The sequence below is a fragment of the Ostrinia furnacalis genome, unplaced genomic scaffold (genome assembly GCF_004193835.3).
Source record: "Ostrinia furnacalis isolate ACB-3 unplaced genomic scaffold, ASM419383v2 OfSCF1409, whole genome shotgun sequence".
Taxonomy (NCBI): Eukaryota; Metazoa; Arthropoda; class Insecta; order Lepidoptera; family Crambidae; genus Ostrinia; species Ostrinia furnacalis.
The window spans coordinates 44550-175650 of NW_021131648.1; the positions used below are offsets into that span (position 1 = coordinate 44550).

General features: G+C 37.5%; 10 protein-coding genes across 17 annotated transcripts; 5 read left to right on the top strand and 5 right to left on the bottom strand.

Moving 5' to 3' along the window:
- Nucleotides 1-4351: 4351 nt before the first annotated feature.
- On the bottom strand, nt 4352-8945 carry LOC114352588 (TBC1 domain family member whacked-like). The gene is made up of 4 exons (XM_028304242.1): nt 8917-8945; nt 6290-6473; nt 5448-5642; nt 4352-4588 (listed from the first exon to the last, which is right to left on the bottom strand). Exons 1-4 carry the CDS (start codon nt 8943-8945, stop codon nt 4352-4354), a joined length of 645 nt encoding a protein of 214 aa, XP_028160043.1.
- Nucleotides 8946-11289: 2344 nt separating this feature from the next.
- Zip89B (Zinc/iron regulated transporter-related protein 89B) lies at nt 11290-49702 on the top strand. The gene is made up of 5 exons (XM_028304230.1): nt 11290-11722; nt 46599-46852; nt 47901-48076; nt 48246-48580; nt 48829-49702. The coding sequence occupies exons 1-5, from the start codon at nt 11428-11430 to the stop codon at nt 48879-48881; spliced, it is 1113 nt and encodes a 370-aa protein (XP_028160031.1). The 5' UTR covers nt 11290-11427; the 3' UTR covers nt 48882-49702.
- A 2685-nt stretch (nt 49703-52387) lies between these two features.
- On the top strand, nt 52388-55000 carry LOC114352611 (uncharacterized protein C14orf119). Of its 2 annotated transcripts, none has more exons than XM_028304271.1 (3): nt 52388-52506; nt 53055-53275; nt 53674-55000. In XM_028304271.1, exons 2-3 carry the CDS (start codon nt 53081-53083, stop codon nt 53968-53970), a joined length of 492 nt encoding a protein of 163 aa, XP_028160072.1. In that variant the 5' UTR covers nt 52388-52506; nt 53055-53080; the 3' UTR covers nt 53971-55000. The 2 variants fall into 2 exon arrangements, with proteins under 2 accessions (XP_028160072.1, XP_028160071.1); XM_028304270.1 differs by lacking the exon at nt 52388-52506 and adding an exon at nt 52646-52968.
- Nucleotides 55001-55279: 279 nt separating this feature from the next.
- LOC114352615 (uncharacterized) lies at nt 55280-74190 on the bottom strand. Its single transcript, XM_028304278.1, has 16 exons — nt 73657-74190; nt 70417-70586; nt 69185-69503; nt 68650-68840; nt 67970-68072; nt 67555-67732; nt 66838-67074; nt 65337-65619; nt 64302-64477; nt 62673-62743; nt 59147-59289; nt 58484-58682; nt 58147-58252; nt 57586-57773; nt 55988-56089; nt 55280-55661 (listed from the first exon to the last, which is right to left on the bottom strand). The coding sequence occupies exons 1-16, from the start codon at nt 73715-73717 to the stop codon at nt 55351-55353; spliced, it is 2838 nt and encodes a 945-aa protein (XP_028160079.1). The 5' UTR covers nt 73718-74190; the 3' UTR covers nt 55280-55350.
- On the bottom strand, nt 64189-65704 carry LOC114352613 (uncharacterized). The gene is made up of 2 exons (XM_028304272.1): nt 65337-65704; nt 64189-64477 (listed from the first exon to the last, which is right to left on the bottom strand). Exons 1-2 carry the CDS (start codon nt 65628-65630, stop codon nt 64289-64291), a joined length of 483 nt encoding a protein of 160 aa, XP_028160073.1. The 5' UTR covers nt 65631-65704; the 3' UTR covers nt 64189-64288.
- A 3158-nt stretch (nt 74191-77348) lies between the features above and the next one.
- Nucleotides 77349-85376, top strand: LOC114352617 (transmembrane protease serine 9). Its single transcript, XM_028304279.1, has 13 exons — nt 77349-77460; nt 78289-78447; nt 80032-80140; nt 81114-81295; nt 81724-81863; nt 82045-82176; nt 82552-82691; nt 83420-83484; nt 83559-83873; nt 84252-84342; nt 84515-84699; nt 84799-84903; nt 85016-85376. The coding sequence occupies exons 1-13, from the start codon at nt 77406-77408 to the stop codon at nt 85360-85362; spliced, it is 2025 nt and encodes a 674-aa protein (XP_028160080.1). The 5' UTR covers nt 77349-77405; the 3' UTR covers nt 85363-85376.
- LOC114352610 (protein FAM161A) lies at nt 85362-90782 on the bottom strand. 2 transcript variants are annotated; one of them, XM_028304268.1, is made up of 6 exons: nt 89431-90782; nt 89168-89332; nt 88468-88689; nt 87622-87898; nt 86048-86334; nt 85362-85764 (listed from the first exon to the last, which is right to left on the bottom strand). In XM_028304268.1, the coding sequence occupies exons 1-6, from the start codon at nt 90273-90275 to the stop codon at nt 85386-85388; spliced, it is 2175 nt and encodes a 724-aa protein (XP_028160069.1). In that variant the 5' UTR covers nt 90276-90782; the 3' UTR covers nt 85362-85385. The 2 variants fall into 2 exon arrangements, with proteins under 2 accessions (XP_028160069.1, XP_028160070.1); XM_028304269.1 differs by lacking the exon at nt 89168-89332 and having other exon boundaries at nt 89431-90781.
- A 195-nt stretch (nt 90783-90977) lies between these two features.
- On the top strand, nt 90978-107257 carry Coq6 (ubiquinone biosynthesis protein COQ6, mitochondrial). 2 transcript variants are annotated; one of them, XM_028304240.1, is made up of 10 exons: nt 90978-91297; nt 91517-91707; nt 91947-92204; nt 101370-101477; nt 101574-101744; nt 102135-102208; nt 102482-102610; nt 104462-104577; nt 105778-105944; nt 107014-107257. In XM_028304240.1, the coding sequence occupies exons 1-10, from the start codon at nt 91126-91128 to the stop codon at nt 107041-107043; spliced, it is 1416 nt and encodes a 471-aa protein (XP_028160041.1). In that variant the 5' UTR covers nt 90978-91125; the 3' UTR covers nt 107044-107257. The 2 variants fall into 2 exon arrangements, with proteins under 2 accessions (XP_028160041.1, XP_028160040.1); XM_028304239.1 differs by lacking the exon at nt 102482-102610 and having other exon boundaries at nt 90979-91297; nt 102135-102337.
- pyx (transient receptor potential channel pyrexia) lies at nt 92234-106560 on the bottom strand. 5 transcript variants are annotated; one of them, XM_028304236.1, is made up of 15 exons: nt 106092-106560; nt 100283-100515; nt 98220-98391; nt 97817-98039; nt 97569-97725; nt 97361-97495; nt 96779-97007; nt 95468-95713; nt 95102-95331; nt 94888-95026; nt 94614-94807; nt 93950-94109; nt 93575-93870; nt 93080-93277; nt 92386-92787 (listed from the first exon to the last, which is right to left on the bottom strand). In XM_028304236.1, the coding sequence occupies exons 2-15, from the start codon at nt 100340-100342 to the stop codon at nt 92386-92388; spliced, it is 2841 nt and encodes a 946-aa protein (XP_028160037.1). In that variant the 5' UTR covers nt 100343-100515; nt 106092-106560. The 5 variants fall into 5 exon arrangements, with proteins under 5 accessions (XP_028160035.1, XP_028160039.1, XP_028160037.1 ...); XM_028304235.1 differs by lacking the exon at nt 106092-106560 and adding an exon at nt 100877-100901; XM_028304234.1 differs by lacking the exon at nt 106092-106560 and having other exon boundaries at nt 92234-92787; nt 100283-100928.
- A 5669-nt stretch (nt 107258-112926) lies between the features above and the next one.
- LOC114352574 (uncharacterized) lies at nt 112927-113515 on the top strand. Its single transcript, XM_028304210.1, has one exon. The coding sequence runs from the start codon at nt 113085-113087 to the stop codon at nt 113451-113453; it is 369 nt and encodes a 122-aa protein (XP_028160011.1). The 5' UTR covers nt 112927-113084; the 3' UTR covers nt 113454-113515.
- The last annotated feature ends 17586 nt before the right edge of the window (nt 113516-131101 follow it).

Here is a 131101-nt window from a genome sequence, read left to right on the forward strand (position 1 = left end):
TGCAGTAAAGTGGTCGGCCAATTACGAGAAATCCTTCGAAAAACCGGTCCTCGAAGACACTGGACATTTTCTTTTACAAAACTTAATTTCGGCAAGCAATCTTCTTAACTCAATGTTATTTTTGGGAGATGGGCATTATGTAATTAAAAAAATAAATGGAATTTGTTACTTACCTACCTGAGTGTCAGTTTTGAGAAATTTATGCGTTAGTTAGTGACATCGCTGTGCAGGAGCATTTTGGGAGACAACAACCTGAAGGATAAAGGATTTAGTTTTACTTGAACCAAGTCACCAGGGGCCTGGATAATTCGGTGGAAATGGCTTCATCATCATCATCATTCATCGCAATAGGTATTTATTCCTACACTATGTCCGATCCGATCAGACGGTGGCCAGTATTTTTTCTCCTAGTAATTACCATAGCCGGCAGTACACTCTCGTCTAGTCTCGTCTGATAGCTCATAGCACTCGCCCAGACTCGTGCGAATGTCTCGCGTGACAGCCATTAACAAATAGAGCCTTAAACTTATTTTAATATTAAGTTAAAATCACTTATATTAATACAGTTTTCAATTTAAGGATATTTCTTATCATTAAATCTTGTCAATATACTTTATCAGGCTTTTCGACTACTTTAGATAACGCATAACGCACGTAGCGGACTAGCGGTTACATAAACGAAAATTAGCATAGCAATAAAATCGTTATTTTTACTCATTGGACTTTACGTTTTTCCTCTAAAAAACTGAAAAAAAAAACTTGACTTTTCGTTCACTTAATCCAAAGTCCAAACAAGTTTAAAATGTTTCATTTTGTTTGGTAAATGAAATACAACTTAGATTCTAATGACACACATTAGTAAACCGATATTCGAGATTATATTGAACCTAGCTAGAAAAAGGTCATTCACTGATTTTCAGCTGACCAAAGACTTTTAATTTATGCTTGACTTTGTTTGAATTGCGTTTTGGACTCAGGCTGTATAAACTCAAACGCCTTTTTAAAATTTAAATATCTCATTAGTGCTGGTCTTTCTTTCAGAAAGACGGTCAACATGACGTCATCTTTTAAGTCTCGTTAACGAGCGTCGACAATAACGGCGAGACAAGTAGGTATAACGACGCGCTATAATTATAGTCTGCGCCAATGGACTTCAGTAACCTTGCCAACAAATAAGGCTGATTGACAATGAGTAGTCGATAGTTGACATCGAATTCTTTATATCATCTTCATTGCAGTCATAGGACGTCCACTGTTGAACATAGGCCTCTTCCAATGATTTTCAAATTGTCCGGTTGGAAGCAGCCTGCAGCATAACTTACTCGTATATGGGGCACTTATAAGCTAAAATTAATTTGAGCTAATTATGACGTTTCAGCCTGTTTGGCTACTAGACGTTAATTTTTTTAAATGGCGACGCTATCCCAAATAATTAACTACCTACTTATTTTCAGTCTCTAAAGCAGATTCAAGATGGCGAAAATAAGATTATGGGCCGCCACGTGGCCGCACTTCAAATAAGTAAATGTGGCAACTTCGTCTCATTTTTCCTCGGCAATCTGCCACATTTCCGTCCGACCTTATGCGCCGCCTTGACTGATGCCTTTGCCTAATTTTTTGGCAACATAAAAAGGAAAAATAAGAGTTTAAATTCACGGGAAGTGTTGAGATGAGGATAGGCTTTTGTTTCTTAACTTTTTAATGAGTTTTCACAGCGTTTACTGTGCTTATCTTAAATGCTACCGTTGCGAAAATGCAATGGGTTTGAAGTTTGTATGTAAACTGAATGATATTAAAATTGAAAGGCACAAAGTCCAAGCATTGTTTAATTCAAACAATTATAGGCGGGATTTGAATCTCTGCTCGTTTCACTTCGACATAACGACATGTAGGTTTTCTGAAAATAATCCTCTGTACCTCTAGTAGGAAAAACTTTCGAGTTCGTTTACCTCTAGTAGGAAAAACTTTCGAGTTCGTTTCGTTGCGTATTCAAAGTGTCATCGAAAAATTTTGTATGAAAAATTAAACAGCGCCCCCTATATTATAGCCGCCCTAGGGGGCGCTGTTTAATTTTTCATACAAAATTTTTCGATGACACTTTGAATACGCAACGAAACGAACTCGAAAGTTTTTCCTACTAGAGGTAATGTCAAAATCCGACGTATCTTGGTTTAGTTTAGGAAAACCCAAAATAGGTACTTGAAAATGGCAAGAATTATCGCGACTCGCCAGTTGGAATTTTAAGAAAGATGCGTACGTATTTTTACTGAGTATTATACCTAATATGGGCACCTAGTACCCAAGTACTCTTACTAATAAGTTTTGAGTATTCTGTCTCTTGAACTCAACTTGTTCTTCCTACTTAAAACTTTTGAAATAAAACAGGAACTATGCAGAACTCGCTTAAACCGGACGTAGGCAGAGTTACATAAAGGTGTAATTAGAATGCAAGATCAGAATAAAGTACCACCGTAGGGCTGCACCTACGCCACCTACGTTGTTTCTATTGTTACTTTAATACCATTTAAAAATATTTCGTGTTAATATTTTCAAATTATGCTAAAGGCTACCAACGTAATCCACTGCCACTGCGAAAATTATTGTATTCTAATAGTTCATAAATATATTTTGTACTAGCGGCCGCCCGCGACTTCGTACGCGTGGATCCCGTTTTACCCCCTTCATCTATCTTACGCGGTTTAGATTTTTTCATACAAATGTTTTTTCCCGCTAACTCCCGTTCCCGTGGGAATTTTGCAATATCCTGTTGTAACTAAGCTTTAAGTTTACTAAGGTACCTGCATGCCAAATTTCAAGCGTCTAACTTAAGCAGTTTAGATTTTTCATACAAAAGGATTTTCCCGCTAATTCCCGTGCCCGTGGGAATTCTTAAGTATCCTATAACCTGCCCAGGAGTACGAAGAATAATTGTACCAAGTTTCGTTAAAATCCGTCAAGTAGTTTTTGTTTCTATAAGGAACATACAGACAGACAGACAGACAGACAAAAATTTTACTGATTGCATTTTTGGCATCAGTATCGATCACTAATCACCCCCTGATAGTTATTTTGAAAATATATTTCATGTACAGAATTGACCTCTCTACAGATTTATTATAAGTATAGATTTCCTCTTATCATGTGTGCTTTGTGATCAATAATTTTTTTTAAACTAGACGGGATCCCGAAAATTCCGGGATCCCGCGGGATTGATATTTCTAATCTCGCGGGATCTCGAATTTGCAATCTCGAGTCGGGATTGCATTCCCTATACATGAGGTATTCCTCAGCCAAGACTCCTAGAGGCTCTAGAGCGGAATACAGCTCGAGCCTGTGCGTGAGAGCGTGGTTTAGAGCTGGTGCTCGAACTCGAAAGAGGGATAGAATTGGGGCTGGTGCATCCTCTCCAGTGAGGTTTAGACGCTGCATGTCGCCTCAGAAGATACAAATAGACCAAAAGAACTCACCTCCTGCTAGGCAGAGTGTAAGTGCTCGAACTATGACCTGGATGAGGTGGAGGCACTCCTCAGGACCTGTTAATAGTGAACTAGAGCAGACCTAAGGCTTACCTTCTACTAGGAAAGGTTTCTACTGTCGCTGGTGCTCATTCTCCAGTGAGGTCAGACCCTGCATGATGCAGTCCTCCGAATATGCTAATACACTCAACATCAAATAAACCGCACCTTCCGCGACGCGAACTTTAAAGATTTTCTCCTGACACAATCTTGGTGCCCCAACAATATTGGTGTAATTTGAAAACTTAATAAATATCCTTAAAGAAAAACACATTTAATTTCTTAATAAATGGTTAACATATACTATAAATGTGACTTGAAAAAAGACCTCACTTTGGGCTCACCTCTGGGATCAATTAGACCAAATTGTATGGATATGTCAACGTGAAATTGTGAACTCTGTCAGTTTATAATATACCGCGTTAGATTGTAAACTAACAGTGGGTTAGGTTAGGTTAGATTGTAATTTAACTACGTCAGATTATAATCTGTCGGAATTCACAATTTTACGGTAACAGATATAAAACCAAATAATGATCGCACGTGTCCTCTTTAACAGATGGATAGCGATTAATCCCATCTTAACAGTTTTATAGCCATAAAATGTGGCTCAAGCGTAACTACATATTTTTTGAAGTAGTGACTCTGGATCCTTCTAAAGACACATTTTTGGGGTAAAAACCTTTCCTTTAATGAAATGAAGTTTAGAACTAGGCTTTTAAATAGTGCCAATATTGGTGGGAAGTGGGGATGCATACGTTTGAAAATGCATGTCGCGGGAGGTGCGATTTATTTGATGTCGAGTGTAGTAGAAATAAATAGAGCAGACCCAGGGCTTACCTTCTACTGGGTAGTGCTCTGCGGCGCGCGGTCTGGCGCTGGTGCTCAAACTCGAAGTCTTCCTCAGTGAGGTTGAGGCGCTGCATGTGGTACATCAGGTATTCTTCAGCCAGGACTGCCTCGGGCGGGTGGCGAAGCACCTCGAGGCTCTCGCAGAGGCCGTGGGCCCGCTTGCGGACTTTGGCCGGGCCTAACGCACCAGCCAGGATCACTAGTGCGGCTTTGAACAGCACCTGGGAAAGAAATGACATCTAATACTATGTTTTTGGGGAGCTAATACGAGTAGTGTCTGAGATAATATTGAAGAAGGAATACAATTCTTATTAAGTAGACGTCTGTCGATATACAATTGATGGCCGTCAAAACTCTGTGCATCACTGGGTATATTCCCCGAGTGTTATTCATTAACAACTGCCTTGGGATTTGAACCGCTTTCAATAACGGTAGATCCATTATTCTATTTGGTTCGTCCCTCAGGTCCTACTAAGTAGATACGCTACGTAATAACATTGCATTCCGCATTTCCGCACTAACGGTACTCACACTAGTAGAACTATAAATATAGAATGTTGGAGAAATATCAAGTGGTCGTCGTTGCCTTGCTGTAAGGGCACCAGGGCAGCCTTCTGGTCAGCGCAGAACTATTTGTCCAGTAGGTCGCTACCTTGATTCCTTGAGGATATTACTCGTAGAACCGTTATATCCACCAGGTCTTTATTTGACCCCCTCGCTCATGACCCAAACACGCAGCGGATTGTCCAGAAAAACTTCCTGAGGAGCTGTCCACTTGGTCGCTACCTTGACTCCTTTAGGATATTAGATCATCAACCCCAGACCCGCAACGGGCTATCCCAGCAGGACTATTCCGAAATGCTGTTTAAGTAGTTTCGGAGTAGTTGCACCGTCGCTCATGCTGGCATCTCGATTTGCGTGAAAGGGATGGCAACATTCGAAACTTCAGATACCGTTTTCCGGAGTAAACCCGCTGGGCGGCTTCCTGGTAAGTCCAGAACTATATGTCCAGTAAGTCGCTACTTGGCTCCTTGGGAGTAACACACACATAAGAACAGTTGTTTTGTATCCAGTTCTTACCTTGACCCCTTCACACAGGAAGCAATCCCAGACCCTCAGCAGGCTGTCCCAGGGCAGCGTCCTGGTGAGCGCGCACAGGAACCACTCGGTCGCGTACAGCACTGGCTCCACTTTGTGCTTGGTCAGGTGGCGGTGGACTGCGGGCGCTGTGCGTCGGAGCAACGCGTGGAGGATGTCACCGTCGCGTTGGAGCACCTGGGGATAAGAAAAATACTAGATGACACGGCATATTTGCTGACCTGGCAGATTTCTTGGAGCACCTGGGGATAGCACAACTTCTAGATAAAGCTTCAACTACACCAGCGCGTGTAGATCGCCATCGCCGGCGCGATCAAAGACCGATTTTTTAGGAATTTGGTCGAATTTGATCGCGTCGGCGATGGCGATCTGCATGTGTTGGTGTGGTTGAAACTTAACACGCTGACTTACTGACGGGTAACTAGCTGACCTAACAAATATGGTTCTGTCAGCGCATCAGGCATAGTGTGCAATCTACCTCAAGCAATTGGATACGAGAAAAAATAATGAGGTTTGTCAGAAAATTCTCTTCATAGATATTTTTTATTAAATGCCGAATTGCTGTAATCGATCTCGATTTGACAATATTTTTTTATAAAGTGCTGCATCATGACTTCTTCTGACGTCTCAATCAGGACAGTACTGACGCTTGGCCAGAAATAGATCCATTCTAAACTCTATCGTTTAACTAACACAAAATTAAATAAAACAAATAAATCACACACCTCGAGCTTTACTTATAGCTAATGCTGACGAGGCACCAGAAATTGATAGATAAATAAATTTGTACAAAGATAATAAAATTAGATAAATAGTTCACATACCTCGAGCCCTGGGTTATAGTACCCGCTCAGGTACTTATCGCTGATGCTGACGAGGCACCAGAAGGCCTGGACAGCCGGCATGTGCATCAGCAGGAAGGCCGCCACCGGCGCCTGCGCCTGGAAGTATCCCACCTTCGGGTTCAGCACCGAATACGCTTTCAGCACTGAGAACAGCTCTTGCTGACTGGAAAACAGAAAAAGTATCTGATTATTTTACTTGTAAGGTGACTGATTAAGGTTTAGACTAATGCTCGTTTTCACCATCAATCCCTAATTTTTAAGTGACCCCTATGACAACAAAATGCCTGTTATGTGTCATCATAGGGGTCACTTAAAAATTAGGGATTGATGGTGAAAACGGGCATAAATTACACACAGACAGACACACTGAACCTTTTTCAATTATAATATGGTCGGAATTTTTATCTAGGCCCGCCATAGACGGACAACTTCAAGCTACGACTGCATATCAAACTACAGTATTATACATGGAAACGCTTGAGCAGTTGTGACAGCTTCGAGCGGTTGGCAGCAAGGTGAAATTTCGTCGTGACTGTACGACTGCTCAAGGGGTTCCGTGTATGACGGGCCTTAGGTGCGATATTACAAAAAAAGTGATGCTGAATTGAGGCAACTGCATCAACTAAGTTGAAAACATGTGCTAAAATAACTGGATAATAACTAAGATGCAATGATGCAAACATGTTTAGTGTGGCGCTTCTTTTTCCTTGCTTTTATCATAGCAATAAGGAATATTACATACATAATAATGTCGACATACTTGCTTAGTTTTATTTTTATTTAAGGAACAAGATAATTTGATGTATAAGCTAATCCTTGTAGTTTCAGCAAAATAAGTCACTAGTTTTGCGTGTTTCGAATACTATTCATATTATAAAATAAAAGATTTTAATTTTACCATTTGGNATCGATCACTAATCACCCCCTGATAGTTATTTTGAAAATATATTTCATGTACAGAATTGACCTCTCTACAGATTTATTATAAGTATAGATTTCCTCTTATCATGTGTGCTTTGTGATCAATAAAGTCTATTCTGTTCTATTCTTCTTATTTTAGATTGTAAAGTTTAATGGGTAAGTAAGTTACTATCAAAACAGACAGTCAGAACCTATCCACTTACCAGAAAATAAAAGGATAACCGTAAATTCAGAAGACTTATTAAAAAACAAAAAATTAAAAACCCAGTACCCTTACCTACTTAGTTGTATCAAAACATCAAACATGGCCTACCTCAATGATATAAATATCTACTGAGCTTAGAACAAGGAAAATGTTACGCCTTAGGTAATCAGTTAGAATTCTTGGAAACATTATTTGGATGATGAAGTTGGAAAAAAGTTTTTAGTTCCGTTAAATTCAAGAAACCACCTACGTAAATACAATTTTACAATAATTTATTGCTAATTAAAGGCGATAGGTTTAGCATAATTGTAGGTTAACGCATTAGTTTGGTAATTTTAGCAAGGAAATTAATGTAGTCGGCCTTACAAGTAGAAAGTGGTAAGAAAATATGATATGGTAACTAAAAAGGATAACGAAAAGACCATAGGTAACGAAAAAGGTTTCCTAACAATCACAGATAAAAAAAATTTGGTCTTCTTGGCGGGAAAGTGAAACGTCATGTTACCTACTTTTTTTTAAATAAGTCTTCGTGCGGTTTGCATATAGCCAGTGTCAAGTATAAAACGTCATTATTTCAATTTTTTTATTTTTATTTTTATTAGGTGAATATTCATAACGCCCATGATGTAGACAAATAAAACAAAACTCACTTCAGATTCTTTCAGCATAGATGATGTCCCATAAAGTGCTTCGTCGTTACTGAAACAAGGCGATATAATGAAAGAAAATAAAACCTTTTTCTGTCGATATCAACAAACGGCACGCAACCGTCCATGACTATCTTTCGCAACATTCTGCAAGGAAACTCCGCAGATCCATGTCCAATGCGGGAATCCCAGTAATTTCTTGTTTGTAAAGTGCATACTGCAGTCTATAAACGTTCGGACCGGTTAGGAATACCGGTCCCGTGTTTTGCCTAGCTAGATAACCATCATGAGTGACGAAAACTGGAGGTATTGTCATAGCACTTTCTTTAAACATAAAAGTTCATAACGTAGCATTTAACTGTGATGCAACTTAAATGTTTTATTGTTTTTGCGTACCTGATCTAAAATATTTTACAGTCACATTCATTATTGTTAAAAAACTACAAAAAAAGTTTATTTTCCTTATTTTTTCAATTACTCGTAGCTATAATTTAAGCTAGAAGATTATGAATCTATCTCATCATAATATCATCTTGTTAGCAATGATCTGCATACGTGAGTTGTATAGAAGTCGAACCTGTGTTTATACGAGAGAAGATACCTAATATGTAAAATCCTATAAGTACAAGTAATGTCTTACTTGTAAGTACTTCTGTTGTATCTGGTTTTACATGATAAAAGCAAAAAGTGAAGAATGGAATTCAATAGAATTCAATGACGTCATCAGTAAGTAGGTACTTACCTAAACTTACAGAAGTAACATGCATTGAAATCATCATGGTGTTTCCATGCAGTCAGACTTCTTTTTTTTGCATTTGAAAACATGATCCTACCTATTCATTGGATCTTTGGTGTCAATCATACTGAAAAGTATTGTGGATTGGACGTTTTAAAACTCCAAGGCAGTTTTCAATGTTGTGGAAAGGCCCTGGGTGAAAAACTTTTCGCTGCGACGTTCTATGGGAAAATACTCTTTCCAGCAGCGGACAGCGGAGATAATTTATTGCATTTGAAATGAATTTTCCGCTAGGTAGGTAGGTACCTACTAGGTAATTGAGTGAAAGTTCAAGCTCCATAAAAATGTTTTAGGTTATAATAATCTAGACCGACCCTTATACCACAGACTGGAAAACGGCTTTTTATTTTCACTGTAAAACGTGGTTTTTATACAATTATTTAAAAAGGTATTTTCAGTGTGACAAATCTCTGACTCTATTCAGCTCACATTACTGAATGAAGCAAAAGGCTTGACATTCATTGTGTAAATTGCATGTTGCCAACGTATTTATATCTTAAGACAGAACTTATAGTTATTCATAAAGGTGTGAAGTGAGTAAGTGGCATTTTAACACTTGCTTGTTGAATATAATTTTCCTTTACAATTCAGTTTGTTTGATTTCAAAGCTGTTGAGGGATAATGCTAAACTATTGAAATAGGTTAAAGACACCGCCATTATTACTTTTAAATAAAATTCTTATTTTGTGCTGATGTTTTTGCAATCTAATACATTGCTTGAATTGGTACTTATAGACTTCGTTAGCATGCATGTTTCGTTATAAAATATATTACTGTAATTTTCAGCAACATTTGTTCATGTTTTTACTCAGTAAAGATCGATTCTCTACTCTCTCTGAAAAGGAAAACTCTCATTACTTACACATTTCGAGTACAACTTTTTAGGTTCATGGTTTACATGCTTAAATTATTTTTGTTAATAGTTTTGTAATTAAATCGCTCTAATTACCTTCTTAATTAGAGCTATTAAATAATATTAATCTTTATGTGTCCTTAGCACGTATCTACCTTTCCGGAAGACATTTTCACCTTTATCTTTTTTACTACTCCCATGCATGTTTACTTTTGAAAAATAGTTCATTTCATTTAATAAAATTTATTAAATTCTGTGTCCATGTCAACGGATATTTCCGCACGAGATCAAGGTGACCTTTTTGTAGGGTTTGAGTGTCTGTTGGTGACACGAACTTTTACGGTTTCACTAACTATGTAATGGCCATACGCTATGGAATGTTGCGACGAAATTATTACAATATATTTTAAGATATTTTTTTATACTATACAAGTAACCGTGTAAATGAGATGATGAAATATAAGAAAACTTATTTTATTATAATAATCTATAATGTACTTAGATAAGTACCTATTAATTTTTTTGTAACACGCTCATTAAAATTACGTATTATGAGATTACTCAATGCGAGCAGTTGCTGGTAAGGGAATGGTCGTGAATTCGTTCTACTAGAAGTAATTTCAGGTACAAAATTATGTTCCAATAATACCTATTTATATCATGAGTGATAACTTAAAATCTCATTTCACATTTATCAATAATATTACTATACCAAACGTTTTATGTAAACAGAAATAACGAGAATATCATTTATTTATTTATTTATTTATTCATGAATAGAACGGTAGTACCAATTACACTATTCAAACAAGACGTAACAAAGCTCAGAATAACATTTAAGTAATTAAAAACAATTTAACTTAACTTAATTTAGGAAAAGTACATAAATCAGATGCGATTATTTTCACAGTAACCCAAACATTCTGCTAGTAACGTACTCCACCCCTCTGTAAATACGTCACATTTTGGGTTTTGGTCCAGGAAACGATTGAGAGCACTTAATGTACGTGGTATAAGTGATTTCGATCTTGAAACCGTACGACACGGAGGAACAGCAAACAATGCATGCCTTCGACCACGATAATAGTTGTATTACTCATGAAAAGTATTACTGCGAATACTGCGATGCGACATTTCAATAAATCGTTACCGCGCGACCGCGGTAACATACATTTTTCCTGACCTAGAAACTTAGATTAAGATTCTTTCAAGAGCAGTTTGCATAAAACAGGTGGCAATTACGTAAGAAAAAGTAGCTAGAAGTTCTACATTTTTAAAGTTAGTAAAATAGGTAACTAGCTACATTTCAAAATTATTGAAACATTTTGTGACACAAAAAAAATATTTTTAATTTATTATGTTGAAACATTGTTAAATAAATAAACTATATAGGTACTAATATTTTTTATAACTTAAGTAACCGTGAATCAATTTTTACATCTTCAAATCCAATACAAATCACCGAACAAAAATAAATCGCACATTTAATTAGCGCGCGGAGTGTAAGGCTTTGTGCATGCTACGAGTAGGCTGCGCGGGAGTGGAGCTACTGCCGGCCGGCGCGCGCGCATAGTCCAAGCGCGTCGCTCTCGCACGGTGCACGCGGCGATCTGATACGCGCACGTATAAAAGGGCACGCACCCTCGGGCCAGTTCACTATTTTTTTCCACCGTTTACGGACCACATCACACCAAAATGTCTCTCGAAATCGACCATCTGAGACACAGCGAGGACGAAAATGACACCGAAGGAGTCGTCCTGGCCAAAGGAGTTTCCATGGCGGTGCTGTTCTGTGCCTCCATGATCTGTGGTATTGCACCGCTGCTGATCTCCAAGCGGTTCAACCTGGTGTCTGCGGAGGAAGCCAGCAATCTGAAATCCACCAACAGGATCGTGATGACGCTTCTCTCCTTCGGAGGAGGCGTGCTGCTGTCCACAACGTTCATGCACTTGATGCCTGAAATCCAGGAGAACGTCGAATATTTACAAAGTGAGTACCTTAATTGCTTACTTAAGTGAAATTAATTAAAATTTTCAGTTTTTCTCAAATAAACACAGTAAAATCAAGCCTCTTGTGGTCAGATTTAAATCTAAACTAAACAAAGTGGTCAAGTGGTCATCTAAAAGTAGTTCAGTTTCAGAAAACTTAATTTCACGGCATTTTAAAATGTAGAGTTAGTTTTATTTTTATAATAACGAATGTTGTAGTAAATCAGTAGCGTTATTTCAATATGATCACTGGAATCATGTACCAAATCTAATGACTGAAATAGAATTTTAAATGGCAGCGTTACTGTGTAATTATGATGTTAATCTCTTTTTTGCGTTCGTAATGGTTTGACAACAATGCAAATAGAGGCAAAGCATCTTAATACATCGCTATCAAGTCATGAACAATGAAATCTAGTGGAGTACATTCCTCGGACCCCGTTCACCTTGACTCTACTAAGTATTTCGTTTCCGCAGATTGAATATCTGCACGTTATATCTTGCTCTACGTTTATTTTTAACAGATTGACAAATTACTTTGCATGTTTTATTATTAAGTAAATATAAATTGCAGTACGTGTAGCAATTTAATAAATAAATTCTACCGAATACTTGGTTTTTTACGCGTCTGTTTACAAAATTAAATTAACTATTCAAAGTTAACTCTACATTGCAGAGATTGATTTTTAAAGCAATAAAAGGAAGTTCTAAGATATCTTTGACTATCTCCGAGGTTAAAAAGTATTTAGATAACGTCAAATTCAAGGAAAACGCGTCCAATATTTTCAAATGCTGTATAATTAGATTAATTATAAGCTTATCATTGTGTTTTCGTTATTTAATTCAATTCAGTCAAAACATGTAATTAAAGATAATTGAAGCAACGGATATAGTAGTACAATTAGAGTCGTGTTGAATGGAACTTTTTCGTGTAATTGTTTTGTTAATGGTACAGTCGACAGTACATTAGAGTGTACAATTTTGTGATTAACGTGATTTGTTGTCGGGCCAATAGAAACTATCAAATCAAATCATTTATTTATGCAAATATGCTCCCAAAGAGCACTTTTACACGTCCCAACTCTAACACTGCTTCAGGACAGCAATAAGCCACTGAAAATTTTGGAAAATACTATGGCAAAAATCTGCCCAGTTAGAAAGTCTGCCTCAGTAATACTTATTTCACTTTCCCCTGGTTTCTGAATTGAGATTTTAGTTTCAGCTTGCTTATTTTCTACTTAATTATGAACTTATAATTAAAAATAAGTTTCCTCAAATCACATAGGAACTCAGTTTCATTATTTTTTATTGACATTTAAAACCCCCCAATCAAGGGTTATTTCTGCCAGTGTCGAGTATTTATTTGAAACAATTATGTTATTCGGCTCTATTTGTTAGAAAAACTGACAGTTTGAATTGGCGCAGACTGTAGTGGCCATTATCTAAGAGTTGCGCAAGCGGCGAAGTGTGCCAGTGTCCGCGCTTCATCTCGGCCATCGTAATTGCCGGATCATCTTTCTCGTCTAGACACGCAATATTTGTTTCGTGGTTTACTTTTAATTGATATTCAGCAAACATTACAATTCAGAATAATACAAAAAATATTTATTTTATTAAAATGCGTAAAAGGAAAAAAGATGAAAAACGGAAAAAAAGGAATTTCTACGGAAACTTCGTACCTAATAATATATTCAAAAAATCAAAAGGTTAGCTCAGATATTCTAAATCAGAAAAATCTTTGAAGTTTTCCTAAAAAACATATGGGCTACAAGACGATGTTATAAAGGTGTCTGTTGACATACTTTATAGTTTACCTACTTTATTCGTTCACACCAAAGCGTGACCACTCGATAAAAACTGATCCATAGCGATTGTGATAGGTCAGCCATGAGATTGTCGTGTTATTTAATAGTAAAAGACAATATATTTTAGTAAAGTTAGATGTCAATGGCCGTGTAGTTCCGGCAAAGAATAAGATTCGCGTCTAAACGCCTAGATCATGAATCCATCTCTCACGCACAAAATCTGAACCCATATAGTCTAATAGAAATCATTAAAAAACACGAAACCAGCAACAGCTTCCACACATTCATCCACTATATAGTAAGCCATCTCAAAGAATTCAATAAATAATAATTAACACTAAATAGCCCGGAAAGATAAACACTGCCTTGCTCTCGGAGTAACCCATTAAGCTCCGATAGGAAGTGCAAACCGACAGCACTTCAACAAAAAAAAAAAAAGAATAAGACCACCCCACACTTCTCGGGGATGTCGTAAGAGGCGACTACTTAAGGGACAAACTTGCGAACATCAAGCCTCCTCAACTCCTGACTAGCTGGTGATTCTAGGCAGTGCCGTAACTAGGGCGGTGCCAGCGGTGCCCAGGCACAGAGCGCAGACCCTGGAGGGGCGCAGAAATGACCAGACCAAGCATTATTCAAGGGCGCAGTTTTGAAAGCTCGCACCGGGCGCATAAAAGGCTAGTTACAGCACTGATTCTAGGCAATGAATCCTCCATTTGTTGGTAAATTAGAGAGTAGTGCTCCTGTAGTGGAGACTTAATGATGACCTGATGATGATGATGAGATTTCAATATCCGGGTATTTCTCATCGCCACGGTTCTCATCGTCACCTTCGTGGCGAATTTTATTTCTAACTTATTTGAACTTTTTGTAAACAAAAATTGTAGCGCTTGATGTGAAGATTGTATTCTCAGTAAATCAGTCAAATAGTGAGTCTCGTTTGGAAGCTTTAACGTTTTGAATTTTTCGATGCCACGAAAGTGATTCTGTATTTCACAGCAATATTTTTTTCAAACTTTACTACTGTAAATGACTCTTAAGTGTTTATATAACACATATTTTGTCTTATTTTCATAGATAAATAGCAATAACATAATATAAATAGGTACCTACTTAAATACAAGATACAATTTTACCGATTAACTCATCTATTAAGTTACAAGATTCTACGTAATTGGTTTTAAGGGTGACACTCTTGGCATTCTTAAATGCTAAAGAAGCAAAAAACGGATTATCAGTACCTCAATAAAAAGATCTCTTACTGATTATCAGTCCCTCAACAAAAATATATTTTTTATTTTGGCCAGAAGACCTCGTATTTTATTATTATTGCAAGCTTTTATTTACTTTCACATGTCTGGGTATTACCAGGCCTCCGTCACTCGCCTATGCCGGCCGAGATAATTACCTATACAGCGCGCGACAACTTCAAGTTGCAAATCAGTCAGGGCCGCCACGCGCCTGTGAGCACACGCGTATTTCTATACACGCTCGGTCGATCATCGTGTCGTCGCAATCAAGGTTTCTTGTTCCAACAGCACTGTTATTCTTCTTTAATGGAAAATCGTAATATTTAGGAATAATAATTAACTGTAGTGATTTAAATAATTTAAAAAAACTACACTTATTAAATAATTTTGAAATACTTATGACAAAAAACTGTTGCAAAAAATTATTTTAGCTAATAAAAACATTAACTTTACTTCACCGTGTCTATTTTCCGACACTACACCTTTTAAAACTGTTTGTCCAATTTNCATGTCGTGATGAGTGAGCAAAGGCCTATCGATTGGCAATTTTTAAAATTCGATTTTCCGAAAAAAATCCCTATGTCCACTTTAATGCCATTTCGATCCACCGTGCGATTCTTCATACAAATTAAAATCGGGCACAACTATCGGCCAACTAATAACTTAAAAAAAAAAATAATACCGACTTCAAATGCGTGAACACAAAAAAAACTAAAAATTTAAAAATATTGCGTTTAAAAAAGTTCATCCCCAATTTTCCACCCGACAAATGGTGAAATATTTTCTTCAAATTCGCATGAAACCACCCTTTTGATAATACCTATTCAACAAAAAAATAATCGTTCAAATTGATTTATCGGCGGAGATATTGCGTATAAAAAAGTTCATCCCCAATTTTCCACCCTTGGGGGTTGTTTTTTCTATTATTAAATTTAAATGGGACCACCCTTGAGGTATTACCTATAAAGATTTGTTCAAATCGGTTCATAATTGGCGGAGTAATCGCGTAACAAACATAGAAAAAAAAACATACGGGTCGAATTGAGAACCTCCTCCTTTCTTGAAGTCGGTTGAAAATCAACGGTGTGCGCCTACTCTAAATCTTGTCGCTACCAGTATTTGACATTGATAGAAAGTGAGAAAACATATTTTAACTAAAATAGGTTGATTAAACGATTGTTGCTTTTTATGAATATGGCGGTTATGATTAATTTTTAATAGGCATTTATAACTAGTTTTGTCGTGTTGTATAACTGTTTGGACTGATTTATTATTAAGGTAACAAACCAATTGAACTGAACAGAAAAAGTTTAATATTTTTGTTAACCTATTTACATTTTTATTAAAATTACGTACAAATTAGGTAATTTGTTTTAATAAATAATGACCATTCACGTGGGTACCGAAATTCCCGAATTTCCCGGTTTTCCCGGTACTGGCTTAGACCTGGTACCGGGAATTCAGTAACACTCCTTAGTACCGGGACTTGCAACCCCTACAGCTTAGACAGACTATTTTTAATTATACAGCTTAGGCAAAAAGTTATAATTGATGGCTCTTAATCATGGAGTCGTCTTATGTGAGGTGAACCGTGCAACGTCTGCCTACCACGTAATTATGTTTGGTACAATCCAATAACTCGATTTAATTATAATGTATATAACTGATGGCACTGGATTTTGATTTGAACCATGGAGTCGTCTCATGTGTGAACCGTGTAACGTTGGTCTACCATGTAATTATGTTTGGTAGCAACCTAAAACTTGCTTGAATTAACTGTTGAAGAAACTGGTTTTCGTGACGCTTTTTGAGCCGCAGGTCAAAGACTTATTTTGGGACTTGCTATCTATCTATGCAAATTCAGATGGACGGCTCAATGATGTATTTGAAAGAATTCTATCGAAAATTCTGATCTCATCTATGGTCAATATTAAAGTTATTAAAATGCTACTTGAATACGTTATGCACGGTAATGAAAGAAAGACGGCTTTGGTCAGAGTCAAGTTGAATTTAGTTTAGCTCGATAAAAAAGCTGTTTGTGTGCAAACATATAGTAACTTACTTTATATTAGATGATGATCCTACATACTCAAAGAAGGTTCTGTTTGATTCAATTCAGCCTTGCAGCCCTCACTCCTCAGTATCACCAGTATCTCAATATCTGGAATTTGGATTTTACAGAACAGGCAATGCATGTCTTCTTAGTTCGTACAGCAAAGAAACGTACAGTCTACCATTCAAAATTCAAGCTATGGAAAATGGCACCTATTACAAAGTAAACAAGACACAGTGTTGTTCCGTTGTGTGTGTGTACCTCCAAAAAGATGCAATGAATGCGTATAGGAAAGGCATGGTAGCCGGCGGCGATGCACGGTGAAAGTTATTGTTGATGTTGTCGACTTTCAATTTTGTTATCGGGTGACGTAACATAATAGCAACGCGCATAATGCTCAGTTGCGTAAACAATTATGTGGGGAAATTTCACCATGCCCACTGGAGCTGTGTGTAGAGAAATGTGGAAAAATGGCTACAATATTACATAGCATAGCACGCAATTGAAACTGATTTTATCATTGTGATTTGATTATCTGTCTGCTGGCTGTCTTAAATCGATCAAGTAATTAACTTTTACTGGATTATCAAACGTATCGGTACAGATTAGGTTGTTAAGTACAATACAAAAAATACATTCCACTGTAATTCAGTATCTTCCTTTCGTTCGTTCGTTTCAGCCAAATGACGTCCACTGCTGGACAAATCTTCCTTTACATTTGTATAAATCCACAGCTGTTCTTAGGTCTTAATCTTTACCTGAAAATTGTACTTACTTATTTTGGCGCTAGCTACCGCTGTGAATTTTTTTTATATCACGTTATTTGTCACACTGTATCTGGCAACACTGAATGTCTGCTTAATGTTGCCCTATTATGACGTCATCATAGTATTGTTAACGTCAATTATATCTGTATTGATAAGTGAATCTTGGCTCCAACCAAGGACACTAGCATTGATGTTACGATCAAGTGTCAATCGAGTGTCATATAAGTGCTGATGATGTAATTAATTACATAACATTTGCTGCTTAGAATACTTAATTACGCCTGTATACAAATCTAATGACGGTGGCATCTATAGTAGTTGTTATAAGTGATTTTGCAACAAAAACAATTATTTTCTGAACACCATAAGAATAATACAATACAGTCCTTAGGATTTTTTCTATGTTTGTAATTCTAAATCTGCCGAAAAAGAAGTTGTACATTATTGAATGATCNTCAGTTCAGTTTGGCAAAAGAATTTTATTTGACGAAGTAAATACTACGTTTACTCACGGAAATATTTACGGCGTTATTGGAGCCAATGGCGCTGGAAAATCTACATTCCTAAAAATTATTTCGGGCGATATGGACCCAACTTCCGGGCACATTCATTTAGAACCAGGAAAACGTATGTCGGTTTTAAACCAAAATCACAACATGTTCGATGAGCATACTGTTTTGGAAACCGTTTTAATGGGAAATAAAGTTTTGTATGCTGTTAAAAAAGAAATGGATGAACTTTATTTAGACTACAACGATAAAAATGCTGATAGAATAGGGGAACTTCAAGTTCAGTTTGAAGAAATGAACGGATGGAACGCAGATTCTGATGCAGCATCAATGTTGTCTAACTTAGGAATTAACGAAGAGCATCATTATACTTTAATGAGTGATATGGAAGGAAAAATGAAAGTTCGTGTGCTTTTGGCACAGGCACTTTTTGGAAATCCTGATGTATTGATTATGGATGAGCCTACCAACGACTTGGATTTTGAAACAATCGCTTGGTTAGAAAATTTCTTAGCAAACTACGAAAATACTGTAATCGTTGTATCTCACGACCGTCACTTTTTAGATGCCGTTTGTACACATATTTCTGATATTGATTTCGGGAAAATCAATCACTATTCAGGAAACTATACTTTCTGGTACGAGTCTAGCCAATTAGCGGCAAAACAACGTGCACAGCAAAACAAAAAAGCAGAAGAGAAGAAACAAGAACTTGAAGAATTTATTCGTCGTTTTAGTGCAAACGTTGCGAAATCGGGTATTTCTCATCGCCACGGTTCTCATCGTCACCTTCGTGGCGAATTTTATTTCTAACTTATTTGAACTTTTTGTAAACAAAAATTGTAGCGCTTGATGTGAAGATTGTATTCTCAGTAAATCAGTCAAATAGTGAGTCTCGTTTGGAAGCTTTAACGTTTTGAATTTTTCGATGCCACGAAAGTGATTCTGTATTTCACAGCAATATTTTTTTCAAACTTTACTACTGTAAATGACTCTTAAGTGTTTATATAACACATATTTTGTCTTATTTTCATAGATAAATAGCAATAACATAATATAAATAGGTACCTACTTAAATACAAGATACAATTTTACCGATTAACTCATCTATTAAGTTACAAGATTCTACGTAATTGGTTTTAAGGGTGACACTCTTGGCATTCTTAAATGCTAAAGAAGCAAAAAACGGATTATCAGTACCTCAATAAAAAGATCTCTTACTGATTATCAGTCCCTCAACAAAAATATATTTTTTATTTTGGCCAGAAGACCTCGTATTTTATTATTATTGCAAGCTTTTATTTACTTTCACATGTCTGGGTATTACCAGGCCTCCGTCACTCGCCTATGCCGGCCGAGATAATTACCTATACAGCGCGCGACAACTTCAAGTTGCAAATCAGTCAGGGCCGCCACGCGCCTGTGAGCACACGCGTATTTCTATACACGCTCGGTCGATCATCGTGTCGTCGCAATCAAGGTTTCTTGTTCCAACAGCACTGTTATTCTTCTTTAATGGAAAATCGTAATATTTAGGAATAATAATTAACTGTAGTGATTTAAATAATTTAAAAAAACTACACTTATTAAATAATTTTGAAATACTTATGACAAAAAACTGTTGCAAAAAATTATTTTAGCTAATAAAAACATTAACTTTACTTCACCGTGTCTATTTTCCGACACTACACCTTTTAAAACTGTTTGTCCAATTTCAAATTGTCGCAACACTGAAGTTTATTAATAGGTACTTTAGAGATGGTACGATTATACAAACACCACTAGATTAAAGTTTACCAGTCGTAAATACAATAATTGCTTCTTAAAATTAAGTTTTTATTTATTTTACTTTGCTTAGGTATACAACCCTGACGTTTGAGCTGTGAGGTAAATCAATTCTGAACACAAAAAAATTGCGCTCTTTTGAGCGTAGTAGTAAGGTGCGATTTCGAATGCACCATGTGCGTTGGATATTTTGCATTATTATTATTACCGTTAAAATGTCGGCATCTGATCCTACACAAAGGAGTGCAATTTCTGTTGCTACTATTATGTATTCTGTGGTATTACCGTGTGTCTGGTGTAGGCAAATCTTGCAACTTAATATTGACCAACTTCCCGGTTTCCCATTGAGCTGAAATTTTTCATGCATGTGTAAGTCGGATGACAATGCAATATTATGATGACATTGAACTGGAAGGTAGCCATAGGAGCTCTGCAATAAAATGACATAACCCCATAGAGTTTGGGCTCATTTGATTTGTATTGATTGTATTGAACTTCCATCCTATATGGTAACCGGGGTCTGATGATGAAGCCGGAAGGTGGCCATAGGAAATCCGCACTGAAACGACACAACCTCGTCGAGTTTGGGCTCATTTGGTTCGTATTGACGAGAACTTCAATCCTATAATGATAACAAGGGTCTAATGATGGAGCTGGAAGGTAGCCATAATAACTACGTAATAAAACGACACAACTTCGTCAAGTTTGGTAATTCGTATTGATGAGCACTTCAATCACATATGATAACTAGGGTCTGATGATGGAGCTGAAAGGTGGGCATACGAATTCTCCGCACTAAAGCGACACTACCTCATCGAGTATGACTTCAATCCTACTTATCGCGACTGACGTTAACCGAATAGAATGCTGTGATTGGTTGCTGGTGTTCGGTTTAACGGCAATTTTGTATTATTACTCAAAATTTTAGGTACCTAAAATCGTGTGACCAACGTATTTCGCTTTCTCAATTCAAAATAATTATAAGAAGATATTTTTTTGACTGTTGTGTGGAAAGTATATTTAATTACGATAATTTTAGTATATGATACACACAAATTGAATGAAAATTGTGAATGCAGTAACCAAATGTTTCATTGCAACCGAAGGTGTGACACGATGAGAACGCGAAAAATGACCCCGTTTTTTATCGTTTCATGTGATTTTTTCGTATTATTTTTGCTTCTATTACGATAAAATTTATTTTGTATGTAGCTAAATAGATATTTTATCATCTGATTTGAAAGTTATTGTTCTAACTTATACCGTTTATGAACTATTACTGTGTGACCATCAAATTTGAGTGTAAATGAGAAGTACCCATCCATGAGTAATTTCTACCAGTAAAACGTTAAAGTTACGAATTTATCTAACGTTAAGGTAAACTACTCTGTACTTAAAATCCTATGATGAGACTCGTAGGTATTACCTGTTTAAGTAAGTATGAGTAATTAATAGGTATTGTTATTAAATAACACTTACATCTCAATGGGGAAGACCTATGAGGTCTTGCGGCATGATCACGTCAGTACCTTACAAGGATAACGTTTATCCGTAGGTAATCATAGACAGGGCCGGATTAACCATCTCGGGGCCCCTAGGCACAGCTCCTTTTGGGCCCCCCTTTTTTTTGTCGCGGAGGATATGATTTGCGCACCGTCACCACTGCCGGGGGACAGGGTGGTGTGTGGGACTCCCGGCGCCCTAAAAAGGGTAAAGGACGGGTTTTACCTACTAAAACCTCCGCGGCGTTCTGTCGTAGCCCGAGTGGGGGTGTCGCGAGTATCCGGCCGTAGCCTTAGACTTCCGCGACACCACGCTACAGCGACAGCTCGCCTACACGGCGGACCCTACACGCCCCCCTTGTGGGGGTCCGACGGGAATGCCCGAAACGCCAAGCCGTTCCCGTCAGACGGAGGTGACAAAAGTACCCCCGCACCCCCGGCCTGCTGGCCGCCACATGGGGGCAGAGTAGCACGGTCGTACAACCGCCTTCTGATGGAGCGAGAGACGTAGCGATGGGGCGAGAGGATCGTTCTCCCGCTCGCGCTCTGCTGCCTCCTTCTGAAGGATGACCTCTTCGCAAAAGGAGGCGACCACCTTCCAGCATCCTTCACTTCCCAGCATGGCGATGACCAGGCTCGGAAGCGAAAGATCCCGGCCCACGACCGCAGTGAGGACACGGCGCTGCTCCTCGGAGCCTGTGCAGACCGCGAGGGTGTGCTGCACCGTGTCATCCTGTCGCCCGATTCTATGCAGGTACGAACCGAAGCAGCCATGCCCGGTCAGCACCTGCGCCAGACGGAACGTGAGGAACCCGTGCGGTCGTACCGTGCAGAACAGAACCAATGGTGGCCAAACTGCGCGCGAGTCATGTCTTCGTGACGGCGCCGCACCGGTCCGGGGCCGTGCGCTATCTACGCGCCTTCTGGTCTGCCATCCTGTGATAGATGACAGACAAGACCCCAGCTTCTAGCTCCCAAGGAGGAGTACCAGTGAGGACGCACGCCGCAGCGTGCCCTACCGTGAGGTAGGTCCTTGCGACCCTCTGCGCTATGGCCCGCTGGGGTCTGCGCAGAAGGGCAGCATTCTCCCTCTTGTTGAGTGTGTCCGCCCAGACTGGGGCGCTATACAGCGCCATGCTCCTCAGAACGCCGGCATAAAGTCGACGACAGCTCGTTTGTGGCCCTCCCAAATTCGGGAGGAGCCAACTCAGTGCGCTGGCTGCTTTGAGAAGGCGTGGCGCTAGCCCGTTGAAGTGCGGGCTAAAATGCCACCTCCCGTCAAGCGTGAGGCCCAGATATTTCATTTGGCCTTTGACGTCAATCCTAACGTCCTCAACGCGTCGGGAGGGTCGCGCTGGCCCCGGAAAAAAGAGGGCCTCAGTCTACTCCAGCGCAACTTTCAGGCCGAGGCGTCATATTCTGCAAGCGACTAATGTGCCGCCCGCCAAAGCCAGCCGTGCCGCGGCCCCAAATGTCTTCTTCGGGCAGTGATCAGAGTGTCAACCGCATAGCATGTGACACTCATGCCCGCGAGAAGGACGCCCCGGAGGAGCCAGTTGAAGCCTAGGTTCCACAAGAGTGGACCGAGCACCGAACCCTGCAGAACCCCGCTGGCTACGCCGCGCCGTTTGAGCTGGCCGTCTCTGTTAACATACAGGACTTCGCGGTCCCGTAAGTAATCGCCCAGCAGCGCTCAAACGTACTGAGGCACTCTGTGATGTTGAAGAGTATGGTGGGATGAGGGATGGTATTGAAAGCGTTGGCTATATCGAATGATACAGCCAACACACCCTCAGCCCTCTCCCTAGCCTCCACAGTGAGGCTTTTTAGCCTCTGAAGGGCGTCAACCTGTCATGTAAACCAAAGCAGTAAGTAATGCCAACGTCACGAAAATTAATTAGGTTCTACAATATCGAAATATGACGATTGAATGTGTAAACCAAAATAAGGCGAAGTTTTGAGGTGGTTTGAGTTTTGTTGCATAAAAATAATCTTTAACATTTTTTTTTTCATTTTTTTATCGGGAGTGCTGGGCCCATGGTCATAGTGGGCCCCTGGCCATAGTGGGCCCCTAGGCACTGGCCTAAAGTGCCTTATGGATAATACGGCACTGATCATAGAGGTAATGCAAGTTTTAAAGTTCTATAAAAAATATTGCAAACATTAGAATTACCTCTACCTATAGTGTAGGTATTTACTATAGATAATATACATAGTTACTTTAAGTAATATCCTGTTCTTTTAAGTGTGCTTATAGCATAGTAAACTATTTGCATGACCATCTATTAAACGTTTAGCACGTCTATTGCAAAGATTTATTTGTCAGATTTGTTCGTTTGTGTTTCTTTTAGCCAACTGATTGATTTTAAAAATATTTTGTTTTAATTAGAAAGTTATTAGGTACCTACTATTCCATATTGCTATACTGTAGAACATCCAGGGAATACAGGGTGACAGGTAAAGCGATACATTCCTTGAAAGGGGTTAAAGTAGAGCTTATTTGCAGTCATTTAAGTCATATGACACCATGTCCGAAACTTGTTCATTTCCAAGTTATTCAAGATTAAAGTATTTTTTAAAAAATCTCTAGTTTTTATGTTAAAATGTACCCTTGTAATGAAGAATACGGAATAATGTTAACTTTTTTGTTGTATTCGTATAGCTAAATAATAAGATTGACATTTTAAATTAAAATTTGCAAGAAAGAATCGTCATTACTCAAGTAAAAGCTAAAAAACCATGTATTATTTTGCAAAAAAAATATGTTTTAGGTAATTAAACGAAGAATTTCCAAGAAAAAATGTATGGAATGTTGTGTACAAATTACAGAATTTAGTTCCTTGATTCATTAGCTATTCAAAAAGGTACAGGTGTTTAACAAACACTACATAATTATTTTTTTATTTGAATTTAAACGTCTAGTAAGATACTTTCATAAAAAAATAAATAAATAAAAAAGTCACACTAACAACTGTTCTTGGGTCTCAATAAATGAAAAACTTAGTATTTTAATAATAATTGTATCACCTAATTTTATCTAGGTACATTATTTTAAGTCCTGCTCAAACTGTGAGCCCCGTCTTCTAATACAAGCTCGTAGTCTGTTTCTCACTTCTGTTTTTGTGACTCTTGTTGTCAAACTTTGCTGAATATCTTGAGCTGCCCTCTGAATGCGCTCACGAAGCTTTCACACACACAGCACACTTTCGGCTCAGTGTACGCCAATGGATGGATCAACAATATCCACTTCGTTGGATTGGGCGCGGTGGACCCATTCCTTGGCCAGCCAGAAGTCCGGATCTGACCCCTTGCGATTTTTATTTATGGGGTCACATGAAGTATCTCTTGTATGTAACCCCCGTAAACAACGAGCAAGAGCTTCGTGAGCGCATTCAGAGGGCAGCTCAAGATATTCAGCAGTTTGACAACAAGAGTCACAAAAACAAAAGTGAGAAACAGACTACGAGCTTGTATTAGAAGACGGGGCTCACAGTTTGAGCAGGACTTAAAATAATGTACCTAGATAAAATTAGGTGATACAATTATTATTAAAATACTAAGTTTTTCATTTATTGAGACCCAAGAACAGTTGTTAGTGTGACTTTTTTATTTATTTATTTTTTTATGAAAGTATCTTACTAGACGTTTAAATTCAAATAAAAAAATAATTATGTAGTGTTTGTTAAACACCTGTACCTTTTTGAATAGCTAATGAATCAAGGAACTAAATTCTGTAATTTGTACACAACATTCCATACATTTTTTCTTGGAAATTCTTCGTTTAATTACCTAAAACATATTTTTTTTGCAAAATAATACATGGTTTTTTAGCTTTTACTTGAGTAATGACGATTCTTTCTTGCAAATTTTAATTTAAAATGTCAATCTTATTATTTAGCTATACGAATACAACAAAAAAGTTAACATTATTCCGTATTCTTCATTACAAGGGTACATTTTAACATAAAAACTGGAGATTTTTTAAAAAATACTTAAATCTTGAATAACTTGGAAATGAACAAGTTTCGGACATGGTGTCATATGACTTAAATGACTGCACATAAGCTCTACTTTAACCCCTTTCAAGGAATGTATCGCTTTACCTGTCACCCTGTATAAGGGGCTGCCTTATTAAGAACCAAACATTCGGGCTACTCATTCAACTTAAATAAATTGCACATGACAAATTTATATCCTTTAAAATCAAGTTTTGAACGTCATCGCGCCACCGGACGAGCAAACAATTAACATTACCAATTCAATGAAGGGAAACACGACCGGCCGGCGCACGCGCAGCGCATCGCAATCTGCTTTATTCCCTTGCCTATTCAATCAAACCAATTAATTGTTATTTCACACAGTACATGCACTTTTCTTTTTAAGAAACAAAACAATGGCACGAAATGATGTAGAATTTGACTACGCATTTTCTGGAAATTTATTTTAATTTATAAATGTGAAGAGTAACAGCTAGTAGGGTTGTCTTTTTCATTTTGGGACGTGTAAAAGTGCTTTTTAAAAGCCTACTTGCAAAAATAAAATAAGTTTTATGAGGTTTTATTTCCCACCTTAGATCATTTATAGCACTTCCTATGTATGAGGTTGTGTTTTTAAATTAAAATCTTCATTATAAAGTTCAAAGTTTTGGAACCCTGAATAAAGCTCTCCCGCACTCTAGAGAGAGAGAGTTTAGTGTCTAGTGATGATTGAATAATTATTTATATTTATTATTATTTACCTTTTAGTGACAAAATAATTAAAACCATCCGTGAATAATTAGGCTACGTACTTAATCAAATTATTCTTAATTGCCAAGCGGTAGGGACTAGGGACTTTCTTCCATCGTGATTAATAAAATAAACCTTATTATCTTGTATAATTACCGCATCAAATTCTTTTAACGTGATGTACATATCTTTGAATATATAGAGAAGAGTAATTGTACAGAGGAAGGCTCAGAGGGGCGTGGGAATAACCTCACGACTGAAGGCACGGCATATGACTGTGTTATAAGTTACGTGATTCGTGTCAGACATTAATGGGATTTGTCATCTAAATTGCTATGGTTTTTTTATTTTCCCATCAAACACACTAGCCCCAAAAACTAAGCGGAGCTAGTACCTCTGTACCATAGTAACTAAATAACGGATGTAATAACCGTCCATGACTTCTCTGTACTACGGAAAATAATTTATGTTTTAACATCAAACATAGTTCATCACTTTAAAGGCTATCTAACTATTGAAATCAGTCCTAATTTAGTGGCAAAGATAGTGAAACATTTCCCATGTTTTCCCCAACATAAAACATTATTTAAGTATAGAGCGATCAATACTTACCGCAAAGTGAGCCTGAAAGTATCATTTTATAGATCTCCACATAAAAAAGGCTGAGAACCGCAGCTAGCTTAATAGCATTTAGATAAGTCACGAACTTATTGAATGTAATTAACCTTCGTAGGTCGACTCTACCTATCAAGGACGAGGGTCCATATTTTACGCAAGGCATTTACGTTGTAAAACCTTTTTAAATTGCTTTAATTCTCTTTGCCTTTTCTCACACGATTTGCTCCGGTGGCTAGCTAAACAAATGACTGTCGGCAATCTAAAGAGAAATCGCCTAAGGACAATGCCTCCAATTACCACAACTTTATAACCAATGGTGGTCATAAGACTATAACATCGTTAGAAAGTGTTTACACTTTACAGTACATGAATGTCGTTGTGGGACAATGTATTTCCTACGTTATCTATCGTTATAAGATTTCCTTATAGATAAAGTGCTTCAATAGGTGTTGGAATTGTGTGGTGAGGAGCATTGACTCATAATAGGCGCTAAACTAATTTTTATTATACCTAAAGACAAAGTAGAATGACCGCTAATGGACTAGTAGATACTGGAAAATGTGAACTCTACGAAGAGCGCGTTTATTCTATCAATATGCAAATTAAAACGCTGTGAAATATTGCCCATTTTATGTACTGTATTTGAAACCCTATTGGAAATTATATTTACCAGTCGAGATGTATTTATTGGTATCTCTGCTAGTAAATATTTATGAAGCTGTAGACAATGCTCTATATGTATACCAGTATGATCTATATACCAGTACAGAACCAGTCAGTCATGTGTTAACAAAGGTCATGGAAACCAGGACCACTTATATCTGTCTATTATTACATAACACTACTCGTTATATGCTAGTGCATACTTAAATGCTGCTAATAATTTGTGTACACATGCTTAGCATACATAGATACTTAAAAGCCTTTAAAACATATTTACTACTGACATGTTTGTAATTTGAATTGCACAATAATAAAAAATAAAAGGTAAATATTAAACACATTCCATTTATTGTTATGTGTATTAAACGAAATAATGTGTAAAATTCGTTACTGTATTGTAGGTAGTTAACGCTCGTTATGAACGATAACGGCGATAACGAGTGGGTTTTTTGCTGACGTTATACTTAATATCGTTATTTTATGAATAATATGAATATGAATAATCATATCTCAATTGTGCCGTATATTACTGTAGGGACGGGGCTTCGCAAGGAAAATCAGTTTCTTCCAACAATATGTTTATTCTTCTTTTATAAAATACAGAGCCACACTTACTCATAACCGTCTTGCCGCCATGACCCCTTTCCTTCCTTCTCACTCACCCTCCATACATTCGTCTCGCTCACACTCGTTCGTACATCCAAAGAGTTTAAGACAATGGAGTATTTACGCCATAGATATTACAATCCTACACTCTCGGCAATCCTGTCTTTGTCTGTCCTCAGACAACCTTAGGCTACAAACACTAACTTTCATTAAACATCATTAAACTTAGTAAATACTCAACTCTTTAAACTGTTACATCTCCTAACAACAACATCTTAAACTTTATACATAGCTAACTTTGCAAATAAAAACTTATTCAAGCATCCAATAGCTCCAACTTTAAACTCTATGTTACATTTAACTTCTTACACAAAGCAAACTTTGAAAATAACTACTCAAATAAACATCTAACGGTAAACTACTATCTTTATACATTTTACATGAAATCCTTAACATTTTAGATTTTTGACTCCTTACATAGTACACATCTCATTTTACATTTTTACACATTTTACAGTTATCATCTTAATATATCAATCTTTCAACTTAGTCTTAAACGCTTTACATCTTAATAAGTGTATATCATCTTATTTATTAATCTTATAGAAGTAATTTGAAATCTTTAATTTCAGGTTACTCAATATCAAGTCTTAAGATATTCAAGTTCTAAACGCACCAATGTTTATAAAACTGTAATATCGTTCATCTTTATAATTAATCAAATCAGTTAGTGAAACATGAACTACAATAAACTTTACATTTTAGTGAAATAAAATATACAATAATGAATGACCGTAACAACTGTAATAAAAATGGTTTTTAATTTACAAATCCTTTCATTCATCACCTCTTATTTAAAATAGCAAGATACTTTACCTAATTTGGCCACGGCTTCATTTGATCAGCTGAGCTGGACGTCTTATTAGGCCCTTCAGCAGCAGTATCCACCTTCTCTACGTCGTAACGATCTTTCCGCTTAACCTTCGTCACCCGGTACGGTCCTAGATACTTAGGTTTCAGCTTCAAACCCGGTCCATACTGAGTCCTCTTTATGGCCACCAAATCTCCTTCTTTGTATTGAAAACTTGGTTTCCTCTTCTCATTGAAAGTCTTCCTATTTTCCTCCTGTACCTGAAGTATTTGCTGCTTAGCTTTCATTCTAATGTCTTCTCTTTGTTCATCATATTGATCAATCTCTTCTTGTCTTAGTAAATCCAATATTTCCAGGTCTTCTTTACATCTCATGTTTGTACCAACCATCAGGTGAAATGGAGTCGTGTCTATGCTACGCTGGTAGGTACTATTTATAGCCCTCTGCACTCGGCTGATGTGCTTGTACCATAATGATGGATGTTCTATACACAACTTGGTCAACACAGCCAAAATAGTCCTATGTAGTCTTTCTACCTGTCCATTTCCTCTTGGTACACCCGTCGTGATGGTAACATGTTGAATATTCTCTTCTTTGCAATAATCTTGAAAATCACCCCCGGTGAATGCCGTTCCTCTGTCACTTATTATTCTTACAGGATTTCCAAAATGCTGTTGGTGCATCTTCAGCTTCTCAATTGTCTCTTTACTTGTTGTACTCTTAGTTGGAAATATCCATGTGAACTTGGTGAATCCATCTACTATTGTCAAAATGTGGTTGTACTGTTTCTTCGTGTCTGTTAATGGTCCTAAATGATCTATATGAAGTGTGTGTAAGGGAATACCTACTTTATCTATTGGGTTCAAATAGCCTTCTTGTTTCCCAGCCTTCTTAGTTGCCATAAGACAAGGTATGCAGGTAACCACAAATTCTTGCAACTTCTTNGGACTCTCCCTTATATGAGGCCAGTTGATTGATACCTACTAACGAATTAGTTATGTACAACTGAAGGTTTTTACCAATAGTTATGTAATCGATAACATAGAGTTCTTAAAGCAATATTATATGAAATGCGGGGCTCAATCTTTCATAGTTTTCATATTTATAGTTTATCTGTTGGCCTGATAGCCTAGCCTATTAGAATAAATCTGTATTATTTTAGCTTCTATTTGTGACTGTTGCTCTGAACTAAAGTTCTTAGTTACTTATTTTATTTTAGGCAACTTTAACCATTTTTTACAAGATGAATATTTGTTGAAATATTACTTCAAAGCTAATTGGCCTCTTAAAAGTCATCATTTTACAAACAATGGCCCGATCAGACCTTTACTCTGCAATTTCTAGTAATTATTTAATGCCAGGGACAGATTCGAGCTAGAATACTCCATTTTAAAAGCATCTTTATTTACCAACATCTTAATTAATCAAAGAGATAATAAATACAATTTACTTTAACTCCTTACAAAACTGTTAGTTAAGTAAGTAGGTACTAACAGTTTTTGATTATAAACTAATATTAAATTGAATCACCGCCATGACTTAGTATGAATTGTATTATTGTCACTAGAAATTATGTCAGATACGAGTATAATATTAAATCAGACGTGACCTTGTCTAAATTCAAGTTGCCAAAAGCGGTAACCAAAACAAATGCCAGTCGCCACCTACTGACAAAACGTGCGCATGATTCACGCATTGCGATGTACACCGCGTAACTAGAAGCGCACGCGACGTTCGTATAAAAAGGGTTACCACATAGTACCCTTATCTAAAAATAAAATAGATTCTCTATAATATAATAAAATAAAATGGCGGACTCTGATAAAAAATGATCTGATTTAAAAAAGATATTTTTTGTCTCAGAGGATTTAATCCAAAGACAATGTTCTGATAGAGATATTTAACTGTACTCGTATAACGAACTAGTTATTTTTTACTTCCCAAACCTATTTACCTTTATCACAATAAGTAAAACCATTTCAAGTTACAAGAAAATTAGTTAAATTTTTGGACACCAAAAAACTAAATTCCTGATTTATCCGCAAAATTCAGCATGTATGGCAACCCTACACACGTGTCATACTATTGGGACGTTAACGGAACTGCACTTTCTTGGCCATAAAACATATCGTAAACTTGCAAGCAACGTTTTGTTATAATTAGGTTACTTTTATTTTTTATGTAAACATATTCGTATATGGCGCCAGAAAGTTTTTTAATAAAGGAGCAAATAACCGTGCTTGCAATTAAACCGGTTTGTTAATTCATTTCTGTCTCGAATCTTTTGATTTTTGGCTGGTTTATAACACTTAATTAAGCAATGAGCAATCTAACCTAACGACGCATCCGTTATTTTACAAAATATTGGCGGTAAAATAGTTCACAGTTCATTGCTCTCTTCATAGACTACACCAACAATAACACAAATATAAATTAGTGCAACAACTCAATCAAATACTTTGTATTTCAATGTTAATTAATTATCTACTAACTACTTAATTGTTTAACACACGAATCCTCATACCCATGGGCTTGAGAACAAAAGATAAATTAATAGTTTAATCATGACATTGAGATTCGACTATACAGATTCAATCGATTACATATGCTTGCGTCTGCGCACATCACGCATCATTGACGCATAGAACAAAGGATCTAGGTAAGAACTTTTTGTAATCGAGGTGCTATTCAATTGTTTTAGGGAGAATTTTTAGCTATGGTCAAATGTACGCTATGGTTGATTGCCTTGCAAAATTAGTTATATGTACAGTCACGGAATGAAAAGGTTCGTCAGTTTTCAAATTGATTCCTTCAACGAATCGCGAGCACATAATACCTTTTGAAACTATGTTACAGAATAATCTCGAGTTAGAGAAAATAATCTTTAACTGTTCGTCAGTAAAGTTTTGAACATTGCACTGATGTGATAGAAAAATAAACATGCAAAACCTTATTCGTTAGCAAACGTCATATTTATTTAAATGTTAGCAGCAATGTTTCTTGCACGGTTATGTTGGCAGGTTTGACTCTTACAGTACCTAGTGCAAGCGAAAACCGACACTAAGGTGACGAACCTTTTCATTCCGCGACTGTACATACAGATGTTGGTTGTCATCTTCAAGTAGGTATTTCCCGTAGTGATTGTTTTTTATCATAGATTGATAGATCATAGAATTGCAGGTAATTCACTGAACAATATGGCGCTCCTTTATAGGTACTCGCAACTATTTATTACCCAACAAAATATGATTCATTCTCCATTTATTGCTACACAGATACAAGGTAAAAAGGGTAGAGCAACTTAATCACAGATTAGAGAGTATTTAACTTAATTCCACAGAGCATTAAATCCTAACAAGCATATTAAACCCTCATGAAGGCATAATCCTCTAGATTTGAGGTTTACTTATTATTTTAACTGGAAGATTCAGCGGACAACAAAATGTTTTTTTTAGTCATTTGAAGTAAAACCTTCGGTTTTAGTAGACTGTTTTAAACACAGTCAACCGCAGACCGCAAAGTCGGCTGGGTCAAGTTGAAATGCGGTCACTCTATACTAAAATCTGAAAATACAATTCCTATAACATGCCTAAAGAAGAACGATTTGGTTAAAGTGCGCAGCGGCAAGCGCAATGCAATAAACTAATTTGATTTGATTTGAAAGATGTTGAGGTAAATCGTTGTGGGAAAACCCTTGGTTCAACGCCCAGTTTAACGAGGTCGTGGAAACTTTATTATGTAGAGTGATTTTATGGATAAAAAAAAGAAAAACGTTTACGATAAATGAACTCGTTCTGTGACTCTCCTTTTTACTGCAAAAAAGAACAGTTTCACTCACTATAATTGTAGTTACGGTTAACATGATTTAAAGTAGTTTCCTTCCTTTCCTTTCAACTACGTGTAGGACAGAGAAGGTTCAAGATTAAGGACTCGTGAAAAAGAAAACATTTGTGCTTAAAATTGGGTTTTCCTTATTTAGCAGCTCAATCACAACTACCATATGAATGTAATTCGGTCTGTCTCACTTTCTTTTATGAAGGATAACTACTCGTATTTCTCAAATCTGCTGCGCATACTACTAACACCAAAAGAAACTAAAGGCAGTGAAACTGCGCCTGATCCAAGGTGACGTGACGCCATATTTAATTATGCCAGACAGAAATAGAAATTGAGACAAAAAGCGCACTTTCGTGTCCGATGTCACGCTGCATTTGATTGCAATGTCAATGACTCAATGAATAAAAAATATTAACAAACTACGCCTATTTCCACTTCCGTGACTTTGTTTTGTTTAAATTGTCGTTTGTTTCATTATTGTGTTTAATTTATAATAGGAACCTTTTTAATATTGATACCTGCTTCATTACCGTGACCGCAAATCATTCTGTTGATTTCATGTCTATGCTACTGTTAACTAAAATAATGAGTAAATAGCTATTTGTTATTTTAACTAGAATGTATTTTCTCTCTAAATTAACAATAAATAAATCTCTTTGGACAATTTCACACCCATCTAGCCCCAAAGTAAGTGCAATGCTTGTGTTATGGGTGCTAGGTTAACGGATATTTACTACTTATACATATACTGTTAAATATGTAATGTAGGTACATACATACATATTAACACCCAAACCCGTTACAGAAATGAAAATTCATCATTTCAATTTCTGCCCGGCCGGAAACGAATTCGGCATAGTAGTCCGTTTCGAACTACATTACTTACACCAAACGGCCAAAAACTACCTAGAGTCTGAAGTTATGAATGAATATAAACAATATCGACTTAGTAAGTATCTAGTATAGGAAGGAACTATACATAATATGTAGATGCAGAATAAACACAAAGATATTGGCATAAATACGTGCGAACATTTTCCGTACATGAACAGATTTTTTCCATATTAGGCGATCAAATGATTAACAATTAAACAAAATCAATTCAATATTTTTTATAATGCTGTTTTATGTCAATATGTACTTACCAGAATGTAGACAAACAATGTTTATTGTTATGACTGATAAAATGATTTGTTAACTTTTTCAGCATTGTAGAAAGTTTTTACAATATACGTGGCCAATCACGAGATAAGTGTCCTTGTCTCTTTTTAATAAGCGTTACTAATCTTTAAATCACACTAAGCCGGTTGCCCAACAACATATGTATTGGAATGTTTATTGGAAATAACGCATTACACTGCTACTCCATTTTAAACTGTCCTATTAAATTTGGATTAACGGTTATCATTTAATTGACAGCGTTTTTCTGCCAATGATTGTAGATTTCTCAAATAGAGATAAATATTTGTGTATTATTAATTATTACAATTACTGTAAAATATATTTTTAGTAATGCTTTTTTTTTGTTGAGCATTTTATTCAATAAACAATATAATTACCACTTGCACCCACTTCTATACGTCTCTCATCAGCCATTGGTCCCTAACTCCTCCTCCAACCTTTATAAAGGAGTCGTCCACTTCCAGTGATTTGTGGATCCAGGGTTTTTCATGGATTTGGACTTTCAGATTCATAGTCAGATTTCAGTTTCAGATTCATAGACTACAGAAGTCATATTTTCAAGTATCGTTTCAAGAAGTCTCATTTAAGTCTACATTCGCAGGATTAATCCTCAGTGCTAAGGAGATGTTGAGATTTGAGAGCTCTAATATTTGATTTTACTTTTGATTGACCATACGTTACTATTCGTAGTTACCAGTACCAGTCTTCTGCTCCAATTATCACTGAGAAGAAGATCTCAGTAACGAACGGGTCTTATGACTGATTGCATAACTAATATGAAATCAATATTCGACAGTCGTAATACGCGGAATTTATACATATGTAACGTAAATGTAACGCGGAATGAAACCGCAAATCAAGTATTGGCGCTGCCTTTGTGACGTCCTGCCAAATACCGCATCGACTATGCATGAGCAGCGAGAAGTGATCGATCGAAACAATAGTTTTGGAGGGTATCTTTAGAATTATGAGTAGGTGTAGACCTAAATAGTCTGTAAAGTATCGACGTAACATTTAGTGTGACATTTTCCTCAATTTATGAACAGTTTCCTAGAAACATTTTTTGATCATTATTTACGTTCGATAGCAGCTTCGTGCTTATAAAACCACATTAATATTATTTGTCGTTATTTTCAATAAAGTTTCTTTATGACATGAATTTCAAAATAAAACTGTAACTCCTAATGTAGTTGCTAGTCTAGGAACTTCAATTTAAACCAATTTTATTACTCGGTTGAATCTCTATCCTCTAGCTTCCTCTAGTTTGACTCGAGCTTTGAGCATTTCACAATACGAGCTTTAAAGCTTCGCTTAGAAACTAAAAGCACAGATGACGTCACATCAACCCAAACACTGGGGAAGCTAATAATCGTTCCTGTCCAGTCCTATTTTTCAATAAAAATATAGTCTGATGCGCCAGCACATCTCTACAAATAAGAATGCAACGCACCTATTGCATGGGACTGTTGGATTATAATAAATAGGAGCATTCGTCATCGCTTTCATCTGAAAGCTGAGTCATGGCATTTGCACTGCGCAGGAGTGCGCTAGCCAATGCCAACCCGGATGGGATAGCTCTCTCGACTTTGAATACGTGCGTCAGCCTTAAGAATATTAAAACCTGTTATATTGTTTACAAAATCCACCGTAACAGAAACGATTTATTTAATTGGCAACTTTAGACTAGTGGGTAGCGCTATTATCCACATTTAAATAGTATAAACAATCTGGGTAACTGTTAGAAAATATTTGATAGCATTTTAGACAAAACGATGGCCGCGTATAGGTAGATTACATCGTCTAACTAAAGTTGTGGTTTGATTCCCAGTGGGAGCAGTGTGAGTATGATGGATGAGCACGAAGTTATATTATCTGCTACCTTTTATTTATTTAAATTCTTTATTGCACACAAAAATTATAACGAATCGAATGTTGTGTGTAAAGAATGAAAAACATTTGTTCAGTTTCAAACATGCTTATTCAGCTGTAACTAAATATTACCGTCATAAAGTCCAAAACCATTTAAAAATAAGTGGTTCGTAATTTTTTTCTAAACATTATTTTTATCTTCTGAATAGTTATTATTATTTATATTATGTAACTATTCAGAAGATTAAAATAATCTTTAGAAAAAAATTACGAATTAACTTATTTTACGATTTCGATTTCGAATTTACGATTATTCGTAAAATTTTGGAGCAACACGTCCTTCTTACCTAATCCTAGTGTATAATATAATACTCGTATTACACAGATTTATTGCACTTCGGAAAGATTTGGTAATAAATATCCGATTACCAATATTTCATCTATCAGATAATTCAAAAGACAGTGGTCTTAATACCTATAGAATTATTTTTATGCAATATCCATTAGAGTTGTGGTAATCCATTTCAATAGATAATTCGAATGATATTGTGCCGTCATGATTCCAGTCACGCGTGATGATTTAACTTAACTATAATCCACTCAGCATTGAAAGTACGAGTAGGTTACGAAAACAATCGAGATAAAAAAACGTTTATTTTTGTAAAACACTTGTCTACGCGTAGGCTGAAGTCGGACGTTATTACCAGTGTTACAAGATAGTTGAAACATAACTTTAGTGTTTATAGCTCTATGTATGCTGCCTGAAAACATACAAACTACTCCTTTTTTGAAGTCGGTTAAAAAAGGGAGGGAGCTCAAAAATTTAATATTTTGCCACCACTTGGTTCGCTACTTGGGGAAGACCATGGTTACAGTCCCGCATGAAAATTTAATGTTACAAGTCAGTGATCTCTATTAAAAATAAAACTGAAATAACATAGTACTGTTATGTCATTAGCATGAAAATCAGGAAGGCGTTATTTTATAGGTAAAAACTACATATTTGACAGCTGACTTTAACGTTTATCGATCGATTCGATTAATTGTTGCAGGAACTTCCGATTAGGAAACCGTAAATGACTCTACTTCCGGAAATAGTGACGTAGACAGACTGATCAATTATATTTTAATTAATAAAAATAACTATTTGCGTTTATTTATTCTTCACGGTTGTCTTGCTTACTGTGTCAGGCTTAGGGCTGCGAAAATGCTAATTTTATTCACGGCGTTGCATGTTTTCATGTTAGAATATTAAGCAAACTAACTTAGACATGAATACATAGTCTACATTTTAGTATAACTCTTTGTTTGCTTGCATTAATTAATTGGTAGTAGTTACATAAAACAATTATATTTGATACAAAGCAAAATAATTTACTTATTGTGTTTTACGAACGTCGCTGTAGTAAAGATTTGTAGCTATAAAGTTCATTTTAATAGACATGTTTATTAATATTTATTAATTTACACCAAATAAAGATTTAATCGTGTTTGATAGCCCTAACACACGCGAGAAGACATGACGTAAGTGGTGGATGCTTTGCTTAGTTAAACACTGGGTTATGTGTTTGAACCTATGTAGAGCTCATTGCATCTATGCATCTGGGTTGGACGTGGATGGTAGAGCTAGCATATAAATGGATTCGTAACGTCTTACGCCCGTATTGACAAACGATGCTTGCCTAGCCTAGGCGCAGACCATCGATTTTTCGTCGCCTGATAGTTTAGTCGGGCGGTTGATCAGTATGGGCATGTATGGAAGTGCGCACATTAATACACTGATTTGATTTGGCCGATTCTTCATACAAATTAAAATCGTGCCCAACTATAGGCCAACTAAAAATCGGTGGTCTTAGAAGCAGCAAATCGAACGCACGGCGTTGAATAGAGCTCTGTGATTTGTTCGTGTGTCACCCCGTGCGTCCACGTGCACTGTGAGACCTCATAGTAATAATAATGTTTGGAATACGGGCGTTATTGTCTATTAGCACTAACTTAACGTTAGGCATATACCCAGACTATTATGTAACTCGATCGTGGCTGGTCGAGCGATAATATCTGTCGAACTTGAAAAGTTCTCTAGCAATAAGGGCGAATTTGGAGAGTTAGGGAAACGATCAGCGAGCGATAGGTTGCGTTTGCGTTTACGTAATAAAGGTGGGGTTATTTTCGAGATAGGCGTTAGTTCCACTTTTATTAGAGTCGCGATGCCGGTTCTACGGGCTGTTTGTCTAATTACATAAATATAGAGTTCCTTGTAATTTTAAGAGGAAAAGGTCTGAAATTAGATTTGAATATTTATTTATTACTTACTTAGATAAAAGATAATTTGTATAGTTAGGTATGCTTTTTCTACACTAATCTCGGATCTAAACTCTATGGAAAATCAGTTGCAGATTTTTCTACTCTCTTAAGAGGAGAAAAATCCAACTTAAGAGTTGCTTTAACTACAACTTCATAGAACTCCTCAAATTCTTAACATCACGAAATAAAGCTAATTAATTTATACATATCTCAAATAAATATAGCTTAAATTACCAACTGATGATGATTATAATGCTTTGGTGCATTAACTTCGCCTTATGTTCAATTGGCATTAAAGTTTAAATAAATAAATTATTGCGTGAATTGCGCTTCTACTGCGCACTTGACCACCCAATCGTGGTAATGGGCTGATAGTCAAAGCGCTCGAAGTGTCAAGGTCAGGCGTGGGCGGCGTTGCGTAAGTTCCTCTTTCGAAGCTTTGTACCAGACGTTATGATATAATAATGTTACCAATTGTATGTGCACTCTGTTTGAAAAGGCTTAGACTGCTGTGCGAATGAGACAGCTTGTAAGGGACATTGTCAAAAACAGTGTAGAGTCGAAATTAACTAGCTTCTGTCTGCAGCTTTACCCGCGTGGATTTTCCATTCAGTGTTCAGATCTTACGATTTTCCGGGTATTTTCTTTCAACGATTACATGTGGAAAAAATATGCGAATCAATCCAGTCGTTGCGCTTAGTAAAGCAACGTAACCTATTACAGATTTTTCTTAAGTATGAGATTGAGTACTTATATGAAACAATCTTCTTAAGAATACATAGGTAAGAGAATGTAAGTTACAAACAAGTATGTAAAAATTGGGTACCGGTTTCAATCAAATATCATTCGGCATTAACTCGAGGGCAAATTGAGTATCAAGTTACTGAATTTTTGAAAGGCATATGACGAGCTCAGTCCAGTACAAATTACCAAATAATGTACATAAGTTATGCAATGAATCGATACTGAGTAAAAGTATGTCGCACACGGTCACAATCTGGGGTGTAACACTCACATCGGAAATTATTATTTTTTACGTTTAATCGAGTCTAAAAAGTTAACCATAACAAATACGTTATGTAACATTGTGTAAATGATGTAGAGTTACGTTAGATTATTTTAAAATAACAGAGAAATTAACTAGTGCATTCAAGTAACTTACAAAATTTAAAAGCTCTGGTAGGTATATTGTTATAAAATACTTTGTGATTATTACACAAAATAATTTATTTTATCATTCTAATAATTTATTACTTTGAACAGTTTCATTGGCACACAAGAGCTAAGCATTTTATCTTATTTTATCCACCAGCAAATCTATTTATGTAATTAATTGAATGTGGCATTATAACGAATTAATATTAAACTAAAGACTATTACGTATTTAATTTTAATCATTTTGTTACATAGACAAATATTTCAACTTAGATCTATGTGCATAACATTTGATTTTTCATTAGTTTTCCCAAGAATAATAACTTATTACATTAAAGTTTTTGTCATTTTATTAATCCAATTTATAAAACCACTTTGCAGTGAAATATACACATAAGTACTCTTAACAAAATAACAATCGTTATAATTAATGAACTCGGGTTCAGTTTCAATTAAAATTCAAAAATTATTTCATTATATAATAGGAAAAGATATATTTTGTTGCAAAAACCCCCTTATTCCAGCTTCATAAGACACATAATATGTACCCGTATGTACTCGTACATAATTATGTAGGTATAGCTTTATAATAATATGTCATCATCTTTACCAACTCGTTAAAATAATTTCCGTAATTGAAATTTATTTCAACAGCTGCTTTAAATTTGAGGAGTTACCACCGTATTGTCTATAGCTGTCAATAGACCAGAACAAAGAGCATGTGGAAAACATCCACATTAATTATGTTAATTATTTGCCTCCGTGGAAATTGATTACCTTCCTGTTAATTTATAGACTACTGCTGTCACCTTTCATATTGTTCGCATTTTATTACGTATTATGAAAATGACGTCATTGATGTTAAGTGTTTAACAGTAGTTGATGTGCCTTAATTTTCAGATTTCTACATGAGTACCATAAGGTCATAATAGATAAAACTGGGCCTTTACTGGTTGGGTTTTTATTAGTGGTCAAGCTAGTAGATCCTGGCTACACAGGAGTTATGTTATTTGCTCACTTCTTGGTCACATATTGTTTTATAAAACAAATTTAATATAAGTAACGGGCCAAGCGTGATCAAGCGTCGCATTAATTTTGTCACATTCTTGTTTTTAGAACTATATTTTTGTGTTAGAAGTTGGATGGCATTGGATTTTTCGGAAGCTTCAGCCTCTAAGGCTGGGTGGCACCATTTTACTTTGACCTTAACAAAAATCTGTCAAACTCCATACAAAATACACCAGTTATCTTTATGGTTACGGTTAAAGTTTGATGGGTCAACTCAGTCTAGTTTAATAAACTTAGATGCAAACAATTTCTAAAACGACCAGCCCGGGATTCGAACTCTGAATATCGCGTCAAGGGCGTTGGCCGCTACGTCAGCAGACTGACAAAAATAATCATGAACAAATAGTTTTATCCGTGAACTCTCAAGTGAGAACACGTCTATAGTTCTTGCTTAATTTTGCGCCTTAATTAATTAATTATCCAGTCAGATTGTGTTCCAATGGTAATGGAAACAAACATCATGCATCGAGAATCTTAATCATTTTATCGCCGAACATGATGAAGTTCCATTCATTCTGTCACGTACTACATCAGACATGCGACGTTTTCTATATTTTATGTCCATTTGCATTTATTGAGTCTACGTTATATCTCAAATGTATTATAATCGTGGAATTGCGTGACTTATTTCGTTTAAAAAAGATGATAAACTATCAATTATTACATCTTGGTAAACTTTCAATTCATTAGACGCTACATGGGTCTGTATGTTGGACAGCATTTAGATTGAATTCAACATGTTTTTAACTATCTAATTACAATAGGTTGTTTTTCCACTGAAATGAAAGACGTTGGTTTCAAGTTGGTTCCAAAGTGAAGCGTTCACTGTATAGTATGATAAACTACTATTCTCTATGCCCCTTTACTATTTTTATACTCAAGCGTACATACGTCAAAAATCTCATTACGAATAGTAAACATTGCCAGTAACATAATGTTAATTACTTATCCAATCATGTTTCGGTGTGCTAAACTATTGTCCATTGACCCATATCTTTGGATTACTTAACTCATTAAAAGAAACATTTCACGCTTCAATCATAAACAATCGGTCGACGACCTTCGCTAAGTCACGTGTCAAGTCAACAGACTGAGAATCTAATGAGAGATTGAGCTAAGCCTCTATCAGCGCTTATCAGTAAACCAAAATCGATTTTACGATGCAATATCAATTACGATATCTATGAATCTTGATGGATCCCTAATGATGATATACAAAATTCTTTACAGTTATGTAGCCAGGGTAGTTTATTAATCTCCATAAACTCCACAGTTAGTAGTTACACAGTAGATAAATCATATATATTCTGTGGTAGGTGGTGGCTAGGTATCTAAGATAAAACCGTCATGATAGCACTAAATTACGTGTTAATCAGATCTATGAGAAACTTCTTGAGTAATGACTAGCTAGGGTCTAGGCGAAGGGTGCAATTTCTTTAAAGGTTACTGTTCCTAGTTCCAGCGAAGGCTCGAGTCGGTCCATCGATTGTGTGCAACGCAAATGCGCGAAACACGTCCCGAGCCGAGGTCGCCTTCTATTCGAGGTCACACTTTAGGGTTCATTTCGAACGAACGAAGTCCTTGAAAGAAAAGCTCGGTTAGGGCTACTTTTACCAACTAAACATTAACTAAAATATTAATTTTAGTTAATAGTTCTTGGTATATTTCTTCGCAATCTCTTGAGAAATACGATGTGTAATATAGCAACTAGGTAGGTACTTATCTTTTTAATCGTGGTCGGTCATGGCTTATGAGTGTGTCAAGGTTCACGAAAACATTAATGTGACGATACATTTTATTATGGTTGAAACATTAACAAATAATTAACTGTTAAATCTTCAATACTTAACCTTTCAGCTTCAGTCATAGGTAAATATTTAATACTTCTTCAGCCTGTCATACTTAATTGATATTTTCTTTTGTTTTCTAGAAGAAACTCGATCGTAATCTGAGTTTTTGTGGGTGATGTTCAAAATACAAGTGTGTATCAAAAAATCGTAACTACTAACTTTAAAAGTACATATAAGAAAACTTTAAGTTATGTCTACGGAACACTTGCCTTGTCGTATTTCAATTTATTTTATAGCTCTACATAAACTACACCCGCACTGTCTCACTTGTGCAATGCACTTGCAATAATCCTTGAGGTTTCTTTCCTTTTATTTTGATTTTGTCTTTCGCTAGAAGGAAAATCCGGGATTATAGAGTTCAGTAGAAAATCCGATAAAAAGAGAGCTGCGGTTAAATGCACTGGTGACTGGTTAAATTGCAGTGCATAATGAAACTTATATCCTCAATCTAATGCACATCTGTGGTTTTCTTATCTCTTTACTAATTTACCTAAGTAACTGAGATTTTGTAGAAGAGTATTCTCAGACAGTTGGTTTTTAATGGTTACTGGTTTATGTAGTGGTACCCTGGATTGTCCCCGGCATTACACACTTCAGTTGCAAATCTGTACGAATCAAACGAACGATTGCATTGCGCTATCAGTTTTGCAACGGAGATAAAAAGGCGTCTGATAATGGCACGCATGTGAGCCGTCGTAATTGTTGTGGTTTCGTCAGTCTGTCTGTCATCTTGACATTAGCGCAGTGCAGCTAACGGGTTTCGATACCGAAACCGATTTTTTTATTAGTTTCTGGAATTCGTAACTGGTTTCAGCGGTAGTTTTGGATACAAGTTACACACGTGATTTGAGCTTGTTACAAAATCTGATTCTAGGCCGCTCTAATCAGTCGTTAGATAATAATGACATTCCGTATCGCTGAGAAATGAAGATTTATTTTTACCACACGATGTAACATATCAATTAAAATTAGTGTTCAAAGTTTTCACCAAAAACGTAACAGACAGGCTTTTGCATTATTTCTGTGTGGATTAAATTATTGCCAAGCTGTGGACAACTTTCTGTGTAAATCTCGCGTGATTGGCATGTCGCCTGCACGTGTGTGGACTAAGTTGTCATAACTGGTTTACTTAAGTGCCGGGAGAAGGGTTAACTTACGACTTCATTTATTACCTTTGGCGAGGTACCATTGTTTATTTTGACGTTTATTCGTTGTATTCTTCCATACATAAGTATTCACTCTTTGTCTCCTCCTTAATCGATCTTTTGTTGAGCATTGCAGACACTGTAACAGCACTTAATCAAATTCATCTCGTCTTATTGCGTCCATAGATTACTTTACAAGATTGCTTAGCTACGTCTCTAGCTCAAGTCTTAACAATAACCCCCGGTTTCTGAATTGAAAATGAGCATGATGCTCTAAGCTAAAGATCTCAATTTAGAAACAGGACATATGAATGCGATTTTCTTTAGTACCTAACAGACGTTACAGCTTCTTTTTCTTAAGCCCAACACTAGCCATTTAAATAATCGCATACGTTATTTGCCGCTTATTTCGACAAGCCCATGCGCGCGTGGACCATGAAATGAAGGTGCCGCCGGTTGGCTGACACATACGAGTAATGTTCCCTTGAATCTAATTGACGCTGGCTGTTGCTGACCCATTTTCACATACTATAATAAATAACCAAGTTGTTTATTTTACTTCTTAGTTCTTACCATTGCAGGCTTGCCATAAGTTCTGTTGTTTACGACAAAAAAAAACGTATCGTTATATGAACTTGAATGGATAGACAACAAAACGGCACTGTTAAATTTGAACGTTTGCTGCATGATTCAATTCAATGTTGAGCAACAATCAATTGCTGGTACTAAAAACTCATTTGGTACAGGAATTTATCGCAAAAATGGTATTTTAAAGACCCATTAGGTACTGGATTTAACCGTCCTTCCTTATTCCCGTCAGAGGAACATACAAATCGATAACAAATATCCGGAACAAAGTTCCCGGCAAGCCATTAACCCTGAGCTTTCTATGAGTGAAAGTAATCCGAGAAGCTTTATTAATAGCTGAGAACAGCACTGGTCTCAAATTGAGACTTCAAACTCCAATCCAATCGCAATTTCCTCAAAATTGATTAGAAACTTTGTAAAAGCGTAGGCATACTATCAAGAGACTGCTATAGACATGCAACTCGCTTCTCAACATCATACAAAGCTTTGTACTTACTTAACAATATCACAACCAGTCAAACGTTGTGGGCTCATCAGAGCTACTTACCTACCCTGAAAAATCAAAAATTTCTTTAATACCTATACTAAAAAAAAAAGATTTTCTACTTCATGGTAAAAATGTGGTAGTACTCGTACCTACTTAATTTCGTAGAGTGGTATGGGGGTGCGCCAAAGTTCACCTAAATTTTCAACTCCGAAAATTGGAAGTCCGAAAATGTTCTTCCTAAAATTTTTCATCCTAACAATCACAATTCCTAACTACTCTGTCTCTAATGTTCATAATTCCGAATCATTCAACTTCACAATGTCATTAGCAATAAACATCTATTATACTTTTATTTGTTCTTCTAGATTTTCTCAACATAACCATATTTTACACTATTATTCAAAGTCATATCTTTTTTGTTTAGATTTCTTTCTTTGACGATATATTAAAGTTCCAGAAACGAATCGGTCCTATTCATAATTATTGGTTTAGGTTAGGTTAGAACTGTGACCACAACATTATCATATAATATTATGGTAATGTTTAGGGATAAAAGTGTTATGATAAAAAACAGTAGGAGTTTAAATATATTTACATAAATGATATTATTAATTACAATTTTCGGAAACATGAGTGTTATGAACATCGCCGGTAGCACTACAAATATTATGAATGAAAACATTAGGATGAAAAATTTTAGGAAGAGTGATCATTCGGATTTAAAATCGTTAGGAAGAACAATTTCGGGTAAATAACTTTAGGTGAGCCAATATGGACCCGTGGTATGGTTACAACTTAATATTTTTAACAAACGATTGTGCTGAGAAAATAAATAGGTACCTAATTAATGTTACTAAACTGATACTACTGTCTAGCCAAAGTGATTTATTCACATAGTACCTACCTACCTAAAGTTATCCAATTTCAGATCACGTTTTCACGGAAGCAAGTCTACATTTTAGATGTATATTTAGCTCAAAAATCACCTTACTTAAGTATCACTTAGGTAACTAACATGTATAATACTAGGTAATTCCAAGGCTTTCTTACTGACAAGCTGTATTTTTAAGTTATCTCAAAGTAATTTGCCTCACTGCTCCAGCGGTTGAAATTACGCAAAGCAGGTCACAGGTTAATAAGCCGCCCCAGGGAAATCCGTGTGACGATCCGTAACTTCGGATTGGTCATTTTGTATTGTGACTAATTTTAATTGTGAAACGGTTCGAGGGCGAAGCATTACGCAACAAAAGTAGCATCAGGTTCAATCCCTCGACAAATCAATTTGAAGAGAGAAATGATTGGGGATGGAGACAATTTGAAAAATAAAGTGTCTTATGGATTAATACTATTTACTACCACATAATAACTATTTACAAGGAAAATATCTTAATAGGTATTAAATCCGCTGTTCTTAGGAATGATTGATTCTTAGGATGATTCCACGAATATTGTGTTGTTCATCTTTAAGCACATGATCAACTGGTTTCTCATAACATTTTACTTTTAAATCTGTTATCAATATCTAATCTTTGGTAGCAACTAGAATCAATGAATAAGTGATAATGTCTAGGTTAACTGCATAGACAAATCAGATTAGGTATCATATTTGTTACTGATATTATTATGAATACCTACGATTATAATGATTATCTCAAGGCTATTTTTGATATGATATCCTTTAATGTCAATATCATCAGAGCTTATAAACGCAGAGACGTAAAAAACAACAAAAATGGTCAACGTTCATATTTTCGTCCACGCTTGAGCAATATGATTGTAGGTATTTACCTACATACATTCATTTGTAGTTGCGCAACAACATCGTATTGGTACAGAATGCTCGACCAAGTAGGTACATACCAAATCAACACATTTATGCAGTCGGAAAATGCCTTCAGCTTATTTTAGAATTCTGAAAAAAATACTGGCAAATTCAACGTATGTCGTACAATAACAGTTCATTTCATAAGGCTTTGAAGCTGAGAACTCAGTCAGAAGAACAATTTAATAATCTTTATTCTACCACATCATTAATCTTCCTTCCATTACCGTTAAGTAAGTTATGCGTATCTGTTTGACTCTACATTTAACAAATCCTCGGCTAAAGTATGAGTCAATCTAGTGTGCTTATTATAGTCCTACTTATTTTGAATTTTAAACATGATTAACTAGAGTTCTCATTGAGTTCGTCTAATTTTGATCGTGAGAGATCTTCAAAACCTATTTTTCTTTCCAGGTCTCGGCCGCATGCAAGAGTTTGACTTCTCGCTCACGCCCTTGCTGACATGCTGCGGTTTCTTCATCATGTACTTGGTGGAGGAATTAGTTCACATGTACATCCACCATCGGGAAAGGAAAAACGGGCAGGTGGCGCCACTGGTGCGCAATTTGAGCGTGCGTCGCAGTCGCGCGGGCACCGACAGCAATGGCGACCAAAGCATTACCAACTCAACAGCTGACCTCGTGGATTCAGACTCACTTAAAAAAAAGGTTTGAACACTAATTCCTTAGTTCTTCTATTGTAAACCCTTGTACAAACCTTGTTACACTGACTGAAGTAATGAACCACTATGGGTAATCCCCCTTATTTTTCATAAAAACTAAAAACTATCTTTAACAAAACATTTTTACTAACAAAGGATATGCTACAGAATAGATACATAAGAGATAGTTTGATTAATAGTTAGATAGTACATAAAGTGTTAATCCATATCTTCGATAGTATTATTCACATTTTATCGAAGTATTAAGCATGAGTTTTATTATTGTAACAATAAAATCAATTAGTATCTTTATTCACAAAGACATTGTGTGACATTGTGTATATACCTACCTACTTCATAAAATATTGTTTTGCGTGAGATTAAGTAAATACGTAAATTGAAATTGAATTGAAACGCAAAATTTATTCGTTTTGCAAATAGGTAAAACTTATTCTAATAATCTCACAGGTATTATTTAACGAGATATATCTATAGACGTAATAAAAACAATCGTTAATCGATACTATCATGTGACAAAGCAATTTGGATTTAAAAATCTTGATACAAAATCAGATAAATTTAGGCATTGTCATACTTATGAATTTTAGGTAGCTACTAACTTCAGTCATTTTGTTAGGTACGTGAATAAAAAAATATTTTCACGCTCTACCTTTGTTATAAATCAATAATTTATTTAAAAACTGTAATAATGTAGAGCTACTATAAATACTCGTAAGAGTGTATCTTATTTATAATCTCCCAAGGCTATAAAAAAGTCTAAGTGTGTGAGTCAAATGAAATGCTTAAAGTTATTTTATTTTATTTTATTTGTTTATTGAATTAATATCTACATACCTATCTACAAATTGCGCTATTAAAGAATTTATTGCCTAAACTTGCTTACCTTTTTAGACGTGGCGCGCGCCCTTCCGTAGACCTACCTCATAAAATATTTTCGATTATTAAATAATATCAAGCTGCTTAAAGAAAATATTATTTTCACAACATTACCATGCAAATATACAATCTCATTAAGCAATTTTCTTTAATTTCAGGATCCTGAAACAACTCATCATCATGGCCACTCCCATAACCACAGCCACATGCCTCCCCCGGTGGGTGATGACGTAACTTCTGCCCTGCGCGGACTGCTTATCGTCCTGGCTCTTTCTATCCACGAGTTATTCGAAGGTCTCGCAGTTGGTCTTGAATCGAGCACCTCCCACGTTTGGTACGTGAAAATCGTGAAAATACTAACAACGCCATCTAGTGTCGAGTGGCTTAACTAAAAAAAGCACTGCAAAGCATGTCACTTAATAACTACTCTACTCGACGCTAGATGGCAGTGTACTAGTATTTTACAAAAGAGGTTTTATTCATTTTTTATTTTATTTTTCCAGGTACATGTTGGGCGCTGTTTCAGCACACAAACTTGTCATAGCATTTTGCATTGGAGTAGAACTTATCGCCACCCGAACCAAGACTGTGTTGGCGATTGTGTACATCACAACTTTTGCCATTGTCTCTCCTTTGGGTATCGGCATTGGTTTGCTCTTGGTGGGAGGTGAGGGCGCCACTGCTGCGGGCGTGTACTCCGTGGTCCTGCAGGGTCTGGCATCGGGAACACTGCTCTACGTCATCTTCTTTGAAATCTGGAAGGGCGACAGAACTGGTATTTTCCAATACATCGCATCGGTCGTCGGATTCTTCATTATGTTCGGATTGCAGCTTCTAAGTAAGATATCGTTCATTAAATCTTTAATTTAGGTACTAATTTAAAACTTTAAAGTATCCAACTCCAACATTAAGTTAAAACTCGTTAATATTCGATAAATTCCTGTGGGAATTAAACGATGACTATGGGATAATGATTTTCAGACGATTGATTTTTGCTAGTTCTTTAAGCTGCGTTTTAGCTGGAAAATTACAATGTCATAGTACCTACCTACTTCTTACTACAACACAATTTTCTTTTGATTTCAGCTGGACACTCGCACAGCCATGGCGGACACGATCACTCCCACAACCGAAGATAAGAAGTTTTCGCCATCATAAAAGTTACTAGAACAATACTTACTAAGTACCTACTTACCTACTTAACGTTTAACAATGTGATATAATTTAAGGCTAAGTTTCTTTCTTGTTCTCCAATGTTGAAGTCCTTCAATTAATTTCGGAAGAGGCAGGTCATTCGGTCAAATTTATCTTACTTTATTTGAATTTGAAATAGATTAAGAACTCTAACTTGACGCACATATCTAAATGTAAGTAGAATTAGTTATTTATTAAAATTGAAGGACTTCGAAACTTACCTTTTATGTAAAACTAAAAATATGCAGGTATAGTAAATAATTAATTATGCCTATAATGTATGAACGTCTAACAGTTATAAAAAGCTAGTTTAGCAAAAACTAGAAACATCACATCCAATAAGTATTAATAAGTTAATTTATAAACAAGGTGAACATAATAATTAGTTTATTATTGATATTCAAAAGTATGTTCAATCTAGTCAACGCCGTATGAGTAGCAGAACCTAATCAAAATTTAAACAGTTTCTTATAAATTAGTAACACTTTATTCTTCTTTCTTGTAACAAAAAACATTGTTTCTTACGATAAAACATAGTTTCAACTTTCTTAAACTTATAACATTGGACTGTTACTGTCTGTGATACAGAAGATGATGTGGTTAACATACTTAGGCCATTATTATAATACTAATAGATAAGTAAGTACAAAGAGTTGCAGATGTAATGTAAATAAATAGTTACTCGGAAGTAAAACGGATAATTTTGAAGTACAGTGTTACTCATATTCTGCCAAGATTTTGACACAATTATAAGTTATGTAAGATTTAAGTTATTAAATTAACGAAATAAAATCTTGGGGTGTGTTTAACAAAGCAGAAGTGTAAATTACTTATATTATTTTATACGTTGTTTGTAAATAATAAACCATTGATTATAACACAGACTTTTAATAAGATTTTACTACGACCAACCAGATTAAACTAAGTTTTGCTAACTTAATGTTGCGCATCATTGTCACCTAGAGATGGGTAGTGGGTAAAAACCCATTTCACCCGATTGGGTTAAAACTGGGTGATTTGGGTAAACACCCGGTTTTTACCCATTATCACCCATTCTGGTGGGTGAAAACAAAAATAGCGTTTTTTTAAAGTGAGAAGTGGTATTTGTTGCTAAGGGGGCGTTCTAGTGTTACGTAATGCATTCTGGAGGGAGAGGGGGTCTTGAAAAACGTTACAATGCGTTACAGTGGCGGAAGGGCGGTTCGATTTCAAGTTTTTAAGTAGAAGTACTTTGTAGTTGGTGTTGTTATTTGTAACTTTATACCGTAATGTCATCAAAGAGAGAGTTTGGCATATTTGGCATTCCCCCCCCCCCCTCCATGTCCTTGCCATGATCACAAATTATTGTGTTCCTACTAAATTTCTACTAAATCGGTTCAACGATTTTTGAAATAACACCATTTTATAAAATAATTGGTCACATCATCATAACGTGATCAATTTTACGATTTGGTCACGATATTAATGCATATTAGTGTTAAATTTGACTTATTACTTATTAATCAATAAACTTAAATGAGAAAAATTCAATAAAAATAGTACAAGTTTTACAAAACAATAAAACTTGTATTATTGAGCAGAGACGATGCACAGCATCTGGTGAGAGATGCGTCTACTTCCGGTGTAGTTTTTTTACCATTTCATACCTTAAATGACGTCATTTCCGCAATTATTTAATAGGAATTGATTTGACTTACTTCCGTTTGCCGCCATTTTAGTCACCTGGGGGCGAGCTTGCTCGGAGTTCTTCATAGAGAGCTCACCAGGAGGCCTTCTCGGGATGCTGTGCATCGTCTCTGCTCAATAATACAAGTTTTATTGTTTTGTAAAACTTGTACTATTATTCGGCATGTGACGATGCACAGCATCTGGTGAGAGACTTGTTTATTAGCTCCTGGTGACTACTTACCAATGGCGCTATGTGATGAAAGTTTTCGAGTTTCTGTAACAGAACTAGATTAGAACATGATTAATTTCAGGGTATTAACATGTTTTGTTCTAAATGCCCAGTGAGAGCAGCACTAATATCATAAAGTAGGAGGGTTTGTACTTTTGTATGTTTAAAATGAATAAACTGGAAAGCTACTGAACTGAATTCAGAAATTCTTTCCTCATTAAAATGCAGATTGAGTGTGTATTGATATAATTTGCCCGCATGGCAGTAAGATTCATGCGAGTCATCAACATAAGTTTATAATACAGGCGTACGATGTGATTGAAGAGTATCCAACATGCATGNCAATTAAATGTAAAATAATGTCTTAACCTGTGGTAAATATACTTGTTTCTTTTTGTTTCAGAGCAGAAACACAAAATAAAGAAAAAACCAATAGCGGCGACCATGAAACCGATTTTTTCTCATTTAAAGTAAGATAAGATAAAAGTATAAATAATAAAAAAATATATGTTATGTTTGTTGTTTTATTTAATGTCAAACATGCATATTCATTGCAAGTTTGTTAAGGCAAACTTACATATTATTTATAGAAGCAGACATAATGCAAGTTTGTTAAGGCAAACTTACATATAATTTATAGAAGCAGACATAATGCAAGTTTGTTAAGGCAAACTTGCATATACTTTATAGAAACACATTAATGCAAGTTTGTCGCTCGGAAACTAGAAAGTTTGATTTAAACTTGCCTCAAGTTTACATACTTGCCATGGCAAATTTGAAACAAAGCTTCATTTTTGATACATCAAACTTACTGCAAGTCAGATTCAAGTTTAAATTGTTATCTGGAGGTATAGTGTAGGTGCAACCACAGGTGCAACGCTTTATTAATCTAAGAGTGCAACATAACTTTTCGTAAATCCAAACAGTCACCCCATGCCCCATAAAATAAAAGTACCTACTTACATCCCATAGAATACCTAAGTAGGTATAACTACCTACTGTGTTGGGATAGAGAACTCCAATCTCCTATTTATAGACCATTATCAAATAAATTATGAAAGAATCCGTATCCGCGATCCGCCTCGATTATACAGCGTTTCCGATCAATATTTACAGAACGAAGTACCTATCAAGGCCAAAATCCAATATTCAGTTCGAATAACAGATCGGTTGCAGTGTGCCATAATTCTCTAAGCAGTGTGCAGTCGTTCTAAAAATCATTTGGCTTCGATTCTATTATAGATGACCCACGCTGAACTGTCCCGCCAAACTCAATGACAGGGGGGCGCTACCATCGTGCAACTATATGGTTTCCAACATGGCAAAAATCTGAACCAGCGATCCGGTATTGACGGTGGCGCCCCACTGTCAATGTCATCGACAGGACAGTCCAGTATTTTGGAACTATAGTAGGAAATCTTTACACTAAAAAGAAATAAAAAATAATCATTGAACAAAATGCGTATCGATTTCATTTATGTGCGAGTACATGTCGTGTGTTTTTGAGACGGTAAAATAGTAAAGCAATTTATTGTTGTCTTGTCAAACTTGTCAAACAGACAGTGACAGTTACGAAAAGATCGACATTTTCAATTGCTTGCACTTTCTTTCTGTCGAATTAAAATTAATTTCACTGCAATTTCACGCATTTATTTACGCTTCACTATATTCCTGTAAGTATACAGTTCAATTTCAGCATTGCTTTCCATTGTGCAAACGACTAGATCTATGAACTAAAAGTATTCAACAAAAACCTTGTATGTAATTTTGTTCAGTAGTTGTTTGTTGTTGGTATTTTTTACTCACATCGCGATGTAGGTAATATGATTTTCTCTAAGAACTCATCGCATAATTTTACATGTGATCAATGGTTAGAAAGTGAAATGTTGTGACATAATAAACATAATCCAGTTGAAAGGTGAAATTACGAGGTGGATAACCTTGCGCCGTTACATTAGAGCAGGCGCTAATAGAAAGTTATTTGTTGGCGTACAATCTATAGCAGTCGTTAGTTAGTATCGCGAGAGACTTTGGCGTTGGTGCATAGCTTGTAGTGTTAGTTATTTATCAACATATTTTGTGTAAAATGATTGGATTGGTTGAATCTGCTGTGTGTCTCTCTGTTGCTGTTGAAAGTGAGTTTTTATGCTTTGTCATTGAAGAAAGTCTTACAAGCCCAATAAAAATGTTTGCCAATTTTTATTTTTTTCTTTCATTACAGGTGAATCAAGACCACCACTCCTCAGAATGTCAACCTCAGGTCTGACGTCAGAAGCGCAGTTGCGTTACATTCTGCAGTGGTTCGAAGAGTTCAGTGAGCTACAGCGTGACGACTTCTTGCCTGTCCTCGCAGCTGCTCGTGGAAACCAGGCGGATCAGCTGGCTGCTACGTTGGCTGCTATGACATGCCAGGACAAGCCTGTCAGCTTGTTTCAATGCCGTGTAAGTTTTTAAACCTCCTATATCTATGTGAAAATGGCTCAAACAGAATTATTTCTATTTGTAAAACTGCAGAAATCAACCTAAATCCACACTAATAGAACAATGTAGATAAAACATAATATTATCTACAAAAGATGTTTGTTCAAACAACTATGCAGTAAATTGCATAGTTCAATGTCAACAGTGAGCAAGGTATCATGACTAATACATAAATTAAATACCTGTGTAAATTCTTACTCCTGTTACCTGATTATTGCAACATTTCAATTATGTACTATTAGCCAATTTAGCCAATTTAGTCCATTATTGTGCTAATAATTACACTATATTAAAAATACTTATTTTTAAACTTTAGTCAATCTACAAATTCAACAACATTTTTTACTAATTAATTTCAGATTAAGTTGTTTAATGAGTGGTATCCCACCTGGGCCGAAGAAGAACAGGACCGATTGATCAAAGGTGTATCGGAAGTGGATCCTGAGTTTGGTGAGAAACTGCAGGACTATCTTACTAACGGACCACCTGTGAACGGAGAATTTAACTTTTTAATCGGAGAAAATTTGGCACACGAGGAGGAAAATAAAAAGGAAAATGAGCAATGGAATAATGAGGATTCGGTAGCGCCTGCAGAGGAGGAAGGCCAGGGGATATCCCAAGACAACATTCCAGTAGAAATTGCTGCCGCATCTTAAAATGGGTATGCACATTGTTTTAAAAAGAGCCATTAATCTAAGATATATCTCATAAGGCAGCAATTTCATTTCTTTGAACCTATTGTCTATTTTTTTTCTTTTTTCATACATTCCCATTACTTCAAAATAGAAACTATTCCATTTTTACTTAACATACATTCCATTTTTCGTACTTTATTTTAATAAGAATCTCGTGTTTACTATTTTATTGTTAGAATAATTTTATGAGAGCCTTTATTTATAAAATAGATTAATGACTTAAATCTATTTAAATGTATTTTTAAGGATACTATACTTTGTGAGCACATTTATGAATATTATGCCAAATATGAACCAACAGTATTTGTGAAATGATCATATTTCAAAAAACGTCTAAAATATTATACTGATTTTTAGATCTGAAACAAAAAAATATATTTTTAGCCCTTAGTTTCTTTTTCATAAAGTGATGTTTATCAATATTTTTTGCAAGTACAAAGCTATTCGTGCCAAGGTATTGAGATGGAATTACTATTATTAGATATAAAGTAAAAAGTCATGGCACTATTTATATTACATGATTCAATACAAAAAAGGTATGTGTGTGCCAAATTGCATAATCATGCTTATTTTGAAAGAAAGAAAGAAAGAATTTTGGGTTACATTATTACCTTTTCTACTTACTACAGCAATATCTACTTATTTTAAGACTACTAAATTGAGATAATTATCTCTATTGATTGTATTGGTTGGCTTTCAATATCATAAAACAATAATTATTTAGTAAAATATGAATAACTTATGTATTAATAAACACATTCCCATCGTATTGATGTACCTTGAAGGTTACTATTATTATTAATATAAGTACAGATGTAATAATATCGTATTGCTTTTTATATTGTCAGAAAATAAAACTGTATGGGATTGAGTGATAGCTGGTGCTTGGAAATTTGGATTGAATGAGGATAAATTGCTAAATGGAGGCCATTTTTAGAACTAGAGACTTATATTATTTACATATAAAAAATAAATTAATTTTGGACATCAAGATGTTATTTTATTCGTTGGAACAAGTAAACCCAAAGTAAAACAATCGTCACATTTAGGTAATATAATTTATTTATTGGTACTTACATAATAAAAATGCTTACGGTAGCTATAATACCTTTGTTCTAAAAGGCAAGATTTAAAAATCTACTGTCATGGCACAGAGTGACTATACATTACATTTTGAAAGTAACAATCTCGTTTTTAAGTGAAACAGTGATCAAAAATAATTAAAACCATAAGCGAATTAATCATTAATTACAAAGTATGAAAAGAGAGATCACATCTGCAAGCGATTTTATTAGTTGTACTGCTTAACAAGTAATAGGTTGAAATCAGTCAATATTAGAACTAGGGTTTGATCTTAGACAGTATCCAGTCGACGTAGGCCGTGACGCGGGTGTACACACCCGGCCAGCCCGGGGTCCCGCATGGCGAAGGCCCGTACGAGACGACGCCGAAAGCAAACCAGTTGTTATATTTGTTCACTTTGCCCATGAGCGCTCCTCCCGAGTCTCCCCTGCAGGAGTCTTGCCCTGCCATACCGCCAGCGCACATCTGCTGCGAGACTATCCGGCGGTTCACCCTACTGAATACGCTGTCGCACTCGCTGTTACTCACCACTGGCACCGATACTTTGAGTTTTACCTCTGATTCCGAGCCTGGAAAAACAAATGCAGTTCCACATTAACGAATGAATTTCGTATCATCAAAGTTATAAATAAGTCATCGAGAAAAACCACATTAATGCAAAATACAGCCACGTATTTAAAAAAAAGTCGTTTACTGGCATGTTCTTTACGTCAGTTACAATCCGGTTTTAAAATTTATACGTAAGTAAGGTAATCGTAACATCTATCGGCATAGAAAGTGGCAAACATTTTTTTTTTGCTTATTTCCTCTGGCGATCTGTCGCTGCGTTTTTCCTAAAAATACCTACTAGTTTCCTGATTTATCCTCATTTTGAAGAGCAGACTAAAAAACTTACGTGTTTCTGTTTTACCCCACCCGGCGACTTCCATATCGTAGCCCTCCAGTGTATTCTGTCTTAGGTCACTCATCGTTGGCAAGCAGATAGGCCGTACGAAGTCTGAAATAATGATGAAATAATGTTAAATTATCTCTACTAAGATTGTGAGTTTAAATTGGCACTAGAAGTCCACAGAAACACGACAGACAGAGTAGTTGATCACTATCTCATAAGCAATCACCTGTGGACCAAACTAATTCTATTTCGTCTATCGAATTTTTATCAATGAGCTTCTGAGAAATATTAAAACATTCAGATTTATGTTTATGTTACAGGAAATGTATGAAATCCGTCATTGTATACAATTCCTAGGAATTGTGTATAAGTCCTAAAATCACCCGGAAATGTGTGATGTAAATTATATTACACACATTTCCTAGGAAATTTACACATTTCCTAAATAGCAATCGGAAATGTAATTAAGATTTCAATAATTACCTACGAGTGGACATGCGGTTCGAGGGGAGGATATTGCATCATCCGATTACGCGGGGTCTCTATCAAATCGCCAAATTTTTTATACGCCTAGTTGTCTATGGCACACAAATTTTAAGCCTAAAATTTTTTTACACAAAATTATTTTTATTACGCCACTTTTTTTCTCCCGAAACTTAAATGGCGCTACCGCGCCGCGGCAGCTGTGTATGTGTAAGGTCGCAAGTCTAACCTAACCTAACCGAGACTTTGTTATCCAGCTACAGGAGTACTAAAACCTTCATGTCAATAAAAGTTTAATAAAAGAGTTTTAAAATTAGGGAAAACAAATACTTCAGCGTAATATGCGTGATGCCGAAAGAAAGGTATGCCAATAAATTTTAGGCAAATATTTTTTTCGGCCAAAGTATAATAATGCGAAAACAACTGTCAGCAGGCTAAACAATAATAATAATATTGTGAGTTCAAAGTACCTAACGGCCGATGTGGTTTGGCTAAATGAAATTTTAGGCGTACCGAGGGGCACCCGATCACGCGAAGGCGCTTGTGGCGCTTAGTTTTATACATTTCCTAATACAATATTGGAATTCTATAAAATTCCTAGGAAAAGTATACATTTCCTAGGATATGAGCGTATTAAAAAATCTCTGAAGCAATATTTTAAACATTTCCTAAATAGCTTCGGAATTGTATACATTTCCTAGGAATAGTATACAATTCCTAGAATTCATACATTTCCTGTAACATTTACATAAACAATACCATGACTGCCAAGATAAAATAAGTAGATGATGCATAGCCGAGAGGTCGCAAGAGTTATCTGCCGTTTATCGTTTCCTCGAAGATCTATTTAATAGGTTTATGAACTTGTACATTCTAGTTGACATATCTATCTAATTAGTACTTAGTTGCCGTATTTAAGTTGATCTGTCTGGCATCGTCGCTCATCCAGCAACTCGCACTGAACACATGGAAAGTTTAATCAGAACCGTGGAGGAGAATTTAGCATGCACAAGAGGCAATGGGGAGGGTTTTCAGTGATATTTTACTTTTAGACGTTGACAATGAAAGGTTCTTTAGTGTAAACCACTACTCCCGTGTAAAAATAAAGTATTATGTACCATTAAACTGCGCATTGTGCTCCAGCCTCAGCAAAGCAATGTCGTTGTGTTGGTTTGAGTCTGCTGGGTCGTATTTCTCATGAGCGATAATTTCCTCGACGGGTATGTCCTGTGGAGGCCCGCTGCAGTCGTCCCCGATGCAGTCCACTGCACTCGAGGTGTTCCACTCACCGAGCCGGACCTGGGATCTGGAAGGTGTTTTTTAAAGGTTAAGTTACCTTCTCTTTAGGAGAAGCTGGGAAGCAAACATCGTTAGATAACTTTCTACAAGAAATGGCAACGTATTTGATATTTGATGTAGCTTAGCTTTAGATCAGCTTTAGATTGGGTCTGCGGATTTTACCAAAGCAGAGAGGAAGCAGAATAACTCATCAGATTTCCGAACCGAAGCTGAGCGGAGAGGTGATGTGGGAATAGCGAAATCTGATTGGTGTTATTATTGATAAATTGATTGGTGACATTATTAAAACAAGTCATCTCCTGTCCTATCTTCGCTTTGATGAAAGCCGGGCTTTTTAATCTTTACTTAATTTAAAACAAACTGCATAGGTAGGTACTTACAGTTTCCAATTGGTAGGAAGATCCTCTCCTTTGACGCAATGGGCGGCGGTGAGCACGTACCTCGCAGAAATCAATACTCCCCCGCAGTAGAATCCCCATCCTTTGGCTGTAAAATAGACGCAACTGTTACACATTTTAGACAAAAATATGTATATGCCCATGACGGGAAATCTTTTCTGTCTCAGATCGCATAGGTATTTGCTGATTCTATTATGTACATACTTTAATCTGTGTGCAAAAATGATTTTCGTCCCTGCGCCAATGTCTCTTGTGAGCGTAGGTATCTTTAGTAACAAGCCCAACGAAGGTTATCAAAATAAAAAGATTTCACACTTACGTTTGTCATACCGCAGCAAGGTCATCCAGGGATGTTCATCAATCTCCGCCCTGGTCCCTCCCACGATTCTGTCGTCATTCTGTGCGCCACACTGATCGAGTCCGGGGAGTAAGTTGATGGGTTTCACCCTGGTGATGCCGGCTCTCTCGGCTGTGTCCACGTCTAAAGCTGGCGGGCCTAACCCTGGAGGGCAGCAAATCTGAAAGGATAAACGGTTTTTTATACATTGACTGTCAGAATTACTTAGTACAAAGAAAAAAAAATGTGTTGCTTCTGGCCAAAGAAAGTATGTACTATCGGCCACAGTGTTAACTTATCTATTTCCGTTTTTGCTCTCGCTCTCATCAAATGGTGATTCTTTGCGATAGAACGAGACGACATGACCAGCAATGGGTAGTTAACACTGTTGCTGATAGTACATATTTACCAACTTGAATATTCTGATTCGGTTTTTAGTGGAGTTAATTATTTTATTTTTTGGGCGTGAGAAAATTTTACGCTTTCGATTTCAATAGCCTGACTTTCTTCGTTCGTATTCCATTACTCATCTCTCCCTCATGTAGGAATCAAGCAATAGCTGCCTCTGTGTTTACTGGATCAGTTCAGCGTTTATTTACCTAGTACTTACTTAAGTAAATAATTAATCAACGGATTGAAATTTACCATGGGTTGGTCCCCGTTGAACCCGCAATGCAGACTGCGCAGGAGCCGCGCCAGGGTGGGCGTGTTGCCCTGGTTACGAAGCTGATCGTATAGGCTCGTGCATTCTTTGAGCTCTATGCATCCTGCACCGCCGTTGCATTTTTCTGGAAGGTAATTTTGGGATTCAATGAGCTTTTGGAACAACAGTACCTAGTTGGTTGTTGAGGTTACAACATTTGTAATTGCATACTTTTCTCCTATCATTAGGAACCTACTTTACCGATTAGCTATTTGAGCGAATCAGCGTGGTCATTAATTCGGACAGAACTCCTCAAGTGTGGTTCCGCCACTTAATTCCCGTAGAGCTCAGAGGTAAGTAGGTACATAATTATTGTAGAGGTTTACCTACTTAAAATTAAAATGCAACGTAATCTGTGTTATTTTTAACTTTGTTTTCATATCTTTCTTGAAATTACTGTTACAGTGGAATAGCTGACCATTAAATAGGAAATGTGGGTAATTATTTCATTACACAGCTCTCAGCCATTAAATAACAAGTCTATAATCACAGAACCGGTTTGTATTCTATTTTTGAAGCAATAAATCTAACGCTATCTTTCGATACCTAGCATTGAAATTACCACTATCAGCTATTATAAAGAAACTACAATTTGGATTTACAGTTATGATGACGTGTTAATAGGGTATCTTCCTTAAACTGTTAAGACTAGATTTTCAGAATGGGCGACGCTTTTGGGGTGATTAAGCTTTTGGTTTATTATATTAACTCTACATATAGAATTACTTAATAAATTATCATAAGTGTACCAAACAAAATGGACGGGAGATAGAACTAACCCTTTTTGGAACTACTGCCAAAACCTCTCCACCGTAACGTAGGTTTGATTGGCTATATTTACATGCATCATACGCCCTACATACCTATGTAAAATTTTTGCACTAGGTGTGGAAAACAGCAAGTAAGGATAAACAAACGCATCCTCTGAATGGTACATCCCTGTTAAGACTAAAAGACCAAGCGAACCCGCCTTAGTATAAGGAAAATAGCATAAGAAGTATAATTTAGTGTCGTCGGGTTTTCCCAAATTAATACATATTTTTGGACTATGTAGTATGACTTACAGGATGTTCCAAAAAGTATGTTCTAGTATCCCAGATCCAATAGGTTTTGAAACGTATTTAAAAACTACCGAGTACCTACATACCTACTATTTCGTAAAAAAATATTAATACAACAGAGTTGAATAGGTGATGTACTTAGGTATCTAGTAGAAAAGTTCAATTGGACTCTGTAGGTGTTTAATGCTGTAATATTTTGTCACGATATCACAGAATAATTTTGGATTTAGGAAATTGGGATAGAGGTCAATATTACAATCTTTGTAGGTACTTATCACCCGACAGTAGATGAACGTTTCCAAAAAATCTAAAATTTTAAAAGTATCGCGTTTGTTTAGCCCGTGAATTTATCTATGTATTTTAAATATGGTTTACTGTATTAATTCCTTCAATGCAGCACTCATAAGATAACTTATTAACAAAAATGTTGTGACTATTTTCCTCAAGCCTTGTTTTGCTTTATTCCGCCATTACTCATTGTTTATTATTATTAGGTTTCATCACATTAATACACGTAATTAGGTCTCATCATTCGAGGATTCTAAGAAAATTATGCCTTGAACCTTGATATTATAATGATGACAACTTTTACACTGTGATCCCTTTGGGCTTCTCTCATTTTGTTTTTATAAGATTCTACAGTTTTAATGGTTCTTATATGCATTATCAGTAATAAAACTTTTTGAAGGTACTTATTCTTCGTTCAATTAACAGCTTTCAAGTTGTATAAGCTGTTTAATGATTTAAATTTAATTTCTGTACTTATACTATCTTTGAGTCGCCAAACCAACAACGAAGGAGAGGCAGACCTAGCCTATCATCACAACGTCTCTTCCCATCCCAAACTATACAAATGTCAAGAAAAATGATTGGCATTGAAACTGTAGGTTTATCCAAACAGCATCTCAGTTATTTACATTCGTTTTTATTAGTTTTTACTGTTTTTATAATAATAATGACACGGGATCGCACGATAAGCTTATTCCTACCAAATTAAGACAACACTGTATGAAACTTAGATAAGAAGAGTTTGAGTAGTAAGCAAACATTTACAAATACTTAATCCGACCACAGATACCTACTCGTACTTATGTTGGGTAAGTAATTAATATGACATTCTATGCTCATTAGAAGCATGCCCAGCATCTTGATTGCTTACCAAAAAAATTCAAGACATTCAAATATGTATCCAAATAGTTCCAAAAACCGGTAGCGCATTTTCTTACATAACTTTTCAATTCCTATCATTGGAGGTCCGAAAATATTTCTCATACAATTTGATACCATAATGATTATTCTTCATAAAAAATTTAAAACCTACATATTTAAAAACATAATCATTGTTATTCATAATGTCACTAATCATACACTTAGTTTTTACTAATATTTGTTTTCATACGTTTTTCTATACTAATGATCGAAACTCATAATCATTCGAATAAATAACTATAATATTCATAAATGTGATTTATCCTAATATTTGTTTTCATAAATTTATTACTCATAAGTGTGTTTATCCATATTATTGAAAATCATGATGTCTATATTCGTATTAAATCGTATTTTAACATTAAATTAATTTGAAATGGTCCAAAACAGGCAATATTTTGTGCCACAAAACTAACGTGACAGAAACGAATCGCTGCAAAACCGACTCCACGTAGTCTTGTCTGCCCTACCCCTAGAGTGTAATTTAAAAGCCGGAGGCGCGGAGGGAGGGCAGCCCTCGCCCGCTGTAACGAGGCTCAGGCGCCCGGGTGAGCTGGAGCGGCTGAGGCTGGTCGCCGAGGCGCCGAAGGCGCCGATGGCGATCCAAAAAGCCGAAGCTGCGGAAGCAAGCGTGGGTGCCTGAGCCTCGTTACGCAAGGGCGGAAGGGCTGCACATCCCGCAGCGCCGGAGACGAGGAGATACCAATGCATGCTGCATGCTCTGCATGCTTATCTACTCTATTAAATTATATATGATTTTTTTAAAGATACGAGTATGTCTGTTATAAAGTAAATTATTCTGAACAACAACATTATGAGTTGAAGTATGTTCTTAGTAACAACATTATTAATTAAAACAATATGATCAATGAATGTTATGAAGAAAAAAGATCTGAAAATAAAAATTATGTATTTTAAATGGTTCTTGGTAGTAACAGTATTGATAAAAAAATTATGATTACTAACTGTTATGAGCTCCGATGGTAGTAATAAAAATGTATGAATAAAAAAAGTATGAAAAATAAAATTATGAAGAGTGATTATTATGAACACAAATCGGTAGTAAGACAAAGAATAGGATTTAGAATTTTATGTGAGCCAATATAGAACCCCAAAAACCAGCAAATCGCGCATCTCGTTTTGTAAGAATGTAAATATCAATTTGCCTGATCATTTTGTGGATAAACTGGTTACTTACGTGCGTCAGTTCTTGTCAAGGCGAGCAGAAAGATGCATACTGCGGCTGCGAACTTCACCAACATTTTAACACTAAACTATTATTTTGTTATGACTGTCTGAGTGTCACAGGTATGGACCAGAAGGCGGTTCACGGACGACTGATAGCTCAATTAGACGGCCGCGCGCGTCCGATCACCTCACATGAGGTTAATCAACAAAATAAGTTATATTTTTTCTGAAAAGACTCAAGTTGCGCGACGCGTGCGCTAGACGCCGCCTTGTGTTGGGATTTTCCTCGTACCCGTAGTTCATGACATTTATTTATGCTCGAGTGTGTGTTGATAAAAACAACAGGTCTTGTAAACTCGGCTCTGTGCTCGGCTCGATACGCTAATGGGCTTGATAATCGCACGATCGTAAATGAACTTTGTTACTCGATTTGCTAAAGAATTAGTACATTCCTACTAAGTTGCGATTAACTCTAAAACTTATAAGACCTTTGTTTTGGTTAGTAGATAGATATCAACAGCACTTGCTGGATATTAAGGCCTAAAACTCGTTTGATACAACTTTAAACGGTTTAAGTGACTCAAGACGATCTATTAAAAATCAGATTTTTATTAGGTACCTATTTGTTTTTAATATTAACAGTTAAACCACCAAATACCCAGCTCCCACTTAATTTTTGTTTTATGAGGAAAAAACACGACCTTTGGTACCTCTCATTCTCTTTTATAGCTTTTAGAGACCAATACAAAATATGGGGAAATACAAGATGACTTTTTATATTAGTTAATTATTGCTACTGTCATGGTTTTTATAACATTTAAATTAATAGAGTCCGTGGTATTAGGCTACTAGATAAATTATTTTATTATTTGCTGCTTATAAACTCAGGTAGGCGAAGGGAAGATAACCCTAATTAATGCGTTGAAGAATCTGAAATTCTGAATCAAATAAGCAGGTACCTAACGAATGTCACATTGTCTAGAAGTAACACTAGTTGTCCATATCGTTTTAGCTTTGATCGAAAGTTAAGAAATAATTTCATAGTAGGGGCTAGGGACTCGCAGTGAAAGTTGGAAATCCCCGAACAGATTAACACGACACTTGGAAAACCCTCGGGTTTGGAGCTCGACAGATCCAAACAATCAATCAATCAGTGCCTATAGGTACTTAATTCAGCAGAGCCTTTTTACCTTACGAATATAGAGGGTTAAGTATTCAGATTACAGAGTCTTGTTTATAAAACTGACGCACTGAGTAGGTCTACGATTGGTCTTTGTTTCTTAAAATGTAGTTTAATTATGCTCACTACAATCAGAATATAATAACTAGATTGCTACTGGTAGTTCTATAAATAAAAGCTCCCGATTAGTTTCAGGGCTTATGTAAACTTTTTCCTATAAATAATCAATTACATAAAGTAATAAACCGTTAGTTCTTATAGTACAATTTGTATCGTGTCAAGTTAAATTATTCAGTGGTGACTCACTAAGTTCTTTTGCCCTACACATTTGATTCAATGCAGTCCTTTCGTTATAAAATGAAACAATGAGTGTTCGTAATTTCCATTTACTAACATTGCATATTAATAACCGCATAGACACTTCGTCTTTACGTGCTAGATTCACATTAGTCGATATACAAGATAAAGTCCTCGGCCAAATGTCTGGCCAAATCGTTGAACAGCTTGAGCCCAATGGTGAAGATGAGTATGCTCTTGAAGAGTTGCCATCTGAAATGATCTTCTTTCATTTTCTTGATGAAGTTATTTGTGTCATTCCAGGTCTTTAACAATGTGCGCTTGAACGAAGTAAAGAACTGGAAAAGGGAATTTATGTTTCAGTCAAGGGTTTCAGAGGAAGAGGGGAAATGATTTATGGTAATTGAAAACTATTTTCATTACTTTTCAGGTTCGCCTTTATAAATATTGGTTTACGAAAACGATACATTCATGAAACTAGGTACCTCCTACCTTGCAAATAGTGCCTTCACGATGGGAAATTATGGTTGATCCTCTAGCTTGAGATAACTACCGACAGCTCTCACGCAGTGCTCATCATAGGATTCTTTTGATTTTTTTATGGCAATTGGGTTTATAGGTATGACCTTATTATAATACCTACTCCACCTACACCTTGGTACTTACTACCTACGGTGATTTCCTCAATACTCAGCGTTGACTAATGGCTAATGGATATCTGCAGTTAAAATGACATACAGTGTTTACTTCAATAATCTAAATGTGTAACAGGGAAAACGAATTCGGTTTGACTCATTAGGTACTTAACGAGAAGACATAGGTTAATTAGACTTAAATCACAATCGAAATGACCCAGGGAGCATAACTATGAGCATGACTAGCGTTTTCAATCTGTCTGTTACTCCTGAAAAAACAAATAAGTAAGCCCATCCCACCTTATGGGAAGTATGGGTCTTTGGAAGACTATAGTATTATTACCTACGTCTACTTCAAGCAATGGCGTCTATCTTATGGACCTTATGAATATTTTAAAATACAACCTAAAAGATAGTGGTGCTAGTAGTACTAGCATAGTTATTATAATGAAACCTAAATTACTATACAAATACAATATTTTCATGTCTCTAAACTTAATATTTTATAGCAAAGAAATCTATAAAAACAATAATAAATACTTATTTAGCTCATCAAAGTTACATTCGGCGAAGGGCGTCGTTGTCCGCTTTGTGCTGATCCCGACACAGTGCATGGAAAAACCACTGGTGTGGAGTTATTGACAGCACTGAAGACTGGGACCCTCTGCTGAGTGGTTATCGGGGCTCGAGGAATTGGCGTCGACTTCTGTTCAGCCGACTTTGAAAGTGGCCCAGTTGCCCCAAGTCCTTGAAAGTTCTTTGACACAACCGTTGTCCCCGGAGCACCTGCTCCTCTAGTACTGCCAGCTTGCCCCACATCATCTGCCCCGCAAGTGGTATGTCGACTTTGAGGCATATCATTACGATGTTTACGATAAATGGAAGTTACATTTTTATTGGTTTTTGTTTACTTTTACGTCATTATCTTAAATTGCATGCATAATTTATGTTTAAATTGTAATTGATGAAAGTGGAACAAAATAGTTTTTGAGATGATCAATCAATGTCAAATTATCAAGCACAGATGATCAACCATGAGTTTAGTGAAGAAGTATAAAGAAGTTTCTATTTTAGCTATGTTATGGCAAACTTTCCAATACACTTATTTATTTCCATCTAGAGACATTATGTTTTCGTAATAGAATCATAATACTACGAGGAATTAAGAGTTATCAAAATACATAATAAATCTAAGATCTCGCCTTCTCATCGAGATGTGTACGAGCAAATTGAAAGCGTGCTTATCGGTGACCTGCCGTCAGTTTCGAGCCTGTGGCAGGCCTTTTTGGAGTTAAATTCTATTGCTTATATCTTAGACAAACTGTCTACTCGCTAACAGCTATCCTACGAACATTTCTGAGCTCTTGATGGACATCGATTCCAGTCAAATGACGATTTCATAGAGAGGTTGACATGAAAAAACGGTCTTCCCTCTGCGATGTGCGCCGGCGCTGTTCAGAACTTGGTCTCGGGATAAAGCCACCAGTCTCCCGAAAGCGTCTTAAAACTTTCGAAACCCAGGACTGGCTTATGTGGCGCTGACGTGCGACAGCCCGCTGGCTGAGCCCTTCTTGCAATAGTGCAACGATTTGTGCTGCTTCTAAAGGTGTAGAATCCCAGGTAAAGTGTCAAAAGAAGCGGAGATGTGTATGAATCAACGTGCGAAAGCAAAAATCCGAAAACGCGTTCTTTTATAGGGGGTAAATAGGCCGCAACTCGCGACGTATCAAACAGTTCATACATGTCTTTTTCGTTACTTCTTCACATCAGCCGGGATATCTTTTTAAATACTGGTGTGATTTAAATGAATTTGGTATCAATTTAAAGATAAAAGTTTAATCTTTAAAATGGTGCCACTTTTTTTGTTCCTAACAAATTCGTTAGTACACAAGATCGCGTGGAAACAACTTCATGTAAGTGATTCCATACTTTTGCTCGCGAGTGTATTTCGCGCGATGTGCCGTCATCAGCATGAAATAAAACCAGTAAATTCAGTTCAATACATTAGGTACAGTCCTTTAATATTAAAAATGCTATAAAATAATTAACTAATCTATCATTACTCGTGGATATTGTCTAATATCCAGTCCATATAGTGGGCGACTCGCGTGTACACGCCAGGGAACCCGCCGATGCCGCATCTCTTCGAGCCGAAGGAGACGATGCCTCGCTGCACGTAGCGCTCGCCCCTGTTCAAGACATTACCAGGGTACATCAGGGGACCCCCGGAGTCGCCACCACATGAGTCTTTGTCTTGCACGCCGCCGGCGCACAGTTGTCGCTCAGAAATGCGTGGGTTGCTGAAATCAGTTCAACATATTGTTGTATTTTTCATTTTATTACCAATGTAAAACTTGTTCGAGGAGGTTTATTGAGTCATCCTGGTCTAGTTAGGGTATTTTTTCTTCACTTCGTCATCTGGAAAATCGGGCGATCCTCTAAATTGACTTGGAAAGTCTTGCCACTAGATAATGGAATCTTTTAGTTAGGTGTTTACCAACGAGACACCATATTACTAACGTTAATCAGTGATTGAAATTCAGGAAGTGAATAAGGTAAAGCGTCATATTTTATGGAAAACAGTTAAGGCACGTTAAGGCATTCATTCTAATTTTGTATGATGAGCCACTTTCTCTATACAAATATAGCTCTGATGGCTCTTTTACATTACCTACGAGATAGAGAATTCCTTAGCTTTGTCAATATTCTATTTTATTTTATTTATTTATTGTGCAAAACCATTCGTTAGTTTGTTGCAAATGTTTCGATATTTCACTTACTCTTTGTACACTTTAGTGCAAGCTGCATTCGAGACAATGGGTAGTTCTACACTGAGAAGCACCGGCGACTGCAGACCGTCCTCCGTGGCGCCCCAGCCCGCCACCGTCCCTGGCTGATCGTCCAAGTACTGGTTTTGAAGTTCAGGCGTTATGGGAAGACACACTGCCTTCATACTTTCTGCAAATAAGTTAAGCAGCTTTTTATGGATTTTGAAAATTGATTTTTATCAGCATTATTTTTCTGGTGAGTTGAGATATAAATACCAACGAGGAATATCAATGCAACACATAAACCTCGTATCCTATGAAGAATTGAACTCTGTTCGAGTAATGATAGTCATAAAAATATGAAAAGCTGTTGTATATTCATTTTTCTTCTGTACTCAAGTCATCTGGGAATTCTCCTATTTCTTACCTAAAGAAAAATCTGCGGGTTCTGACAGCCTCAGGAGAGCAAGGTCGTTGACCAGCGTCTCTGGATTGTATTGGTGCGTAATTACTGCTTCCACTGATACATTCTGTAACGAGAATTCACAAAGTTCTGAATTAAAAGAGAAAAAAAACTTACTAGCTAAGTGATTAAAGATATCAAAATTTTCCAAAACAATAATAGTCATTCAATAATATTTTAAAATGACTATCAATCAATGGCCGCCTACTCTAATGGTTTAGGTAATCAGCCTCAGAAAATTACCTAGGCATAGAACTAGAAAAGTTAATGAAGGAGACACCTCATGTGGATGATTTGTAAGAACTATTTATTAGTCCAAACAAATAAAGAAATTTTGACTTTGACTTTTGACTTTGACTTTGTAACTGGTACGTTTATTAAGAAGTCAGTATACGACAATATGGCAACGGGTTTTGAATCAGGCTGCCGAGTCTAGCGGTCAGAAGTGCGATCTCCATCGACCCCTAAAATGAACTATCGTGGTAAACCTACTTACTTCTAGCCGTAACATTTAGGTGTTTATAACCTAGCTGGAGGGGTAAGTGTGTAAAAAGAATTGTTTTTTTTTAAAGATTATTAGCAATAATAGGTGTGTCACAAATTACTAATTACTTTCCTAAAAACTAAAATAATTGATTACGTACCCTGACGTTCGGCGCGCAGTACAGCTTTTCCCCTACTCGTTCACAGTCGGGATCTTTTCGCACGTCGTGCTCCCCCAGGATGACTCCATTCAGCTTGAGTCGCTCCCCCAAATTCGAGACGCAGTGCGCGGCTGTTAGCACGTACCGCTCAGAGATCAGCGTGCCTCCGCAACTCAGCTTCGTTCCTCTTGCTGCAAAAGAACGTGTTAGATGGCTAAATAGAGCATTTGGGTTGGTTATATCAACAAGTCGAGCAAAGTCTGCAGCCACCGTATTGGCAGGTCGTATTGTTACGAAGAAGAATGTAGAAAATCTAACAGTTAAGTTCTCAACTTTACCATGTCACTTTTTACTTTCTTTTTGATCCAATAACTAGAAGAAAAATAAGTAGCTGCCGAATGAAAATTGCTGCTAGCCTTACATGTGGATCATATTTCAAACTTTAAATTTATCTGTAAACGATACATCTATTTTACTTATAGATTTCACCTACTAAGATTAACTTTTTGAAAACAAAGATTTTCTTTTCACTTACGTGAGCTGTAAGACAGGAGTACCATCCAAGGTATCTCGAACAGGCGAGTGGTGTTGCCGCCAAATATCCTGTCACTGTCCACGATACCACAGTTCTCAGGGAGGAGGTGCAGGTTCCGATGACCCTGGACGTTTGGGGGCTGACCACTTCTGTTCTCCGTCCCGGTTGACGGTTTCTTGTTGTCCGTGTCCCGGGTGTGAGGCTGTGAAGGCGTAGGAACGACAGCACTTGTAGGCTTGGGGTTGATATTACCCCAATTTCCTATGTCAAATCCCGGAGTAATATCATTGTCAATGTTTGAATGCGATGGGCAGCAGACCTGAAATGAATTCAGTAAAATCCTTTAGAATTATAACATGGACCTATAAAAAAAGGCGGACGGAACTCGCACTACAACAAAACTGTGACGCAAAATTTTGGCGTTTGTCTATTGTGTGAGTGAATTTAGGGATGCCATGTTAGCCAAAACATTTTACCCATTTATTTTAAGAAAAACATAGATCGGCAGATGTTACTTGGAAATGTAGACAGAATTATTCCGTGCCATTTTAAAAGGATGAAAGGTGAATGCGTTGAGGTAGGCGCGAAATTTTCAATGTTCAAATTTTCTTACATTGTTTGCAAGTCAGTGTGTCAGGGTATGTACATAATGTTGATCAAAAATGATTCACGCAGTTACAAATTACGAATCTTGTGTACATTATAATCATAATCTTATGCATCATCAATATATTATTATTTCGGGTAATTTTCCCACGTAAATAACTGAGAACACTGGTCTTTGACGTATTATTTTTTCGAGTGAATGACGTTTGATTTCAATTAATTTCAATATTTTAATGTCAGGAAATAAGTGATTGGATTATTATTTTGCCTGTGAAATGTGATTCCTTAATTTTTGTTTGTTCGAACAGAACGGTTTTTACACAATTTCATCACACAAGACATGTCGTATTCGTGTTGTTTTTTTGCTGCTTAAATGTGTCAACTGTGTGAAGTTTGCACTCGAAGTGGTGTAACAGGGTGTGAATGTGTGCGTGCCGGCCTGTACGTACAGGCAAGCTGGTGTATCCTAACGTCACAGTATTTTGTTGATGAGAATCCGTCCGACTTTTTTTATAGGTCCATGAATTATAATTATAAAGTAGTGTTTGCAAAGCGAAAAACGTTTATTTGCTCGAAAGGCTTATTAACCATAAGCTTTGGGAATATCAAAATAGCGTGAAACATACCAATGGCTCATCTAATTCAAATCCACAGCCGATTTCATGAAGTTTTCTCCTTATATGGAGAGGCATCGGGTGTCCAGCGTTTTGTATTTCTGACATAAGTGGTTTGCATTGAGTGAGTGGGATACATGATCCTCCCTGCTCGTCTTCATAACAGCTATCTCCTGAAAATACTGAAAAGCACCATAAAATATATTATCATACGTGTCAGCGTCAGGTACCTACACATTTATTTACAATTTAGTGAAATAACACTTATGTTTTTAGTCTTTAATTAAGTATGTTATATCCTTGTGTATCCGAGTTTGGTAATCGAAATAAACAAATTAGAAAATATTTTAGGAATATGAATATCTAGACACATTACGAAGTAAATAATTGAAAGATGATTCCTACTTTGCTTGGTAGGTGTATCTTTTTTTCAGTTTACTCGTTAGTAATTAGCTATGTAGTAGGTACCTGACAGGCAGGAACAATTAATTGCGCAAACATTTAATTTAATAACCTTCTTTCGCCGGTAGGTATATCTTTAGTGCGAACTACCTAATTACAATTCATAAAATTACTTTGCATATGTTCTTGATGAACAAGTTTCACAAATAGCAAGTTTATCCCTTTTAAAAGTAACGTGCCTTACACGTGCGCCACTTTCATTTAGTAAAGCTAGTAGGTACGTATAGGTAAATTGACTGATATTATACATATAAAATAACATCCGTCGATGCCGAGTATAATATAATTAGTTGTGCCCGCGACTTCGTACGCGTGAAAACCAGTTTTCGCAACATTTTTCATTATTGCTCTGCTCCTATTGATCGTAGCGTGATGTTGTGTAGCCTATAGCCTATCTCGATAAATGGGCTATCTAACACTGAAAGAATTTTTCAAATCGGACCAGTAGTTCCGGAGATTAGCGCGTTCAAGTAAACAAACAAACAAACTCTTCAGCTTTATAATATTAGTATAGATTTATTACCTTGAGATCTAAAAACTCCTCTATAGCATCTACGTATAGTAAAATGAAAAAATCATGTTGAACCACTTCTTAAGGGCCAAAGTTTTATTATGATCGTTGATCTTAGAACCTTAGACGAGCGTTTTAATTTGATACACCTTTAATTAATAGCAATTAAGACAATAATTATTATGACATGGATTCCACAGCCTGAATGGTCACCCTAGATTTTGCAAGAAGCTAGAACAGGTAAATGGATTTCGAGGAAGTAACAAATTAATTTAATCCATTTATTAATATTATGTACAAGAAAATACCTATGAGTTGACATACTCGTAATAAGTATATTCGTACAAACTACATAGTTGCACACTAACAAGTCCAACAACTGATTTACGTACATCTGTATTCAACTTATAGCTTAGTGAAATAAGTAGCATTTGACTTCGTAACGTAATCTATCTACAGGGTGGAAACGATAAGTGATCTCACTCGATTATTTCTAAACTATACAAGATATCCAAAAAATGGTTACTGATCCTGAAAGTGCTTCACGAGCTCTATCCAACAGTACCAATAATAGTTTACAAAATAAACTGGATCTATCTGAAAATTCAATGTTTCCAGTCTCCATACATTTAGTAAAACCACAGTTTATTAAAAACTATACAAGATATCCAAAAAATGGTTACTGATCCTGAAAGAGCTTCACGAGCTTTATCCAACGGTACCAATAATAAGTTATAAAATAAACTGGATCTGTTATAAAATTTCCAGCTTCCATACATTTAGTACTTCCACAGTCATGGCACTCATGTCTCGATAATATTATAGCAAGTAAAGCTTAAAACCAATGTTTTCCATGAATAATTTTAAATAAGAATGCAATTTACGAGTTAATTTTAAGTGTTTATTATTTAAAATAAAAAAATTAACAGTTCTAATATTATGTGTCTGGCATAGTGGCATACATTTAGTATGGAGGCTGAAAACATTGAATTTTCGAATAGATCCAGTTAATTGTGTAACCTATTACTGATATCGTTTGAAAAAGCTCGTGAAGCACTTTTAGGATCAGTAATCAGTTTTTCGATATCTTGTATAGTTTAGAAATAATCGAGTGAGATCACTTATCGCTTCCACCCTGTATACTTATAATAAATCTGTAGAGAGGTCAATTCTGTCTGACTTAGGAATTCCCACGGGAACAGGAATTAGTGGGAAAATCCTTTTGTATGAAAAATCTAAACCGCTTAAGTTAGACGCTTGAAATTTGGCATGCAGGTACCTTAGTAAACTTAAAGCTTAGTTACAACGGGAGTTAGCGGGAAAAAACATTTGTATGAAAAAATCGAAACCGCGTAAGACAGATGAAGGGGGTAAAACGGGATCCACGCGTACGAAGTCGCGGGCGGCCGCTAGTAATGAATGAATTAATTAATACACTATTCAAAGTTAGCGATAGACAATGATTATTTGATGATTAAGGACATCATCGAAAATGAATTAGGTACATCAAAATAAAAAGAGAATACATGAAGTCAATCAATTTGAATAAATACCTACTACCTATGTATTTTAAAATTGCTCATAGCTTTAAAAGCATAAGCTAACTTAATATTATGTCCAAATCTATTTATTTATGAATAAAACCAATCTTTTCAAAATCTCCATTGGAAAGACATCAACGAATTAGACTCTCGACTACGAAAAAGGATATTTTTAAAATATTAATTTCATAATTTTGTCCGTTTACTTTGCAGTTGATATTTATGTTTAATTCATTAATGATTGTTAAATAAGTTATAAGATGTCATAGGTACTTACGTTGTTTACGTTTTTAAGTATTTCCATGCGATAGCATTTTAAGTGTCTTTGTTATAATAATTAAAAGCAATAAAGATACCACAAACTGTTATTCCCCGACTTTAATTTATGTTGATTAAGAGATAATATTAATAGTTATTATTTTTATAACCTTATCATTAGAGGTTCTATAAGGTTAAAGGACAAGGTTTGATGTAACATTTATTTAAAGATAATATTTAACCTTAAAGCTATTTATTCATATTGCTTATTATAGTTACGGGGTTATTCCAATTTAATTGTTTAATTTTTCCGAAAAAACTCGAGTTCACTCCACTTCAAGCATGAGAAGTCCGATTTGAATCTAGGTAGATACCTACTGTTCTGTTTATAAAAACACAACTTCGAAGTTAAATACTTGATGATTGCGGTAGCGGTTTTTATAATGTAATTAAATAGTAATTAATTATGAATTTACTTACAGGTGTTTACTGGCAACAGTAGCGCCACCAGGAATCCAGCAGTCAACGAAGCCCTAGCCATTTTCTTATCACTATTTAGTCAGTTTTTTGAAAGCACTGCACGTGTCCACATATCAGTCCGTTTCCCACGAAGTCTAATACCATTTACTTAAATAACTTAATTAAATACGTAACAATAGCACTGTGACGCACTGATGTGTTGATCAGTCTTTTGAGATCACTTTATTCGGTGTAAATACAGGTTATCGCCGGGTCATGGCACGTTCGATGTTTTGTTGAATATATTTGAAGATATTGGAATGGTGTTTTGTGGATTGGCGAGGTAGGATGACGAGGATGTCATTACCATACTAGCTGCGCGTGAGACACGAGTGGACTGCCCAGACGCAATCTCGCCTTTTAGCTGGCAGCCGATAAATGCCGGCGTAATATAGATAGCTTACAAGTTGATGATTAATAGTAGGTAGCTAACGTAAATGTTTATCCCGTTGACCGTTTATTTTGATTGTTTAGTGATCGAATTAATAAGGCGAGAATTGACAATCGACTGAGCTTTATTCAGTTCAACATGTACCTACCTACTCGGTTCTTATAGGTACAGATACATAAGAAACTTTTTAACCGGTTGTCACATAAAAAAGGTAAAGTTGAAATAACGTAAAGCTTGCTGTGAATATCCAGTGTGTAGGGCATCGACATTACATTCCACAGTAAAGTGGAAACCTGCCTGAACAGCAAATGCAAGTCAATTTCTTTTTTTTTTCAAATTTTTGGCATTTTGGTAATTCAAACCGGGCAAACTCGTATTAAAACATAAATTCCCTCTTTGTATGCAACATAAGTAGGTATTTTATGACAATATGATAGAAAGCTTTCAGGCTTTCAGTGAGCTTTTCTGCTACGACGACGCTATTCTACCTTCATTTTCTTAACTTGTCGACCAACTACTACAACTTAAATGTACCATACTAGACTGCATCTCACTAACATCAGATGCGATTGCGGTCAAATACCTGCCTTGTATTGCATTGGTAGTGATTTATGCAATTGAGCCAAGATTAAATGCTCCAAAATATATAAAGTATACTTGTGACCAGACGAGACAGACAATCTATAAACTTTAGAAAGTGCGATTCTGTATATTGATAAGAAAAATAAAATACTAAGCGCATATTTACAGCTACTCAACCTACTTTTCTATACACAATTATTTATGTTTACTTAAAAAAGAACCAGCCAGATAAAGTTATTAATATCAAAATCAAGTCACGGTTTCATTACATCCGTTTACTATGATTGTTTACGTTAAAAAACCTTCGAAGAATTGGCTGATACAGTCAGCATCAAATAGTTCGTGATCGTGACACCCACAGTATTCTAACTCGGCCATATTTTTTTAATAAATGTCAACAGCCGCGCGGAACGTCATCGTATGACAACATGCGATAGGGCTGCCCACCTGCAGACCCTGTTTTCATTACATCTGCCTACTTAGAATTTCTATCTAGTTTTGTAAATGTATTTTGTGATTGTAATTTTTATTTTTATTTTAACAAACAAAATACTTTGTGATGAAATAGGATAACAATGCATGTTGTCTTGTCATTAGTAGATTTAATTAAAAAAATATATTCGTGTTAAGATTTAGTAACAAATCTTACCTATTTTGCGACCGTAAAACGTATGCGCCTCGACTGAGGCGTACAAAATGCTTGATTATTATACAGGGTGTTAGGTAAATGGGTTATAAACCCAAGCTGACACTAGCCCATGTTTACATGTGCATATAAATGGTATGGTGAAGTCAGAAAATTGATATCATCATTTTAATAATTTCAATTTTCATACAAATCTGATTTTATAATTTTATTTTGTATGAACATTAAAAAAAAATGATATCACTGACTTCACCATACCATTTACATGCATAAAATGTTAACATGAGCTAGTGTCGGCTTATAAACCCATTTACCTAACACCCTGTATAAATAGGTACTTGTAATTACTTTTATAAAAAAACTTACTGTTTAAAAAAAACAACACATTGTCCGTTTATTACTGTGGCACATTCGCGACACCCTCGACTTTTGCATGTCGAGCGCATACCGAGATTTGAATTTCGAAGGAAAGCTTGCGTTTCGTCCGTTTATATGAAGTTACAATACTGTATGATAATATTACCGTGCCCAAAGTAGCCAAAAAGTTCGCTACGTGTCGGAATAAGGTGTGAAGTGATGTCAACTTTTTAGTCACCGGGTGTCACGAACTATTTGATCCTGACTGTACAAGTTAGTGGGTATAGCTATAGATTATATCCTCATTTACATAGAATTGTTCTTTGTACTAGTTTTATGTTGTACTAGTTTTTGTAATTGATGGGATTGACCCGTGACTCATAATTCAATATATCAAAGTGATGAACAGTGTCACAACAGGAGGACCGGTCTCAAGTCTGGGTTTAATACATTCTTGCAAATCTACTTTTTATTATGTTTTTATGTGCTGATCGTCGCAAAACGGGAGCGTTGGAGACGAATGCTGTCGTTTAGTATTCTATTTACAGCTACAGAAAATGTATGAGCTTGCCTAACTATTATAATTACGCATTTTTAACGTGAGGCAATTTATTTAATTTCCAGTGTGTCTTTTTAAGTCTAATGCAGTCAAGAAGTTTGTTATCAAAGAATAAAGTAGGTAAGTAGGCATATAAAAGTTGTTTTTGTTATGACTACCTATATTATCTTATGCCTGTTCATTTTTAACACGCTTTTATTAGGTCGACTTGCAACGAACTAACTATGTAATAATTTAAGTAATTGATAAATAAATACTACATACTTATTTCAGTGCGCATACATCTGCTTGGTATTTTATGATAGGCAGGTCCATTTCATCCAGCTACCATTGTACTTAGTAGAAACTACATCTAACAAGCTACACCTATTCATCATCATCATCATCATTTCAGCCATAGGACGTCCACTGCTGAACATAGGCCTCCCCCAATGCTTTTCATGTTGATCGATCTGTTGTCTACACGTATTAGCCTTAACAAAATAAAATTACCTATCTTGAGATTGGGTAGAGATGGTGAGACATAATAATAATATGAATAGATCGATCGGAAGGAAAACGGAGGAAATTAGGAGTAGGTTGATGATCTATACGACAAATATTCAATAAAGATTCCACTTGGGGCAATGTTGTGAAATAAAAAATCCCTTTGAATTCTTTTGGAGTGTGTAATTTTTATGGGGTTTTTGGCAGACAAGGAAATACGAGAATCTTGATTAGCCCCTGATTAACTGCTCTGCCAACTCATATCTAGATATGCTCTTTTATTTAGATTAATTGAGATTAGATTCTTCCTCGGCCAATAACCTGTTTAACGCCCGTATTCACAAACATTACTATGAGGTCTCACGGTGCGCGTGGACGCACATGGTGACACACGAACCAATCACAGAGCTCTATTCAACGCTGTGCGTTCGATTTGCTGCTTCACTTAAGCAAGCATCGTTTGTGAATACGGGCGTAAATTATTCATGTGAGAATCTCAAATTTTATTTTCATAATTTTAAATTGTTGTACGATTACAACACGCGCGTTGCAAATTGTTTATCAATGCTGCGTTTACGTGCGCTCAACGGTCAACCTGTAATGAGCTGCCATGAAGTCTCCAGTCATGTATTCGCCCATGCAAAAACTGCACGAAATCAATAATCCGAGTTTCTAGCTACAAATTCAACATGCTTTTCTGGCTGGCAAAAACCGCTGCCTTTGTATCGCTATTCGTAACCACTGGTGAGCTAATACTTTTAATTTTATATCGTAAGATAAGCTGATAATCCTAGCCTTCTCGTAGGTACTGCATAAGTGTGTTTACCTAATTGACTCGAGACTATTTGTAAATAAATTGAATCGCTCACTTATGTTAAGCTAAGTAAGTGGTATTTTACAACTCATCATAGTTAGGTACATACATTGTAGATATTTATCCAACAATAAATACCTACCAAAATTGTAAATAAAATAACTATTCCCTACATAAGTTGAAACGTTATGGTCATCATATTGTAAATTACACCTACCTATTCGATTAATGCAAAATAATTTTGAATATACTAACAAAATTGACGATGAAGGAAAAGGCTATACGGAGTCATATAATTGATATTCCTTTACGGCTTTATGTGACGAACCACATATTTACGAACGTAAAGAATGCAACACGCAAATGGCATAAATGGGGATTATGATTAATGTATTATATTACATTAATCATCATAGCACACAGATAAATATAAAACGGATAAATGCGCACATTTTGCTAAATATACGTAATTAACTTATTTAATTAGAATTGTTAATAATAATAGAAACCGTGTCAACTATCTTTGAAAACTGTTATGCTAAACTATGAAAGACATTAATTTGGTAACCGTAGGTAAATAATGTTTCTTTGATATTGCGGATTTGACGACTACGATACGATTATGATTATGAAATCAAGACATTTTTATATGCATAACAAGGCAGGTATTTGACCGCAATCGCACCTGGTGTTAAGTGAGATACAGTCTAACATTTAATGTACTATATTTGGGCTTATTTATATCTTTTGCTGTACAGTTCATGGCGATGCAGCCCTAGAGTCATGGGTGCCCAACCATTCAGCGTGGGAAAAGCTGAATGCGCTGGATTGCGGGGAAAGCGCTGCCGACCGCATCATCGGTGGCACCAACGCTGCACTGGGCCAGTTCCCCTGGATCGTGCGTCTTGGATACGTGTGTAAGTCACTAGTTATTACAAATTGACATAGGTATAATACAACTAGTACCCATAGTACAAGCTTTGCTTAGTTTGGGACTAGAAGCGCAGTGTAAAATGTCTAAGGATATAATAAGGATATTTATATTTAACTACTTAGGAAAAAGATGTACAGAGTATAGTCTGTAGCCTGTGCAGTTTTCTGTGCAAGACACTATCTACATCTAATGATAGATTTTGTGGTGCTCTACTGATCATCCTTCAGTCAACGTCTTAAGAACTCTCCGTTGTGACAAATAGAGCCTTTTGAAACAGCGAAATTCGTTCGTTTTTTTCATAATATTCGGGTCTTCGAGATAACTCTACAAATGAGAAATGAAACGGACGGTTCGGTATAGAGAGTCATCGACATCAATTCAGTGTGAAATGTTTGATATCGATGACTCTACAAATCTAAACATTTTAATCCAACATTAGGTAGGAGTACGAGCGAAATAAACATAACGAATTTTATATTTTTATAGAGGCATTTTAGTTTTGATAAATGCATACAAAAGTAACAGTTAATATAAAAGTCGTTATGATAAGAAACTTGTCAATTAGAACAATCAAATTAGAGTGATACTCGTATCTACGATCACGTATACTTACTTACATGTATTCGTAGTAGATATCAATCTATATAAAATTGTACGAAAGTAGCACTCGTAGGTTTGTCACGTAGCTATGTGCGTAGCATAATTGTATTATAAGTTTTGGTCTCTTTTGGACTCAAATAAATATTATTTTCTATACATGTGCGGTTGTTCAAAAACCTTACACTACCATTTTTTTAACACTTGTTTTGATAATTTTTGACACGAATGTAACGGTGTATAATATGACGTTATTAGTTGAGATTTTTAGAGTTAATTGATTTATGCACTCATTATAACTGAGGCAACCGTGTCATGACTGATATGAAACAAATCGATCGTTCCACCAAGTTTTACAGCTGTAGGTGTACATTAAGCGAGTTTAAAATAACTTTATGACAGTTAAGTCTTTGTGGTCGCAATTATTTCGGTTAAATAAAAAAGTAAATCTTGATGACTTCTCAGAACTGTTATATGGTTTTTCAATTAATCAAATCACAAAGTCCAAAATTTCCGATTCAATTTGGTATAATGACTATATAGGCCAGTAGAATTAAACACAAAAATTGATTAAATCGGAAATAATTCCTACAAAAGATTTTTTTGCTTTAATGGCTTCATTGGTTGCCCATTAAGACTCTCCTAAGTTTTCGACTTCGACAGAGTTGTGCTTAAGTGGTGGGGGCCCCCGAAAGGGGCGTTTTTTCGGTTTTCCGGTTATACCGCGTAAAGGACTAACCCTATCGAAAAGTGGTCTTCATGACGGTTGAAGGGCACTTAATCCTGCATTGAATAAAGTTTTCTTAGTTCGACTTGAAAGCAAAATATTCATTTAATCTGATCAGCCTAGAGTAGAGGCCAGCCGAGAAGAATACCTATCCGCAAATTAATTGTTTTTTACTAACTTATTTGTTTTCATCAACAAAACACTATCGTTCTTAGTTCAAATTTTTCAATTTTTGATTGACAGTTCCATACGACACGGAAACAGATTGGATGTGCGGTGGAGCTCTTGTAACTGATCGCCACGTGGTCACAGCTGCCCACTGCATACCAACCCCCGATGATGAATATACTCTGTGAGTAGACAGGTCATAAAATAAAATAACTTTTAACTTTTTAGAACACTGAGTAAGGACTGGCCACAAAAATTAAAGCGGAACCTTTGAAAAAAAGAAACGTACTGTTTTCGTTGGTTTTCGTTGTATGCTTACTTCATAAAATAATTTCCTCATTTCTGTTTTTAGTTTAATAAGTATTTCTTTTTTTTAGTCAATTAGTGTATGATGCTTCTGTATCCATAAGCCATACCTATGGTATGGTATAGCCATACCAGATTTTCTTGGAAAAGCATTTAATTTATCTAAATCCCAACAATATGCGTCATGTTTTCTCAATTTATCATCTAACTGCTTTTGAACTTTTGCTTATGGGAAATTTCCCAATAAAGATCCCTTTGTGAGACCACTCATTATGAACTCATGCATCCACCAAAAATGTTAAGGATAAAAAATACTTTTAATTAGAAATGATGCATTCGATTGCACAATCATTTTAAATCCAATTTTAGGGATTATCATAACAAAAATTAAGAAGGATAAATCTCAACTCAACAGTGTTAATAATTTAAAACAGAACTCAAGAGTTGCCTTAGTAAGTGAATGACCTACTCAACTAGAAAGATGGCGTAAATTGCGTTGCAAGATTAGAGTCCAAAGAAACTTTAATGCCTTATCTGTAAGCGTTTCACCCTCAATACGCTATATCGCTTATTGCGCTTCTTTAATAATTTTATCTTATCCCCAACGGGGAAGAAACATATTTAAGAAAAAAATTGCGAATTGTAAGAATTTCAGATCAGAATTAACCAAAAAAACATGATTACTTACTTTTTAGAATTTTGTTACATTCAAGAAGAATTTTACCACCAGCAAGTTCATTCGTCTGAGCGATTGCTTGATGTAGGCCTAAGAATTTAAGATCCTTATCTAGTAACTGTTCATAACTCCAAAAAGCAAACTTCTGAACTTTTAATTATCATTTTCCCTCCAGCAAGTACATTCGGCTGGGCGAGCACGATACTCGCACTGATCCGGACTGCGAGCTTAGCGTGTGCGCGCCGCCAGTGCAGGACCGAGAGATCAAGAACATTTCTAAGCATCCTGACTTCAACCAACCGCCGTTCCATAACGACATGGCTATTATAGAACTGGATACCCCCGCGAACTTAAATGGTAACTATACCTGCTTAGATATAGGTAGTCAATGCTTTTTTAAATGTTAGGATAAGTGCAAGACCAAACACTTAAACTGTAGGCCAGGAACCTGATAGTGTAGGTACCTATTAAACTTGAATTATCGAAAATTCAGCGTATTTTATTATGGCAAAAGAGATATTCCAATTGTTTACATTACCCAGAGTAGATACGCGCGATTACGGAAGTCCCGATGGCACAATAGGCATTACACATAATATTATTATACTTAATTATCTTAGAATCCATCCTTTCCAGTGGCCTGACCTTTTAGGGCTCCCAAGAGGCAACGGCGGTATGCTGAATGTATTCTTACAACCTATATACAAAAAGGAATTTAGTCAACCACAAAATTCAGCAATATTTTCCCAACTTACCCTTTTTACGACTTACGTTGCATATTTCAGATTACGTGACCCCAATATGTTTGCCCCAGAAAGGGGACCAGCTAAATGGCGTTCATGTGGGCGAGCTGGTCTCCGCAGCCGGCTGGGGCAAGATGAACATGACCACGGAGGAGAGAGCTGATGTCTTGCAAGTCGTTGCGGTAAGTTATATGGAAAAATGCCCCAATTATCTTGCACCTGCAATTCTCTTTAGCCAGGATCTACACTTTGACAACATGGAATACAATAATGATATTGACTACCTATTGACCAGTCCATTGAATTCGTGGAAAGTATGTAATTTATCAGCACCACTTCTCGCTATTTTGAAATGTGTTACAGCTACCCATTGTTGAACCAGACATGTGTGATTTGTTCGGACAAGAGTTCAAGGTGTCTAAGTCCGAGATATGCGCAGGCGCCCAATACAACAAGGACGCTTGTGGCGGTGATTCTGGAGGTCCTCTCATGAAGGTGATGAAAAAATTTCCTTTGTTAAAAATGCTCTCGGCAAAAAATACGAAAAAGGCAACTTTATTAATACTTTTTAGTCATCATGCAAAAGCGCAGCCCCTTCGACAAATCTCAATAAATCGATACTTACTACATAAGAGCCTTGGCCTCGCGTGTTCTAAAAGTTCGATAGGTACTTCACCCTAACCCTTCTGGCATGTTCTAAAAATTATTCACTCGTTTTATGGCCGCTTACCCCAATGCCCTTGTTTGTCAAATACAATGACGTCAATAATAAAATCTGTTTTCAAAACCTCTAATAACTTGAAAATGTAAATGATTTCTAAGATGCAGTGCGTCATATTAACTTGCTTTTTTATTTTGTTTTATTTTCAGGTCTTCGATACATCAGATGGACCCAAAAACTTTTTAGTTGGTGTGGTGTCATTTGGACCAACAGTTTGTGGGATTAGAAAACCTGGTGTTTACTCTTCAGTGGTGCACTTCCTCAAATGGATCTTAGATAATATTGATTAGTGGATTAAGTAACTTATGTACTAAATATTATTATGTAATTAATATTTCGATGAAATTGGCATGAAAAAGCACCTAGGCTTATGTGATAGTTTTGTGTTATTTCCTAAAATTTTATTTTGTTGATGTTGAACGTTATTATAAAATAAGTCCATCAAATTAATTATTACTTATTTCCCTTTACTTGCTGTTAGTTTTATACACCCACAGAACAGAAACCCAAACCAAATCATCCCAAGATTTGACCTTCTTTGAACTGGCTTGTGTCATTTTCCGCTATAGAGTCGTATCAGAATGTAAGAATTAGAAACTTGCATAATTTACCTACTGAAACCAAATGAAGCTTTCTTCGTATAGAGACTGTTCGAGACTCATATTTAGGCACTTACGTGTGGTAGGTATACTCGTACCACCTACTTAAAAATGGTCCCTTTTGACCACTTCACCGAACATCCTGTATACCTAATTAAGTTGAGTCAGACTTGCAAAAATTTTGAGATTTTGTGCGATTTATCCTTGACAGCAAAATTCCTGCAGTCTTAAAATGGTAGCTAGCAGTTCCGAAACAGTTATTAGTGATGACGCACTGGGTGATTAGCAAAAGAACGTCTGCAATTGCGGATGTAATAGGTTGTCCAGTTTTAAGACAATAGAAAAAAACATTACTCGCCTCTCAGTTACGGCACCGTGAACACAACACTCGGACCGACGAAATGAACACCTAAACAAGTAACCCAATGGCGTTGGACAAAATATGGATAGTTTCGGCCGTCATTATTGCTTCGTGGAAAGCCCGTAAGTTAATTATATCCTGATAGATCTACCACTCTATAATTTTATAAGAAGAATGATTCAGTGCTTTATTTTAGGTTCACATGAAACGATTCCAAATAATACCGTGACGCCATATTCTAATTTAACCAGACCATTTTTGGAGAACGATGACCAGACTTATCGCCACATATCAGATGTATCGGAAACAAAAAATAATAATGTGTATAAACAGGACAAAGAAAATCGTGCATATGAAGTTAAAAATACACATCCAAATCGATTAGATGGAGCTGTTAAGCTTCCTGATAGAAGCGTCTGTGGACCGTTATCTGAAGAAGAAAGAATTTATGGAGGGGAAAACACGGCTATAGACGAATTTCCGTGGCTGGTGCGCATAAAGTATATCCTTGGTAAGTTTAAATTTTGCAATTTGTGTTTCCCTAAATTGTGTATTATTAGAAAACTGTTATGTAAACGTACTTAGAAAACAACAATATCTAAACATAATTGTAACAAGAGATATTTGTGGTAACGCACCAAAATTTTCCTTTGACTAATTTTACTAATACTTACTTTATTTGGTACATATTTAGGTGTATCTTGAAAAAAAGGTCTACAGTTTAGTTAACCATATCATAAGAACTCATGGCAATGCCATGCTTTTTCACGGAGCTAAAAAAAGTTTTTAAGTTTCAGCAGAACTGTTTTCAGTAAAAGTTTTACTAGAATAGAAATTAAGTCGAAGTATACCGATGTATAAATCTATTCTATGGTTATTTTGTTTTCAGATAACGGGAAAGAGGTGTACGCGTGTGCTGGGTCACTACTAACGGATAATTATGTGCTGACGGCTGCCCATTGTGCCGTCAATCTGACTATGTGAGTAAATAAAGTTATTGCATAAGTAACTTTGTGTTTTACCTGACATGCACATCTCCATTATGATGTTTATCTAAGCACATAATAAGACCAGTAATATTGTTCAACTCAAACATACCTACTTACTACGCAAATATTCCAATTTCAGCTTATTTTGATGTTTACATTTCAGTAAAGAAGTAAGATTAGGCGATTGGAATTTGAAAACCGAGTACGATTGCCAGGGAAGCGTTTGCATCGGTCATGCTGTAGACGTGAAAGTCGTCAAAGTGATACCATTTCCCAACTATACTAAGATGGACACTTTCAAAGGAGACATTTCTTTGTTAAAGCTTCAAAGACCAGTGAATTTTACAGGTAGGTATAAATATTTTCGTTCGCCACGCAATTTACGTAAGATACATTTTTTGAAATGAGTGTGGTTATTTTATATTTATTATTCATTTACGTTTACAGATTTCATAAGGCCTATTTGCTTGCCAACTACAGAATTTGTCGCAAACCAAGATTACTCTCCTGGAAGCACTTACTGGACAGCCGGGTGGGGAAAGACAGAATTTGGTAAGTGACCCCTGCCTAAGTAATGCCCAGCTTGTTCGGAAATAGCAAACTAATTAATTAAACTAGTTAATTTACTACAAAATTAACGAAGTTTTTTCTACTGTTATTGTAGAGAAGAAACCTGCAATTAAAAGAAAAGTGGAATTGAATGCGGTACCAGTTCCAGAATGTAGAAGAAAACAACCCATATTATCAGATGATACCGTATCGTTTACAATATGTGCAGGAGGAACAGATGGCAAAGATACTTGTGTTGGCGACTCTGGGGGATCTCTAGTCAAACAAGTTACTGAAAACAGTACGACCAACTGGTTTTTAATGGGCGTTACTAGTTATGGCTACAAAGAGTGTGGAAGCAGACCAGGGCTGTACGCAAGAATCACCCCGTACATGGATTGGATCATTCATAACATCGGATCATATTTCAAAACGACATTTATATTGGTATTTTTATTATAGCTTTCTACAACAATCAAAGTTATTTATCTTTTCCCATCGAGGCTGTCTAAAGCTACTTCAGAATCAGAATACTTGTCATCGTCGACCCTATTCAGATATTCTGATAGGTCACCATTGAAAGTTTCAGCGGTATCATTTATGGACACCTTTCGCGATCTGTTTGGACTGTTGTAATGGTAAGACTTGCTCTTTGAGCTTCGTTTCTTGTTTGTTTTCCTCGGAGATAGCTCCAACATTTCCGAAGGTAGATAATGAGGTCTGGGAGCATAATACCTCTCGAAAAGCATTGGTTGCTGCTGAACTCTCCCATACATCAGTTCCATTTCATGAAGAAATTCTTCACGTCTCATTTTCTCTTCGTCTCTTCGCGTTTGCAGACGCATGGCGATGTCTTCTTCGTGGCTGTTAAGTAAATATTTAATACGTTTTAATTATTTATAGTAATTAACTAACTTCATTCATTTTCTTGTGTTGTGTGATGATAATATGACTGAGTAAACGTGTTTATACTTAGTTATTTATATTTTATGCTAATTGAGCTATGTTTACTCACGTACTTTAAGTAAATCTAATCAACATAATACTTAAGTGAGTAATAATTTATCATAATTACGTAGGTAATATAACACACGACAAAAGAGAAATGCAACTAATAATAACTTACACGACAAAACTAAATACTAACTTGTTCTTTACAAGATGCCAGGCCGGCTTAGACCTCAGCAGGCGGTCTCGGTGTCGCATCTCCATCCTCCGGCGTTGATCAGCCAGGCGTCTAGCCGACTCCATCTCAAACTTTCTCCTGACGGCTTCGGCCCTCAAGAGTGCCGCCAGGTTGGACCTCCCAGACGCCGCAACCCGGAGGTCCAGCGCTGAATAGGCCCTAGCACCAACGGTACCAGCAGCGGCGCTGTCCCCAACGCTTTCTGTGCATTTGCTCTCTTGATACACCTTGTTTGCGACTTCCTGCATCTAAAGTGCAAATGAATTCACATAAAGTTGGAGATTTTATGACATGAATTTTAATGCTCCATAATATAATCCCCTTTATATTTTTGTTGTCTGGCTTTAGAGAGATGTCTAGACAATTTATTATTATGTTAATTGGAGATTTATTTTGCTTATGTTTCACTATGTTATTCTTATACGTAGGTACACTGCAACTAAGTGCCGAATTTTTTATTTAGCAAAATCAACTGTGCGAAAGTTAAACAAAAATTCTTAAAAGTAGGTATTTACTTTCTTAGCAGCTCTATCAGCTGTAGTAAACCGGAACGGCTGAGGGCTGGTAGTGATCAGGCCCTCTTTAACGCACTTCTCCTTCCTCCTGCACTTCATGGGACTCGAGGGCCTCCTGTCTCGGGAGGTCGAGGAGGGCACGGCAGGAGTAACACTTTATAAACTTACTTTATTAGCGGCTCTACAGCTGTAGTGAAGCGGACGGCTGAGGGCTGGTAGTGATCAGGTCCTGTTTAGCGCACTTCTCCTTTGCACTTCATGGGACTCGAGGGCCTCCTGTCTGAGGAGGTCGAGGAGGGCACGGCAGGAGTAACACTTTATAAACTTACTTTATTAGCGGCTCTACAGCTGTAGTGAAGCGGACGGCTGAGGGCTGGTAATGATCAGATCCTCCTTAGCACACTTCTCATTCCTCCTGCACTTCATGGGACTCGAGGGCCTCCTGTCTGAGGAGGTGGAAGAAACTTGGCAGAAGTAACAAACATTCTTAGACTTACTTTCTTAGCGGCTCTATCAGCTGTAGTGAACCGGAACGGCTGAGGGCTGGTAGTGATCAGGTCCTCTTTAACGCACTTTTTCCTCCTGCACTTCATGGGACTCGAGGGCCTCCTGTCTGAGGAGGTGGAAGAAACTTGGCAGATGTAACAAACATTCTTAGACTTACTTTCTTAGCGGCTCTATCAGCTGTAGTGAACCGGAATGGCTGAGGGCTGGTAGTGATCAGGTCCTCTTTAACGCACTTTTTCCTCCTGCAATTCATGGGACTCGAGGGCCTCCTGTCTGAGGTGGAGAAGACTTGGCAGAAGTAACAAACATTCTTAGACTGACTTTCTTAGCAGCCCTATCAGCTGTAGTGAACCGGAACGGCTGAGGGCTGGTAGTGATCAGGTCCTCCTTAGCGCACTCTTCTCCTTCCTCCTGCACTTCATGGGACTCGAGGGCCTCCTGTCTGAGGAGGTGGAGGAGGGCACGGCGGGTGACGGGTCGATTGCCAGAAGTAACAAACATTTTTAGACTTACTTTCTTAGCGGCTCTATCAGCTGTAGTGAACTGGAACGGCTGAGGGCTGGTAGTGATCAGGTCCTCCTTAGCGCACTTCTCCTTTCTCCTGCACTTCATGGGACTCGAGGGCCTCCTGTCTGAGGAGGTGGAGGAGGGCACGGCAGGTGACGGGTCGATCGGGAAGTCGCTGTGAGCGGCAGGCGTGGACAGCCGGCTGCGGTCTCTAGCTGCCATCGTGCCAGGGTAATTGGAAGCGCGGAGCATCTCTTCAGCTCTGATTCGGCGGTTCATTGATCTAAATTGAATTGAAAATAAAACGTGCTTACAAGCAGATTGAGGGTAATATTAGTTAGGTAACATAACTTAGTTACTTTCCTTTATAATTAAAAGTTCCAACAAAAAGCTATTTGCCCAGAAAATTCGTTAGAGCTTGAAATTTTCGTGACAAAGTATTTATACCCATTACCTAACACAAAACTTTTCACTGTACACGACACTCAAAGCTCTATATGTATAAAGAAAGACGTAGTCTTACCTAATCCGTAGATTCAAGTTTGAATTTTAAACTCTTCTTGAGGACCTACCTAGCTAGGTACCTATTATATATAGATTTATTTATACTTAAGTATCTTTTAGTTTTTAGATCTATTTATAAAACAGGATATTGATTATATCATCTCAGTGTGGACGACATGAACTTGTCTATTTATCAAAATCACGGTTCTACGAAATTGACTAGTAGGTACTTAATAAATCTATACTTAGATTCAAACACGACATCAAGTGAAACAGTAATATAAAAATAGGTAATAAAAGTAGGTAGGTGCCCTACAAATGAGTTGTTTGACGACGAAATGAACTTACCTAAAAAACTCGTCTTCTTTGACTTTATCGTAAAAATAATTGGAGAACAAATTCTTCGGCACCGGCCTTGCACGGAACTTTTTCTTCTTCTTGCTCTTAGGCAGGGCATGTATGGCCCTATCGCACATTCCAGGGAGACCCTTCTCTTCCCTCTTGGTGAAGCTGAACGGTTTCATCTGAGCTCGTAGTTCCGCCTCGCTGTTGATCTTTGTGAACGCTCGTCTACGAAATATTAGAGATGATTTTGAAAGTGCTACGAAATCGTAGAAAGATGTATGCTCGTACTACAGAATGTAGTGAAATATTGATTTTTTTTTGTGAGTAAGCAAACAAACTACTATGTAAAGTCTATTTAGCCAAGTTTTATTAATTAAAATATTGCCTACCTAAAGAAGTGACGATTCATTTTCGGTAAAAATTCGATCAAAAGTTACTATTACTAAATACCATACTTTGTATACGTATTAATATAGTGAGGCGAGGATTGAAATCAACATCCTGTATTTTGGCACATTATTTTGCAACCTTTTAAACTAATACTGTATTAAATCAGAATACTTTTACAAATTGTTGTAAAAGTCAACAACCTACTCAACAAATAATTCTAATTGCTTGCTGAATAAACTTAAATAAAAAAATCAAGCTCAAATAAAATGTGAATGAAAAGCATACAGGGTGTGCTGGTGTCGAGAAAGTAAACCTCATAGCCTGGTCTTCCAGAATCTTATCATATAAAGGGATCCGAGATTCAATAGGGACTGGGTTGGCGCGAAACTGCTTCCTCTGGCATTTTTGGTGAAGCATGTCCTCAGAATAAGATTTGCGCAGACTACGCAACTCGTGTACTATGCGGTCTTCTTCGTCCCTAGGAAATTATGAGATAAGTTAGAAAGAAAGCTACACGCTATTAGTAGTACTCGTAGCATAACAGTCTCTATAAATTATAAGCAAAAAATTACATACCTCTCGGTCATTTTGAACGGTTTAGGGATAGTGATGTTTTTCCTCCGCACCGGTGAAGCTGCACGTCTCGATCTCAAAGGACTTGACGGCATACTTTGAGTTTTGAATTCATCGTCCATGCTCACAGGACTATACTTTTTTCCATCAAAAAATTGATCAAACTTGTGGTCAACGACTTCATTTCTCTCCAAAGTCGCATCATTCCACGTTATGGAACATGCTGAATGATTTCGCTTTTGTCTTTCTGCTTGAGGCCTTTCCTTCATCGAACTACCTTTTATCGAAGTCACTTTTATATCTTCCAGCATACTCTTTTCTAAGTCCTTAATCGTGGTTTTTTTAGTACTCTTTTTCATGCTGCTTGTTGTTGCAGACACAGTTTTCGTCGTATCCTTTTTTTCACCGCAATAATGCTGTCGTAAGTTGGAATTTATTTTTGATTTGGTTTTCTTGCTGGTCACAGCAGGTGGTAGGAAGCAAGTATCCTCAGTTTTGGCGAAAATATCTTCTGTAATTTTATTATCAAAACCGTTATCATCAATGTGATCGACAGCTTCGTTGAGCATCTTCTTCTTTTTCTCCCGTAAAGATCGGAGAGTGAAATAAAATTCTTCCTCTGGTAAGTGATTAATATCGTTATAGTCTGGTATGCTTCGGTAAAAGTCTTTAAGTTTTTCGGCGTCCACGTCGGGACTACCGGAGCACACCGTTGAAGGGGAGTTTATAGAACATTGATCAAGCACTGGTTTATTCTTACGTTCGTATGCAGTTTTCGGCATTTTACTTATCGGGTCAACAGGCAATCTGAGGCACGAGTTTTTGAAAACACTACACCGATGCGTCATTCCTAACCGTTGGTAACGACATTATAACGGCGCTGCGCTGGCCTAACGAGTGTTAAATATTACATTAACTTAAACTTAGGCTTTAATTTGCCTACTGTTTGTGTTCGATCGAGTTGCCATAGAAACTCCGACCGGGTGGTTTTATGCGCAAGGCAGAGGAGGGCGGGAAATTTGGAAATATAGTCGATACAAGTTGGAAAAAAAATGGAGTTTAATTTCATTTAAGTTGCACTTACAGTAAAAAAGAAATTATAGATGTTATATTACCTTAACGTATTGGAATGTCCTGTAAGTCTTAATTTATACATGGGATGAGCTATTCTCTAATAACTTTAAGGTCATTAAAATGTATCTTGTCTAAAAACTCGATTGACTCGAACTTCGACACGGCAAACTTGTTTCAAAACTTTTGAATTTTCGTTCAGATTTCCGGAAAAGCTTAGTTAGTTTTTTTTTCCGTTACGGATTCGTGCGGTCTGTGTTGCACAATTCTATACAGCCAGTATCAAGTAAATGAACATGAGATATTCATGATTTATTTTACAGGAATAAATAAAATAACAATAATTGTAATTTTTTTTATGACAAAAGGGACTAAACTCAAAAACTAAAACGAATCAAATGTTTTTTTTTTCAGTTGACTAGACTAGAGTTTTATAGTTGCCTTTGCTGATGTTGTCTAAGGCCAAATTAAAAAACATAAGTCATTGTCAATGTCAGTCAATGTCAACAACAGCTGATGGAAAAAAAGATTTCTCTAACCAAAACAATTTAAACGATAGCCCTTGTTGTTATTATAATAACAAGAGGATAGTTCTGCGAAATTACCTATCAACAGGTAACTTTAGCAATGTTGTTACGGAACAGTGTACATCGGCTTTTTGCCGCAACTTTGAAGGATACAAGAACCGCTACTGCTTGCCGTTCGTTGAGTTCTATCAATGAGGACAACGTGAGAGAAAAGTACGATGTCATCATCGCTGGTGGTGGAATGGTGGGATGCACCTTAGCCTGCGCTATGGGTAAGCATCAAGCACTCAATATAGGTCTTTAGTATCCTTGGTCTGAGGTATTTAGGTACTCTAATCGGCGCATCTAAAAGTGAATTATTTGCTTATTTCATAAGAAAAACTGTTTGCCTTATATGTAGTGTTGATGGTGCTTACAGGCTTTATTACAATAGTGAATGATTTGAGTCAGAAGTACACAATAACTTGATATTTATCTTTTACTCCATACAGGTAAAAACTCTCTTCTATCCAATTTGAAAGTGCTCCTATTGGAAGGAAGCCCCATGCAAAAATTTGAACTGAAGCCTGAATACAGTAATAGAGTTGTAGCGCTGAACCAAAATACAAAGAGCTTGATGAACTCTCTTAAGATTTGGAGGCATGTGGAAAAAGCTCGGCTACAACCTGTCCGGCACATGCAAGTTAGTATTACTTATTAACCTATTTTAACCCATCAATCCCTAAGTGATCGCATAATATGATTGTGTAACAATTTATTATCTATTGTGTCTCGATTCATGAGGCTTGAAGGGGTAAAATATTCTTCTATTTATGGTCACGATTCAGAGGCAAGACCTATCTTTCTAACCTTAGTAATAAATACTCATCATCTGTTTTCCTTGTAGCTTTTTAATACAACAAACACATTTTCTTATTTCAGGTTTGGGATGCTTGCTCCGATGCCCTGATATCTTTTGACAGTGCGGACATGTCTGATGATGATCTAGCATACATTGTTGAAAATGATCTGCTCTTGCACGCAGTGAATACTGAACTTATGGCATCAGATATTAGAAATGTCAAAATTGTTTACGGAGCTAAGATAGCAGATTACCAATTGGCTAAGAGCACAAAGGAGGCATCTACTCAGAACTTGGTGAAAATGAGCAACGGAGATGTTTACGCCTGTGATTTATTGGTGAGTACTGAATGAAACACTGATTCATATTAACTATTTAATCACTCAAAGATATAATGGTTCTCTAAATATAGAACAAAAATCAGCAGAACAGTCCTTAAAGTTAACATTTTTAATACATGATATTATAAACATTAATAAACAATATAATACACCCTGTATAAACTTTTGGAAGACATCATCAAGGTGGCTGGCTATCGCCTAATTTGGACTCAATTAGCTTTAATCTTGCTTCAGTAGTTTCTGTTAACTTTGAAATTTTCTTTGAAAGCTCCATTAGTTGGGTTTTAATGTCAACCATGCATATTTCTTGTATCCCACTTATTGTCAATGATACTGGCCGGTTTCTGTTCTCCAAAGAGCTGGATGTAGTCCTCTTTCTTCTTTCAACTTGCTGTCCTTCAGATGAAAATCTGTCATAAAGATAACTCTTCCTCTTAACTATCTGTGGTGTGTCTATCTCACTATCATCTTTTTCTTTCTTCACTATGCATTTATAGTTGTTATTTTTTCGTATACTTCGTTTTGTATCCTTTCGACTTGCAACCATCTTGTATATTGATGCTATGAGATCTTTTGGTATCTGAAAAGATAATAAGGTCATTATAATAAATCTTGTTTAAAGAAACTATAGTGTAACATCTAGCTTTAATGTCCAGCTTTCCCTAAAAATGTAAAAAAATGACTCTAAAGCATTATTTTCTTGCCTTATCAGTAGTTTATTGCATTCAGAAAGTACAATAATTGAAATCTTGATGCCACTGGAAGGCCTTTCAGCATTCTTTCCCAGTCAACCTTGAGATTATAACTAAAATCATTATATCCTAAACTTTTTTAATTGAGAAAAACAGTTTATTCATACATCCAAATCTTACCCTATTCTCTCTGGGGTCATTAGGCCTTATGTTAAGTGTCCGTGTCTGCGTGGCTGTGAGTAGGGCGCCCCACCGGAGCACCGATATCAGCTGCCTCGGCGCACATGATAGCAAAGAGCTAAACAGCATACTTTCAAGGTGGGCCACCAACTGTGTCTGCCGGACTAGTCGGTCTAGGCCGGCGCTCTCTTGTAATGCCTGTGAAATAGCAGTGATAAATATTTTACTAAACTGTCAAGAAATTGCAGAAAAAAAAATAGTGGCGGTAACGGGAAACCATTAACATGGAAATAGCCTGGCTTGTTATTCAACGATTTTAGGAAATCGGCATCATTAACGAACACTTGACGATGCTTAGAGCGAAGCTAACTTGGGCCATAACGTGGCCATTTCCATGGCTACTCTCATTTCATATTATCTTTGATTTACGGCACTTTTTCGTTGTGTATGCATGCATGCATGTACACGCTATAATACCTAATTAGTTTCACATACCTGAATATCACTAACTGCTAAACCAACCAGTAGATTCGTCAAAATTACTGTGACAAGCAGTACAAATATCAAGAAAATTCCATGAGCTGTCAAAGGATACTGTATTTGTGAGTTGGTGCAGTTGTTGTAGAATATGTCTTCGTACTCCAGTTCACCGGACATCATCATGACTGTCTTTACTAAACCAGCGGGCAAGTGAAATGCTGGGTAGTTGCTGAAAAGCACGCTGAACGCCAGACCAAAGGCAATCAGAAGACAGCTGTAGGCTAATAGAAATGTCGCGAAATTCACCGTCACTGTAAAAAAGATAGTGATCAACCTCTTGTCTAAATACTCAGACAAATTTATAAAGAAAGCATCAATCGCATTGCTTACCAGTTGTAAACATTTGTACGTAAAGGCCAAATGTTGGAAATCTTCCAATTATCATCATTAATTCAAGCCAGCAAAAGAATATAGTAATCGCCGCAACGTCATGTTGCCAGTTTGAAGTGTTATTTTTCAAAACTACTCCATTCTCGACATCCCAAGGTATCTGAAACATTAAACAGTTTACATTTTGAGTATGGCGTGATATTAACATGTTACGCGGATATTTATTCGGATAAGTTTTTCAGAGAGACTGAATTTACTGAACCGAATATACCAGCTCGCTTACATCTATAGTATTTATCACACCTAGCCCAGTGGGTCTAGACAAAGTGCCATTATAATCGCAAACCAGTCGAAAAGTGGTCGAAAAGCCCCTTTTTTGTATGGAATTTGACGGATTCGATTTTCGATTCGATCAAAAAGTGCGTTTTGTCTAGGGGGGCAGGAAACAATACAGATAATTTGAATTCAAATTCGCAAACGGAATTGCACAAAAGTAGGTCCCTATAGGAAACAGTATACCTACGATTTGTGTGATTTCTCAAGCGAATTGGCATTCTAATGTTTCACAAATACGTCTCAATACTCAATACTCAATTCTTTATTGCATTTCACAGTGTACATTAAATTTAGGTCTCCTGGTGTAGATGTTTGTTTCAAAACTTACTGTACACAAAAACACTCCAATTATAATCAAACATTGTAGCCAATTTTCCCACTGTCGGATATACGCCGACCAATCTAAACAAGCTTGAAATAATTCCTTTGACATAAAACATAAATTGAGAATAATAATGAGATACTGAATCGGTCTGACATACGCTGGAACATCACAGGTCTCTTCTTCACATAAATATGTTTCTGAAAACATAATTAATTGCATTAGACTTTAAACATATTTTTAGATGAACATTTTATATTCATTGTTTACTGATACTTACGCAGTATGTAAAGGCTGTACAAAGTTATGAATAAGGCGTGGTAAATAAAGCTCAAAACGAAAAACTTTCTTATTCTTCGCCATTTGAGAAACAAAAATGTTTCTGCGACTGGATGTTTCAACACGTCTCTGCGACCCACCTATAAACACAACATTAAAAATTAATATGATTATGTAGATAAATAATGATGAATCATATGACACGGAATAAATACCTCAACAAATGCGAGTAACAGCTCGGCTTCCCCTCGAGATAGACAGGGCACTAAAGGCCTGAAGTCGATCGTAAGTTCACAGTCCACATCACCCAACTCGTGCTCACTGACATGAACTGCGTCATCAAACTTGCACAAGTACCGAGGAATCACGTCTGGGACGCGACGAACGATGAATGAAAGTGCTGAAATTCCTCCATTTGTTCGGAGAGTCACGTCACCACCGTAGTCTGAAAATTATGACAGGAACTTTAGCTGTGCTGCAGCGTCTTGGTTACCCCACCCTGTCCAATATTATTTTTAGTAACACTGGCGAATATGTACGCAGTAAGGCTTACACATAAATTAAGCTTGGATCATCATTACCTAATAACAACAATACACATGCTGAAAACTCGTTCAAAGCGGCTATGTGTAATGGAGTGTATCCAAAATTATCAGGCGCATTAGGGTCTGCACCCACAGACAGCAATAGCCTGGCTACGTCACACGCACGAGCTCCCCGCACTATTGCACCATGAAGAGGAGTTCGTCCATCGCCATCCCTGGCCTTTACATCAGCGCGCCGGCTTACTAACAATTCAACAACTTCTACTGATTGAGCCAAAGCAGCTGTTTAAAAAGAAATATTTTTAATTAAGTAGGTACATTACCAAAAACAAAATGAGGTCAAAATACAGGGTGTTTCTTGTAAGGTGTCAAGCCGAAGGCAGGTGATAGGTGAGGACTAGACCTATCGATTTCACCCCCATGTATGTTCAACGATTTTTCGTAGTTAAGAAGTTATCGTTAATTTTGTGATTTTTTCAAATTTTATGACCTAGTGGCTTAATTTTTTTTTTATCTTTTTTTTGGGTTGACTTTTCTCAGATTTCTTTTTGTTGACAGATTCCCTATTAGTTGCAGATATTTGAAAAAAATAATCACCTTCCTATCTTTGATGCAAAATACAAAATTTTTGCTAGAAACATAAAAAATATGCTCTTAGCAGAACATTCTAAAATTTTCAATTGAAATGAATGAGAAAAAAAAAGAATTTCCATAGGTCCAAAATAATTTTAAAAACTGCGCAGTTTTCTGAATTTTCATAATAACACAAAAAAACATGTACTTAATAGGCCATTATTTTCTGTAATCGCTCCACTAAAGTGGTAAGTCGGAGATTCCGTTACATGTTTTTGACTTTCTTAGGACTTAGTAATATTTGCAATCCCCTAAGTTTACGTTATGAGAAAACTGCGCAGTTTTTAAAATTATTTTGGACCTATGGAAATTCTTTTTTTTTCTCATACATTTCAGTTGAAAATTTTAGAATGTTCTGCTAAAAGCATATTTTTTATGTTTCTAGCAAAAAATTTGTATCTTGCATCAAAGATAGGAAGGTGATTATTTTTTTCAAATATCTGCAACTAATAGGGAATCTGTCAAAAAATAGAAATCTGAGAAACGTCAACCCAAAAAAAAGATTAAAAAAAAATTAAGCCACTAAGTCATGAATTTTGAAAAAATCACAAAATTAACGATAACTTCTAAACTACGAAAAATCGTAGAACATACATGGGGGTGAAATCGATAGGTCTAGTCCTCACCTATCACCTGCCTTCGGCTTGACACCTTACAAGAAACACCCTGTATATTGAAAACCAGAAGCATAGTACATCTTTTATGACACGTTACCTAAATGCAGAGGAGTTTGTCCTCTAAAATTTGGCCAGTCAATGTGAGCACCGTTATCAAGAAGTAATTGAGCGCATTCAGCATGGCCATCTTCTGCAGCAAGGTGCAATGCTGTCGCTCTTCCTGGTCCTAAAGCCGCTCTGACATCAGCCCCCGCGTCAAGCAATAGCTTCGTACACGAAGCAGAACCTAAAGACGCTGCAACGTGCAGTGGAGTTTCAGTAAACACCTGTAATCCAGACGTAAACAAATGATAAGTGTCCATATACAAAACTAGCGGCCGCCCGCGACTTCGTACGCGTGAATCCCGTTATTCCCGCTAATTCCCGTTCCCGTGGGAATTTCGGGAATTCCTTTCTTAGTGCACCTCTACGGTACCTAAGCTACGTCCCTTCCAAATTTCAAGTGCCTACGTTTAGCCGTTTAGGCTGTGCGTTGATCTGTCAGTCAGTCAGTCAGTTTCTCCTTTTATATATTTAGATGATAATATCGTCCACGCTTCGTGTAACATTGCTTTTGGACGTTTATCTTAACGCTGAGTTTGTTTATGCTTCATACAAACATGAGTAAAAACAGAGCCACCTGTGGAGTATCGGGGCAGGCACCGGCTTCTAACAATGCTCTCACGACATCCGTTGCGTTGCTGAGCACCGCGTAGTGCAGCGGCGACCGCTCACTCAGACCGGCGTTTACGTCAGCGCCATGATTGAGTAGCACCTGGAAAAATAAAGATTAGTAAAATCCAACTTTTAGGTCACTGATTTCACAAACCCGTCGATATCCTGTTTACCTTGACACACGTTACGGATTTCGCGCTAGCAGCGCAGTGTAATGGCGTCGCCCTCTTTTCGCTGGAAGAATCCCACTTGTTCGGGTCAGCTTTGTGCTGCAGTAATAATCTGACACATTCATCACTACCCACTAAGCAGCTTAGATGCAGACAAGTCCTAAAAAGTTATGAAGTTTAAAATATCTTTTAGTTTGTGGCTACTGAAATTGCATTACCATGAATAGCAATACGTATAATAAAAATAATACCTGCCAGCATCGTCTGCGCTATTAGGATCCACTCCCAACTTTAACAGTCTGTCCAGAAGAGAACTCCTGGCAAGCCAACATGCCCACAAAGCTGCTGTGCGAGCTAGCAAACATTTTTCTGTCGGTGTCACAAAGCATATGACATCGTCATAGTGCCCTGTTTCCACAAGTATACTAATCTCTTCTGCATGAGGCAGTTGATGCAGTGAATACTGTATTTCATCTGTAAAGATATTGGAAAAGTTTGAAGTGCTTGTATTGGGCATTGTGTATTTTACCGAGGCTACTCTAGACGCTAGACATGTTTATATTTGGTCTAAAAATACGTTAAAACATTCGTATTTAGTATTATAGATCTTCCTATTGACAGCTGTTTACGAAACAAAGCAAAATATATTCTTACCTAACTCCCAAATATCCCTGGAGGGTTTGATCCTCAGCCTCTCCGCGAGGTCCAGGGCGTGTGCGGATTCGTCGCTGGAAATGTACCCTGCTTCGACATCGTCGTCCGAATCCTCCGCCACTTGGCTCATCACGTCGCCCGCGCACCATCGCGAGCTACCCTCGCGATATACCTGAACCACTGAACTTTTAATAAAGACACTAAAAAGTTTCAAAACAAATAATAAAGTGTATCTAACATTCAATTTAGTGAAAATTTTACATCTGCGAAGGTAATTACAATGTTTTTCATTTTACACTAGAGGTCAGTGAAGTATGCTTTTCCTAAGTAGACAAAAAGTTAAAACAAAAGCATCACTCGTTGTTTACAGAACGTTTATTATGCTCTAAATTTTATTTTTAAAAATCTATTCTAATTCTGATGTGTTTAACCCACATTCCATATAACTATAAATTATATTTAACTTCTTAAAACACTTCACAACTTTTCACCATAACATTTTTAATCTGGAACACACTGGCGATTTTTTAAATTTTGATCATATTTATGGCACATCTCACAGATTTTGAAAGGAAATTATATCTCGTATAAATAGGATAATATTAACCTTCTTTTTATTTCTTTTCCGCACGAAAACACTATGGGGCATTGCGAGCCGTATGCGCGTGAGTGCGTATCTTAAGCTCGCGCTTCACTGAAAGCTCTTTCATTGATAACTGTCGTCGCCGACTGAACATATTTTTGGAAACGCAACAGATTTTTTTGATACATAAACCTGATAGATGAGTAGTGGATGGCTATCATAAACAATGGAAATATTTATAGCAATCGAGTAATGCTTGGTTCATGATGATGACGGACATAAATATTTTTTAACCAACTTCTTTTTTGTCTTCCTAGAAAGTTTATTTTATTTCTTTCTTATCTTTGTCTTCTAATTTCTCACATAAAAAAATATTAAAGAAATGCCTAGATATTCTTACGTTGGATTGGAATTCTAACTATGAGCCATTTTTATGATGTCGCCAGACGCGTCGCGAATCGCGTGATGCGGGATTATTTTTAAGAACGTATATTTCATTATAATTTATCTTAATTTATCCCAGTCTTACAACTCGACTGTTTCACAATCTAATTGAACCCAGCCGATTTTTTATGTTTTATGCACGGTGTTTGTACTTATGTACTCAAAATGCAAAAAAAAATCGACATTGCGAGCTTTACCTTAAGCAAACAACTATCAGAAGATCTTACAAAGCGCGTATCAATTTCAAATGTGTCATAACAATGACCGAATCCATATGGCATGCCAACATTATGGTATGTGGAAACAATCGAATCAAGCTCCAATATTAGACCGAACGTGCTCTATACTCAGTATTACAGTTATTGCTCCATAAAATTACAATAAAATAGCTTTATGGCCTACTACATATTAACGCCTCTAATGTGTAAGTGTTGATATTCTTGTAACTATTTTATAAACATTGTAAAAAGTTAGGGGATTACTCAACTAGCTCGTCATCATCTTGTATGATTGAGACATAGTCTTCAATCTTCATCCGTCTTCTATCATTGACTCAAACCAAGGATTAATTTATTACACTCAAAAATGTTTTGATTGGGAAACGGAGGAAAAAGAAATTCCTTTAGATTTCTTGGCATCGGATCAAACTAACTATGAAAATAATTTTGATTACTTGGAAGAAGACCATTCTAAGGAACTATCAGAATAACGAGCGGTGACGAAATTATCGGAAAAACAGTCTGAAAGTTTTTTATTCTTAAATTAGGTTTATGCGGAATTTTCATTATAACATATTTATTTCCACTGAGCTTAGTGTTTTATTAAGTACTTTCATTTAGTTAAAGTTCTGTGTAAAAATATGCTACATTTTTATTCAGGTAATATATAGGCCGTAAGAGTTCAAGGAATCCCAATCTTATTAGACAAGTGTTTCTGTACTTTCTATTTAGAATTTTAGAAGAATGCCTAACTTTGATATACATTCATACTCGTACTATACAAGATACAATAATAATGATTATCATCTTTAACTTACCGACGGTATTTTGTTCATGACAGCCTCAAACAGCATTTTGTTCAGCTCCTGCGCTTTCATCACACTTCAATCCAGGTGCTCCCCTATTTATACCTGGGTGTTTCGTTAAGTATGATTTGTTTAACCCGATCGGCCTCATTGGTTAGCCGCGACCCAATTCTGCGGTAAGTGTTTCGGCCAAACGTTTGAGAGATTTTTCTCGGAAATATCCCTTTTGATGTGCGCGCGGGAAACTTTAACAGATGATGGTTAAAAATAAATCAGTGATTAATGCTCGGTACGCATTCAATTGATACGTTTGGTTAATTAATGTTGGATATCGTTAAGAGAATACACAATTTTTTTATTGTTGTTTTATTTTCTGACCTTATATCAACTTATGAACTTATTCAACTGTCATATTGGTTGTAAAAACGTTTCCAAATCTCGCACTAAGAATGTTCCTGCACATAAATCCTTTTCTATTCACAAACTACGAGATGCGCAATGCACATAATACTTTTTCTAGTCACATGTTAACATAACATTAAAGGATCACAAAATCATATTTTTAAATCACACTTTTATTCCGCAAACGGTTTGCTTGAAGCTTACCGGTTTCGTACTGAGCACGCGCCCAACGGCTCCAGCTGAAAACAAACACTCCAGAAGTAATAATTATACTGCAATCATCGGTTTGCCAATCCGCAAGAAATAGCCCCAATTCAACGTAAACGTAAATTACTGATTATGACTGCATTTGCGGCGTTTACAATGTAAAACTTTAGCTTTACTTACACTTTTTAAAGTCCTTTTCTCCAATCGTATTTTCATTTTCAATAAAGCTAGGTAGGTACTTACTACTTCAGTTATAAAATGGATTTGCTTATTTAGCAATTTAAAATGCATCTATTACAGGTACGATATCGACGTTAATTTCATTTGGTAAAAGATCAATCGTCAATCGGTCATAATTATGCCGGGGATACCTGAGAAATGATGATAAAATAATTAAAGTCTCACTTCCTGAATCAATTTTTATTTAAATCAGCAATGATCTGTTCTACAATTAAGCCCATAAGTTAAATAGTAATTTCTCTGTTTCCAGATCGGTGCTGATGGCGCAAACTCCGCCGTCCGCAAGGCGATGGGTGTGCAGTACTTGTCGTGGAACTACGACCAGATGGGAGTCGTGGCCACTTTACATTTAGCTGAGGTAATTTGATTTATTTTAATAACTTTAGAAGTTAAAACGTTAAGATGTCTGTGATTAAATGAGCTATATTTAATGATTCAAACTTCTTCTTTTCAGGAAGTAAACAACGACATAGCGTGGCAGCGATGGCTGCCTACCGGTCCCGTTGCTCTGCTACCGCTCGACGCCACACGCAGCTCTCTTGTATGGTCCACCTGGCAGGATAACGCTAAGGAACTACTCAAGCTCTCTGACGAGTCCTTCGTGGATGCCCTCAACGACGCTTTGGTAAGAAATAACACCCTTGTTGTTTGTTTGCAAAGACGTGGCGATGGCGTGGTAGCGCTGGCTGTAGGAAACCATTTTCATGCGATTCAAGTCCATATTCCAGACTACAAAGTAACCGTAAGTTTGAATCGCATAGGAAACGAATTATGTCCGAGCATTGGGTGCCTGAGCCAATTGCTGTCACTGGTTTTAATTTTATTTTCCCTTTTTCTTCTCTATTCTATCATGCGCTATCATGCGATCAGTCAGAAGACAATGAAGAGAAATGTTCTGTGATTAAAGGCCATGAGAGCAGAATCCCCACTAGGACTCCCTCATTTCCCTATTTTATTTTACCTTCATATTAAGTACTAGAAGACATATTTCATAGTAAAATCTAATTATTTCCAGTGGAAGCAGTATCCTCGCAGCAGCAGCGTGGACGCGTGCATGTCTTGGCTGGGCTCTTGGTTGAAGAGAGCCGGGTTGCCGGACGGGGAAGCGAGACAACTACCGCCCTCTATCAAGAGCATTGCGCCTAACTCACGCGCAGCCTTCCCGCTCGGGTTTGGACATAGTACGAGATATATTGCGCCTGGTGTTGCGCTTGTAGGGTAAGATTGTGTTTCTGTATTTTTAAGCGTATTCGTCACAAGTAGGAGGCTATGGAACTACATTTCGCAGCTTTTGCATACGCGTTCGTGGTCGTCTAACAGCAGTAGCTTAGACGTGTGCATCTCGTGGCTGAAGAGAGCCGGGCTGCCGGACGGGGAAGCGAGACAACTACCGCCCTCTATCAAGAGCATTGCGCCTAACTCACGCGCAGCCTTCCCGCTTGGTTTCGGGCATAGTACGAGATATATCGCTCCTGGTGTTGCGCTTGTGGGGTAAGATTATATTTGCGAAAATAGCAGGTTATGGAACTACATTTCGCAGCTTTTGTGATGTTGGCGGTCGTATAGCAGCAGTAGCTTAGACGCGTGCTTCTTGTGGTTGAAGAAAGCCGGGCTGCCGGACGGGGAAGCAAGACAACTACCGCCCTCTATCAAGAGCATTGCGCCTAACTCACGCGCAGCCTTCCCGCTTGGTTTCGGGCATAGTACGAGATATATTGCGCCTGGTGTTGCGCTTGTAGGGTAAGACTGTGTTTCTGTATCTTTAAGCGTATTCGTCACAAGTAGGAGGATATGGAACTACATTTCGCAGCTTTTGCATACGCGTTCGTGGTCGTCTAACAGCAGTAGCTTAGACGCGTGCTTCTTGTGGCTGAAGAGAGCCGGGCTGCCGGACGGGGAAGCGAGACAACTACCGCCCTTTATCAAGAGCATCGCGCCAAAATCAAGGGCTGCCTTCCCGCTCGGCTTCGGACACAGCACGAGATATATCGCACCTGGTGTTGCGCTTGTGGGGTAAGATTATATTCGCGAAAATAGCAGGTTATGGAACTACATTTTGCAGCTTTTGTGATGTTGGCGGTCGTATAGCAGCAGTAGCTTAGACGCGTGCTTCTTGTGGCTGAAGAAAGCCGGGCTGCCGGACGGGGAAGCAAGACAACTACCGCCCTTTATCAAGAGCATCGCGCCAAATTTAAAGGGCAGCCTTCTCGCTCGGGTTCGGGCATAGCACGAGATATATTGCGCCTGGTGTTGCGCTTGTGGGGTAAAATTGTGTTTCTGCATCTTTAAGCGTCATCATCATCATTATCATTTCAGCCACTATTTCGGAGGTTACGGGTTCATGAACATATTTGTTTATATTGGACTGTGTGTTTTCTATGTATAATATATAATTTACAAAAAAAAAGTATTTAAGTATGTTTATATCCGTTGTCTAGTACCCATAGTACAAGCTTTGCTTAGTTTGGAACTAGAAGCGCAGTGTAAAATGTCCAAGGATATTTATTTATTTTTCATTTATTATTATAGAACGTCCAATGCTGAACATAGGCCAACCCCAATGATTTCCATGTAGATCGTTTGGTAGCGGCTTGCGCCTTCCTGCTACCTTTATGATGTCGTCGGTCTACCTTGTGGGTGTACGTCTCACGCTGCGTTTTCTGTTAAGCGGCCTCCACTCCAAAACCTTGCTGGCCCATCGGCCATCAGTTTTACGTACTATGTGCTCTGCCCATTGCTACTTCAGTTTATATAGACTTTAGTCCGCCCTCTATCAAGAGCATCGCACCCAACTCATGCGCAGCCTTCCCGCTCGGGTTCGGGCATAGCACGAGATATATCGCCCCGGGCGTTGTGCTAATGGGTAAGAATGTGTTTTTTTTCTCTCTCAATTATTATGGCTTCGTGCGGTTTTCACAATATAGCCAGTGTCAAGTAGTAATCACTCCATCAAGACCTTCCTGCTCGGCTTCATAAAACGAGATATATTGATCCTGGATCTACAAATGGAGAAAGAATATCTTGTAACCTAATGACGAATACACATGTATGGCCTAATATGGCCTTCTCTTCGACCTGCGACTTGCTTACCTCGGATTTGGGCATAGTACGCGATATGTCGCGCTTGTAAGGTGAGAATGCCGTGTTAGCGTCTCATCGGGACTTTTCTCAACTCCCACTGCAACTCTCATGTAGCCAGTATCTACTCTACAGCTTGATATCACGAATAAAACCAAGTCAGTGAAGGCCAAGATTGTCCCGGAAGAAAGTTAAACTATCGAAATCAACAGAACATCAGGTTACCGAAAGTTATTTTGTTAAAATGTATCTTTTTTTCTACAGGGACGCCGCACACCGTGTTCACCCGCTGGCCGGGCAAGGAGTCAATCTTGGTTTTGGTGACGTCAAGGACTTAACAACCTTCTTAGCAGATTCCATTTACACAGGCTTCGAAATAAGTAAGTTTACAGTGAGATTTCGAAGTACGGTATATTAAATTTCAAAGAGCCTGACACATTTCGCGAGCAATTTTACGTCCCTAAAGTTTGCGCACAGACGTGGAGTAGGCAGTTAGTCCGTCTGTAAGTAATCACAATTTCATGCCTTTAGGCATGGGGATATGGATAGGGATAGCTATTTTAGCAGGCGTTAGCAAGTCCATTATAGTATGTTTTTTAAGTTTTGATGTACTGTACTAAATACCTACTCGTAACTATACTCGGAATTATAATTCGATTCCACATTTGACAATTTCAGTGTTGCAACGTTATGACAAGTACTAAATAGTGACGTTGCGAAATTATTCGATATGGAAATGGAATATTTCCGGATCGATTCTTCTCGTTTATAATTTTACTCTCGTAAACTAATTATATCAGGAAATTAAATATTTCTGAACCGATAATTTAGTTTTGACGATTAACTAACGATCTGAGACTTTTATTTTATAATTGTGTGTGTAATAAATAAAAAAATGTGATCTTGAAGGAATCAATAATTTAGTCTTTAATTGGCACACTGATGGCACACACACTGATTGTTTATCGATTTTTGTGTACACATCACTACACTATTATATGTGGTATCATTATTTCACAAAATGACAGTAGCTAATGTCAAATGTGGAATCGAATTATAATTCCGACTTTAAATCATTTTTTTAAACACTGAACTCATTAGTGATTGTGGTAGTCTTGCAATCACGTAACGAGGTCATGTAACCGCTATCGGCTATGGCCTGATTTGATTGAGACCACAAAATTTAGTGTTATTAATTAATAAGAACATTATTTTTTTTATCTTACATACCATGATTTCATTCTTGTCAATCTTAATCTTATAATTGATATTGTAGCTAGGTGTCAGTTTTATGTACCCTTGACCCAAAAAATAAGGCTCTAGGCTCGTTCCTCGAGGCTCAAATCCAAACGAGTGATGACAACGACACCCTTCGTTCTTTCCCTTCCTTATATCGACTGATATCTCAATATTCATTGGTTATTTTCCTGATGTGATTAATGTCTAAGATATAGAATAAACTATCATGTTCGAATCGATAGCCCAACATCCTGGGGTGGACACTAGACCATTCTGGGGTGGGCCCAGACTTTATACGTGCTGAATATATTGACCTCTTCTCACGATTTTCCATTTATCAGCCCATCACAGCTGGCTGCAAAAATACGAGAGCTCCCGGCAACGGCATAACGTGCCCACGCAGATAGCAGTGGATGCTCTGCACCGGCTGTACACGCTGCAGCTGCCACCAGCGGTCCTGGCGCGGAGCCTCGGGCTCCAGCTCACTAACGCCCTCCACCCCGTCAAGGTATGTCTATGAATTTGATGAGATTTGACCCGAATAGGGAGGTGGACGAAAACCAGCGAAATGACCCCAAAAACAATTTTAAGTTTATTCGATTTTGTTATGTCAAGGATTTTATCTACGTATTTTATTATTGTTTTTCAACCTTACCTTGAATTAATACTTCGAAAATAGCTCGTGCTCAATGACATCAAGTTACGGAAAAAAAATGTGTTCTTCTACTAAACTCTACTACTTAATTCCGCTCAATCCTGCATCCCAAATTATAAAATGTAGTCTTGCCGTTTCTAAAAGACGCAAAAATGTTAATAAGGAATAATGAATCACTGTCGTGAATCTCCATACAAATATTAACACGTGCCAAATTCACTGAATACAATAGAAATCCTTTCACTGAATAGACGAGACGATATCGCAAAAACAATTAGCTAATCTGCAACGATGACTAATACTTTTGCACGAAATCCGACAACTTTAAACAAAATAAAAGCTATTGTTTAATAGCACGCACAAATACCGTCGTTATCAATGACACCTTTGCCTGAATAACAAAATTGGAACAAAACAAAGTATTGGTATTTTTTGGGTGATTAAGATAACTCGTTAATTCTTTAAGGGTTCACACACTTACACATACACTTTTGTAATACGAGTATCTATTTCCATTGAAAAATGGTATTTTTTATTCTCAAATTGGAGATAGATAAGATTGTTCTCCATACCAATTTGAAAAGATAACATTTCTGAAAACCTACTTAGCTTAACAAATGCAAAAACGAATTAGATTATTATTTCAACCTGTAAATAGGTGTTAGAAATAGAAATTTCATTATTGCGTGGTAAGGAATTTAGAAATGCGTATCAAATTTATCATATTATCGATATGGACTGATATTTGTTGCGTATTACTATTATTATTATATATTATTATATACGTATTGGTATTTATGCGTAGTTATAGAATAAATATCTATTTGCAAAAAATACCGTAATCGTCTGGTAATTTCCCTGATAAAAAACACTAGTAGCAAAGATTGTAGTAAAAGTGATTTAATAATGCATATTGTTACAGAAAATGTTGATATCACACGCTACTACGTAAATGGATTCGATTCTGTTGGAGTGAGACGACTTGATCCTTGGAAAGGGTTTTTGGATTCTAGAATAACTTCTTTTTCGGATTAAGAATCTACCACGATCACGAAATAGTTAAAAAATGTTTTAATTATTACTTATTTGTATAACTATTTCGTGAGCACGACAACTATTTTAATTACTTATGTCTATGTATTTATTCGAAATAAAAATATTACCTAGTCTACATAAAGTATGTATGTAACTATGTATATTTACCTACCTCTCCTAGAGACAGTATTTTATGTCTAGTAATAATAGTACTTTTTAATGCAACTCATGGAATACTTAATAAAAATAAATTTTTATAAGTACATTATCTTTTATTTATTTTGATATACACACTTAAATAAATGAATAATAAGACACGATTTTACATAAGTAAGTGTAATAAATATCCAGTAAGTATATTTTTACACAAAATATCTAAAGCAACTTTATACATAATTATTATACAATATACACAATATACAATATTATATTTTATATAACATAGGTCTTATAGGGGAATTCCCTTTAAAATGTCCATGGATTAAAATTCGGTATCCTTCCGTTTGGCCAAATTACTTTTCGCCAAATTTCACTTCGCAAACAACTTATCGCCAAAGTTTCATTTCCCAAATGAACTTTTAGCAACTGTACTTTTCGCAACTAATTCATTTGGTCAAATTATCATTTGGCCACATGTTACTTGGCAAATGTTTATATAGCAAATATTTTATTTTACCAAATATTATATCCCAAATAATTTGTTTGGTCAAATTGACACTTCACATACTTACCCACCGTTACCCACAAATCAAAGCATAGGCACATGATCATGGTTTTCACAAGAATTTTATGTAAAGCAAAGAGATTGCAGAAAACAGTATGGTTGCAGAAAGTAGGTATTGCAGAAAATAGTAGGTTAGGTTAGGTTAGAACAGTGACCATTAACGCGCGAAGGCGAGCGAAGCGTGCCGCGGCAGCGGCCGCCGAGCGCTAGAATCACCTCTATTGTTAATGAATCATTTGGAAATTTCGAAAAAAAAGAATGAAATATGAAAATTAATATAGATTGTTTTTATATTTACTACTCACGAAACAAAATAATAACCACAGGCTTATTTGTATTCCATTCTATGCACCAATCAAATTATTTTGTAAATTGTTTATCGTGAAATATTTTTGCCAAATGAAACATTTGGCAAAACATACTTTGCCAAACAATAATTTGGTAAACAATAATATGCCAAACACGACATTTGCGAATTAAAAATTTGCAATAAGTTGTTTTGCCAAATGAAAATTTGCGAAACGTTGTTTGCGATGTGATAATTTGGGAAACGTTTTTTGGCCAAACATTAGTAATCCTTAAAATTCATAAATTCGCTATTTAGGTAGGTCCCGTCCCTATTTTGCAATTGAGAAGCAATTGTTTATAACAAAATTATGTATTAAGTTTCTAAGAAATCTTGTACCTATAAAAAAATATCTTGGGTGGCTTTAGCCAAGTGTGCTTCGCTATGAACTAAAATTATCTATGTAATGCTGCCAATAGGATATCGAACCATTCTTTGCTGCGTTGTTATGACGGTGTTTGATAAAACAAAGACATGCTGAGTACACACGCTGAATGAAACAATAGGTTGGGGACACAAATGTTTCATAACAAACAGATATTTCATATCGCGAAGCTTCCATTGAATTAATACATGATTCGTAAAAATACTTGGAAATTATGCTAAATAACAATTTTTAAGACGCAGTTAGTTATACATTGGGAAAATAACAAATACGTAATCTATATACCTACAATTATGTAGTAGGTATGTAGTATGTAGTAATAAACAAAAGACTGACGTAGATGACTGAGTCTTCTGCCTTTTCTCAGCACCAGTCGATATATTCTCCCGAACGCCAGGGCAGGGGCAAGTTACATGGGACGTGAGTTCTCCAAAAAGGGCCTCCCTACATAAGACTGATAAAAAAAGAACACATGAACGTTAAAAACGGTTGGGAACAGCTGTTCATCGAGTTGCATCGGCTATCATGGCCATCGGGGTGTGACGTCACAACGGCGCATTGCGCACAATCAAGGCTTACGCCATTGCCAACGCTCATTCATTTAATAAGATACATTATAAGCCTTCGAATAAGAGCTATAATGCTAAATTCAGTATTGCAAAGATACCGACTGACTCAACTTCGTAAACATGCGTCAACTCGTTGGTCGTGCTGTTCATTGCTTTTTTATGTTTTGACTTTCACCAGAAAAATATTATTAAATGAATCTTATAGGTAGACTAAGTACTCGATCACTAATTTTTCTGGTAGTAAAAAATGATTAAATTTTGTGGTAAAATAATTTATTTTATCCCATTGAGTAATGTAGTCTATTATAAAACTCTTGAAACCTGTTAAGTACCAGCCTAATTACTTCTAGTTAACTTCATGCTATCCTAATGAAGGATTGATACTTAAAAATGTATCCTCATTAACTAATTAATGATTAAATACGTCAATCATACTCTTATCACCGAAAGGCCGTAAACGTAGATCATTTTAGATAGGTCATTAGTTAATTATGTGAAAGTGTTATTATGACCTACCTAACCTGCAAAAGTACCTAGGTATGTGAAATAAATACCATGGTAATTAACTCTTTCTAGATATTCATGAACAAAAACGATTTAACTTAAAGTTCTAGAAGCTTCGACCTACTTTCTTGAGATGGTACTATGCAATGCAGTTACCAAAAGCCGCTAGACTTTTTAATAATAAATTTTAGCGGACTTAAAATTCCCACGTGAGTGAATAAACCATGCTTTGTCCGAGACCCTCAAGTTGTCCTTTGTTCCTTGCTTTCAAAGGAGTCGCGATTTTTTACCTGGGGGATATTTATTGTCATACCGTAGCTACTACTTATGTACTAACCTTGGACCATCCAGACGATGAACTGCATTACCTTACATAATTACCTACCTAGACGTATTGAGATGTTAGTATTCTGTGATGTTAGGCAGAATTCTTAGGTTCCAGAATCTGTGTCTTGGAAATTCCTATTAAATTCTATGAAGTCTAGTCTAAGTGTACCTTTTCTGTAATAATTTTTATTTCATTTACTTAACTCTTTTAGGGAAACTTACAGGCAAACGTTCCTAAAAATAACACTAGTTTACAAGGTTTTTTACCCAGAGATGAAACTGATATGTATCGTTAGAGTTATTAACCCTTACTTAAAAACTGAACTTAGAAAAAATTTAGGACGTCAAATTTTGTAAATATTGATTATGTTAATTTTTATCATTTTTATACATTTATTTCTAAAAACAACCAAAAATGAGTCGTATTACTCCTTCTTTTATATTAATTAGTATCAGTTTCCCTTATTATAGACCAACAGCAATCCGCTAACATATTTTTATCCCAAATTCCTTGGTATCTTTCCTCAAAAACCTTCAAATCCTGGTGAAAACTTTCGCCATGCTCAACACTCACGCTTCCCAGGTTCTCAGGAAAAAAATCCAGGTGACAATGTAAAGAATGAATTTTTAACGACTTATTCACACCCATTCTTTGGTAATTCCTCAATAATTTGGAAACAATTTTTGCATAATTCTCAGATAAATTTATAGTTTCCCAGGAAACTTTTCACTACTGCTTTAAATTAATATCAAGCATCTTTCCCTTACTGGAATTGCTGGGTAATAACTCCTTCAGATTGTAGCACAGGTCTTGTGACTGATGCAACATCAAGATATTGTATGTTCTTGGTTTTTGTTGTTAAAACCTGTAGTTTCAGTGAGGCAGAAGTAACAGATATTAGTGTGATTTGTTGGTTCTCTCCATAACCTTATGTTTTCTTTTTCCTGCAGCCTAGTGCAATAATATACTCCTCAAATTTTCGCACACTACACCAGGAACCCACTTTTTATCAGGTTTGTTACCGAGATTAGAAAGTAATAGAAATAGGCCGGTTTTACGGCCTTAGTGACTGGTCTCTTCTTTTTTGACAATATAATTTGGCCACAAACTTAGCAAAAGTTATTTGGGCTTAATTTACACTGCCTTGGTGACATTTTAAAACAAGTGAAAATGTTAAAATAATACTTAAACGCAATTAAAATAAAGTAGAAACTCCGTCACGGCTAACAAGACAGCTTACTTAGGTTAATGTGGATATCTCAAAAACTTGACGTGATAAAAATATGAGACGTAATATTTTTGTAATAAGGGGGCTGATAGAAAACACATCCAATATGAATTATCTTTGGGTAAAAGAAAAACTTTTTTTTTTGTAAACTAGTGTAATTAATTTAATTTATATACAGTTTTTATGAAACGGAAACATAATTAACTTCACTTAATGTTAATTTCCGTTAAATTTTAGCAATCTATGTGATCTAAAAGCCTATCTCGTAAATATATGTGAATCAATCAAAAGTAGAGTAGTATCTAGGTAGGTATGTATAGTTTAAAAAAAAATATTTTAGACTTGACACTAGTTTGATTGATGATAAAATTCGCGTAGACAACCTAAATGACCGTCGGACGTTGACTTATCATTGGCCTGTTTACGTTTCATTGCTTCACGTGTTATTTTTACTCTATTGCGTTGCCAATTATTTTATTTCTTTAGATATTTAACAAGTTAATTTAGCCCTACATAACTTTTTCCTTTAAGTTCTTTGTGCTTAACGTAAATGGACAAAAATATTCAATCATTAAAAAAATAACACGCATGCAGGTGGGCATAGTTTAACTTTGAGCACTTTCGTAGGGCATCCTTAGCAGGTGACCCAAAGTATTGATATTTCATCAAGTAATTAACCTTTAGGTCGGAGAATTATCTGGAGCTCCCTCCCCCCGCGTCCCCTTTGCGGGGCTTCATCGATCTACATCCTCCGCTGCCCTCCCCTCCCACCACTCTCGATGGTCTTTTTTCTGAACCACGTGCGGATTTATGCTCTGGTTTTTACTGCCTGAAAAATATGGTAATATCGGGTTAAAGCTGATTTTATAATTGATTTCAACGATTTGATTGTACCTACCTGAAGTAGCTTCTAAGAGGCTTTTTCTTCTATATTTTACACGTTGGTTATAGATTTTGTTTGATGTTTATAAAGATTTTCTTCAAAAATAATTTATACTTATTGATTTCTTGTTCATTGGAAACTATGTTGTTTATAACTGGGATATACGACATATGCCTATGACATACGACAATAATGTATTTATCAACCAGTAAAAATTGATATTAAAACTGGAAAATATTAGCATCATTTACAAAGATAGACACTTATATCTAATGATTTAAATGATAATAATTATACTTTAAAAGTTTTAAAACATACACAGATTTATAATATTATTTAACTACAATATCCTACAGTTCTAAAATATTTTAACTGCCAATTTACATCAATATGGAATTTATGTGTAGTCTATTTTTAATCTAGGTCAACATCAATACATATTTGTTACTTCAAAAATGCCATAGGAATGTATAATAAAAGATGAAACACTATAAAAAATAACATTAAATTATGATTTTGTATGTTTATAATGGGTAGTTTCAGCAATTAAAAGACTAATTTAATTAATTATTTGGCCAAAAAAATGTTTTTTGCCAAGTTACGGTTAATTTTTATTCCCGGTCCCGGGCTATTCGTTTTCTTCGTTTGCTTTTTTTCATAAAACCTATTTTTTTGTAATTTGAAGTCATAAAAATCAAGCAAAATATGTCAAGAGTACGCTTCCGAACGAGGTTTTTATTGATTGTCTATTTTCGTTGGACTGGCGCATGCGCGTTGCCGTTGGGGCGCCGCCATTTTGCGGAATACTGCGCAGTGCGGTCCCCTCGCGCGTCAGGTATAAAAGCCGCGCATGACGTAAGCGCCCACATTTCAAATCTGGACGTTGTGCTGTGAAGACGTGACTGTGTTGTGAAGTGCTCCTCGAGTTCACCATTGGGAATTTTGCCTGTACGGATTCAGGTGTGTAATATTTTCTGCCCTATCTCTAACCATGGGCTACCATACAAAAGAGAAATCTGTTGTTGACTTTTGCGAAAGTAAAACCGAATCCCTCACTAACTGGGTTCGACAAGTTAAAAGTAAATCTGTTAACGCCAAGACAAAGAGAAAGCGCGATTTGAGGATAATCGCTATTTTGAGTAACTCCCTATTACGTGCTGAGAACGAACTTCTTATGAAACAACGTGAACGTGCCAAGCGGTGGGCCCAGATGCAAGCAGACCTCGGACTTAGCAACAAGGAGGAAGAATTGGCCCGACAGCAGCGTGAAAAAATCGATAACCTATGGAAGAACGATCTTAGCGGTTTAGATAACTTTTTCAAGGAATTAGACAATGTCAAACCTGTTCTAGTAAACTAAAAATCTAGGTAATGTAAAGCAATTTTGTATCTGTGATATACTATGTAGGATGTTTTTCTAAATTACAGTCCCATTGCGTTTCGCGCGTGGGTCTGCCATCCGTCGGCCGCCATCTTGGTTGCCGCTGGGGCGCGGTCGCTGCTAGCCACAAAATGGGTTTGTAGTAAACGGTATCATGCATTTATTTAGTTAGTTAGTTATATTAAATTGTAAATGTTTCAATTTATTCTATTACTAAAGGGTAAATTCGGAATTTGTGTTTATTCATATTGAATAGTGAAAATTATTGTAACATATGTTTAAGTATGATAATAATAAAAGATTTTTCAAAACAAATAGTGTTCTCAATACAATTTCTTTTTGTTTACTGATATTTCACCACACACAAATGTATTATTCCATGAGTCATCATCTTCACTTCGTGGAGAAACTTGGTCGTCATGCTGGCGCAATCGAGCTGCCGATTACGAATCCGCTGCGGAAGGTCGAGGGTCGGGGCGCTGCTATTGCCTCCTGCGTAACCCACGCCTGCACACAAGCTGCGTGCGAGGACATACACTCGAGTCCCGGTTGTCAGCCCACTGACTAGGTAACAGATAGGACATAGCGTCATGATTTCACCACTTAGCTAGAAGGTACTTTTAGGCCCCCCACGGGGGCCTCTGGTTAACTTTGTCTTTAGACCTCAGAATCCAGACGTTGCCAGAGCGGCTGCAACAAGCTAATATCTGCGGTCTCCGTCGCGACGGAGAAACGAGGTCACGAAGTGAGTCATAACTACACACAAACACAAGTGTGACGCATCCCGCTCGGTGAGTCGATTGCTGTACAAGTAAATGGAAAATTACCACGTTTCTTATTACTCATACTGACTGTGATACAAATTGATTATGATAATCAAAAGTACCTGCTGATCACAGGTCGTGTATTTAGGAAATGTTTAACTCTTAACTGCCTACGGGCTATGTGCGTAAATAACACTCCACTCAAACAGGGCTAGAGGAGTAGCCAACTAGCGATGTAATGAATGTAGCGACGTCAAGACGGGCAGGGCAGACGGCTGGCGGGCTTCGAGCGGATCCTGTTCCTGACATCTCACGACCAGCCTCCATCGAGCTGTCTGCTGTGGAGTGGCCAGCCGGCTCCGAAGCCGGCGGTGCCCCGCTGCCCGCCTGCCGAAACCGTCACTACGGCTCTCACCTTAGGTAAAAACCAGGCAAATAATTTTTCAGATACCTAACTATGAGTAGTCGAGTGCATGTTTCACTTTCATGATAAATCTCAAGCAGAGAACTTTAAATACAATAACAATCATAATTAGTTGCTATAAAACGAAAAAATTTAAGAAATAAGTGAAATCATGATGAAATCAAACGCAACGTGTGGGCTGATATATCTCCGGGACGCAGGACTAATAATTGTATTCTCAGGATCCATATCAAATTATAATCTCAAATACAAGAAATAAACAATAATGATAAGGCTGTAATAACTATTGAGGTCAAATGGAGATCTAGTAATTAAATAATGGTAAGTTTACTGACTACTGCATCTAATTTCTTTACTGATCTGGTTTAGGGATATTATAATCATTTATTCTAATGATAATTATACTTAAATAAAATGGGTCATTTTTACTCTATGTGATTAATAACATTGTTTGAGAAAGATATTTGGAATAAGCTACCTTACAATACTTTTAACAATAATCTCTTGACTCTAATTGAACCACGATTACGTCATCATCGACGTAATCAACAAGTAGGTAATTGCGAAACCATTTACTGATATGAATGTGTAAACTTCACAGCTAACTGGACTCGAGCCGAAGTAGACGTGAACCGCAGTTTCACGCCGCGAAACGAAACTCAAGTCTGAAGGCTATCGTCTCCAGTTCTCATTAGAAAATGGACATCACGAACAGATAAGTCCAATGATGTACCACAATTTTAGTACAACCTAACAGGTTGCCCTATATAATCAAAATACGCAGAACAAATGCCTGATTGAAAATTATAGAATTAGCATCGAGGTTGGGTGCAATTCTTGATAATTGTCTGATTGACTGTGACGAAAGGACCGAGTTTGAAGAGTTGAAAGCACAGGTAAGTGGAGTAAAGTCTATAATGTAAAATTAGGAACAAATATAAAGCTGCTTGGTCTTTCGCATAGTGCTGTCAGTTTTACATTGATTGCATCTAACGTTTATGATAAATCTATTACTATCCTAGACAAAAAATCTATGCCTATTAGTAACTGTAAAAATCTGAATTTATTGGTAAGTGGTAGATAGTTTCATCACATGAATTTGTTTACGATTCTGCTTGTAGTAAAAGCGGAATCTATAAAGCTTTCAACTTTTATTTTTTTCAGATCCAAAACTACCTAATTCAATGTCTTTTTAAAATAACACTGCAGTTTGCGACATTAGAGACAGTTGTTGTAGCTGAAATATTTCGAATTCACAACTAAGATGATCCAAGATAAACCAATATTTAAACCAGATAATGCACTTATTAAAATACAAATTGAAATCCTGGAAAATTTATACGATATAAATAATTTATTCTATGAACATTAGAGGTATTTTTAACGAAATCCTAATCAAGCTACTGTAAATATATCTGACTTCGCTGGACTTGTTCGCAAGTCGTGTTTTGCTTCGAAAATATCATGACATTTACAGGTTATTTCAAAGGACAATAAATATCGATATTTGGAGTCATAAAATGGACCACAAATAGCCTAATTGGCAACACATATTCTACAAACAGGAGACCTACAAAATTATTGTGACTATTCGTCGCATATAATATTTTCCTTCAGACAATCCTGTCTTCATCAGATTCTAGGACTCCCACCGCATTACCATTCCTTAAAAAATTATCATCACAAAGTCAAATGGATCCGAACTACCCAAACTCCAGACATCTGGCAGATCTCTTACAAATACAAAACTTAATGATTTCCGAGTTTAACACAGGTATTCCCAACATCATTTTATTTTTATTTTTTCATCTAACATCATTAATTCTATTTTATATATTTATTTATTTATTTATTTAATATTCCTTTGTAATATTATGTTCTATTAAGTATTTAGAATGCCGATAGCACGGCACAGCACTTTTCTATTGGAGTTGAACTTTATTTTTCCTAACATATTCGATGTTTCGTATGTTGCTTCCCCTGTGTTTTGTATAGCTAGGTGGCTGTCATTTCCTGAACGAAGCATGTCGAGTACTCTGATCCCAGACTTGGAATGTGGGAATTTCTCTTTGTCTATACCACTACCATGGACATCAATACATCATATTGTCCGCCCACTACAATATTAATATTTTCTTCAATATTATTATAAACTGGAGCTATTATAAATCTGGACCCTCCCGAGAAATATTTTTTGAAACATTGGAGCTGTTTTATGGAATTTATCTCATTTGAAGTTGCACTAACGCTCAGCCATTAAAGGAAAATGCAAGATTTATGTGACCAATGAGTCCCTACCACTACACGATATTATCTGTAACAGGGAAATAAGTTATAACTCGTGTAAGTAATGTGTGATGTTTGAATGGAAAATTAAGCCATCAGTTTGATAATCAAAATGAAGGAGGTACATTTTCCGTTTGTTTTTCATTACATACTTATTGGTGTGTAGATGCTGCATGTTGGTATGTCAATTTGTTTTTATCGTATACTAAGTAATTAATACGGATTAATACGAAAAAAGCACTGATTACACCTTTTACACCAATCGTTATCAATTAAACTACCTCTGCAGAGCTATCGTTCAATGGTGTATGGTTCATGCTTTTTTCGTTGAGCTTGTTTTACATTTGGACTGCTTGTGCAGTCTTAGATTGTTTAAATTTTATTTGTTTAGGTTCCAAGATTGAACAGGAAAATGCGAATATCCTACCTATTATGTGACAAAAAATATATAAAAATAAATATTATAAATCTAATTTGAAATTGCAAGATAAATGAAAACATTTCAAGAAGGTGATGAGTATTAATACAATAAATTCCCTAAAAAGGGCCAAATACACAAATTAGGATATTGAATGACTATACTTCTGGGCGGCATAAGAAGAACGCACGTTTCGTTAGAAGTTGCGCTTGCGCATAATCATAATTATTCCAGGTTTTCAGTGTCGTGTGTCTGTTTAGCCTAGGTTACCAGTGGATCAGTGGATCCAGTGATTACAATAAAACCTAACAAAATGTAACAATAAAACGAGTTTCACGCATTTGACGAGCTTTGGCGCAGCGACGAGCATTGGAGAATCTCAACACTGTTAATATTTCCTTTGAGAAGTAGTTCAAAGAAAATAAAATCATGCAAAGCAATAAATAATCTAGAAGAAACTGTACAAAATGTGAATTCTGCGAATGGCTTTTTATAGCGAATGAGTTTGAATTATTTTGGGTGGAGGCTGTAAATATAATCTTACCTACTATATGGACACTGGTATGTTATGCTATAGTTAATTTGAGCGATATGTAAGTTCTAGACATTAGGTTTGTTATTGGTTGCGGCTTATGCAACCCGATCCGACCATTACGTTGCCTTGTCTATGTACACAGATGTCTGCAAAGCTGATACTGATGTTGCCACGTTCATCCGCAATATAGCAGGCACGCATGGCTGCACTGCTGTTTACAACTAAGTAACTCATTTCATTATGTCAATAAGTCAATCTTCGTTTGCTGAAAACACCTCGGCGTAACGCTACAGATTCCAGTTGAATCAAGGTTAAATTTAAACGTATCTCACTTTACAAACTCTGGTCTCCGGTCTGCTTGTCTCCACTTCTGGTGAAGTCTTGCAACCAGTCACACGGTAAATCAAATTGCACAAATCTCTATCGCTCTCTCTCTCTCTCTCTCTCTTCTTTTTAGTGCATATGCAGCTGCGATATGAAGTCGTATGTTTACAGCATGGCAGAAATAGATTTGGATCACCTATCCAAGATGTGTGCAAAATGCTGCTACATTTCATGGTAGCTACCTACCTAGTTTCTGTTACAAGAACAAGATCCTGAAAAAATAGATCCAATGCCTCCCGAATCCAGAAAGTATTGTTTTTGTAGAAATTCGGAACCACCATAATTTGAAGACATGCAGCATCATCCAACCCATTAAATGCAAGTAGTGAGTCCTAGCTCTGTGTGTCACAGAACTTGCATGCTATGAAATCTTTTCCCTCCAGATGTTGAAACCGCTTGTGGAACTCTTTGGAGGCCTAAGAACTTCTTATTGCAACGGCAGCCTATCAGCCAGGCCTTTCAACGGGTAAAAGATACTAATTTAGTTTCTTCCAGGGCTGCTAATGGTCCATTAATACCACATTCATTCAATATCCTTGCTTCCTACGTGATTATGAAAAATGCATCGAGGAAGCCTTAAAGCATGGTAACCTTTAAACTCTATTCAGCTCTAGACCACAATGAGTAACGAATCTTTCGAAAGTGAAGTTATTGATGACTAACATCGTGACGCCGGTGATGCTACTTATTCTGAGGGTACGCCTTTTGCATTATTCTTTGTAAATAACCTGCGACTGAGAGAGAAAGCCTCAGAAACGCAATTTGTTTGCTTAATGTTCTTGCAGCTTCTTTGATATCCGGTTCGATCGAACAACGCGAGTATTCTGAAGTGCAATCGCCCTTTCTGCAGTTATCCGGTACATGCCTCTATCAGCCAAAAATCAATGCTAGCAGCAAAGCAGCGTGTAAAACTGAATCGTTTGGGCTTATCTATAATCAATCGCCGACCAGCCTGTTATGATGAGTGGCATAACTGCGTAATGAATCGACCGCAAATACCACCTAATGTAAAGCGCACAAGCCAGGTGTAGGTACTCGTAAGTTTTGTATAATTATGTAGATTTCCGAACTAATGCGGAAAATGGTTAAAAATTAACATAAACTGTAGGATAGACAATGCGTAAGTTTTATATTTTCACAGCAAATATCCTGCTTGCAAGGCAGTTAGAACGCTGAAAAATTATACAGGTTTAAACAGTACAATGGCACCACTACGATGCATATGCGGTTCAACTCACGATGCGACACTGATGAGGGCGGCGCGGTAGTTGACATCGTAGAAAATGTTTGCTGCCAACATCCAGAGAACATTCTGTCTTCACCAAATCGAAGTTGCTGCGTCAATCTAAACGCCAGGGTATGCCGTGCTTTGTTTTCGCTAGATTTGTTTAACTGCATCTCCGTAAAAGGAAACGTAGTCGGCTAGAGGTAAGACCTCGGGCACATGACCTTCCCTTAGTGTTTTCGCAGCCAGAGCACAATATGGGTGAAGAGTGCTGATGCTACCTAGCCAAGCTTTCCTGTACCTACATCGATAAATCCTACGGCGCGGCGTTATGTTGTATGTAACTGAGCTGTCTACAAATTCTACAATGCGAAGAGGAGCACCTCTCGGCAAAGTTCCTTGAAAACGATGATCCTGGCGGTAAACGGATTATTTTGATAAATTACTTACAATTAGATAAATATTTGCTTCTTTGTCAAATATTCCCAAGCTACGAGGCTTCGGGACATGCAATCCTTTCAGTTCGTATTTTACAGTCGGAGTATCATGCATCCCAAGTGACAGGACGGAAGACCCTGATCTTCGCAGCAACCAGCTCTCAATTCGCTCCTGGTGATAATCAGATTATTTTGAGAAATTGATATACAAACAGATAAATATCTGCTTCTTGGTCAAATATTCCCGAGCTACGAGACTTCGGGACAATCCGTTTAGTTCGACTTTTACAGTCGGAGTTTCTTGCATCCCAAGTGAAAGGACGGAAGACCCTGATCTTCGCAGCATCCAGATAATACCAGCTCTCAATTCGACCCTGGCGGTAATCAGATTAATTTTGATAAACAATTAGATCAATATCTATTTCTTGGTCAAATATTCCCAAGCTACGAGGCTTCGGGACATGCAATCCGTTCTGTTCGTATTTTACAGTCGGAGTATCTTGCATCACAAGTGAAAGTATGGAAGATCCTGATCTTCGCAGCATCCAGATAATATCAGCTCTCAATTCGACCCTGGTGGTAATCGGGTTAATTTTGATAAACAATTAGTTAGATCAATCTGCTTCTTGGTCAAATATTCCCAAGCTACGAGGCTTCGGGACAATCCGTTCAGTTCGTATTTTACAGTTGGAGTATCTTGCATCCCAAGTGAAAGGACGGAAGACCCTGATCTTCGCAGCATCCAGATAATATCAGCTCTCAATTCAATCCTGGTGATGATCAGATTATTTTGATAAATTGATAAACAATCAGATCAATATCTGCTCTTGGTCAAATATTCCCAAGCTACGAGGCTTCGGGACATGCAATCCTTTCAGTTCGTATTTTACAGTCGGAGTGTCTTGCATCCCAAGTGAAAGGACGGAAGACCCTGATCTTCGCAGCATCCAGATAATACCAGCTCTCAATTCGACCTTGGCGGTAATCAGATTAATTTTGATAAACAATTAGATCAATATTTACTTCTTGGTCAAATATTCCCAAGCTACGAGGCTTCGGGACATGCAATCCGTTCTGTTCGTATTTTACAGTCGGGGTATCTTGCATCACAAGTCAAAGTATGGAAGATCCTGATCTTCGCAGCACTCAGATATCAGCTCTCAATTCGACCCTGGTGGTAATCAGATTATTTTGATAAATTGATAAACAATCAGATCAATATCTGCTTCTTGGTCAAATATTCCCAAGCTACGAGGCTTCTGGACGAGGGAATCCGTTCTGTTCGTATTTTACAGTCTGAGTATCATGCATCCCAAGTGAAAGGACGGACGACCCTGATCTTCGCAGCATCCAGGTATCAGCTCTCAATTCGGTCTTGGTGGTAATCAGATTTATTTTGATAAACAATTAGATCAATCTGCTTCTTGGTCAAATATTCCCAAGCTACGAGGCTTCGGGACAATCCATTTAGTTCGTATTTTACAGTCGGAGTATCTTGCATCCCAAGTGAAAGGACGGAAGACCCTGATCTTCGCAGCATCCAGATAATAGCAGCTCTCAATTCGACCCTGGCGGTAATCAGATTAATTTTGATAAACAATTACATAGATATATCAGCTTCTTGGTCAAATATTCCCAAGCTACGAGGCTTCGGGACATGCAATCCGTTCTGTTCGTATTTTACAGTCCGGGTATCTTGCATCACAAGTCAAAGTATGGAAGATCCTGATCTTCGCAGCATCCAGATATCAACTTTCAATTCGACCCTGGTGGTAATCAGATAAATTTTGATAAACAATTAGTTAGATCAATCTGCTTCTTGGTCAAATATTCCCAAGCTACGAGGCTTCGGGACAATCCGTTCAGTTCGTATTTTACAGTTGGAGTATCTTGCATCCCAAGTGAAAGGACGGAAGACCCTGATCTTCGCAGCATCCAGATAATATCAGCTCTCAATTCAATCCTGGTGATGATCAGATTATTTTGATAAATTGATAAACAATCAGATCAATATCTGCTCTTGGTCAAATATTCCCAAGCTACGAGGCTTCGGGACATGCAATCCTTTCAGTTCGTAATTTACAGTCGGAGTACCTTGCATCCCAAGTGAAAGGACCAAAGATCCTGATTTGCAGCATCCACAAGGTTTCAAGAGGAATGATCTGATCTACCTGCCCAGCATCTGCGAGTCAAATCCAACAACCATATTCAGGGTACCTACACTACCTTCGATCTTTAAATGGTAACTCTTGACTATTACTCCTCAAAATACAATGTCTTGAAGTCTCGGCCAAATAAAAAGAAAATGTTTCTGTACTACGAGTAAATAAGTCTGCCATTAAGGTATGACCTAGGGCGTATTATCTACACTTCGTGTTTTCACAGTAGACCGCCTCCATGCGTAAGGGAAAAGAGTGCTTCATCTACTAATAGTGCAAGATGTATCCTCGCCACCTTGTCAACTCGGCTCTGAACTGGTAATTTTACGTACTTTTATGATCGCCTTACCACCAAGATATTGACTTCCTCGATTTTACTTTTACTACCCAGTAACCAGGTATATTCCTAAGCTACGGCCTCACAGGAGGTATGCAAACCATGCAGTTTATATTTTGCAGTTTCGACGCACGTTGCACGTTATTGAAGGTGAATCTCACATCGATGTAGGTGCGCCAATCTAAGTAGAATAAATCAACGAATGTTATAAGATTGAATTACACTGGGAAGACTACAAGTTGTTCGCTGCGAGTTATAGAAATGTCATCTCCGACCCCTCATACGCAGTCTACTAAATATCACAGCCGGGAAGAGACTCCTATACTTTGGTAACGAAACTTTTAAGTAGCTAATATGTGTTAACGGTGATGCAATCCTGACAGAATATGCTGTGATAAAGTATGTACTAATAGTTCTTCACAGTCTTGTTATTACTCACACGTACCTTTAAGCCACGGATCCTCGGACTACTTATGGAATGTGCTACGAGTACTGCAAGCAAAACACATTTAATCTTTTAGAAGCAACCGATAAGTGAGATGCATGATTTTGATAATCCTGTCTTCTGCCTAATGCTTGGATTAGTCACCGTCACCAGCTCTCTCCGATAAAGCATCATCAACATCACTGGTACCTACTACAAGACGGAAAGGTACACCACTCTTGGCTATGTTTTCATCACTATGATATTGGTAACCCACCTTTGTGTTTGTGATATTAAACTTGAAGACCGTCCATTATTAGTTTTGTGCAGCATGCAGTAGCAGCATACTTGAATGTCTTATGTGACTGTGTTAGCAGTTTATGAGTACCGCGCGCACTGTGTGGCTTCTAATGGATCTACAAAAAAAAACTAGATTAAAACTGTGGTCATGTTTCTTGGGAATTAACTACTTACGTAGGTATGTAATTGTGTTGTGCGTATGTATTTAGGTATGTTCTTTGGGTTTTACTTGTGCTCAAAATGCGTGATAATTCTTTCTCTTTCCTAACCTGTGATAGGGTATGTGCAATCGTAGACATGCTTGCATTTTACAGAAGGGTGCATCGGTATAACTGATAAACTCGTGCTGGTTTACGAGCTTCGTGTTGCATATCCGCCACACCTATTACCAAACACCTCGGCTTCAAGAAGTGATTTGTTTAAACTGGTAACCAACTGCATCGATTTTATTGCATCTTGTGGAAGCTAGAATACTGGACATAGAAAAGACTGATTTGAAGTAGTGTGTCTTGTGTTTGAGTAAGCAGTTCTTTCGTTTAGTGTGTGTATTAATTCAGTAGACATTGTTGTGAGCTATAGTCGTAGTATAAGATAGGCAAACAAATTATTTGAAGACTGCAGGCGCCTCGGTAGCACTTCAGCCAGCCTGTAGAGACGTCGCTGCCTTGCCTTGCCTCACGACTGCAGGCGTCTCCGCAGCGCTGCCGCCAGCCTGTAGAGGCATCTCCGGTGCAGCTGGTGGCTCCGGTACACTGCCTGGCCTCGCGACTGCAGGCGTCTCCGCAGCGCTGCCGCCAGCCTGTAGAGGCGTCTCCGGTGCAGCTGGTGGCTCCGGTACACTGCCTGGCCTCGCGACTGCAGACGTCTCCGCAGCGCTGCCACCAGCCTGTAGAGGCGTCTCCGGTGCAGCTGGTGGCTCCGGTACACTGCCTGGTCTCGTGACTGCAAGGGTCTCCGCAGCCGTGTCGTCAGGCTGTAGAGGCGTCGCTTCCTTGCCTTTCCTCGCGGCTGCAGGCGTCTCCGCAGCGCTGCCGCCAGCCTGTAAGCGTCTCCGGTGCAGCTGGCGGCTCCGGAACACTGCCTGGTCTCGTGACTTCAAGCGTCTCCGCAGCCGTGAGCATCAGCCTGTGGGGGCGTCTCCGGTACGCTGCCTGGTCTCGTGACTGCAGGCGTCTCCGCAACGCTTCCGCCAGCCTGTGGATGCGTCTCCGGTGCAGCTGGTGGCTCCGGTACACTGCCTGGCCTCGTGACTGCAGGCGTCTCCGCAATGCTGCCGCCAGCCTGCAGAAGGCGACTCCGGTGCAGCTGGCAGCTCCGGTACACTGCCTGGTCTCGTGACTGCAGGCGTCTCCGCAACGCTGCCGCCAGCCTGCAGAGGCGTCTCCGTTACGGCAGGCGTCGCTGCCTCGCCTGGCCTCGCGGCTGCAGGCGTCTCCGCAGCGCTGCCTCCAGCCTGTAGAGGCGTCACCGGTGCAGCTGGTGGCTCCGATACACTGCCTGGCCTCGCGACTGCAGGCGTCTCCGCAGCGCTGCCGCCAGCCTGTAGAAGCGTCTCCGGTGCAGCTGGCAGCTCCGGTACACTGCCTGGTCTCGCGACTGCAGGCGTCTCCTAAGCGCTGCCGCCAGCCTGTAGAAGCGTCTCCGGTGCAGCTGGCAGCTCCGGTACACTGCCTGGTCTCGTGACTGCAGGCGTCTCCACATCGCTGCCGCCAGCCTGTAGAGGCATCTCCGGTGCAGCTGGTGGCTCCGGTACACTGCCTGGTCTCGTGACTGCAGGCGTCTCCGCAGCCGTGCCGTTAGGCTGTAGAGGCGTCTCCGGTACAGCAGGCGTCGCTGCCTTGCCTGGCCTCGCGGCTGCAGGCGTCTCCGCAGCGCTGCCGCCAGCCTGTAGAGGCGTCTCCGGTACACTGCCTGGCCTCGCGGCTGCAGGCNAGCCAGCGACTCACCTCAGTCCGGCCCGGCCTGTAAGCGACTTCACAGCGCTGCCATGCCTGCAGCAGCGTCTCGCCAGACTTCGATGCAGCTGGTGCCTCCTTCTGCCCAACCCCGCCTGAAGCGGCCTGCACAGCACTGACATACCTGCAGCAGCGTCTTGCCAGACTTCGATGCAGCTGGTGTCTCCNCGACTGCAGGCGTCTCCGCAGCGCTGCCGCCAGCCTGTAGAGGCGTCTCCGGTGCAGCTGGTGGCTCCGGTACACTGCCTGGTCTCGTGACTGCAAGGGTCTCCGCAGCCGTGTCGTCAGGCTGTAGAGGCGTCGCTTCCTTGCCTGGCCTCGCGGCTGCAGGCGTCTCCGCAGCGCTGCCGCCAGCCTGTAAGCGTCTCCGGTGCAGCTGGCAGCTACGGTACACTGCCTGGCCTCGTGACTGCAGGCGTCTCCGGTGCAGCTGGCAGCTCCGGTACACTGCCTGGTCTCGTGACTGCAGGCGTCTCCGCAACGCTGCCGCCAGCCTGCAGAGGCGTCTCCGGTACAGCAAGCGTCACTGCCTTGCCTGGCCTCGCGGCTGCAGGCGTGTCCGCAATGCGGCCTCCAGCCTGTAGAGGCGTCTCCGGTGCGGCAAGCGTCTCTACGTGCGCTGCCTGGCCTCTGCTTCCCAGTGGTGCTGCCAGCCTGTGGGGGCGTCTCCGGAACAGCAGTCCACACTGCCTGGCCTCGTGACTGGTGTCTCCGTAACGCTGCAACCTGCCTGCACAAGCGATCCTGCTCCACCAGGCCTCACGACTGCAGGGCGTAGGCGTCTCCGCAGCGCTGCCGCCAGCCTGCACTGCCTAGCCTCGCGACTGCGGGCGACATCCCAGCATTACTGCCAGCCTGTTAGCCTCACATCCTGAGCCTACACTGCATCTTTCAGCGTCAGGTGAGTCATAAATCTAGAAACCATACTGCTTCTGATAACCATTTCAAACTCCATAAGCTGTAAAGCAGTAAGGTATGTGATAAAATGTAATCTCAATTTCTTTCAGTACTTCCTGCCCTGTACGAGTCTTCACCGAGCTGTCTGCTTTGCAATTTTCGATTTCTGCACAACGACCGTTAGCGCCTGGCTGGCCAGCTGACCAGCGTATTTGAGTAGCAGACATCGCGGCATGGCTACCGTCAGACTGCATAGCCCAGCTAATTAGACAGACGCAGAGTTTTCTTACTGAAACTGAGACAGTTACTTCGGGTAAGTCATTCAGCTAATGAAAATGTACAAAATAGCCTTCTTCTGATAAAAAAAAAACCGTGAGGTATGACAAAAGAAATTGTCTATTTCTTTCAGTGCTGGTCGCGTAATCCAGTCTGGCGTTCGCTTCAACATCACTGTACCTCCCTTTGTATTAAGACGACTGGAATAGCGTCTGAACCGGTCCACGTCATCAGCGTATAGTGCTGAATCGATGCAGCCGGCGCCTCCCCTCTACCCGGCTCCGCCTCCAAGCGGCCTGCACAGCACTGACATGCCTGCAGCAGCGTCTCGCCAGACTTCGATGCAGCCGGCGCATCCTTCTGCCCGACCCCGCCTGAAGCGGCCTGCACAGCACTGCAACGTTTTGCCAGACTTCGATAGAGCCAGCGACTCACCTCAGTCCGGCCCGGCCTGTAAGCGACTTCACAGCGCTGCCATGCCTGCAGCAGCGTCTCGCCAGACTTCGATGCAGCTGGTGCCTCCTTCTGCCCAACCCCGCCTGAAGCGGCCTGCACAGCACTGACATACCTGCAGCAGCGTCTTGCCAGACTTCGATGCAGCTGGTGTCTCCTTCTGCCCAACCCTGCCTGAAGAGGCCTGCACAGCACTGACATGCCTGCAGCAGCGTCTCGCCAGACTTCGATGCAGCCGGCGCCTTCTGCCCGACCCCGCCTGAAGCGGCCTGCACAGCACTGCAACGTTTTGCCAGACTTCGATACAGCCAGCGACTCACCTCAGTACGGCCCGGCCTGTAAGCAACTTCACAGCGCTGCCATGCCTGCAGCAGCGTCTCGCCTGACTTCGATGCAGCTGGTGCCTCCTTCTGCCCAACCCCGCCTGAAGCGGCCTGCACAGCACTGACATACCTGCAGCAGCGTCTTGCCAGACTTCGATGCAGCTGGTGTCTCCTTCTGCCCAACCCCGCCTGAAGAGGCCTGCACAGCACTGACATGCCTGCACAGCACTGACATGCCTGCAGCAGCGTCTCGCCAGACTTCGATGCAGCCGGCGCCTTCTGCCCGACCCCGCCTGAAGCGGCCTGCACAGCACTGCAACGTTTTTCAAGACTTTGATACAGCCAGCGACTCACCTCCGCCCGCGGCCTCGCCCGTAAGCGACTTCACAGCGCTGCCACCAGCCTGTAGCAACGTTTCGCCAGACTTCGATACAGCCTCGCCTCCAACAACTCCGTACAACTCCTCCCGGCCTCGCCTGTAAGCGTCTCAGCCTGTACAGGGGCCTCCGCGCAGCTAAACGTCGCGGCTACACAGCGCTGCTGCCGGCTTGTTGAAGGCATCTCCACTTCGCCTGGTCGGAGGACCGCAGCAGCCATCTGCGCAGCATCGCAGTCTACAGGCTGACCGCAATACTGGATATATGGGTACGGCGTCTCCATTCGCCTGATTGGAGGATTGAGGGCGTCTCCACTTCGCCTGGTCGGAGGACTGCGGGCGTCTCCGCAACGCTGCCTTAATCTGTAGAGGCGTCTCCGCTTCGCCTGGTTGAAGGACTGCGGGCGTCTCCGCAGCGCTACCGTCAGCCTGTAGAGGCGTCTCCGCTTCGCCTGGTTGAAGAACTGCGGGCTCTCCGCAGCGCTACCGTCAGCCTGTAGAGGCGTCTCCGCTTCGCCTGGTCGGAGGACTGCGGGCGTCTCCGCAGCGCTGCCGTAGCCTGTAGAGGCGTCTCCGCTTCGCCTGGTCGGAGGACTGCGGGCGTCTCCGCAGCGCTGCCGTAACCTGTAGAGGCGTCTCCGCTTCGCCTGGTCGGAAGACTGCGGGTGTCTTCGCAGCGCTGCCGTAGCCTGTAGAGGCGTCTCCGCTTTGCCTGGTCGGAGGACTGCGGGTGTCTCCGCAGCGCTGCCGTAGCCTGTAGAGGCGACTCCGCTTCGCCTGGTCGGAAGACTGCGGGCGTCTCCGCAGCGCTGCCGTAGCCTGTAGAAGCGTCTCCGCTTCGCCTGGTCGGAAGACTGCGGGCGTCTCCGCAGCGCTGCCGTAACCTGTAGAGGCGTCTCCGCGTCTCTTTGTCAGGGGACGACAAGCAACACAGTCAGCCTGGAGACTTTTCTACTCCGCTTGACTACGTGATGGGAGACTACTAACTTCACTTCGTTTCTTCCTTCAGCACTGTGAGTGAGTTGATAGAATCTTAAATAAGTCTTTCGAGAAATACTCTTAGTACCTACTAGTTAATCAATACGAATATAAAAACAATTTAATTTGTCGTATAAGTAACTTAGTGAGAACTTTCAAGTCCAATGATAATTATTTCCTGTCATAATAAAACGTTTATTTCAGCCTTGAAATTTGTAGTAAGTAAATTAATATTACTTGTAAAGGAATTTATAAATGTTACTTTCAGACATTTCATGCAAGAAGTAAGTTATAAAAATATACTTCCTTAAAAACAGTTCATTTCAGAAATGGAAACTTGAAACTGTAAGTTAACAAATAATTGAAAACTGATCTAATTTCTATTGATCATTAATTTCTTGTTCATAACGATGTTTTTGTGTTAATTATGTTTCTTCTACAGAGTAGGAAAACAATGTAAGTTCGTTTCGTTTTAAGATAAAAATCTGCCAGACCAAATTACCTGATAAAATTCTGATTGCTAATTATAGCACTAGGTTAGACCAATAACAATAACTTTTACAGATGAGATGGAAAAATAAGATAAGTTTAAACATAAATTATAATACTCTTATATTTGAGGATCGTATAAGAAACTGCATGCAACTGCAAACATAGTATTAATATAAGGTGCGTATCGTCAGAATGAATGCTTCAATCAAGAGGACTCTTTAAATTCAACTAGAGGTGGGTCTGAATATATTTCAGCATAGAAACAAAAACTACCGACAAATGATAATAGAGATGTTCTAATGATACATGGAAAATTGGTGGTATTAAGATAAACTAATGAAATAAGGAAATCTGTTCAAAAAGTTACACCTAAGAACCTACTGGCGTAGATCAATACCATACCATAAGTCAGGTAAGTTGCAAAAGCATTAGTAATAATATTTTCAGAAGAATAAATGCAAACAGAATCGAACAAGGTAAAGGAAAAGAACAACTTCTACTTTTAAAAGGTAAAGACGAAGAGAAAACGTAGCCGCAAGAGGAGATTTTGACCTTTCAGGATTTCCAGTCAAGCATACGAAGTTTCACCAGCAGTCTTATTGAATTTGGATAACTTTATAAACATAATACAGTCACGTAACAGAATGGAATGACAAGCAATGAGGCTACTAATAAAACAACAACGCTACACGTATGTATTACCATGAGTAATAATATGATAAGGATAATGCATTTTTCTCAACAGATAGCGAACAATTACTAAAATGTCCTGTGTTGAATGAGTAATAAGAGATTTTTATAAAAAAGACCCCAACCCCAAAAGTGACATGGAAATCGTTGATCCGGTGAGTTTCCTATTATGGAATTGACAACAGGATATCTCCGAAAAGTAACGTCGAAGGACAATTTTACACTGTACGTAATAATATATGAATATTGCAATCGGCGGTCTTCAAATCGGAGATGTCTTCACAGCATCACACAAAGTGAGTTCTAGATAAGACAGGAAACAAATTGAAAATTCAAGGAATAACGAAAAAATTTTTACAAAGGAAATTCATACAGATGATACGAAATAAATATTTACGAGGTGAGTTATACAGGAATCACATGGTCATTTCTAGTATGAAAATAATTATACATATCGAATGATTTGGAGCATCCCTTGCTTACCCAACATGAGATCAAGTAACAAACAAATCGTTTGGCGTCGCATATATCTCTAAATTGGTGAAAAACTAAACAATTACATTAAGAAATGGAAAAACTCGTAAGGAGGTAAGTGGTCTAACAGGAGTCACATCGTTTTAATTTTAGGGTGACATAGATATCAAAAAACAAAAGAAACAAAATTACAAGTAAAATAAGAGGAAAACATGAGGTGAGTGAAACTAAAACACTTTCAGACGAAGCGGTTGGAAATACCCAAGATTGTATTTCCAACCGCTTCGTGAAGAATACTTAAAACAACAGACAAAATTATAAGAATACGAATGATAGAGAAAATGAAAAAGTAGGGTCCCTAACAGTTTCCTCTTTCAGGTTCGAAACATTTTTCAGACATAAATTGGAAAGGATGTGATTGAAAAAATAGAATCAAAATTAAAATTAACACGTATACTCTTACGCCGTGCGTAAGTATAGTTAATCCAAACATTGTTCACAGAATTCAAAGAAAAATATATGAATGTAATAATATAAACTAGGTTTATTTAATAAAAGAAATTCGTTAACAATAATATCAAAAATGATGGCGCATAGTAGTATGGACAACATGTAAATGTATGATACAATTAACCAAGAAAAGTAAAATAAAAAATTAAGAAGAGTAAAAATAGAACGTTACCCGACTGGAGATGATACCACGAAACTTATATTTATACAGCCCTTGTAAATATGTACGTACACAATCCAAAATAGTACATAATCAAAGAATAAAAAAATTGCTGATGAGTTTTCTTTAAAATATAATGATGACAAAAGATAACAAAAAAGTACCCAAATAAACAACGAAAACTAATAAAAAAGAGAGTTGGAACATAGAAAGAAAGACGAAGGTGAAGAAAGAAGAGGAAGATGAAGAATGAAGATGAAGAAAGAAGACGAAGATGAAGAATGAAGATGAAGAAAGAAGACGAATATGAAGAAAGAAGATGAAGATGAAGAAAGAAGACGAAGATGAAG

Coding starts and splice junctions, on each gene's coding strand:
- LOC114352588 (XM_028304242.1), bottom strand. CDS start 8,945: ATGATTGACACCAAAGATCCAATGAATAG. Junction 6,474..8,916: donor ACCAAAGATCCAATGAATAG/GTAGGATCATGT, acceptor TCTGTTTTCCAG/TCAGCAAGAGCTGTTCTCAG. Junction 4,589..5,447: donor TCCTGTGTGAAGGGGTCAAG/GTAAGAACTGGA, acceptor TTTCTTTCCCAG/GTGCTGTTCAAAGCCGCACT.
- Zip89B (XM_028304230.1), top strand. CDS start 11,428: ATGTCTCTCGAAATCGACCATCTGAGACACAGCGAGGACGAAAATGAC. Junction 46,853..47,900: donor CAGACTCACTTAAAAAAAAG/GTTTGAACACTA, acceptor CTTTAATTTCAG/GATCCTGAAACAACTCATCA. Junction 48,077..48,245: donor TCGAGCACCTCCCACGTTTG/GTACGTGAAAAT, acceptor TTATTTTTCCAG/GTACATGTTGGGCGCTGTTT.
- LOC114352611 (XM_028304270.1), top strand. CDS start 52,920: ATGATTGGATTGGTTGAATCTGCTGTGTGTCTCTCTGTTGCTGTTGAA. Junction 52,969..53,054: donor TCTCTCTGTTGCTGTTGAAA/GTGAGTTTTTAT, acceptor CTTTCATTACAG/GTGAATCAAGACCACCACTC. Junction 53,276..53,673: donor TCAGCTTGTTTCAATGCCGT/GTAAGTTTTTAA, acceptor AATTAATTTCAG/ATTAAGTTGTTTAATGAGTG.
- LOC114352613 (XM_028304272.1), bottom strand. CDS start 65,630: ATGCCTCAAAGTCGACATACCACTTGCGGGGCAGATGATGTGGGGCAA. Junction 64,478..65,336: donor AACGACGCCCTTCGCCGAAT/GTAACTTTGATG, acceptor TCCCTTTTCCAG/TTCTTTACTTCGTTCAAGCG.
- LOC114352615 (XM_028304278.1), bottom strand. CDS start 73,717: ATGGCTAGGGCTTCGTTGACTGCTGGATTCCTGGTGGCGCTACTGTTG. Junction 65,620..66,837: donor ATATTAGACAATATCCACGA/GTAATGATAGAT, acceptor TATGCCTCAAAG/TCGACATACCACTTGCGGGG. Junction 58,683..59,146: donor TCAACGGGGACCAACCCATG/GTAAATTTCAAT, acceptor TTATCCTTTCAG/ATTTGCTGCCCTCCAGGGTT.
- LOC114352617 (XM_028304279.1), top strand. CDS start 77,406: ATGCTTTTCTGGCTGGCAAAAACCGCTGCCTTTGTATCGCTATTCGTA. Junction 80,141..81,113: donor CCCGATGATGAATATACTCT/GTGAGTAGACAG, acceptor TTTTCCCTCCAG/CAAGTACATTCGGCTGGGCG. Junction 82,177..82,551: donor CTGGAGGTCCTCTCATGAAG/GTGATGAAAAAA, acceptor TTTTATTTTCAG/GTCTTCGATACATCAGATGG.
- LOC114352610 (XM_028304268.1), bottom strand. CDS start 90,275: ATGACGCATCGGTGTAGTGTTTTCAAAAACTCGTGCCTCAGATTGCCT. Junction 89,333..89,430: donor CCGTTCAAAATGACCGAGAG/GTATGTAATTTT, acceptor ATAATTTCCTAG/GGACGAAGAAGACCGCATAG. Junction 87,899..88,467: donor AAAGAAGACGAGTTTTTTAG/GTAAGTTCATTT, acceptor AATTCAATTTAG/ATCAATGAACCGCCGAATCA.
- Coq6 (XM_028304240.1), top strand. CDS start 91,126: ATGTTGTTACGGAACAGTGTACATCGGCTTTTTGCCGCAACTTTGAAG. Junction 101,478..101,573: donor CCACTTTACATTTAGCTGAG/GTAATTTGATTT, acceptor TCTTCTTTTCAG/GAAGTAAACAACGACATAGC. Junction 102,611..104,461: donor CCTGGTGTTGCGCTTGTGGG/GTAAGATTATAT, acceptor TTTTTTCTACAG/GGACGCCGCACACCGTGTTC.
- pyx (XM_028304234.1), bottom strand. CDS start 100,342: ATGAAAGCGCAGGAGCTGAACAAAATGCTGTTTGAGGCTGTCATGAAC. Junction 97,496..97,568: donor AATCCGTAACGTGTGTCAAG/GTAAACAGGATA, acceptor TTATTTTTCCAG/GTGCTACTCAATCATGGCGC. Junction 95,332..95,467: donor ATGTGTATTGTTGTTATTAG/GTAATGATGATC, acceptor CATAATTTTCAG/ACTACGGTGGTGACGTGACT.
- LOC114352574 (XM_028304210.1), top strand. CDS start 113,085: ATGGGCTACCATACAAAAGAGAAATCTGTTGTTGACTTTTGCGAAAGT.